Genomic DNA, 144,179 nt, shown 5'->3' on the forward strand with positions numbered 1-144,179 from the left:
AGATCGGCCGCCTCTCCCGCCCCGGTGAGCACCAGCCAACACTTGCCACGCGGAGATAAGTAAGACTCTGTCGAGTTGTTGACCACTATTAAGCATGTCGGGTCGGTCAGGTAGGAGCAACATTGCTGGGTCATTCCCTTCTGGGGTGAAATTCGCTTGTTGATAGCTGCTTAAAGTGAGATATTGAGGGAGCTCACATGAAGTGCGTCTTTCCTCCATGACAGCTAGGCCTCGCCCCCCGGAAGCTGCATTCTTAGTGAGAGGAGGGATAGTGTAGCTGCTGCTGATTTAATAGGGAAATCGATAGCTAGGCTAGTGTATTCAGTGTCCACTACAGTCCTGAAGGACTCATCTGATCTCTGCTGTAAGGACAGCACCCCAAAAAGCCCTTTTTAGGGCTAGAACATCAGTCTGCTTTTTTTTTTCCTGTGTAATCTAATTGCAGTTGCCTGCCTGCCTGCCAGCGTGTGTGTCAGGCTCACAGCGTATACTGTGCCCACTTGCGCAGTTCCACCACTCATATCTGGTGTCACAATAGCTTGCATTTAAAAAAAAAAAAAAAAACTTTTTTGACTGTAATATAATAGCAGTCAGTTTCCTTCACACGTGTGCGTTTCAGGGCCTGCCAGGGCACAGTGTCACACCAATGCAACTCATATCTGGTGTAACAGTAGTGTACATAAAAAAAAAAAACTAGAATTTTGACTGTGAAATGATAGCAGTCAGTTTCCTTCACACGTGTGCGTTTCAGGGCCTGCCAGGGCACAGTGTCACACCATTGCAACTCATATCTGGTGTAACAGTAGTGTACATTTAAAAAAAAAAATACAGGGGGCTTGTTGTCACCTTTCGGGGACCCTTGGTGTTGTACGTGGCTGGGTGGAGGAAGAGACCTTCAATGACATCAGTGAGGACAAGGAACGGGTCATGGCTAGCTTGGTATCCAACCTTGTGCAAATGGGGAGTTTGCGGTTGTGCAAATGGACTGTTTGCGGTTGTTTGCGGTGTGTTAAACGGGAAGTTTGGTCTGTCACTGTGAAGCGGGCATAACCCTTACACTACCTGATCGATACAACATCATACCTGATGTTTTAAAGCACGTTATTCCAAACAATTTAGGAATGTTAGGTGATTTATGCCCTTTATGGATTAAAACCAGACTACATCAACTATGTAATTTTCCATGGGAGTTTTGCCATGGATCCCCCTCCGGCATGCCACAGTCCAGGTGTTAGTCCCCTTGAAACAACTTTTCCATCACTATTGTGGCCAGAAAGTGTCCCTGTGGGTTTTAAAATTCGCCTGCCTATTGAAGTCTATGGCGGTTCGCCCGGTTCGCCCGTTCGCGAACATTTGCAGAAGTTCGCGTTCGCCATTCGCGAACGGAAAATTTTATGTTCGCGACATCTCTACTCTCCATATGATCTGTTGTAAGTAGAGGAGATTATTGCCTCCTTCTCTTGAATTTAAGAGTGGAGGGATTTTCCACTTAATCAATAGTTTGTTTTTATTAATAATCTTTATAAAATAATGTTGGTGGTTTTTTTTCCTTTTAATTGTCTTTGTTACCTTTTTAGTCCCTCTCATTTTGTTATACAATAGTAATGGAAGGTCAGTATTTGTAATTTGGGGATTTTGTGGAGGCTTGGCCTTGCTGTTTCACTGTTGACTTTCTGGACATGAGCCCAACATGCTTGGCTGACTGGCTGCTTGCTTAACACATTGCTCTGTTCATGATGTTGCTACTGGCTGACTTTTTTTCTTCTTTGGAGCTTCTGATTTTTGTGTAAATCACCTAACCTTTGCCTCAAGCTCCCTTCCTATACTGATGCCAGGAGCCGGGCCATAACATCACCCTAGCCCTTGCATCAATAGGGAGCTGTGAATCCAGTGATCCCAACAGAAAATCGCTGGGTACCATGGATCTGAATAAAAATGCGTGTGTGTGTGTGTCAGTGTATGATTGTAAGTAACTGTGGGTGTATAAATATGTTTGTGTGTTTGTGCATATGAATGTTTATGTGCATGTTTGTGTGTGGATTTGAGTATGTGTATATAAATGTGAGCATGTGTCTGTATGAATGTGTTGTGTGTATAATGCTTTACATTTCTTAGAGGCAACACACCAAAACATATCCCAGGAAAAATTTAGCAGAATTATTTTCTTGAACCAGTCTTAAATGCCAAAAAAACTATTATGCATAGAAACTAGCAAAAACTTGCACATTCACCCACTAATTAACTTTTGCATCTTATTGACAAAAATTCTCCTCCACTACAAGCTTATTAATTTGTAATATTTTTCGCTGGTTTTATTATATTTTATTTAACCACTATACAAAGTGACCTGACAACTTTCAGCACCTTGTCGAGTCTTTGTCAAGACATGACAAAGACCCCACTAGGGGTAGAAATGTGACCATCACTTTGTATGATGACTGAATAAAGTATCACAAATCATGTTTTGAGTGGAGGAGCATTTATTTTGAATACGAAAGAGATTGGTAGGGCCTTCTGTAACAACATCATACTTAATCTATATAATTTAAAACCTGGATTAGTTAATGGCTATTATAACCGCATGACTTAGATGTTGACATTCTTTTTGAAAAGCATATTACTCCTATGAAAATGAATCTCAAAAATGCCTCTCAAAGTTCTATATTACACTTATTCTAGTCGTATTGGACGCAGATTAATTTCACTGTTTCAGATCTTCAGATCTACCATTCAAGCTCTTTGGTCAAACTGAAGCTCATACATAGGTCTCAGTTTAATTTGTTTGGATCAGCATCAACAATTATCAAGCTGTTAGAAATAAACAAAACCTTTTTTGAATGATTTATCTGTAGAAGTCTCCATCAAAGGCTTTATGACTTTTTGTCGCTAAATCATTTGAAAGGTTGTTGTTGTTTTTTTTTAACGGATTGTGATCATTTCAGATGCTCATCCAAACAAATTACCTAACTACTCACTATTCAGTAGGTTAGCACCTTATTATAATGGTCATGAGAAACTAATGAGAATTATTGCAACAGCAACCTGTAAAACATGACTTGTATTGAGACAACCAAGTACACCCTGCCGACAGATATCTAAAGATAAACCTACCTTTGAAAATAGAATGCACTGTCTTGAAATTATGCAGAATTAAGAAGATTCATACTCCAAAAAATGTTTCCAGTGTTGGGAAACATATATTCTATCATAGCAGGAAATCTTACAAAAATAAATTAAGACTATCCTAGAGCTTACCTTTGGTCCATGAATAAATTCACCTTGAGCTTACCACCATTACCAGAACTCTTCTATAGTTTATGAAATTGTTTATTGACTAACATATATCACCTCTCTAACACAGGACCACAATTGTGCTTTTCCTATCTATCTCCCACTTAAACCCTCTATACCTTAACATATGTTAACACGGCTGTTTTAATTAATCCTGGTGGTTTTACTACAAATCTCTTATTTTTAAGGTTACCACTGCTTATGTTTCTTCTCTAAATGTTTTATTATCTGCCCAACTACTCAATCAAATATTGAGGAAAAATATGAAAGTAGCTGTTGAGAACGACCACATTACGAGTCATCTCAGCCCTACGAATGAGAACAATATTTCTCAATGGTGCATAGACAAACACTGAATATCAGTGTTAGCACAGCAAGTATGTTTTGTGTACACTTGATTATTTTGTGAATTAAATTCATTTTACTCCAAGCCTCCCCTACCCATGGTACTATAGTGGGACTTGTTCCACAATTTCTCTTCTATTACTGCTAAATTCAGGGTCAAAATATAAAAGCATTACTAGAATTAGCCTATCTGTTAGCTGCAGATTTAACTGAATTTGTCTAAATCTGAGCAAGTAAGCATCATTTGGGAAAGGAAAGTACTATTCCTGCACTGTTTTAAAGGTCTCGAGTGATGTATTTAGTTAATGTTCCATTCATTCACCTGCCTTTCTAGTGTTCACATTTCTCCTAATGAATTTATATCAGAGACCGCATTTCTGATCTCCAAAGTACTTCTTTCTGCTTCACAGAGCTGTTCAGACAAGGTTCATCCTGGAACATCTTTGACCTTTCAAGAGAACAGAGGAGCACACGAATGTTGAATTTTTTAAGCAAACATGGCACTAGTGAGTTCAATATTCAAACTGCAGCTATGTTGTTTTCTCCGAACAAAAAAATACATTACCTTGTGCAGTTTCAAGTCGACGGAATAAGTGGTACATTTAGCAAAGTCAAAAAGGTAGTAAATATGTAAAACTGGCACATTCGGTAATAGTACTTTATTCTGCACTACATTACAAATAGCCTGCAAATGTGCAAATCCTGCAGATAAGCATAACGTGCACTGATGTTCAAATATATGGATCATACACGCTATTAACTCTTATTGCCACAAAACAAATGAAGGTCATATCAATTATCTATGATTTATTCACTAAACAATGAGTCGTGGTAAGTTACTAGATTTACATTAACAGAGACAAGGTGGAAAGAAATGAGTTGAGGAATTTTACCAACTATTCAATTTTTCTCTACATTTTACCAGACAAAATTGTCGTCTTGTGACTTATTGCGTAGTGGATAAACCCTTTGCGTGCCAAAGGTAAAGTAAAAAAAAATTGCCAATGAGCAACCCGTTAAAGTAAATACAAGATTGTGCACTAGTCTATAGAAATGCTTTTCCAATATTGTTTTCATGTGCGATAAACACAATGCTTGCAATTAATATCTATTTTATTCCTTGATTTCTATTTTATTCCTTGATTGTTCTATGATCATTCAATGCCTTCCTTTGTTGAGTTTTACCTTTTAGCTAGGGAAACAATGATAAATGAAAGATTAAAATGTTCCTCTGGGTATCACTTGCACACTTAAGAAAACAGCACAGTGTGTGAAATTAATAATAATTATTCTTCCAGGCATGTGATGGATGACTTTAAACAATTTCTTTAAGGGCACCATTTGATCCCTGCTTTTCCTCGTTTAGTGGCAGATGGTTCGAGACCCATGGGCTCAGTGTGAAGTGACAGCCTGACCTCATCCTGCAGAGGCTTGTATGATGAGGAGTGGTCGTCAGACTTCCTGCAAAATATCAAGTGATGCCCTTAATGTGCCGTGTCAAGGGTATCAGTGGGGAAGCCAACTAACTGCAGTTTTATTACTGTCACTTCAGTAGCTCTGATGCTTGTGTTTTTACAGAGTTATGTCAGCAACTGTGAAGAAGCTCACATGGAGCCTAAATTCATAGTGCGGTGTGGCAGTATTGTTGTACAGACCCGTAAAAACAAATAAAAGATTATAAGAAAAGCCAGTTACTATAGTTAGTGATGCTGTAACAAATGAGACATTGATAAATTGTCTTCCATGAGATTTCCTGCTAGGCTATTATGGTTCTCCTAATGAGGTTGTCATGCATTCCTCTTTATGTAGCTATTAAAATCCTGTCTACATCTGCTGATGTTTTCCTGTACGTAGAATTCTTGGTTCTCTCTGTTGTGCAATCTGCCCCTTTTTTGATGAGTGCCACGTCTGACCTCGTCACGGACACAAATACTTTAACTTGTCTTCACATCAGGCAGTTCAAAGGCTTGTGCGACAAAAGTGCATGAAAATGAAATAGTATTTCTATTTGACTATTTCAAGCCCTTGCAGAACTAAGTGAGGAACAGATGGATGTTGATGGTTTGTCGTAATAGCAAATTATTGAACGCTGTGATTATCAGAATAATGGCTCCAGTGATAAGGTATTTTTAATTGCTCAGATGCATCAATTTTGTTTCTGAGCAAAATGATATATTTAGAAATGCACAGAAATTCTTATTTACACATGAACTAAGAGTGATAGACCATGCACAGATTATTTCTTCATTTGCAATGTGCTTCTATATCTGCAGGTTAGTCCTATATGTAAATACAAAATGCATACAATCAATCAAAATGTCTATAAGTGGAGGCCATTGCACATGAAAGCTTACATTATGAGGGAAATTAAGGTATATGAGACTGCTAAAGAAAAAGTTACCTGCGCTCTCTCCTAAATCCCTATGTATATTTAAACAAATGGAGGTCATTTAGTTACACCAGTGGCCATTGGAAAGAATGCCTGCCTGCCAACGTCAAGGCAGACCCCCCTTAGCGGGTCCTACACTGACCTTTCACCTTGCTTCCTTGAGACAGAGAGGGGTATTTTTTATATACACCCCTATATACTTATTAACCCTTAATAGGGAACACATGGGATGGATGGCAGCATTGTAACATAGCTGTGTGATACAAAAAGTGAATACAAATACAAAAAGATAAGTCCTGCGCTCACTCCCATCACTCATGGGCGGCAGCAACGACCACAGTACACATCAGCCCCAATACATACAGGGGGCTGATGTGCATGCATGCTCCAGGTGTGCCCCCAATTACAATTTGTTTTTACCTTCCACCTTATTGATTTCTTTATATGGACTTCTAAACTTATATTGAAAATGAGTGCACTTTAAATTTAGTGGTGTAAGTCTATATTCAGAGGTGGATACTAATAGTTAACAGTTATCTAGGAGATACATTTTAAGCCTGGAAAATGGGATACGCATATTATAACTACTATGTTTACTACTGCTCACTTGGTATGCAGCAAACAATGGCTTTATGAATAGTTGCTGTTCCCACAAAATTGTACAAAATTGTTGGATAATGGCTGCTCTGAGCCATTACTGTAGATTCTTTCAGTCTCGCACATAATTTAGTGTTCCTTTAACTTACTGTTTCTTTTTATCTTTGGATTCGGGTACATGTCATATCTGAAACTAAGCTAAATAAATATTAGTTACCCAGGACAAAAAAAGACCTGGGTGATATTATTAGGGAGATATCTTTAACACATGTTATTATTTTATAAAAGGAACACGCCAAACTGTAAATGACTTTTTTTTATTTTTTTGTTTACTGTTTAGCAGATCTATGCCAACAAAAGCATGTTTTTCATGCTCGCAATCATTGGGGGTATATCTTAAAAGAGTTTGCAAAACCTGCAGATCTTATGAACGACAGTCTTTGCAAGTTCTATATCTGAGGTCTGAGAGGAGGTATGTAAGGGAAGATAGGTGCACCTTCCACTTCCATTAGCTCCCCTGTTTGATTGTTTGACAGCCAGGGGATGTTTCATTATTTAATTATAAAAGTTGTGATTTCTCATAGAAATCACCACTTTTACGAAGTGCCTTTTAAATTGTACGGTTTATATAGTTTATGAATAGATTGGTCCTTTAAGCAATTGATGGTCTCTACCTACACACTACAACCAAATGCATTAATCATATTCTATTTATAAAAATGTAATGGTAGACAGGTATAAACATCATTATGTACCTATAAAGGTATCTCCCATGAAACCTCCCCTGCTGTTTGTTCAAGTAGTGAAATAATTTTGAGTAAACATATAAAGAGCAACTTTACTAAATTTTAGCGACATGGGTATAAAATCTGCATAACTAATTCAAATAAAACTCCTATTACAATTATTTTTATATTTACTTTTTTTTTTTTTTGTATTTCTTTATTTTTGAGTGCATTAGGAGACAATACAGCTCACTCTGCCACAATAGCATTCGCAAGCATCAACATAGGACATTGATATTACAATGGTGGCGTCTGAGCAATGCTCATTTTTATATATAAATGTAGAAACAGAACATTAGTTAACATCGGTTGCCTTTTACATTTAAAGTGACTGTCTTAATCTGCGCTAAATCAGTAGCTTGTTTGTAATTTCTTCATATTTGCTGTGTAAGAAGTAACAAGTGTGCCTGCAATGCCGCGACGGCAGTTACAGGCATTTGAAAATAAACATAGTTATACATGTGCATGGTATTCGTGAAACCTGGCACAATTTTTCAGTATTTATATTGCAAGCTGAATACAGGCTAGAAGGTTACATCTAACGTGCTAGGCCGTGTGAGGAGGCATTAAGCCTATGGTTAGTCCTATATACGTATGAGTAGACGTGCAAACACGTATGCGTGTACTCTGCTTAGGGGATCAGGTCGTTTAGTTGTACAGGATTAGCTGTGAAGTACTATATAACAGAAACGTAGTGTGTGTACGCTGTCTAGCTATGGTATTCAATACACTCGAGTGAGTGAACATCATTGTTCGGTTACAGCTATGTGAAACATTAGGTTAATCCCCTTAGGGGGGTCCCGGCTATCTAGGTGCAATTTCCCTCCGCCAGCACATGAACATTGTCGGCCTATGCCTTTCAACTAAATAAAGTCAGTAGCGTTTGCACTGGATGCTGACTCAGTTAAGGATAGTGCAGAATTCCCATTGTGAGTTTTCTCTACGCGTGCGAGTGCACTTGTGAAGCCCTAACTATATGCAAGTAGGGACCCTAGACATCTTGGGTAGCACATTAGAAGCAATATTGCGACACAAAAAACAAAAACAAAAAACAGGAAAAAACCATAAGTCATTCAGGAAAAGTTTGTCGCCACAAACTACCGGCGTACCGGAGTGGGGTGCGTGGCTGCTGCATTTGCCCTTTTTTTAATGCTGCAGATAAGGTCGCCTTGTGTGGAGGAGTGGGCGCTGTCGTCAGACAACTTGGCGGTGCATATAGGGTGTGGATGTGGGTGGTGTTGTTACTGAGCATCTGGTGCGTGTGTGAATGCAGGGGCGGTAAGGTGACAGTGGAGTGAGCGTAGTGTGTGTCAGTCCTGCAGTGTGTGTGTGTGTAAACGTTACTATGTCTGGTAATATATTCTGCCATGTGTCAGCTGACGTGTCTGTGGTGTATTCGCTTGTTAGGTAGGGTATCGTAGGGGGAAAGAACGGGGTTCAACCTTTGTAACAGTAGACTGAAGGCATCATATCCGTCAATAACAGGGATCATTAAAACCATGGATAGTGTCCCTCAGACATTAAACATACAGTCTCGGTCCTTGGGCCGTTTGTGTTGCCCTTCATGTGGTGACAGCTGCATAGGAGTCGGGTGTCCTTCCTTGGGGAATAAAAACGGTGGTTCTTGCCGGATCCCAGGTGTGAGTCGAGGGGGGGTATTGCGCTCTCCCTGTTGTGCCAGGGAGTCCAAGGACAGGCCCATCTCCCGCAGTAGCGTCGCAGAGCTCTGTAGGTCTTGGATGTAGTGGGTTTCGCTTCCGTGCTTGACCGCTAGCTTGTGGGATCGGTGCCAGCGGTATTGAATCCCCTGTTGTTGGAGTAGGGAGGTGAGCGGTCGGAGCAATCGCCTCCATGCTAGTGTGCCGCTCGATAAATCGTCGTAAAATGATATCGCCATATTTTCGAAGCGGAGGGGGGACTTGTCCCGCAGTGCTGTGAGGACCGCTGCTTTGTCCTTCCCGGATTGAAAGGTAAGTATTAAGTCCCTGGGGGATGAAGCTGGCCCTTTGTTGGATTTAGGGAGTCGGAAGAAATTGTCCAGTATGATGGCTTTCCCCTGCCTCTGTGGTAGCAGGGTCGCCAGCATGTGCCTCAAAAAGTGTGGCATTTCTTGCGTAGAGATGTCGTCGGAGACCCCTCTGAGTTTGAGGTTGTTTTGTCTCCGTGAGTCTTCCAGGGCCGCAAGGCGGCGTTCTTGTAACCGGGTCTGCTGTTGCAGGTCCTGTACGGTTAGGTGGAGTTCGGCAATTTGTTGGGTGGTGGTTTGGGAAGTCCCTTCCAGGGCCCCTATGCGGCCCGTCAGCCCCTGCAGGTCAGTGCGTACCGCTGTTATGTCTGCCAAGATGTTCCTTTGTAGGTCTGTAAGCAGTGCCTTGAAAACCTTTGTGGTCACAGGTGAGGAGTCAGACCCTGCTTTGGTGTGTTTCGGTGCTTGGGAGGGGGCCGGTGCAGGCATGGGCAGATAATCATCATCAGAGTCGTCAGACAGCCCATCCGAGAAGTTTGAGCAGCCACTGGAGAGCGCGGCCATTTTGGGCCCGCCGGCGCCATGTGCCTGCCTCCACATGTCCCCAATAGTAAGTCCGGGAGCGAGTTTATCAGTCGTTGGGCGCTTAGATTTGCGGCCCATGTTGTCCAGGCCGACCCGGAAAGCTCTTGCGGTCAGTTTTCGGAGGTAAGGGTGTCGGTTTTCAGGCGTTTTGGCTTCTGTGAGCACGGAGCTACAGGCTTATCTATATTTACTTTTTTAAAGGAACAAAATAGTCACCAGAACAACTACAGCTTATTGAATTTGTTCTGGTGAGTAGAATCATTACCTGCAGGCTCTTTGCTGTAAACACTGTCTGAGGTATGGTTGGGGGTGGAGGTAGGGTGAGGGGTTGGGTTAGGGGGAGTGGTAGGGGTAGGGTGAGGGGGTAGGGTGAGAGGGAGGGGTAGGGTTAGGAGGAGGGGTAGGGTTAGGGGTAGGGTTAGGGGGGAGGGTAAGGGGGAGGGGTAGGCTTAGGGGTAGGGTTATGAGGTAGTGTTAGGTTAGGGGTAGGAGTAGGGCTAGGGTTAGGGAGTAGGGTTAGGGGTAGGGTTATGGGGTAGGTTTATGGGGTAGGGTTAGGGGTACGATAAGGGTTAGGATAAGGGTTTACGGTTAGGGGTAGAGGTAGGGATAGAGGTAGGGGTGCCGAAGTCTAGAATTGCCGAACAGGGAATAAATCATCCAAATTCTCCACTAATACCAACTAGACATTTGTTAGGAAAACATGAGGTACAACCTTTAAGTACAACCATTTTAGAAACATAAAAAGAGAACATGCAGTCACACATTACCATCCCTCTTTTTCTTTATATAGAAGCTTTACACTTTACATTTTAGATATGCTTTGCCACACTGTCTGCTCTCTGCTCGGTTTTATTCTCTATGCACGCTAACTGCTTGGGGAGCTCCCTATATCTAATATTTCCTTTGTGTAGCTCTACTCCAGATGTCCTATCTGACGAGGTTCTGAGGTTTCAAGGACCTGCTTTTGGATATCAAATTAGATATTTACTGAGGTCATGCAGTGGGTGACAGATATCATAGCTAAAATAAAATTTACATGAAAAAGGCTGTAAAGTGCACAGAAATATTTTTTTGTGTAAATGAATATAGTGGAGGCAAAACATTAAAGTATAAAACAGGACAAATTTAACCAGAACTGATCAGACTTATAGCGCTATTGCCATTACAAGGATCATTAACCGTTTTGAAGAGATTACACATAAAGTATCAAGATGACATTTATGGAATGATTTCACATAGACAGGGCCGAATTAACATAGGGGCTGATGGAGCTGCAGCTCCAGGGCCAGGCCCATGGAATAGGCCCATTTAAAAAAAAAAAATGAAAAAAAAAAAAATTTTTTTTTTTTTTTTTACACAATACTCTTAGGTTTGCCACCTGACTGGTATTTTACAGGCACAGCTGGCATTTGAGGCTGCCTGGCCAGTGACAGTATTGCAGTTATACAGGCAATACAAATGCAGGTATTTTTCTCAGTATAAACGGAAATTACTCTGCAATACCAGCACCGGCCAGTAGGGGTCACTGTGTGTGGAGAGAGGCAGGGATAGGTTATAGGTTAAGTTACAGCATATCCCTCCCTGCCTTTCTCTACTACTCACTGATCCATGGGGGAGCAGCTCCACAGCACAGAGAGTCCAGACAGGAGCTCTACAGCTCGGGTAAGTGAGGGATGGGGGGAAAGGCAATAGGGAGACATGGGGACACTGAGACACTAGGGAACACATGGGGACACAGACACAAGGGGATACTGGGAGACACAGGGACACTGAGAGAAATGGGGACACTGAGAGAAATGGGGACACTGAGACACATGGGGACACTGAGAGACATAGGGACATTGGGAGACACGGAGACACTAGGGACACAGTGTCCACATGTCTCAGTGTCCCTAGTGTCTCAGTGTCCCCTAGTCTCCCAGTGTCTGTGCCCCTTATGTCTCCCAGTGTCCTTAGTGACTCAGTATCTCCATGTACCAGTGTCCCCAGTGTCTCAGTGCCCCATTTCTCCCAGTGTCCCCAAGTGTCTCAGTGTCCCTGGATCTCTCAGTGACATGGGGACACAGTGAGATATAGGGACACTGGGATTAATGGGAACACTGAGACACTGGGAGACAAGGGGACACTGGGAGCAATCCATCTATACAGCAGAATCAAACTGTAAGTAGTTTGTTGGTGATTTTACAGAATTTTCTCTTAGGTCACTCCTCATGTGATGTCACGCATAACTAAGTAATTATTAAAATGTATAAGGCTGTTTTTTTTTTCCAAGAAAGGTGGAAACCCTAACTACTCTTTACATACTCTTGCTTAAAGGAACACTACATGGTCAGGAACTGTCAGGATCGGGACAGGGATCCAACACGCAGAGTACAAACAGGTACAGGGTACGTATACCGGACCTTAGAATGGCCGGACTAACGTAAGTAGTAGTAAAGAATGGTCTAGAGACAAGCCGAGGTCGAGGGAACGAGAGAGCAGGTAAATGAGAGACAAGCCGAGTCAAAGGGTAATAGAGGTAAACGAGGTAGAACAGACAAGCCGGGTCAAAACCAAAGAAACTAACAGAATACAAGAGCACTGAGTGACTAGACAAGCTAGAACCACGACAGGGCAATGAACAAACGTAGAAAGCCCTCTTTTATACCCTGATTCTAAACAGGTAATCACGCCCCCGACGAATCCTCATTCGTGCTTGGGGCTTGATTGACAGATCGGGTTGGGTTGTCGTCATGACGTCGGCTACTGAACGCCGCGTCATAAAAGGAAGTGGATCCCTCGCGGCCGGCGTGTAAACGACCGAGGGAACCGCGAGGAACGAGTGATTCAACCCTATTGCGAGGAAGAACGTCCAAGTGTCTCACCTCCACAGAGGTAAAGACAGCAGGTACCCTGACAGTACCCCCCCCCCCCTCAGAAACGCCCACCGGGCGGAAGGAACCGGGACGAGATGGAAAACGGGAGTGAAAAGCCCTGCGGAGGCGAGGCGCATGCACATCCTCCTGTGGTATCCAAGACCTCTCCTCAGGACCATATCCCTTCCAATCAACCAAATATTGTAACCTCCCCCGGGAGATACGAGAATCGATGATGGAATTGATTTCATACTCCTCTTGTCCCTCAACCTGAACAGAGCGAGGAGAGGATGCAGTGGAGGAAAACTTGTTACATATTAGGGGTTTTAACAAGGAAACATGAAAGGAGTTACGAATGCGTAAGGCAGATGGAAGAGCCAGACGATACGCAACTGGGTTAATTCGAGTCAGGACCCTGTAAGGTCCAATGTAACGAGGAGCGAATTTCATAGAAGGAACCTTCAAGCGAATGTTTTTGGTACTCAACCATACCCTGTCCCCTGGAACAAAGACTGGAGCCGCCCTTCTATGTTTATCAGCGTGTTTCTTGAACAACATGGAATTATGTAGAAGAATTTGTCGAGTCTGATCCCACAACTTCCTCAGATTGGCAACATGAACATCAACCGACGGTACTCCTTGGGAAGGAGAAACCGAGGGAAGAATGGAGGGATGAAAGCCATAATTCATGAAAAAGGGGCTAGAACGAGTAGAATCACAAACGAGATTGTTGTGTGCGAACTCTGCCCAAGGAATCAGACCAACCCAATCGTCCTGGTGTTCGGAAACGAAACAACGCAAATATTGTTCGATCTTTTGATTAGTGCGTTCAGCAGCTCCGTTAGACTGGGGATGATAGGCAGAAGAGAAATTCAATTTGATACCCATTTGAGAGCAGAATGACTTCCAAAAACGGGAAACAAATTGGGAACCTCTATCAGAAACAATTTCAGAAGGTATCCCATGTAAACGAAATATCTCTTTAGCGAATATCTCAGCCAATTCAGGGGAAGATGGAAGTTTAGGTAAGGGCACGAAATGAGCCATCTTAGTAAACCTGTCAACCACCGTGAGAATCACAGTCTGTATTTTAGAAACAGGCAAATCAACAATGAAGTCCATAGCCAAACAGGTCCATGGTTTCTCAGGAATTTCTAAGGGATGCAAAAGCCCACATGGAAGCGTCTGAGGTCGTTTAGTCTTCATACAGACCTCACATGCTTCGACGAAATCCCTAATATCTTTACGTAAGGTGGGCCACCAGAAATCTTTGGCTATTAAGGAACATGTCTTACGAATGCCAGGATGCCCAGCCACCTTACTATTGTGAAAGCACTGTAGCAGTTCTAGTTGGAGTTCAGCAGGAACAAAATGCCGTGACTCAGGACTCTGTCTAGGAGCCAGATGTTGTAGCTTCATAATCTCGGCAAGCAACGGAGAATGAATCCTGAGGCTAGTGTTGGCGATAATATTGCACTTGGGAACTATAGAAGAGAAAACCGTCTCAGATATAGTGGAAGGTTCATGTTGGCGAGACAAAGCATAGGCCTTAGAGTTCTTAGAACCAGGTCTATAAGTGAGCACGTAATTGAAATGGGTGAGGAACAAGGACCAACGAGCTTGTCTGGCAGATAAGCGCTTGGCCTCCCCAATATAAGACAAGTTCTTGTGATCCGTCAGAATAGTAACAGGATGCAAGGTCCCCTCCAATAAATGTCTCCACTCCTTTAAGGCCATGATAACAGCTAGTAGTTCCCTGTCACCAATATCATATCTGCTTTCAGTCCCAGATAGTTTCTTGGAAAAAAAACACATGGATGTAATGGTTTATCCACGCCTAACCTTTGAGACAAGATGGCACCTATACCTGTCTCTGAGGCGTCTACCTCGAGTAGGAAAGGTAAAGTTGTATCGGGGTGAACTAAAATTGGTGCAGAAGCAAAAAGTTCCTTAAGTGTCTTGAAGGCAACGAGAGCTTCAGTAGACCAAGTCTTAGTGTCAGCCCCCTGTCTGGTCATATTGGTAATAGGAGCAATAATGGAAGAGTATCCTTTAATGAAGCGCCTATAATAATTGGAGAATCCAATAAACCTCTGAATGGCCTTGAGACCCCTAGGTAATGGCCAATCTAAAATAGACTGGAGTTTATCCGGATCCATTTTAAAGCCTTCCCCATAAATCACGTAACCAAGAAAGTTTATCTGAGATTGATCAAAACTACATTTCTCCAATTTGCAGTACAACCCATGTTGTAGGAGTTTGCGCAATACCCTTCTGACTTGTCTGTGGTGGGTCTCAATTTCTCTAGAGTGTATTAGTATATCATCTAAATATACAATAACGCAATCCTGTTGAAATTCCCTAAGAACTTCATTGATCAGATCCTGAAATACTGCCGGTGCATTACAGAGCCCAAAAGGCATTACCGTGTACTCATAGTGCCCATATCGAGTATTGAACGCTGTTTTCCACTCGTCTCCCTGCTGAATTCTCACCAAGTTATACGCCCCTCTGAGATCTAACTTGGTGAAAATCTTGGAACCCTTTAAACGATCAAAGAGCTCAGTAATCAAGGGAATTGGGTATGCATTTCTGATAGTTATTTTATTCAAACCTCGGTAATCAATGCAAGGCCTTAACGTGCCATCCTTTTTATTCACAAAAAAAAAACCGGACCCGGCAGGCGAGGATGATCTCCTAATGAATCCCTTGTCTAGATTCTCACGGATATACTCCTCTAAGACTAAGTTCTCCTTAGTGGATAAAGGATATACATTGCCCCTCGGAGGCATAGTACCAGGTAGGAGATTAATCTTGCAATCAAAGGACCTGTGTGGAGGTAAAGTATCAGCATTCTTCTTGTCAAAGACTGCCTTTAAATCTATGTATCGAGACGGTATTTGTAAGTCTGTAGACTGGGTGGAGTTAACCGGTGTATTACCTACGCAAAGTGGTGAGACTTTCTGTAAACACCTGTCCTGGCAACCCTGACCCCATGAAGTTATCTCCCCTAGCTCCCAATCAATAATAGGGTTGTGTTTCTTTAACCATGGATACCCCAGAACTATAGGAACAGAAGGGGAAGAGATAAGCATAAGGGATATATCCTCCTCGTGTAAGATACCAACAGTCAAAATAACAGGTATAGTCTCATGAGAAATCACAGGTTCAGATAATGGTCTACCATCTATGGCCTCAACGGCCAAGGGACTATCTCTTAGCTGAGATGGGATAGAGTGTTTAGAAACAAAAACTTGGTCGATAAAGCTCTCAGCAGCTCCAGAGTCTATCAATGCCATAGTCTTTATTACTCCCTTCTCCCATGCTAAAGAAACCGGTAGTAGAAGCCTGTGATCTTTATAATTGTGTATAGAGGACAAAATAGAAACACCCAAGGCCTGTCCTTGACAAGGCCTGTCCCTGACACAATCCTTCCTTTCTTCTGTACTGTCTCTCCTCTTCTGAGAGGCGAGTATTGCCTATTTGCATAGGTTCAGAAAAAACTGGGATAGTGGTTTGAGGACTTTGAAATAAAGGCGCTAGTTTAAAGGAAGGTCTACGAATATTATCACGAGTGTTCTGTCTCTCTCTTAAACGTTCGTCAATACGAGAAATAAAAGAAATTAAATCCTCCAAATTTTCAGGGAGCTCTCTAGTAGCCACCTCGTCTAAGATTACATCAGATAATCCGTTTACAAATACGTCTATATAGGCCTGTTCATTCCACTTAACTTCTGCCGCCAAAGACCTGAACTCTAGTGCATAATCCACAAGGGTTTGGTTATCTTGTCTAAGGCGCAATAGTAATCTAGCTGCATTGACCTTTCTACCTGGAGGGTCAAAAGTTCTTCTAAAAGCAGTGACAAAGGCATTATAATTATAGACTAACGGATTCTCATTCTCCCACAGAGGATTGGCCCATCTCAGAGCCTTATCAATGAGGAGTGTGATAATGAATCCAACCTTTGCCCTATCTGTAGGGTAAGAGCGAGGTTGTAATTCAAAATGAATACCAATTTGGTTTAAGAAACCACGGCACTTCTCCGGAGAACCACCATAACGTACAGGAGGTGTAATACGGGAAGAAGCACCTACAGTGGCTACTTCTAGACCTGAACTTACAGGAGAGATGGACGTAGCTCGCATCTCCTCTGGTGGATTACTAGATCGAGATAATAAAGCTTGCAGCGCTAGAGCCATCTGGTCCATTCTGTAATCCATGGCATCAAATCTAGAATCGGAAGGACCAACCTGAGTGTTTGTACCTGCAGGATCCATGGCCCTGTCGTAATGTCAGGATCGGGACAGGGATCCAACACGCAGAGTACAAACAGGTACAGGGTACGTATACCGGACCTTAGAATGGCCGGACTAACGTAAGTAGTAGTAAAGAATGGTCTAGAGACAAGCCGAGGTCGAGGGAACGAGAGAGCAGGTAAATGAGAGACAAGCCGAGTCAAAGGGTAATAGAGGTAAACGAGGTAGAACAGACAAGCCGGGTCAAAACCAAAGAAACTAACAGAATACAAGAGCACTGAGTGACTAGACAAGCTAGAACCACGACAGGGCAATGAACAAACGTAGAAAGCCCTCTTTTATACCCTGATTCTAAACAGGTAATCACGCCCCCGACGAATCCTCATTCGTGCTTGGGGCTTGATTGACAGATCGGGTTGGGTTGTCGTCATGACGTCGGCTACTGAACGCTGCGTCATAAAAGGAAGTGGATCCCTCGCGGCCGGCGTGTAAACGACCGAGGGAACCGCGAGGAACGAGTGATTCAACCCTTTTGCGAGGAAGAACGTCCAAGTGTCTCACCTCCACAGAGGTAGAGACAGCAGGTACCCTGACAGGAACACAATCATGTATTTCTGACCTTATTATGTTAAAACCACAATTTAGCCCCCCTGGCCCCCTATTGCCTCCCTAAATATAGTAAACTCTTACTTGTATTCAAGTATGCAGCTGCTGGCTCTGTCCCTGTCTGCCTCTGAACTGACTCTGTCTGCTGACACCATCAGAAGTGGTGGTCTGCGCAAATTACAATGCTTCCCCATAGGATTGGCTGAGACTGTCAACTAGGCAGATCAGGGGCAGAGCCAGCACAAGCCAAATATAGCCCTGGCTAATCAGCATCTCCTCATGAAGATAAACTGATTCAATGCATCTGTATGAGGAAAGTTCAGTGTCTGCCTGCAGAGGTTCGAGACACTGAATGGCAGTGCTGCACACTAGGCAGTACTGCCCCAGGAGGCACCTCTAGCAGCCATCTAAGGAGTGGCCATCAGAGTTATTTTCTCTGAAAAGCCTGGAGGGAATGATTCTACTTACCAGAACAAATACAATAAGCTGTAGTTGTTCTGGTGACTATAGTGTCCCTTTAAATTTGGAAGCTTAAGAGGGATGCATGAGAACAAAACCTGTGTGGACTGGCTGACAATAAAATAAGATAATGATGATTTAGATAATGCAGACTTTGGTCTCTCTAACACTGTGGCATGTCCCCTTTCTTCTACACTCACTACACCCACCTTTTCTCTGTCCCAGACTATATACCAGGAACTTCTGCCTGCTAGTAAGATGATAAGGAGACAAGTGGTCATGTGAGTGCTAGGGGACAGTCTTTAGAAAGGGTGGAGTAGGTGCATCATCAAGCTCAGGGGGCTGCCTGCATAGTATGCCCTTAGTTGGACAGCCTGCATGATTGGTAGGCAGCCTGACCTGCATTTATGCCAGGCTGGCCCTCCAATTCTTTGGACAAACATGCCCCCTTTTTGTGCACGTTTACCCCTTTTGGCAGGTCTGGTCACGTGATTTGCGCCAGTGGCACAGTCTTTTACCCTGCACATTGACTTCCTGCTTCACTGGACACTGCTGTTAGGGGATATGGATTTACTTGAAAGATGAAAGCATAAATTAGAGAGAGATTAGCATAGAGTATGTGTTTTCGTATAGCTACATCCTTTCAGTTTCCCTCCAACACCATCTCCATCAGATACATGATGCTTGGGAGGTATGACTGTTTTAGTGTTTTTGGTCGATAAGATTCTGTAAATAGGCCCATCATGAGGCCCATCATAATTGTCCGCACCAGGCCCACTGGGCTCTTAATCTGGCCCTGCACATAGATAGTAACTGACTCAAGAAGGAAAGGAGAGTAACAGGCCAGGGGAGGACAGGTACATAAGTGCATTCTAAGACCACCTTAAAAAAAGTTTCATTCTTAACCTAGCATACCATAAAATGAAATATATATATATGTATAACATGCAGACCATGGAAAGTGGTTGCCAACTCACATGGTATGCAGTTGAATGTTATGGCAAGTGCAATATTGCATACTTTATATAACCAGCAGAGGGTGTGGTCTCTAAGTTCAACAAAGCAGCTCTGAGTCAACAAGCCAATATCAAGCCACCAACACACGACACAATCTAGCTGGAGCATCTAAGGAGAAAAGGTGTTAAATAGTTTCGATCTTGTGTCATTTCAGTAAAACATGTGAGTGGATATAGGGGCAAATGACATGCCCGAATCTTCAGTGCCCAAATTATTGTAGCCAGCAGGAACATGTAAACATTAAAAGGAGCAGCATCATTAACCCCTTAAGGACACATGACATGTGTGACATGTCATGATTCCCTTTTATTCCCGAAGTTTGGTCCTTAAGGGGTTAATTATATCGAAACCACAAGGACTGCATGCAGAGCTAATAAATTAAATAAAATGGCAAATATGGACAATGCACAAATCGTAGGTATTGTGATACATGCTCTAGAGCAAGAGAAATGTTAAGAAATACTAAAGACTTTACTGCTAGCTTAATCCAGGGAGATTTACTCTTATACTCTATTGAACTACTGCAGTTCTAAAACATAATACTGGCACAAAGAAAGGGAATAATCTTCAAGCAGATTACAAAATTGTATAATGGAATGAACAGTGACATAAGTCCGGGACACAGTACTTACCAATGATGCATTGCTGCTGGAGTTGAGAGTATTATTATTAATATTATCTGTTGACTTATAATTCAGATCTAACATCTATGATGGGTTTTTTTGCAAATATTTTCACGAAAACCTTTTTTCAAAAATGGACCTTGGACAGAATTTTTGACAATTCTGATATTGAACAGATACCTGATTTTTTTTTTAACTTTATATTGCTTTTTATGTAGACTGTTTACATTTAAAATGTTAACATTTTTGGATCTCTGTACTTCTCTCTGAGTTTCTCTCTGTGCTTAAGTCAATAAAAGATACAAAAATGGTTTCTAACTTTATTACTCCTTTGATTCGCACTATTCATCACAATTCACTGTTTTTAAAAACTTCGCTTTATAAACGTTGTTAATCAAATATACATAATTACGTCATTTATTCATGATCTTCCCACTCATTTGTGGTGCTGAATTTGAGAGGGGAAAAGCAATCTACTGGCTGAAAGGTGAAAAGCAAAGATAACTCAAATATATACAAATTCTAAATGTGTATACTTTGTTTGACTCCCTTGTAGGCCATTACATTGTAAAACAAGTCTAGTAGGGTTCCTATGTGATTGAATAACTTTTCAGATTTTATGTCACGTTGAAATAAATGTCAAAGTCTCAAGAGGACATGTGTCATCAATGACTATTAGTAAGAAATATGTGGACAGACCCTTAAATACTGCTCCACAAGGGGCAAAGAAAGGCTCACATCAATCCTCTAATGAGGCAGATCAAGATCGTTGAATACATTTTGATACACAATGCACCAGTGTGTGTGTTTTTGTTTTAGAGATACAGTGGCCTCTTTCCTTTATTCTTTAGATAAATGCAGTACAATAGGCTTTCTCTGCATGAATCCTTTATAGCCTGGGTTTTGCTTAGCGGGTGTGTAACTGTTCAATCAAGCAGTGACACAGACAGAATCCTGCTCAGCTCAGTTCAAGGGCTTTCACTGACCAATCCAGCATACTGCCTTTCATGATGCATCCTTTCCACCCATGAAATGGCAAAGAATATAATCTAAGATTCAAATTCTGTTACAATGAAAAGAAAAACCACACAAAACCAAGTCTGGGTCATAGATCTCTAATGCAAAATAAAAAAATTAAAAATCTCTTATGTCTATGTTATAACATTTAGTGATACATGTAAATATTGACAGACAGACAGATTTTCCAGTAAAATATATGTAACTCATTTTTTTGTTACGTGTACAAATAAGTAAATGAATAAGTTTCCTAAATTCAATTGTTTTTATTGTTTTGCATCCGACCTTAAAGGGACACTATAGGCACTCACTCCACTTCATCTCGTTGAAGTGACCTGGGTGAAGTGTCCCAGTCCTCTTGACCCTGCAAGTGAAAACATTGTAGTTCCAGACAGTCTCTAGAGTTGCTTCCTGGCTTCTCACAAAATGTAATGCTGTGCAATGATATGGATGACCTCATACTTTGCATGAGGACATCCAGTTTCTTCAGGAACCCCATAAAAAACAAAAAAAAAACATTGATTTAATGCTTTCTTATGGGGAATCTCTAATACACGTGTGGCGCTTGCAACACATGCGCACTAGTTCCCTCTGTTGGCACGAGGAGAGTGAACATTGCTGAGGGACCTCTTTCCTGAAAATTAATGTAAGTGCTAAGAGTGTTTTTAACCCTTTCATGCCCACGGGGAGATGGGTGGACACCTAAAATAATAGGGACAGGGGCATACTATAATAGTGTATAATACAGTTTTGTATTTCTAAAGTTATAGTGTTCCTTTAAATATTTCAGCCGAAGTGAATTGAAAACCAAACTGCACAAGTGAAAAGTGTTGATTTAGAGGAATGTTCTATCTCACAGATAGTCACAGCTGGCCAGTTTAGTCTGGATTTTGCTCTTTTTTTTTATTTAATTTTTTTTAACATTTACATTAATTTAGTGTTTAGTGAAGCAGGTTGAAGTACAAGTCCTTTAGTTCAACGTGTAAACAATCTACACAAATATTTTAATAAGTATATTTTATGACAATGGACACGCAGAGTGATAAACAGGACATAGCAGATGTCTTTAAGGATGCTCAATCTTTCCTTGTACATCTAACGACTGGCAGATTGTGGGAAAGCCAATTAGTTGAATACCTTTGGCTTTGGTGAGCTTTTGGTGGGAAATTAAGGAATTTCCATAATGAGGAAACCTGGATGATCCATAAGGCCAATCAGGTGTCAGCCCCAGAGAGTTGCCTCAGGGTAAAAAGTCCCATTCAGCTCTGCTGTCTCTGATTAACCCCTTAAGGACCAAACTTCTGGAATAAAAGGGAATCATGACATGTCACACATGTCATGTTTCCTTAAGGGGTTAAAGGAGCTGAGAATTACCTGAGACTGTCTTTGTGTGTCACTCTCTACGGAGTTAACACACTACAGCAAACAGAATCAGTAGTGACTGTCAGCATCCTAGCTGTTACACGCAAGGGAAAAGTAGTGCCAAGGTAGATTGTGCAACTGCCCTCAGGGCCTTTCAAACTCTGAGGCCAGAGAGAGAGGCTTTGGCAGCCAGACGTGGAGAACGTGTGCTTTTATTTCAGTGTCGCAGCAAAGGCTGAGCTTGGCCGCTCTCAACAACAGCGAAAAAGGGTTACTTTAGCGTTAGCTAGGAACACTAATATAAATAACAAAGCTATGTGAAAGGTTCAATGTGCTTGCTTTGAGTCTATTTTTTAACTAGATTGCTAAGTTAGCGATTTTCTTAACAAATAATAAATGCTTGATAAAATCTTCAGGCTCTCAAGCCAGCCTTTCTATTTTCCTGTTAATGTAGTGACTCAACCACTGCAATCCTGTGGGAGGTGAGCAAGGCTTATGTGCCACCACAAAGCAATGCTTTTATTTGTTTTTTATTTTCTGGTTGTTGTTTTTTTTAGGTTTGGGTTGGTGAGAATGAATATGCCTCAGGCAGTATAATTACTGGGACCGTCCCTCCTCAAAAAATTTAGTATTTTTCTGTACATCATGCTATTTTACAGACATTCACTAATTATCGGTAAAAATATGTTGTAGGAAAATTCATGTATTTTGTACTCTAATAATATTGATGTTTTATATATTCATTTAGTCATACATCCTTTTATTCAAATTTACATTCCTTAATGATTTGTTAAAAACAGTAGGTTATATTTTCCAACATCAAACAAAAGCAAATTTGGTCACTTTAATAATATGACCCGGTTCTCTCAATTTGGCAGATAAAATTCCTCTGAGGTTCACTTTATTCATCATTACCTACGTTGATGTGAATGGGTCACTGCTTTTTTTCTCAATTCGATGCCTTTGCTGCAATGAGAATTGTTTGAGAATAGATCAGCTGAATTACAAATAGATTTTCAGTTGGTACCCAAGTGACAGCCAATTCCTACTACTACTACAAGACAATGAATGATGTCACTAAGGTAAAATTACTAATACATTTTTTTTACCTGACTAAGACCCATAAGACTGATGTCTGAACAGCTGTAACTGATAAGCTAACTGACTGTATGTTTCCCATGATGGTCAGGCAACTTAATCAGTGGCAGAACATCATGAGAATGAAAGTCCACAACATACTAGCTTGGAATCGGAGCTAGTATGAGAGATGCTCACTCTGTAACAAATGGGGCAAAACCATCCAACAGCATATGAGCCCATTTAGACTACAAAATCCAGATATTATTCATGCTATTTAACAATTGCGGGAGTTTTGCATACAGACTCTGGACAAGGCTGAATTAGTTCTGGATTTCATCCAGACTGATTGCTGCTGGACGTCTAACTTCCTGATTAGAACCCATCTAATCTGGGCCAAGATGTTAAACAATCCAAGCTAATTACCCTATTTACAGCACTGGCTGCCAGTTAAAAAGCCCTGCGGGAATATGTGGCCGCTGTCCAGCATCTACTAGACCTTTAAGCCACTACTCATGGGCAGCTGGTGGTGAGCTCTAATAATAACAATTTATTTTATATTTTATACCCATATCATATGGGTATAAAATAAATTGCCGGGCTAGCTTCACTTGCGTTACCCCTGAAGACGGCGTGCGGTCACGCCGAAACGCGCGTCGGGTCCTAGCCTTCACTTACTCACCTTTTGAGCACTCTGCACAAATGATTTTTCACTGATTGATACTCTGGTACGTTTCTATTTTAGATTGAGTCTAGATTAGAACACCCTCGAAGGTGTTTTATAGGAGTGCAGGGTTTAGCACAGAGAGTGACTGTTTGTTGGGAGTCTACATATGTGGGGAGAGGTTTAAACCATAGGTTAGGTTTTATACTATATACTATACCTATATACTTATTTTTCTACCTCTCTCCTTTACCTCCCCCTTTCATCTCTCTTACTGCTTCTATACCCTTAGCCTGAGCACTATTAGTATACCTACCTTCCTTCATTTTTTAAAGGAATTATGTAGTAGGCTATTATCTAGCCACTTTCTATTCTATGCTTGGTCTCTCTCCTTGGTTGACTCTATCTAGAATTCTCCATCATTATTGTGTTTTAATAGACTTCAATAAAGTTTTTCTTATTTTTCTTCCACACTTACTACTGGGATTGGACTGGGTGCCTTTCCGAATGGTTGTCCTCTAGTAAGACAACTATCGGATACATTCTCTTTATCTAGTTGGAATTAAACCAATTAAACCAAATCAAAACCTCATTCTTACTTAAGAGGAACCAAAAATACTTTGTTCATGAATAACATAAAAAGTGCAATACTTGCGGCAAAACTCAAACAGAAAACTGCCCAAAGCAGAATCACCTTCCTAAGAGCACAAGATGGTACAAAAATTGTAGACCCATGTATAGTTAATGAAGTTGCAAAATACTACTCGAGTTTGTCTAAATTAAAAGTTGATGTCACTGTGCAAGATATATCTTCAAACTCTGGACCAACTCTCTGGAGACTCTCATAAAGCAAACCTTACAAAATACTTAATACTAGAGGAAAAACACTAGAGGAAAATGGACACTATAATTACCAGAACAACTACAGCTTAATGTAGTGGTTCTGGTGTGTATAGTATGACTCTGTGGGCATTTTAATGTCAACATTGCCTTTTCAGAGAAAAAGCAGTGTTTACATTACTGTCTATTAACACCTCTAGGTGCAGTTACTCAGATGTCCACTAGAGGTGCTTCCTGGGTTAGTGCTGCACAATGTGCAGCACTGATGTTCAGCATCTCCACGCTCTGCATGGAGACACTAGACATTCCTCATAGAGATTAATTAATCCATTGCATCTCTCTGAGGAGATGTGATTGGCACATCGCAGCTTTTTGCCATGCATGCGCAATATCCTCTGAAATCGCCAATTTTGATGAGCTCAGCCAGAGTGGGGCAAAAAGTTCTTAACAGTGGCAGGGGGAAGGTTGGGGACCTAAAATCTATTTACAACACTGCAGTGTCAGGAATACATGCTTGCATTCCTGACACTATAATGTTTCTTTAATAGCCTTTCCCTACACAAGATCCTGGGGCCAGATGGCCTACCCAGCCTATATTATCACATCTTTTTACATGTTCTATTCCCACACCTGACAACTCTATTCCAATCTAGCTACGACTTTAATTCTTTCCCAACTGACAAATTTAGATCTCATATTGTAACACTCCCAAGCCCAGGAAGAAGCCATGTGCACCCTATTTCACTTCTCATTTTTAGACATCGAATAATGTTCCAAATATACTGTTAGGGTCAGATAATACCTGCAAACTTCTGAGTATAATCCAGTGCTTAAACACTCAACACCTAGATTATTGTTAGGATTAGATGCTGAAAAAGCATTTGATAGACTGAACTGGCCACATTTTAAATTTGCTTAAATGAAATTTGATTTTTCAAATAGGATAATCAAATATATTATGGCTTTAGACCAGGTTCCATCTGCAACGGTGTAAAATACAGGTTCATGCATAAGCATCATAGGACATGATGTAAAGCTGTATTTACCTGCTTCTGTCATTTTATTGTCCTCTGGTCCACGTGGGTCCTCCCTTTTCCTGTGTAAGGCGGCCCACACCAAGATAAATTAGTCTCCACAGCAGCATTGCTTAACTTGTACAGCATGATGAGGAGTTCCTTTGTATCAGAGCTATCTTCATGCAGCAACATTGTACTCAACCCGAACACAGAAATACAAGGGGACTCCTGTCCATACTCAAATTTATATTTGGATGAATTTACAGCTTAGGTAACTGAATTTGAACATGTTTTTTGTGCCTTTCCAAATTCGTTTGACAAGATTATTCAATAAAGTGTAAATTGTCAAAAATGTGACGTTTTTCAGCAAATTGTCAAGAATTGTCAAGTTTTTTAGCATGGTTAATGCGGACCAAAATAACTATGAATTCACTTTGCAATCAAGGCAATTCACACTTTAGGGGCTTTTTCAGTAAAATCTGTAATGTAGCAAACTAAAAACCAAATGGCAAAACGGAGTCTAGAATAGGCAAGCTGTTACTATAGCAGTGAACAATAGCCTTATTGAGAAGATAGGTGTCTAGGTTAAGCAAATCCTCCATTGCAGTGGGAACTAAATCCTTTTTAGGGATACCCAGCATGCAATTGAAAGACTTCAAAAACATCTGTCTCAAGAGGGTATGTTTCTAGCTAGCCTGGACGTGCACCTATTAAATAGTAATATTCCCATGTAATGTTACTTAGCGCTTGGGAGTATTTTCTGTAACAAAAATGACAAAGTTACAGTGAGCTTAATCTCTTCCTACAGGAATGAGTTGAATTCATATTGGCATATATTTATTTTTTTGATGGCAAACTATAAGTATATGCAAACTATGGGCACAGTGATTGTGAGTTCTTTGTGCCTTTAATTATGCTATGCAAATTTATGTCTTGTTTGGTGCTTAGAAATGGTCCTTTTAAAATCCAGACTAAATACACTGTCTATATTATTTCAGCAATATATTTTTATTCTGGTATGGAAGTATTTACTTATTAAATGTAATGATGGAAAATTCAAGCCTTAAAAACACTACAAATGACATTAGATCTATATACATTTTTTTTAATTTTTTTATTATTATTATTTTTTTTTTCAAATTTCAATTTCCTCATTTGGAAATCTGGTTGCAACCTTTATATTTCACAAAACAACAGCTAGAAGGAGTTTGTTGGTTTAGGGAAGTTATTATCCTAAAATCTCAATAAAATATTACAAGTCAGGTAATATTTGAGAGCTAGATGTTATGGCTCCAGCCTTAATGACCTCAGAATACATGTAAATGCTTCAAGAAATATGTTGTTTAAGAATGGATCCCCTGAAAAGCCACTAAAATGTGCTAATCTATGGGTTTTAATAGACCTATCCTGCTAAAGCTGAACAAGAAAGACAATCAAGACAAAGAAAGACAAAGTCAGGGCTACGTCTGATAAGAAATGTAATATGATTAAAAACATGTTGATATCTAACAGGATGCTAAAATATATATATTTTTAATGACAAAAATTATTAAAATTACTTAATTATGTAGGTCTAATAGCTGCTGTACATTAAATAAAATTATAATGTAAGAGCTTAGTAGATAAGCCCATAATGTAAGCATAAGGTACTACTATAAACAAACTCAAATTAAAACCTGACAGAGTTATTAATACCTAGGAGCTTGAATTCGAAAAATGTATTTTCATTAAATATGATTAACATTAGTAGCAACATTTTAAATGAAAGACTGTTTCAAATACTCCAATGCTGAAATATTGTCCACGGTATCCAGTAGATGCAAGTATATCCAGACACATTGAAAGGACACTCAAGGCATCAAAACAACTTATTTAATTGCAGTTGTTTTGGTGCAACGTCTTCCCTCAAGGGGTTAAACTGTTCTCAAAAGTTTTAACCCCAAAGCTGCCTCCAGGGGTTCTCGAATGGTTTAACTGTGATGGATAGAAATTAATGTGTGTAAAATGTCTATTTACTATGTGTACCTGTGCTCATTTATTACTCAAAATGGCTGCTTGAGCACCCCCCTCCCATCGTCTAAGACCCTTGTGTAGCAAGAAGGCATCTCCATCCGGAGCTACACACAAAGATAATGATGACATCACACCTTGGAGGAAGTACATCAAGATAAAACACTTAACACTTAACCAATTAAATGTTTACTTTTACTAATATCTAACCCTTAACCAATTGAAAAGTTTTGCTTTCTGTATTTGCACACGTTGCATTCTTTTGTCAGAAACTATATAGTATAGCTTTACTACATTTATTTGAAAAAAAACTAGATTAAAAACTCTTACATGATAAGTGCTCAAGCTGAATCTCGTAGTTGTCTCCACACAAATTTTAGATGTCCGTGTTGCACCTGATATTTTATTAATTATTAAACGTTTAAAAGCATGATAACAGGCCTCAAGTATGCGGTCAATACTTTTTGTGCATTTTAAAACTATTATAGCGGTGTATCTGATTACATGTACATGCATGCATACAACAAACAATGTCGGAAATAACAAAGTAGCAGCTCAGATGCAACATACAACAGCATGTTAATTCAATTACTGGACAAGTGGAAATACCAATGTCAAATCATGTTAAGGAAAATCATGCTTCAAATCCCTTTTGCCTTAAGTTTCTTGCTATAAAAAGACTTATCCTGGGACCCAGAAAAGCAATGGGGATTTTAATCATATACTTTTACAAATGGATTTACACTTTTAAGTGTATCTGCAAGGTTTGAATGAGGACTTCAATTATTCATTTTTTACATACTTAATTATTCATTTGTGTTTTGTTTGTTTTTTGCCCATCTAAGTTTCTATAAGTATGTATACAGTATGTGCCAATTATTTATATTATTATTCTCCATAAAAGATGAAGTTACGATATAAACATCTACCTTTAATTTAGCAATTCTGTTGTGTTTTTTTGCTTTGTTTGTTTTTTATATATCTAATGTTGGTTTTACATGTTAGAGATAGAAAATACACTATTTCGTCTTATTGCTGTCGTAATAGGCAATTTCACACTCCATAGTTCAATTCATACTTCATAACAACTCGGCCATGTTGCAGGAAGTATACCCACTAAACAGTCTTATTGCCATCTCAAGAGATTAATTTACCCAGCGATCCTTGGATTCCCATCTTTCAGGTTCTAACCCAGCTGTCCACGGAAAGGGCATTTCTGTACAGAAAGGGCTGTTTGCTCAGAACCTCTGTATTGTGCTGTCTTTGCGTTCATTAAATGGATTAGCGATTTGTGCACCATTGCAGCTACCACCTGCGCATAATTCTGTCATTGTTACATTTGCCCCGGGTGCGCATAATATGCATTTGAAGGTGTATTTTACTGATTTGGCATTATTGGATATTTTTTTATAGACATAACTAATTACGCAGAAACACAAATAATTATGTGTGCTTTTCTTAGTTTTAGACAACTATAAGATTTTAGAAATCTTAGTAATTCCTCTGCTTGATCTATTATCCCAACAGGCTAGCATTCCGCATATTTTGAAATGTCTAATCTATATTACATTATTGTTCTCTAATTTATGAGGTGGTGTGCCCGATATTAACATTCAGGTGGGAGGGCCGAATCTCCTCTACATGACCCTTACCGATTAGCAGCAGATAGGGGCTCTAATATTGATATCAAAGGGTAGAGGAATATCCTCCCCTTGTCCCCTACCTATTGGTGGTGGCTGGGTCGGACCAAATTACAATATTAATTTCTGTACAGGGCATTTCTGTACATTGAGAACATTGTAATAAAGTTTCAGTATTGCTTAATTTAGTTTATTTAGATACAGTATATTAGTCTAGATTTAACTATGAAATATTTTGAGTTTAGGAGTTTGATTGGGAGGTAATAATTCAGGTGTACCACATCAGCAAGGGCTAGTGCCTAAAGTCTTGCTATGATACAGATATAGTTAACTATTAGCCTAATTTATATTGTCTGTGTTGCTCATAAGTTAGTAAATTATGTTTGTCTGACAACTTTTAAAGGACAAGGTTGCATTGGATACACAATACTGTAATATAGTGTTCACAGTGTAATTGCTAGTAAATTGTACTGTGGCGAAACCAACCTCACCACCATGTTCTGGAGAAGCCTGGTTGCCCGCCTGCTGCCCCTGGACTATGGCCCATGTTAAAAACTTTGATTTTTCCCTGTAGAAAGGCTTGTTCGTGCCTTTCTGCCCGGGCATTCGGTAGATTGAATCTACGGAACAAACAGACGAATAACCGAACCACCGGGGTATGGAGTGTGCCAGTAATTTACCTCCCAGAAGCTGCGGTTAACCGCAGCTTAATTGACGAACGCTGTGTGGCCGTTGTTCGTATAGTCGAACACGTGGCAGCGGCCATTTTAAACTGCCAAACGGCCAGCGGTGTTCAGCTACAAATCTACGGAACTGAAAACGGACAGTTATATTCACGAACACCACTGAGCCGCTGACCTCCCTTCTCCTGCACTCATTCATACAAACACCGGTCCATTCGGTACTTTGATTGAGTGAACATTGCTACCCCAGATAGCTAAGCCATGGAGCCCATTCGTATACCAAAAAACTATGTGAAAGACCTTGGCTCCATGGCGATGGAAATGTATGTATATGATCTGAGCGCCATTCAGTAATAATGTGCGCTCAGATCTAAGCTATCGGGGGATATGTTGAATGTATATGTTTTATGCACTAGTTGCAACATTGTATAATTTTGTGTTTTTATTACCGTGTGTAATGGAGTTTTGCCTCTATCCTCTGAGATAATTGGATTGCTTCCCAATTATCTCCAGGATAGAGAGGAGGGATTGTTATGTACCTGTGGGAGGGCTTAACTGTGTGTGTCCGTGATTGGTCACCTTGCTATTGTGTCCCAGTCTTCCACCAGGTCCCCTAGGGGAGTTTCCACCTGGTGGAAGACCTGCATAAATACCGGGCAGGTAGCCCCATTAAACCAGATCTCTGCTTGACCCGCAACATGGAGCCTTGTCTCGTTCTTGGGGGGATTTATTGTATGCTGTTCCAGTTCGACAGCTAGGAGTGTAAACCTTTCGCATGTTTTTTCCTAGTCGACTGTTTGGAGCATTTGTATGTTTCCGGTTCGACTGTTTGGAATATTCATATGGTTTCCAGTTCGTGAGATTGGTGTCCTCAGTAGCAGCCTGTGTATCTGGAAGGGACTATCCTCTAAACGGCATTTAACCCCTTTTATGCCTGGGGGGGTTGTTACATGGACTATTTCTAAATATCTCCCCATTTATTAAAGTGTATTGTGTAAAGGTTTTTACATAATGTCCTATTGTTACAGCACTCTTGTGCAAAGCTTCACTTTTGCTTACAGTGCAATAGTTTATGTTATATTTGGTTTGTGATCCCAGGACATAGATGCTCTTTAATTACTTAGAATAAAAGCTATGTTTTAATTATTTTATTTTATGAACATAATGATTGCATGTGATATTGTCTTACTTCATTATTTTCTTTATTCACAACCACAGTCACTGCAATCACTGTAAAATAGTGTGTGGGGGGGGGGAGGGGGGAGGTTAGCGTTCCCCTGACATTTTATTATTACCCCTATAACAGAGAAAAAAAATTCTATATCTGAAGAATAAAATTGCACTGAATTAAATATTTTTCCGTGTATGCATATTAGGTAGGTTGAGGGTTAGGACTCTAGTGGCAGGAACAGTAGCACATTTGACACAATCTCAGATTCATTATTTCAGAAAATTGTTCTTCCGCGTCCTGGTTCACAGTACACACAGCTTGTTCTCTGTTCAGTTATATATGCACATATCATCTGTGAATACTCTAGGTCTTTCTCTTCTGCAGAAACCCGATTCATATTATCTCATAAAGTATCATGGCCCTCTTATATCATTAATCTCTTCAATAGCTTCACTGATAAAACTTCAGCATAAATTTATTACTGCAGAGTGCCTGGTCCAAAAATTCATTTATGTTACTACAGCACTAAACAATCCCCAGGCTTCAAGTCTATAGCAGAAAGAATATAAATTCATAAGCAAAGGCCTTCATATATTACCACCTTATTCATTTTTTTCAAGCAACCTGTGTAAATCCCTTTCAATGTTATCTGTGTTGAATGAGGGGGCATATATAAAGGCCTTTATTTATGAATTTATATGCTTCTGATCATAGACCTTTATCTGCAGTCCTTGGATGAATTGTTTACAGCGTTTGTACTGCCAATGGATTTTTGCTTCAAGAGCTGACGGATAATTAATTTTTTGTTGATTTTTTTTTCATGAGTAAAGCTATGGAGCTATGGATGAGATTAATTATATTGAATAATTAAACTGTGTATTACTTGAAATGAAAATAAAGATAATTTGTGTTGTGTACTTTAATATCTATCAATTTTATAATGAAGAGAATGTTGTAATATGTAGATGTGTGTGTGTGTGTGTGTGTGTGTGTGTATATATATATATATATGTGTGTGTGTGTGTGTGTGTATGTATCTGCGTACAAAGACATACAAACTGTATATATACAGTATCTCACAAATGTGATTACACCCCTCACATTTTTGTAAATATTTTATTATATCTTTTCATGTGACAACACTGAAGAAATGACACTCTGCTACAATGTAAAGTAGTAAGGGTACAGCCTGTATAACAGTGTAAATTTGCTGTCCCCTCAACTCAATACACAGCCATTAATGTCTAAACCATTGGCAACAAAAGTGAGTACACTCCTTAGTGGAAATGTCCGAATTGTGGTCTCCGGTGTGAATGGGGAGCAGGTGTGTTAAATTTGGTGTTATCGCTCTCACACTCTCTCATACTGGTCACTGGAAGTTCAGCATGGCACCTCGTGATAAAGTACTCTCTAAGGATCTGAAAAAAAAGAATTGTTGCTCTACATAAAGATGGCCTAGGCTATAATAAGATTGCCAAGACCCTGAAACTGAGCTGCCACACGGTGGGCAAGACCATACAGCGGTTTCACAGGACAGGTTCCACTCAGAACATGCCTCGCCATGGTCAACCAAAGAAGTTGAGTGTATGTGCTCAGCATCATATCCAGCGGTTGGCTTTGGGAAATAGACATATGAGTGCAGCCAGCATTGCTGCAGAGGTTGAAGGGCTGGGGGGGTCAGCCTGTCAGTGCTCAGACCATACGTCGCGCACTGCATCAAATTAATCTGCATGGCTGTCATCCTAGAAAGAAACCTCTTCTAAAGATGATGCACAAGAAAGCCCGCAAACAGTTTGCTGAAGACAAGCAGACTAAGGACATGGATTACTGGAACCATGTCCTGTGGTCCGATGAGACCAAGATAAACGTATTTGGTTCAGATGGTGTCAAGCGTGTAGGGCGGAAAACAGGTGAGGAGTATAAAGACAAGTGTGTCTTGCCTACAGTCAAGTATGGTGGTGGGAGTGTCATGGTCTGGGCCTGCATGAGTGCTGCTGGCACTGGGGGTTACAGTTCATTGAGGTAAGAATGCCAACATGTACTGTGACATACTGAAGCAGAGCATGATCCCCTCCCTTCGGAGACTGGGTTGCAGGGCAGTATTCCAACATCATAACGACCCCAAACACACCTCCAAAATGACCACTGCCTTGCAAAAGAAGCTGAAGGTAAAGGTGATGGACTGGTCAAGCATGTCTCCAGACCTAAACCCTATTGAGCATCTGTGGGGTATCCTCAAATGGAAGGTAGGGGAACGCAAGGTCTCTAACATCAACAAGCTCCATGATGTTGTCATGGAGGAGTGGAAGAGGACTCCAGTGGCAACCTGTAAAGCTCTGGTGAACTCCATGCCCATGATGATTAAGGCAGTGCTGGAAAATAATGGCCACACAAAATATTGACACTTTGGGCCCAATTTGGACATTTCCACTTAGGGATGTACTCACTTTTGTTACCAATGGTTTAGACATTAATGGCTGTGTGCTGAGTTATTTTGAGGGGACAGCAAATTTACACTGTTACAGTATACCGGCTGTACACTTACTAATTTACATTGTAGCAGAGTGTCATTTCTTCATTGTTGTCACATAAAAAGATATGATAAAATATTTACAAAAATGTGAGGGGTGTACTAATTTTTGTGGGATACTGTATATATACACATACATACATATGCACACACACACACACACACACACATATATACACAGTCACACATACATACACCGTATTTTGCCTTTGAGCACACAACGTTTTATATTATAAGAGCAGCACATTATGTTTGCATTTAAATACACAGAAAAAAAGTAATTTGTTCAAACTTCCACTCTTGGGTGGCAGCAATGTCTATAATACATGTGCAGTATTAAACATCTCTAAATAAATAAATAACAAAGGCACAATAAATAACAAAGGGTTAAATTGTTTTTTATTTAACACATTTTTATTTATTTAACGAAGGGTTAAATAAATAGCAAAGGGTTAAAGTACCACTGTACTGGCTAGCTCTCCTTCCGTATCAAGGCACACCTCTTAGGCGAGTCCTATGTTAACAATTCATCTAGCTGCTTTCAGTTCAAAGGCAAAATATTTAAAGAAACAGAAAGAGGTATTCTTATAAACCTCTACAAACTAATTGAAGGGACCCTCTTGGCACCATAACAACTTAATAATACAAGTTGTTATGGTGCCAGGATGTCCCTGGCAGTGGTTTACATTTAGGGCTTAAAACTTTCATAAATTGTTTATCTAAAAAGTCTCTTTACCAGAGACTTTTTCTCTGGCCATTTCAACATCCACTGTCTGAAAATCTTGAAAACTGAACCTTTTGACTGCTGGAGACAGGGGCGCCGCTGATTGGCTTAGAACAGTGAGTTGCTGCTCTAAGCCAGTCAGTAGCATTCATTCACAAATCAGCTTAAGAAATGTAGGTATGTTTCAAAATCCATTTTGTAAATGCGGTGCTAGTGAATGGCTTAGAGCATCACCTGACCACTCTAAGCCAATCTGCTGCATTCCTGCCCGCAGCAGTCCGAACCTTTTATTTGAAAGAGTTTTGCTCTGTTGGAGGGACAGTGTGAAATGGCACTGGCAAGGAGACTTTGAGGTTAAACTGTTCACCCCTTATGGTAAATCAAAGCATGGGAACTCCTGGCAAAGTGTGCAGATAATTGATCTGTATCCTATATTGCATTTTCCAAGATACGGCATGTTCTATAGTAAACGGACAGCAGGAATCATCTAAGGGTAATGTATAAGTGACGTTTTGGTTAAAGAAGGAAAGACTGTTTTTTTTTTTTAGAGCAATTGACACATTTTTAAGTTGTGCTTATGTACATTCAGAGGTAATGATGGATAAGAATGAATAGGAATAGGGGTTGGAAGTAAGCCACAGCATGTCATGGAAATTGGCCAAAGGGTACAATTATGGCTGCATCTGATGTTCACTCACTTTACTTAATTGTTTTAATGGTTTTACAATCTGCCAGACTTTTGTCTCCATCTTACAACTTCTAATGTTGATTGGCTAATAATGGGCAAAGGACAGCTTTTATTAGTTGAAGACTACTATGTAACATCCAATCAGATTCAGGATACTTGTAAGGCACTTAGTATTAATAAATTAAACATGGTGGCTTTATTCATCAACACAGCATGACACGTTAGCATTTTAAAAGGTTAGATGTATATAATGTAATAAAATTGTTTTTTATTCACTCACAGATCGTATTTCAAAGTTTTATATATTGCAGTTTATAAACAGAAAAAAAACATGCAATTGTCTTCCAACTAAAATATTCTCTGAAATTACATTGGACTATAATTGAGAAAACATAAGCATTCCATCAAAACAAAACATGTTTAATAAAGATAAGGCTCATTCACATAAATGATGCACTCTAATGCAGTAGCAGGAATAAAGAAATCCAAGATTAACGCCTAAATAACATGCACGAGATAGGTTCACATAGACTAATGATTACAAGCAAATTACCAGAAATTTACTAGTATAATAAGATTTGAGTAACTATAAGTGGTTGAATTTTTACATTTCTTACCTGGTTAAGACACTTCCACATAGCCACATTAGCCGCTCTGCCAACTCATTAACAGCACACATATCCCTGGCACAGGGGACACCCTCACACAGGGACACGAAAGAATAACGAAAAGGGAGATAAAGGGACCTAAGCAAGTAGACACACAATTAGAGACGACTAATGGAAGTAAATAGCTAGATAGGCAATACAACAGCCTTTGACAGACTAAACATGAAGCCAGAAGAAATACATGATAAGGAAGTTTAGGACACTCGAGATACCAACACACCAGACACTAGGAGAGAAAACAAGGGAGACCAAACCAGAAAACAGGAAACAATCCCCAGACAAGAAAAGAGACACGAGTACACCAAAACAAGCACAGCCCAAAAACCTCACTACTCCGTCAAGCATGTAAAGAACCGAGACACGGACGAACACCAGAGATCCCCACACAAACAACTGGTACTCTCCCTACACAACCCCTAGTAACCGAGACCACAGAGAAGCTATGCTTAAAACTCCTGGGAATGTGCAACCTTCTCCAATAACACGCTACTACAAAACATAATGACACAATAATGACATGTTCCTCTACCCGACCATTAACGTTGGATTACTATGTTTTATAAATGTTATGAATATTTTGTAACAACTGAAGACATACTTAAACATGCTTGTAAAATGTCCATGCACGCTTAATAAAAACCTTTGGAATGAAAAAATAAATAAATAAATATTAAACCTCCGTTAATCAATACATTGGGGGTAACTTTATATTAACATAAGAAAAAAATCCCACTAGTCTTAATTTAATTGTGTGGGGTTTATTTGTTAAACTCTAATCTGCAGTAAACTTAAATCTGAATTGAAATTTATAGTAAAATAGTCGATTGGAAAAAATATCTCCATCTCAGCTATCACATCTTGATTTTTTTAGCCTACATTTTCCCATTTGGTTTTCAATTTGCTACAGTTTGGGAGTTTAAAGGGATACTCTAAGCTCCATAACCACTACAGCCCACTTAAGAATTAAGAGGCATAGTAATGTGCATTAATACAAAAACTAGAGTGAATAAAAATTCCAATTATTTGACTCAAAGTGCAAGAATAGTGCTGTAATCAATCAGAAGTGCCTCAATTATGTGCAACAAATTAAACCATAGTTGGTCCACAAACTTAAAAAAATCGTAGGTACAAAGGGAACATGTCTCAAATATTCATATACAGTGCATAAATAGGGTGTGCAGAATAAAGAGCTTTGAATCATATTGTGCAAAAAGATAATAGTTCAAGTTACCAAGAATTCAATAAAAGTGCAAAACATGCCCCAAGGAAAAAATCATGGGTTAGATCACAAAGGTACCCCAAGATATTGAGCCATAGGCAGTGAATAAGCTATTCATGCATAAGATAAGATAAACCACCTGGTAGGGATTGTGGACAGAGGATAAAGTGAACAATAACAGATTTCAATCCATCAATAAAATATACAAATAAAATACAAATGTTACATAGTTACATAGTTACATAGCTGAAAAGAGACTTGCGTCCATCAAGTTCAGCCTTCCTCACATTTGTTTTTTGTTGTTGATCCAAAAGAAGGCAAAAAACCCAGTTTGAAGCACAATTTTGCAACAAGCTAGGAAAAAAATTCCTTCTTGACCCCAGAATGGCAGTCAGATTTATCCTTGGATCAAGCAGTGATTACCCTACATTGAAAGATTATATCCTTGAATATTTTGTTTTTGCAAGTATGCATCTAGTAGCTGTTTGAACATATGTATGGACTCTGATAAAACCACCTCTTCAGGCAGAGAATTCCACATCCTGATTGTTCTTACAGTAAAAAAACCTTTCCTTTGCCTTAGACGAAATCTTCTTTCTTCCAGTCTAAACGCGTGGCCTCGTGTCCTTTGTAAAGTCCGGTTTGTGAATAGATTTCCACACAATGGTTTGTATTGGCCCCGAATATATTTGTATAATGTTATCATATCCCCTCTCAGGCGACGTTTTTCTAAACTAAATAGGTTTAAATTTGTTAACCTTTCTTCATAGCTGATATGTTCCATTCCTTTTATTAATTTTGTAGCCCGCCTCTGCACTTTTTCTAGTGCCATAATATCCTTCTTTAGAACAGGTACCCAAAATTGCACAGCATATTCAAAATGTGGTCTTACCAGTGATTTATAAAGAGGCAAAATGATATTCTCGTCCCGAGAATGAATGCCCTTTTTCATGCATGACAATGCCTTACTGGCCTTGGCCACTGCTGATTGACATTGCACATTGTTGCATAGTTTGTTGTCTATAACAATTCCCAAGTCCTTTTCGTGTGTTGTTATCCCTAATTCGCTTCCATTTAGGGTATACCTTGCTTGTGTATTCTTTACACCGAAGTGCATAACTTTGCATTTTTCAACATTAAATTTCATCTGCCATTTGATTGCCCAGTCCCCATTCTATCTAAATCCCTATGCAGCAAAGTAATATCTTGCTCACATTGTATTATTTTACAAAGTTTTGTGTCATCTGCAAACACTGAAACATGACTTTCAATGCTGTCTTCAAGATCATTTATAAACATGTTAAATAGAAGGGGTCCCAGAACAGACCCCTGAGGGACACCACTTGCCACCTCTGTCCAGTTTCAAAATTTACCATTAATGACAACTCTTTGTACTCTGTTTTTAAGCCAATGTTCTACCCAAGAACAAGCATTTTCATCTAGACCGATTTCCTTGAGTTTGAACACTAATCTATTGTGTGGAACTGTATCAAATGCCTTGGCAAAATCCAAATAGATCACATCCACTGCAACACCCTGATCTATACTTCTACTTACTTCTTCGTAGAACGCAATCAAGTTAGTTTGACATGACCTGTGCTTCATAAAACCGTGCTGATTTTTGCTGATAACCATGTTCTTCTCAAGGAATTCTTGAATATTATCCCTTAATAACCTTTCAAATATTTTACCAGCCACAGAAGTTAAGCTCACAGGTCTATAATTTCCAGGCAAGAATTTTGAACCCTTTTTGAATATAGGAACCACATCTGCCTTCCTCCAATCCTCCGGAACACTACCTGAAAGAAAATTATCTTAAAAGATTAAAAACAGAGGTTCACTTATTTCTACACTTAGTTCCTTAAGTACACGTGGATGGATACCGTCAGGACCTGGAGCTTTGTTTATATAAACTTTCTTTAGTTGCTGCAGCACCTTGTCTTGAGTTAACCAATTACAATTATTCTGCAAGTTTTTAGTAGCAATCATTTGCACATCTATTGCCATGGGTTCTTCCTTAATATATACTGAGGAGAAATAGTTATTTAAAATTCCTGCCTTTTCCTGGTCTTCATTAACTAACACCACCGTTTCAGTTTTTAGTGTACCTACACTTTCATTTTTTTTTTTTAGAATTTATGTACTTAAAAAATGCTTTGGGGTTGGTTTTGCTTTCTTTAGCTATCATTTTTTAATTTTGAAGTTTAGCAAGTCTAATTGCCTTTTTGCACACATTATTTGCTTCCTTATATCTTTTATAAGATGCATCTGATTTGTCAGATTTAAATGCTTTAAATGCCCTTTTCTTATTTTTAATCTCTTGTTTTACTTCTCTACTAAGCCACATTGGTTTTAATTTGTTTCTTTTATATTTATTTCCCAATGGTACATACTGAGAAGTGTACCTTTCTAATATTTGTTGGAAGATGATCCATTTATCCTCAGTGTTCTTTTCACTAAAGAGTTTATGCCAGTCAATATATTGTAAAGCTTCCCTTAACGTATTGAAATCTGCCTTTTTAAAATTATATGTTTTAGTATACCCCATGTGCTTTTGTTTTTTTGAGTTTATTTCAAAGGACACTATATTGTGATCACTATTTCCAAAGTGCTCACCTACTTGAATGTTGGTGAAAAGATCAACGTTGTTTGTTAAAACCAGGTCCAGACAAGCGTCCATTCTAGTTGGTGCTTGTACAAGTTGTGACATGAAGGTGTCATTTAACAAGTTTAAAAACCTAATTCCCTTTGTTGAGCTACTAGTCCCTATGTCCCAATCTATGTCCGGGTAATTAAAATCTCCAATAATTAACGTGTTACCCAGATTTGCAGCTTTCTCAATTTGCTCAAACTGCTGTTCCTCGTCAATATTAACATTAGGTGGTTTATAACATATCCCAACCAAAAGTTGTTTTCCCTTATTTTCCCCCAAGCAGATATTTACCCATAAAGCTTCCACATTTTCCTCATCGCATTCCATTTGCTTAAGATTTGGCTTGAAATCATGGTTGACATACAAACATACCACACCACCCTTCTTGTTTTTCCTATCCTTCCTAAATAACATGTACCCATTTAAGTTAACTGCCCAGTCATGTGTCTCATCCCACCATGTTTCAGTTATGCCTATTATATCATATTGTTTAGTGTATACTAATGCCTCTAGTTCCCTCCCCCATTTTGTTATTTAGGCTCTTTGCTATAAAAAACCCAAAACCCTCCTTCCTGCACCAAGACTTAAGCCACGCATTGACCTCTCTAATCTCCCGCTGCCTTTCCACTGTAGCGCGTGGCACAGGTAATATCTCAGAGAATACCACCTTGGAGGTCCTTTTCTTAAGTTTGCTACCTAATTCCCTGAAATCATTCTTTAGGACCTTCCATCTTCCTCTTACTTTGTCATTGGTACCAACATGGACCATGACCGCTAGGTCATCCCCAGCCCCTCCCAATAACCCATCCACTCTGTCAGCAACATGCCGGACCCGAGCACCCGGGAAACAGCAAACTGTCCGGTTGAGCCGATCAGAGTGCAGATTGCCCTCTCTGCTCTCCTAATGATAGAGTCCCCTACCACCACAACCTGTCTTGCCTTCCTAACATTTTGATCCCCACCCGTACTAGAGGGGCTGTTAGCTCGGCTGTTAGAAGTAACAGCTTCCACTTATTAGAGCTGATGCTCCCAACATCTTCCCTCAAATGGGCAAATCTTCCCTCAAATTTCACCAAATCAGGACTAGCTAGCCCTTTCCTCTTCCCTCCCCCCCTTCTTCCTCGCCCCACTGTCACCCAGCTACATGCCTGTTCCCATCTGTCTTATCTCCTCCCTCTCCACTTCCTGTCCCCACTAAACTCTGCTCAGTGAACAGCAGACTCCTCTCAAGATTGTCAATCTCCCTCAAATTTGCGATTTGCTTCTCGAGATCTCCAATCTGAGCTTCCAGAGAAGCCACTCGCACACAACCGTCACAGAGGTATGGACCCTGGACGGGTACATCCAGGCATCCATACATGCAACAAGATGTGCATTGAGTTAAACCAGCAATCTTGCTAACACTCATTTCCCCAGGTATCGAATAATAAAACAATTACCTTATTAGCTTAAACCCCGAGTTAGTTTTAACTCCTGGTTTTCTAACTCTGACTTAATAGAGTCTACTTTCAAGTAATGTGAGCAAGCTCAGTGAGTTAGGGGTGTGCCTTTATGGGGATACAAATCCCACACAGGTGCAATTAATGAACACTCCCCCCAATCAATCAAGCAGCAGCACAAAAGAGAGGGAAACACCAGAACACAGCAAAACAAAATGTAATAAAACACATTTTTTTTTAAACTTTACCAACTGAACCAATTAAACACAAATAAAATACAAACCATTCTCCACAGTATACAAGCCACTCCAAGCAACTCCTGGTTTTCTAACTCCTACTTGAAAGAGTCTCCGTAATAGAGTCTGCTTTCAAGTAATGTTACTAATAAACAAAAAAGTCTAAATGTACAGTAATTCTTAAATACAGGAAGATAAGTATATATGCATTATAATACAATCATTATAGGAATGGTAAAAAGGAACACTTTTCATTAAGTCCTCTAGGGGACAAAGTGTCTAACTCAAGGATCCAAAATGTTTCCCGCTGTAATAACAATTTGGTCCTATCACCCCCTCTTACTGGTGTTGGGATATGATCAATCTCAACACATCTGTTGAGAGGTGCTGGTGATTTTCCAAAAAATGTCTGGCCACAGGTTTGTCTCTGTAGGCAATCCGTATACTTGACCTGATTCTTTCACAGAGTGCAGTTTCAGTTTTTCCAATATAATTAAAGGCCACAAGGTCAAGTCAACTTATAAACCACATACTCTGTTCTACAGTGTATCCTATGCTTTTTTTTTATAGGATTTTCCCGTATGGGGGTGACAAAAAGTATCGGATGGTATAATATGCCCACACGTCACACAACCCAAACAACGGACACAGCCCAAGTTCACCACATCCTGATTTACAGGCTTATAGCAGTCTTTTAAGTTTCTGTTACGTCTATAGCCGATCATGGGTTTCTGTTACACAATTCCAGGAAGAGTGGCATCCCTTTGCAAAATATTCCAGTTTTGAACAAATGAAGATTTAAAGGCTGTTCTGGCTGTATAGAATTTCATTGGAAAAAAACTGTTCTAGACGATACTTTATCCATTTTTCTAGTTTCTCGAACATCAGTATATTTCATCCTGGCCTCATCCAAGGTTCATGCGAGTGTGTGCTTTTTATACCCTCATGCAGTGCATCTGTCATACATTATTTGTAACTGTTCAGTCTGTTAAACTTCCACTGAATTATTTCTAAAAACTCTAAGGAACTGAGACAGGGGGAGGGAATCCTTGAGATGTTTAGGGTGAGTACTCTCATAATGGAGAATTGTGTTCCTATCCGTAGGTTTGGTGTATAACGTGTGCTTTAGTTTTCCTTCCTTTAATGACAACTCAACATCAAGAAATTGTATATTCTCAGGATCAATCTTTGATGTAACCTTAAGTGGTGTGGATAAGCCATTAATGTATTCCACAAATCTCTGGGCCTCGTCTTCTGTGTAATTCCAAAGGATTAAAACATTGTCAATAAAGCAATAGTACTTAATGATAGTACTTGCATAATGTATTACTCCTCAAAGGCATACATAAATGTATTTGCGTACATGGCGGCCATTGCTGCCCCTATCGAGGTAGCAGAGATCTGCAAATACCAATTACTCTGGAATCAAAAATAATTGCACTGTAGAGTCAGTAGTAGTAGTTCCAAGAAAATTAAACTGCTGGGCCCTCAATTGCCCCAATACCATCTTCGTGAGGAATAATGGTGTACAAACTATTTACATACATTGTAATTAATACACCATGGAACTCCCTTACCATCTTAAGGTCCCTAAAGAGTCTGCTCGTATCCTTGATACAGGTGGGGATTACCATCACCGAATCTTTCAAAAGATAATCCACGTACTTAGCAATTGGTTCAAGGATACAATCCACTACTGATCCCTCAGGTTCTTGTGAATTTTTGGAAGTGTGTAAATGATTGGAGTTCGGGGATTCGTCTTCTGTAGAAAAAGGAACAGGTTAAGGTCAATGTGGCCTGCTCTTAGGCCAAGTGTGAGGATGTCCTCAATTTTTGTGCAATTTTCAGAGTGGGATCTTGTTCCAAAGCTTGGTATGATCTTGAAGCTGTCTAAGGATCTTGTGGGCATTAGCTGTATTATTCAAGATCACTATCCCACTGCCTTTATCCGCAGAGGGGCAGAGCAAGGTGCCGTAGCGTGGTGTGCTGCTTCCTCGTGGAACGCAGGTGAGGGAGTGATCGAGGGAGCAGAGGAAACAATCCGACTTACCTAGTGTACCACTTGGGGTGCTGCAAAACGGAGATGATGCAGGGGGATGTAGACAGCCTTTCTCACGCCAGATAAAGTACAGCCAGCCAAATAATACAAGGGAGTGAACCTTTGTGAACACATCCAAAGTGAATGTAGAACAATGCCAACAGGAGAAAAACAGCACACCTTCATCTACCAATTTTCTGTCTTTTTTTTTCTATGCTTATTCTGTAGAGGCTGGTAAAAAGCAATGAGTCTCCTGGCAATTAGTGAACCCCTTAGAAGATGGGAAATAGAGATATGATAGAGAGCTGTATATAAGGGGCAATATAAGATTTAAAGACTATCTAAACCCAGTTAATCCAAGTGAATCTCTGCCTATGGTGTGGAACAGATTACTAAAAAGGTCTGCAGTGAGCCATGTGGAGTTGCCCAGAGGCTCTTGTCACTTATAGTGCCTTCTCTCTTATTTATTGTCTGTATCTTTCTCTTTGCTTATATAAAACTTTTCACCTATCCCATAGTTACTTAGTACGACAGAATAGGAAGGAAAGGAAGGAAAAACATTAGTAATTGATAGGAGAGAAAGGTGAAGGTGGGAGTGAAGGTGTGGAGTAGTCGGGGAGCAAAAAACGCAGGGAAAGGGCACTATACTAAAAGCAAAGATAGCACTAGCCTAAAAGAGCAAATAACTTTCAGAAGAAAGAGCTAAACTAAAATATAAAAACAAATTAAAACACAAATGGCTACAAAAAAGACACAAAATGGCAAGCACCTAAAAAAAGAGAAAAGGCCTGAAAATTAAACAGAAAAACGCCTTTCCTTCTTTTCACCAAACCTATCAAGTAATAATACAAACTTGGAGGAATCTCTTCTCTCTAATATTCCATTAGAGGAAGGCATAAATAAAGGACAAGCGGAAGAATCTCAAGAATCAAAAGAAGGAAGAAATGAATATGACAACTTACTCAGACACTTAGACACATAATTTATCAATCTGAGAGAAGAAATCCAAGCTAACACTCTATACATAAAGAAAGAACTGTCGATTCTTAACCAACGTTTCCTAGGCATAGAAGAAAAACTAAATGGATTGGAACAAATGAAAAAGTCCACAAAGAAGAAAATTTGATGCTGGAAAAAAAGATGGCTGTCATATATTCATGGATGAATCACGTTTTTCACTGTACAAGGCAGATGGCAGACTGTATGGCGTCGTGGGGGTGAGCGGTTTGCTGATGTCAACATTGTGGATCGACTGGCCCATGGTGGCAGTGGGGTTATGGTATGGGCAGGCGTATGTTATGGACAATGAACAGGTGCAGAGTAATGGACCAACATTCCACAGGCCACAATCAACAAACTGATCAACTCTATGCAAAGGAGATGTGTTACACTGCGTGAGGCAAATTGTGGTCACACCAGATACTGACTGGTTTTCGGACCCCCACCAGTCCTCCCAATACAGTAAAACTGCACATTTTAAAGTGGCATTTTATTGTGACCAGCTTAAGGCACACCTGTGCAATAGTCATGCTGTCTAATCAGCATCTTGATATGCCACACCTGGAGGTGGATGCATTATCTCGGCAAAGGAGAAGTGCTCCCTAACACAGGTTTGGACAGATTTATGAAATAGGCCTTTTGTATAAATAGGAAAAGTCTTAGATCTTTGAGTCTAGCTCATGAATAATGGGGGCAAAATCAAAAGTGTTGCGTTTATAATTTTGTTCAGTGTATTTATATTAGGATATGCTGTAATATTGCAGAGATCATTAAATATTTGCCTTACTGGTACATCTGCCTTTCATTTGATTTACCATTTATGTACTGCATTCATTACAGTTTGTTGCTCGATTGACATTCGTGAAAGGGGCCAAATTAATAATTTTCTGAAGATGTTTTTTTATGTTCAGTTTGGTCATCATTAATGCATTCATTTCATAAAATTCGGATTGCTACTAAATTGTAAAGATCGTTGGCAAAAAAAATTAAATTAAAAAGTGTCTTTACAAAATTAGTATCTTTTAAAAAAAAAAAAAAAAAAGGTTTAATGGTTTTTCAATCAATGTTCTGCTTTTTTTTACCCACTTTATTAAACAAAATAGTCTGTAGGTTTTAGGGATTTTGCACTAAATGTTCGAGATGATGTGCATGCACCTCTCCATTAAGTGTTCCTTCAGAGCGGTGGTTGCAGGTTATTTATTATAACAGCAATTTACATTCATGGGCAAATTAGAATTCAGTACATCCTGTGATCCATGTGTACGATTATGCTTCAGTACATATTTATGAAGCTTGATTCTCTAAGCAACTATGTTTGTTCAAATTGCATTCCATTTACATGCTGTATTGCTTCTCTCCTGCTTGTTTTAGGGGAAAATTTACTTACAGTACTTGTTAAAAACTTAAAAGCTAAAAATTAATGTATTCTCTAACTATCCATGGTAACATAATATCTTGATAAATCCTCCCTCCCAGCAGATGGAGGAGAAAAAAACATGTTCAATCTCTTATTTCTCACTCCCTGTATTATCCCCCTGTGGAGGAATATTTCATTTAGTCCCCTTTGGTTGGAATACACATATTATTTTATTTATGCCCCATGCAGTAGTACATGATACATTGCGTACTGCAATGGCACTGTCTCCATTATTTTTTAAGAGAAACTCCCTGGACACTGGTAAAAGCTTGATTAAAATGTTCTATGTAACACATTTTGTTTTACAAATCATTATAAATAAAAAAAAAGTTGATTAAATATTGTTATGGATAGGGTTAATATTTAGGCTTGAGGATATGGATTATATTTATTTCCATTAGGATAATAATTTAGGGTTCCGTATTTAAGGCTAGAAAATTGAAATTGGGTTTTTTACGTTTAGCATTCTTAACTCCCTTTGAAAGTAATAGTTAGCTTAGACATGGTATGGCCCTATGGTTTGACTAAATCCCCATACGTGTTTGCTTAACATTGTTTTTTTTTGGTTCTGCACTCTTCCCTTACTATAAAATAGTACCGAATTAGCTCATCTCATCAGTTAATTATTTGCCGAAGATGATGAGCAAACATTTAGATAGTAAACGGACTCTCAATAATGTCTGTATTAGTTTGCCTTTGTCACAATGAAAAGAGTATTTACTAAAAATGTCCTTAGTAATTTGACGACTCAAATCTCAATGTATCTTTCCTGGTAAAATATTTTATAAATAAATAAACGTGTAAGAAATTCACTAAATTGGTGGAATCTCTCTATCTAACACACTACTATAAAGCTGCTGTACTTTTTCAATTGTTAACGTCACATGTCTCTTCCTGGAAAGCAAAATGTACATAATGTCATGGTACACCCAGAGGCAAGTTTATCCAAAAATATTTTATAATTTGAAAACAATATCCAAAAATATGAAGATGTTGAATATTTCTAAATCAATGAGAAACATACTAACTTCATTTAACTGGCAGCTAAAATAGCAATAGTTAGAGGGATACTAAAACCATTTTTTTTAGAGTGGGGATTTTTCTGGTGTAAAAGGTTTGGATTCCAGGTTGCGTACCTGAAATCCAGCGCTGGGTGAAGCTCCCGGCGTTACTCTGCCTCTCCCGTTCTGACATCACTTGAGCTGTGCACAGTGCAACAACAGAAGCCTGTTGCTCCAGGGTGGGCTGCAATAAGAACACTGCCCATTTGCAGTTCCTTTTATGTTAATCAGGTGTGTTGCATGATTTCTAGTCCCAAGTAGCCCACGTTATTCCTACAAACTTGTTACAGTACTTTTTGGGGGTGACGTGGATCAATTAAATAACACTTAACAATTCAAATAGTGTTTTTGTCCAAATACTCTTGCTCAGTGATGATTTCAATTGTGGTTTTCAGATTTGTGTTTTTTCTTTGTATTTATGACCTTTAGTATTGGTCTTGGCTTGTTTAATTGACTCTGAGTATCTCTATTACACTGACTTTGGCTTGTTTTCGAATTTCTCTTCATCTCCGTAAAGCTGTCCTTTGCTTTTTTCCTTGACTATATTCTTGTGTTAGCATGGCCACTCTAAGGACCGGTAATATCTACACTATATCCTCTGATTTTTTTACCTGCATGGTGGAGTATTGTAATCCTGACACCCTGTCACCCAGTGTCCTTATCATTGCATGTGGTGTTGGGCAGGTCCATACAGATCACTTTAAATGCTCACTCACAGTTCTAGACTATGTGGAGCATTAATGGTGAACTGCAACCACCAGAGATACAGATCACAAGCTCCATTCACAAGACTACAAGAGAGCAGCCTCATTGCCCCACAACCATAATCATAGACCCCACTGGGTGAACAAGGAGTGGCCCATGATCACAGCCCCCAGTGGTCCAACAGCAAATCTAGATTATAGTGTCCAAAATTGAAGGGAGGGGGTTGGGGGGACACAAAATAAATTAAACACATTTTTATATTTTATTTTTATTTGGACATAGCCTCCCTGCACACTGCTGCCACACACAACAAAACACAAACATCACACTTAGCCCCCAATATACATCACACACAGCCACCTCCCATGGACAAGCACACACAGCTTTCCACATTCTTAACATACAGCAACCCCTACACATCACGCAGTCATACATGATCAAAACACACATCACACACTGCCATTAGACACAGCTACATTACTCACAGTCACTCCACAACATTCACAACAAACAAACACTGAGTACCTTCCCCCCCAAATACAAAGATACACTACACACACACACACACACACAAGACACGCATTGTCACCCCACACACATGCAACCTCTCCCACACACATGCAAAAAACTTAGCACATTTAAGTAGCCTGCTCCATTCCTCCTAGCCCCAGCCATCCCCTCCCTTGCCACTCCCAGCTGTAAATTCCTTTTAAGTAACTGTGTTTTTTCTCTCTTCCTTAGCCTCAAATCACCATCCATCCCTCCATCAAGGCCTTTTCATTTTACTCGGCTCTACACACCCACCCTCCCGCCCTCCCGCACACCACGGTTTCTTCTAACTAGATAGCATGCTCTTCCAGCTGTTTGGAACCACAGCCAATCACCTCCGCATTCCCTTTGCATGCTATCAGCTGCTGCAGTTATACTATTAACTCTCTCTTCTATTAAATCCCCCTGCTATCTCTTGTCTCATCTCCCCAGTTTAACCTTTAGATTGTAAGCTCATTGGCAGGGCCCTCTACCTGTTGTATCGGTCTGTTCTTATTGTGATGTCTTTCCCAATTGTACAGCGCTGCGGAATATGTTGGCACTTTATAAATGCCAGTAATAAATAAATAAATAAATAAATAAGTAAGTAAGTATATTTGATAACTAGAAATGGTGTTTGTGATTGAGTAATCAATAAATATCCAGCTTATAAGGATTTTTCTTGGGGTGAACACCCTGATGATATGTGTTGTGCAAGGAAGCAGGCGTTTTATTGACCACTGAGGCCCAGAAAAACAATAGAACAAGATGTGAAATAAAATATATAATTATATAATTATAAATATTTAATTCCTTTTATACCTATGCTACCTTTACCCTCTTATCCCATCATGAATACTTTAACTCTAAAAATGTGTATTGTCCTCTTAAACATCTATGCAGAATTTAAAGAAATATTGATGATAGAACAGAACAGTGTCCAATATCAGTCAATAGTATACTACGCATTTTGTAACAGAATATATGTTTTGCTTATCACGCTCCCTGAAGACACAAAATGAAAGTGGATTACAGGTGACACATTTATTAGTTGACTTAGATGAATGTGACCAGTTCTAAGTTTTTTTGTGAGGGATGCTAACATGTATAACTCAGTTTGTCAATAATGCTATCATATTTACTCTGTGTAAAGATATTAACTTTATTGACTGTTTGAATTAGATAAACGTGCAGTTTTAAACAACAATCAAGTCTTTTCTTTAGCCCGAAAGCTAACAGATTTGTTCAATATGCTTAACCACTATTGAGGAATTATCACCAGCATTTGTTTAGAATAATTTTTCGACCTTATGTAGACTCAAATAAAATTTAAATTGAAGGTACTTTACCATATATCAATATATTTATGCCATTTTTTTTTTTAAATAATGTTCCTCTGGTGGCAAGGTCTGCAATTCATATTGACCTTTTTTAGTCTACATCTGCAATAAATGGACAATCTAAGCACCATAGTGATATAGTTCCTTGTAGACATTATGGTGCTATATGTCATGGCATTGTTTCACATTTATTTTTTCATGGCATTGTTTCACATTTATTTTGTTGTAACTATAAATACACTTTTAATTCTCCCGCCCCCTCCCCCCCAGGACATATTATACAATTGATACATTCTGCTCATTTTCACAGTGAAGGGCTTAAAACACAAAATAGATCTAATAACCATAATAAATAATCAAATGTGAACAATAAGAACATAAGTCCATCAGCTGATCATCTGCAATAAGAAAAGCCTGATTTTAAAACTATCAAGCGCCAATACTGCTGTAAGAAAGTCAGTGCTCCATCAGCTGATCATCTGCAATAAGCAAAGGTAGCCTTCTGGAAGACCACACTAAGACTCTATTCTGCACAGCATCATTTATATTTAACTTAACCACCCTGTACATTTAGTTTATTTTATATATCCTGTGTGCATTGTATATTTTCTTGCCTGTATATCTTGTCTGTTATGCTTAAGTGTAGTTTTGCTAGCCCTGTATGTAATTGTTTTATTCACCTATATGCATTCCTCTATTTCCCCTCTAATTTTTGACTGACCTCTGACCCCTCCCTTCTTTTATTGATATGCTTGTTTTTATTTGAATAACCATCCCTTCATCTCTGTGCCTAGATACATATCCCCCTCCCTCAGCGTTATTTCAAGCCTATCTGACCCTCACATATCTTTATTCAACAGCCTGATTTCAAAACTATCAAGCCCCAATACTATTGTAAGAAAGTCTCAATGTGCAACTGACTTTCTCCACCATAAATTTATGCTGCGCTCATACAGCTTGGCTCTTTCCTGTGCAAAAATAAGTTACTTCAATACCCTCATAATCACACTCTCCTGCGAACCCAAACGACTATTTCACACATTTAACTCTCTTCTTTGACCTATTGTTCCTCCACCACCTACTAACTTGACCGCTTCAGACTGTATGTAACTCACTTCACTGACAAGATCTCTACAATCAGGCAAGAGATTGCTCATATTTCTTCTTCCCTTTACAATACTTCCCCTAACCTCACTCCCTCTGCTGCTCTATGTTCATTCACACCCGCTACAGCCCAAGAGGTTCCTGCTCTGCTATAGTCCTCCCGCCCCACCATCTGCTCCCTAGATCCAATTCCCTCGCATCTCATCCGTACTTTGTCTTCTTCTCTTTCTCTACCTCTCACTAAAATTCTCAATCTCTCTCTCTCCTCTGGGATATTTCCATCGCCCTTCAAACATGCAACTATAACCCCAATTCTAAAGAAGCCCAACCTTGACCCTAACTCCCCATCCAACTACCATCTTATCTCGCTACTGCCTTTTGCATCCAAGATCCTTGAAAGAGTTGTGTATGCCAGATTGACAGACTTCCTCAAGTACAACTCTCTGCTAGACCCGCTTCGGTCTGGTTTCCACGCTAAGCACTTTGCGTAAAAGGCACTGACCAAAGTATCAAATGATCTACTCGCTGCAAAATCTTGTGGTCACTATTCTATCCTAATTCTCCTTGACCTTTCTGCGGCTTTTGACACTGTTGATCATTAACAGCTTCTTATCATCCTCCGCAATATCGGTCTACAATATATTGCTCTCTCCTGGTGCTCCTCCTACCTCTCCCAGCTCTTTTTCAGTTTTTCTTTCTCTGGTTCTGTTTCTTTTCCCCAACTCCTCTCTGTTGGTGTCCCCCAAGGTTCAGTCCTTGGTCCCCTACTGTTCACCATCTATACTGCCTCCCTTGGTAAACTTATTAAATTCTTTGGCTTCCAATATCATTTCTATGCAAATGACACGCACATCTATCTGTCCTCTGCTGATCTCTCCCCGTCCCTCTTGCCTAGTGTCTCTGACTGCCTCTCTGCTATTTATAACAGGATGGCTGCCCACTTCCTTAAACTTAACTTGACCAAAACTGAAATTCTGGCCTTTCCTTTCTCAAATGTTGCTATTCCTGTGTCTCCCTCCCTCCAAGTCAACGGTGCTACCATCAGCTCCACCACGCAGGCTCACTGCCTAGGTGTTCTCTTTGACCCCGAACTCTCCTTCATGCCTCATGTTCAGTCTATCACCAAATCCTGCCGCTTCCATCTTAAAAACATTGCACCCTACTTAATGCCAGCTGCGACTAAGGTGCTGGTCTATTCCACTGTCCTTTCTCGCCTTGACTACAGTCCATAATAAATGTGGTGGCGAAGGCTTATCTTCCTGTCCGCCAGCACCTCCCATGCCTCATCCTTCTGTCAGTTCCTACATTGGCTTCCTGTAAGGTATAGGGCTCAATTTAAAATTCTGGTTCTTGCTTTCAAATCTCTACATAATGCTGCTCCCACCTATCTATCCTCCCTAATATAGAAGTATGTCTCGTCTAGGCCCTTACTCTCTGCTGAAGACTTAAGTCTATCTTCTGTTCTGGAAGACCACACTAAGACTCTATTCTGCACAGCATCATTTATATTTAACTTAACCACCCTGTACATTTAGTTTATTTTATATATCCTGTGTGCATTGTATATTTTCTTGCCTGTATATCTTGTCTGTTATGCTTAAGTGTAGTTTTGCTAGCCCTGTATGTAATTGTTTTATTCACCTATATGCATTCCTCTATTTCCCCTCTAATTTTTGACTGACCTCTGACCCCTCCCTTCTTTTATTGATATGCTTGTTTTTATTTGAATAACCATCCCTTCATCTCTGTGCCTAGATACATATCCCCCTCCCTCAGCGTTATTTCAAGCCTATCTGACCCTCACATATCTTTATTCAACAGCCTGATTTCAAAACTATCAAGCCCCAATACTATTGTAAGAAAGTCTCAATGTGCAACTGACTTTCTCCACCATAAATTTATGCTGCGCTCATACAGCTTGGCTCTTTCCTGTGCAAAAATAAGTTACTTCAATACCCTCATAATCACACTCTCCTGCGAACCCAAACGACTATTTCACACATTTAACTCTCTTCTTTGACCTATTGTTCCTCCACCACCTACTAACTTGACCGCTTCAGACTGTATGTAACTCACTTCACTGACAAGATCTCTACAATCAGGCAAGAGATTGCTCATATTTCTTCTTCCCTTTACAATACTTCCCCTAACCTCACTCCCTCTGCTGCTCTATGTTCATTCACACCCGCTACAGCCCAAGAGGTTCCTGCTCTGCTATAGTCCTCCCGCCCCACCATCTGCTCCCTAGATCCAATTCCCTCGCATCTCATCCGTACTTTGTCTTCTTCTCTTTCTCTACCTCTCACTAAAATTCTCAATCTCTCTCTCTCCTCTGGGATATTTCCATCGCCCTTCAAACATGCAACTATAACCCCAATTCTAAAGAAGCCCAACCTTGACCCTAACTCCCCATCCAACTACCATCTTATCTCGCTACTGCCTTTTGCATCCAAGATCCTTGAAAGAGTTGTGTATGCCAGATTGACAGACTTCCTCAAGTACAACTCTCTGCTAGACCCGCTTCGGTCTGGTTTCCACGCTAAGCACTTTGCGTAAAAGGCACTGACCAAAGTATCAAATGATCTACTCGCTGCAAAATCTTGTGGTCACTATTCTATCCTAATTCTCCTTGACCTTTCTGCGGCTTTTGACACTGTTGATCATTAACAGCTTCTTATCATCCTCCGCAATATCGGTCTACAATATATTGCTCTCTCCTGGTGCTCCTCCTACCTCTCCCAGCTCTTTTTCAGTTTTTCTTTCTCTGGTTCTGTTTCTTTTCCCCAACTCCTCTCTGTTGGTGTCCCCCAAGGTTCAGTCCTTGGTCCCCTACTGTTCACCATCTATACTGCCTCCCTTGGTAAACTTATTAAATTCTTTGGCTTCCAATATCATTTCTATGCAAATGACACGCACATCTATCTGTCCTCTGCTGATCTCTCCCCGTCCCTCTTGCCTAGTGTCTCTGACTGCCTCTCTGCTATTTATAACAGGATGGCTGCCCACTTCCTTAAACTTAACTTGACCAAAACTGAAATTCTGGCCTTTCCTTTCTCAAATGTTGCTATTCCTGTGTCTCCCTCCCTCCAAGTCAACGGTGCTACCATCAGCTCCACCACGCAGGCTCACTGCCTAGGTGTTCTCTTTGACCCCGAACTCTCCTTCATGCCTCATGTTCAGTCTATCACCAAATCCTGCCGCTTCCATCTTAAAAACATTGCACCCTACTTAATGCCAGCTGCGACTAAGGTGCTGGTCTATTCCACTGTCCTTTCTCGCCTTGACTACAGTCCATAATAAATGTGGTGGCGAAGGCTTATCTTCCTGTCCGCCAGCACCTCCCATGCCTCATCCTTCTGTCAGTTCCTACATTGGCTTCCTGTAAGGTATAGGGCTCAATTTAAAATTCTGGTTCTTGCTTTCAAATCTCTACATAATGCTGCTCCCACCTATCTATCCTCCCTAATATAGAAGTATGTCTCGTCTAGGCCCTTACTCTCTGCTGAAGACTTAAGTCTATCTTCTGTCCTTACTCCCACCTCTGATGCTCGCCTTCAAGACTTCTCAAGGGCTGCACCATTCCTGTGGAACTCACTTCCTTCCTCCGTTAGATGCTCACCCAGTCTCTACTCCTTCAAAAAATCATTAAAAACCCACTTCTTAATAAAAGCGTATCAATTCAACTGTTAATAGCTCCCAACTGATTCATCTCTTGCAACTGTCATTAGTCTAATACTATCCTTACCTTTTGTATTACTATACCCCACTCCCTCTAGCAGGTATGCTCGTTGAGCACGGCCCTCAACCCCTCAGTTCCTGTGTGTCCAACTTGTCTGCTTACAACTACATGTTTGTTCGTCCACCCACTGTAAAGCGCTGCGGAATTTGTTGGCGCTATATAATAATAATAATAACAGAATAATATACATGTCTGCATACCATAGCATAATAAATAATATTTTTTTTTAAAATATATAATTTTATTTGTTTCAATAAAAAAATTTTTAAAATAATAAATAATACATTTTAAAATTACCAGGTCCAGATATATATTTAATCCTCCATTATATAATGTTCACAATTTGAAAATCCATCCAATGTAAATATCCACTTAGATTCCCATTGTCTGGGAATCCTGAATTTATCACCCCAATGTTTAAAACTATGAGGGTGCGCATTTGCAAAATTCTGGAAGGGCTTTCCCTTTTGAATGGAGCCCATTTGTGAAATTAGTCCCTTACTCTTCAAGATTAGATCCAAAATTAGGTACATCTTTGAAAGGGAACACACGACAGCTACATTTCATTACTGCACTGTAAGCTGTACAAATATCTGGGATCCAAGACTAGTCAAGTTGTAAGGTGACTTAGTCTACAGATTTTTACATATTCTTTAATCCCTTCAACATTATCTGTTTTACCCTACAGACCTTTACATACTTTAATCCTTTAAGCAATATCTGGCTTCAATGCAAGTTAATTGGCCTGTAAGTGAACAGTTACTTTTACTTTCTTTATATTAGCTTATTTTACCTCCACCCCATTCACCTCAATCATTATAAAGCCATAATCTTCTCAACTCTTCTGTCAGTCCATGTTTTTTTCCATTTGTTTCTCACCCCCATATTACTTCTCCATTTTATATTTGATATATACAAAAATGATTACAGTTTTACCAACTCACAATTCTTACTCCACTCAGTATACTATAACACATTCTGGAGTTGACAAAGACTTGTTATCAACTCTGGAGAAATGATTCTGGGGCATTTCTATTATATATATATATATATATATATATATAAGTCAAAAAAAAACACACACACACACACATATATATATATATACATGTGTGTGTGTGTGTGTGTGTGTTTTTGACTTGTTACTATTCCATTCTTTCTACAACTTATTCAGCTATTCTTTAATGTAAATTACTATATGTTCTGATTATTTTGTTTAGGTCTTATGAATTGCACTTGACAATATGTGACCAAATAAATAATGTTCCAGTGCTACCTAACATAAAAGATGTGTTTATAGTTTTTAGTTATACATCAATAATGAAATAACATCATTTCACTGAAACTGTTTAATATCTCCAAATCAGCAATTGTTTGAACTTTTTTTTTTAACTAAATTTGTAATTCCTCTAGCAATGTTCCACAATCCCAAGTTTCTACTATTATTATGCATTGTGCATTGTGATAAATACAGCCTCGCTCCATAGACATATTTAACTATAGACAGCTCAAGACACTAACAATGCTTAGTTTTGCAAGTCTGCCTATTTTCACTCAAGTTACCTTATTTAGTATCCATGTGACATGAATAAACATCAGCGTTATGAAGTGTAAATGGGCTTTCATAAAAAGAACAAAATCTAGAAAAATACCATTCCCTTGTCAGTAGAACTAAAATAATCTAGGTACTATATAAATTATCCCATTACCTATCTGCCATATTGTCTAAGCTTCTACCACTTTCCCGTCTTCAGATATTCTGCCTCTGGTTTGCTCATGGGAACTGCCTGCTCAAATATTGTTATTATACTTTAGATTGTCTCCTTGTATCTGGTCTCTAGGCCAGTCATGGGTTTCTGCCTCCTATTTATATCAATCCATCATGCTTACCACTGTTTATCCTGTCCTCAATTTTCTCATCCTTGGACAGCCTGCTTCTGAATTTAACCTAATGTGCTGCATTACCCAAGAAATGTAATGGATGATTAGGACATCTAACAGCTGAATTAACCCAAGGGCTCAACCTGGTGGTGACATATTTAAGAGTGAGGAAAATAACTTGGGTTTCAACGGTAACAAAACATTTTAAAGATTTATACATCCATGGATCCTAATCATGTATAGCATCCTGATATTAATTCTCCAACATTTTCACTGTATTTTCTTTCCTGGTTCCTAATTTATTCTGTTTCTTAAATGCCATATAAATATGATTACTTTTAATGCTATGTGCAATAAAAGATCTCTGGACAAAAGGGTTCTAAGATAATGATATTCTATTAGTTGTTTTTTTCTTACAATTATTGTTCTCCTTTCTAGCTCATGTACCTTATCTGGGTCATTCTAAAATGACTATAGTACAGTACTTAGTAATTCTTATTATGCCTTTTCAACATCAAAAGCTTCTTTCATTTGCAAAGAAACAGCCCTAAAAATCACTGCTTTCCTCAATAATTGTGTATGTAAAGAAGAAAGACAATGAACTAATAAAATGCTCAGATCATACAATGAGTAGCACTGTACTTATTCTCAAATGAGAACTTGTGGCTGGAGTAGAGGACACTGTTTATTACGGAAGGTGAATGACATTTGGAAGGACTGACTCTCATTTGTACATGAATATCGTATATATGTACTATTTTATTTAATGGATTTATAAAGTAGAGCAATGCAAAAAAATGTAATCTTTGAAACTTAAAATATATCAAAGAAATATGTGCTTTAAAAGTCTATTTTCATACAGTTATCATCTAGATTCTAGATTCAGCTATTTTATTGCAGCATAGCTATATGTCTGTCTCCATAAATATGGCATGGAATCTATTTTAGTTAAAAAAAAAAAAACTTTGAACCAAAATTGTCTCAAATTCTGAAAAAATAAAAAATACACATATTAACAATAATACTTGAATAATGTTCTAAACATATACCCTGGGCACATGAGTAATGTGACATATGTAAACATCATCTAGATAACTAACCCACAGTGCTCTAGGTACCTGACGCTGCCTTCAATTTCTAAATGGTTTTCTAAGTATCTTAAGGTAAGACTTGACAAACTCCAAAAACAGATCATGCTCTGTTGTGCAAGAGTGATACACAGAGAGAATGGAAGGATGTATGGACAGAATGGGTGGATAGACAGACAGATATATCTCTCTAGGGAGGCATATATCAGTCTGCAGTACTTATGAGGCAATCCCTTCAGATGTACTGAACTATAGGTTCAAAAAGTTCTTCTGATATGAACATCATGTATAATTACTATTTTATGGTGTCTCCCTCAGTCCTCCTGTATTATCTGACAGACTGTCAAACAAGGTCAGCATCAGAGGGTGGTGAAGGGTGGAAATAGACACAGGGGGAAGGGTGACAAAGAGACAGAGGGGTAAGAGAAATACACAGAGGGAGGGGGAAGAAAGAGACAGAAGGGAAAGAGAGAGACACAGGGGGGAGAGAGAGACACAAGGGGGAGAAAGAGACAGAGGGTGGAGAGAGTGACACAAGGAAAGGAGGGAAAAAGAGACAGAGGGGTAAGAGAGAGAGAGAAAGAGACACAGTGGAGTAGTGAGGGGAAGAAAGAGACACACAAGGTTTGTGGAGGGCAAAGCTGGGTTGGGGGAAAAGAGACACATAGGGGCTGGGAGAAGATAAAGAGGCACACAGTAGGTCTGGAGATAGAAAGAGACACACAGAGGGGATTTGGAAGGAAAGAAAGAGACGAAGGGTCTGGACATACACAAAAGAGGCTGGGGGAAAGAGACATACAGAGGGCTGGAGAATGGTAAAAAAGAGACACACGGGCTGAGATGAAGTAAAAGACACACAAGGGGAGCTAAAAGAGAATTACAAGGGTGGCTGTAAGAGACACAAAGGAGAAAATTGGAGAAAAGGTACACTTAACGATGTTAAAAAAAAAAATCAAAGGAGGGAATAAGAAACACAAAAAAAAAGGCAAGAAATTCAGAAGGGAGTTAAGAGAAACACAAGAGAAGATGCATTTTTGGTGTGTGTTTGGGGGGTGCATTTTTGCCTGTGTCTCCTGCTCTAACTGTAACCCAGTTCTTCAGCACAGGAGTTTATGCTGAAGAGCTAATTGACAGGTGAGAGAAAGATATCTTATTAAATAGATTTTCCTTTCAATATATGCATTTTGCTAGCAAACTTGCTAACACAATGTACAGATAGACATAATTCATGGGATTCTGACCTTAATATATATATATATATATATATATATATATATATATATAATGTGTGTGCATGTATATTAATGTGTGTATTAGTAATATATATATAATTATGCCTATAATATTTACACATATATTAATGTACATTTATATATGCATAATACACATAGAAATGCATTAATATATACATATATGTAATGAGCACGTATTGGTCCAGTCTTGTTGCTAGTTGCATACTTCAGCACAATAACATATTCAAAGTGAAGAGCACACCCATAGGACTTCAAAATAAACAGATAACTTCATTTTTTCACAGCTGTGCAACCGCATACATTCACCATTTCAGTCCCATTAACAAACTTTCCTTAATATGTCGAGGCATATGGATTGAAACATTGATTATATGCGAATGTACATCTGCTTTAAATAAAGCCGCTCTTTTGTTTATTTTGAAGCCCTATGTGCTTTCTTTCATTGGAGTAATAGTCTTCAATTTTAAGTTATGTTTTCCACCTCTATATCAGCACACTATGCTGGCTCGATGCATTTTTTCCATGGCTGCTTTTAGTTCCCAGTCGAGACCTTGTAGGAGATACTTGTTTTATTGTTGTAGGTCATAAACTACTTTTAGGATGTCACAAACTCAGATAAATTAAGATGCAATTTTAGTTACACTAAGTTATATCTATTCTATAGGTTAACCAGAACCGTATCTAGTGATTGTCAATTAATAATGCAACAATGGGTTCATAAAGCAGAGATGACCTTTATGGCTGGAAGCCTCCCAATCTACTCAAGTGCTAGACTGTCTTTCTTGGGTGTTAGAGCCAGACAACAAGATGTAGTAAAGCCCCCAAAACCGTTATGCCTTAGCCTGAACATCTCCATAACTTGGATCCCATTGTCAGGTTGTCTTAGATGACCTTGTACATTGTCAATTACACATCGAGCTACGAAATGCAGCAAACAAGCACAGACCTCAATGAGGGTCTCCAACATAATATAGAACTGGCACTAACGGGCAGAACTAAGATAAATGAGGAGAAAACACTGATAGGGGACAATAAGCAAATAAAGCAGCTGCAGGGATGTTGAAATAATAAGCTGTTCAAACAGATCCTGAGATTGCTACACAAGTAAAAATAGAATTGCTCACCTAAACAAGAAACCCAGCTGATGCAAGAACAATATTTTGAGATTCTCAATTGCTTGCATTAAGTAGTTTTCTCGTATACAGTGAGTGGTGTAATGGAGCGGATCTTGACACTTGAGTGATGAGCATCATAAAAATAGTCTAAATTCAAAGGTACATTACCATACCAATGGCTCAAAGCAATGGTTCTTACATATAAATATGCATTTAATATGACTTTAATTTACTGCACAGGGCAGCAGCATGTGTTTGTCATTAGGGGCAGGAGGAAGTGCATCTATCCTCTACCGTCTCATATTATATATAAAGGGATCTGTTTTAAATGAGAAGGAGAGATTGCCCTCAAGAGTCATAGAAGACTGGCGATATATATGTCAGTGAATGCATGGAATGGGTTTGAATAGTGTATAATGATGACATACTTACTAATATGTTCTAGTTAATAATATGCATTATAAAGATAAGGAGCATATCACAGTTCACTTTGTATTCAAGATATATAAGTACGGTACATTGCTAATGTAATATCCTTGCTGAAATTAGATCTTTTTATTACAAGGGTAATGTAATAAACTCATGACAATATGTACTTAATTAGAAATAATAACACCCAAATTTACAGTTATGATACAGTTAAATATATTATCATGTCATTTTTACTTTATTACATTTTTTTTTTAAACTGAAGATCATTAAACATAAATGAAAGTTGCAAATAGGAATATCTGATAAGTTAAAGGAACACTATAGGGTCAGGAACACAAACATGTAGTTCTGACCCTTTAGTGTTAATAACACCATTTAGCCCCTGACATCATCAGAAGTGAAAAAAACTGTGTTTACTGCAAAAAGCTTGACGGAAATGATTCTACTCACCTGAACAAATACAATAACTTGTAGTTGTTCTGGTGACTATAGTGTCCCTTTAACTCCCTTTTCACCTTGCTTGAATGTAAATATCAGGAATTCAGTGTCAGTACAAAATACACTAATTTAGGTACGGTCACAAAAGCTTTATAATATGACAAGAAGACTTTAGGTGTTTTTTTTTTTTTTTAAAGGGGAGGGTGAAAGTTGTCAATTTTCATTTCATTCCTCATGTCAGCATTACAAATTTAAAGTATATCTGATCTCATCAATATCATCCTGCACTATCATTAATTGAAGCAGCAGTGCTGTTTGCTCTGACTAGTCATACCACATAAATACAAATTGTCCATCACGTTACATGGCAAAGATCCTGTTAAAAGTCCTGATTTAAACAATGCTAAAAATTAGAAAGCGATAAGGAAAAAAAGTCAAAAGTAAAATGTAATAAACTAAATCATATTGCTTATGTGCCCTATTTCTTTGAGTAGCTGTAGGTATAGTTTTATTGCAAATACAAAAAAACACTATGGCTTAATAACCGCCTCTACAAATTCATGTTAAGCCAATCGAATATCAGAGCACAAACTTTTTGTAGGTGACTAATAAATCACTCTTTCAAGTTGCGTTCTACCTTGTCTCAGAAGAACCAATCAGCATGGTCAGTAATGTCTAACATTCAAGCTATGCCTATTAAAATGAACAAATCATATTGGAGAAATGACAGTCAAATCTATTAATTGTTCGATAACTATTTCCTTTAAAGAGTAGACATATTTAATCTCTGCCCAGTTACTCTTCTGCTTAACTCTGCATAAATGCCTTCCTTATAAACTCTTTTCTGAAATTTAAAAACAGGAGTCAGAGCCCAGGAGTCATCTTCCGGCTCCCAGCCTCACTCTGCGGCGCGCAAGGGAGCTGAGCAGACAGCTCAGAGGAAGTGCTCCCTCGCCAGCCGCCCGCCATTGCCGCCCGACCGCCCAGCAGCCCGCCGGCAGCCCAGCATGTCTGTTAGCCGCAAGGCTAACAAGGCATTTGCCCTGGGCATTTGGGGGCGGCTTTTTTTGCCGCCCCCTAGAAAATGCCGCCCAAGGCAAATGCCTTGTTTGCCTCACGGCTAATACGCCCCTGCGTGTAGGAACGCCTGAAATGGCCACACACCTTCCTGGCCTGTAAGCCTGGGTACTTAAGCACAAAGCGTTGTACGATCAGATTACACACATGTGCCATGCACTGCACATGTGTCAACTTGCCCAAATTCAATGCCGCCAACTAATTTCTTCCGTTGTCACAAACCACTTTGCCAATCTCCAGTTGCTGCGGAGTCAGCCACTGATCCACCTGTGCGTTCAGGGCGGACAGGAGTGCTGGTCCGGTGTGACTCTCTGCTTTCAGGCAAGTCAACCCCAAGATGGCGTGACACTGCCGTATCCAGGATGTGGAATAGTACCTGGGGAGCTGGGGGGGGTGCCGTTGATGTGGAGCAAGACGCAGCAGCAAAAGAGGACTCAGCCGAGGAGGTTATGAAAGAGTATGGAGTAGGAGGAGTAGAGGAGGTGGCAGCAGGCCTGCCTGCAAGTCGTGGCGGTGTCACCAACTCCTCTGCAGAGTCACGCATTCCATGCTTGGCAGCCGTCAGCAGGTTTACCCAATGCACAGTGTAGGTAATATATACCTGCCCTGACCATGCTTTGCAGACCAGGTATCAGTGGTCAGATGGACCCTTGCCCCAACACTGTGTGCCAGACATGCCATGACTTCCTTTTGCACAATCGAGTACAGGTTGGGGATTGCCTTTTGTGCAAAGAAATTTCGGCTGGGTACCTTCCACTGCGGTGTCCCAATAGCTACAAATTTTTGGAATGCCTCAGACTCCACCAGCTTGTATAGTAAAAGCTGGCGGGCTAAGAGTTCAGACAAGCCAGCTGTCAGACGCTGGGCAACGGGGTGACTTCGTATCATTGGCTTCTTACGCTCAAACATGTCCTTGACAGACACCTGACTGTGGGCAGATGAGCAGGAACTGCTCAAGGCGAGAGATGGAGTGGCAGATGGTTGAGAGGGGGCAAGGAGGACAGCAGTGGTTGACATGGCTGAAGATGCTGGACCAGGAGGAGGATGGCGGCTTTGAGTTTGTGTGCTGCTTGTACTCATGTGTTAATCCCATAGGCGTTTGTGATGTGCGATCATGTGCCTTCGCAAAGCAGTTGTACCTAGGTGGGTGTTGGACTTCTCACGACTCCGTTTCTTTTGGCACAGGTTGCAAATGGCATCGCTGTTGTCAGAGGCAGACACACAAAAAAAATGCCACACTGCTGAGCTCTGCAATGACGGCACTCTGGTGGTGGCAACAGCATGCGTTGATTGGCGTGCTGTCTGGCTGACCCCGGGTGCCGATGCATGCTGTCTGACTGTGCCACCAGCTCCTTGCGACGACCTGCCCCTGCTTCCAACTCGTCTCCTCCTCTTGCTCTTTGTCTCCCCATCTGAACTTTCCCCCTGTTCTTCTTCTCTTCTAGCGGGCACCCACGTGACATCCACGGACGCATCATCATCATCAACCTCTTCACTTGTATCTAACAACTCAGCAAAGGAAGCAGCAGCGGGTACAACATAATCATCATCATCACACCGTACGTCCATGTGTGTAATGCTGCCTGACTGAGACATTTCCCTGTTATCTACATCCTCTGGCAATAATGCTTGCGCATCACTCATTTCTACCAACTGATGTGTTAATAACTCCTCTGACATATCAAGTGAAGCGGCTGTTGTGCTAGTGTTGGTGGTGGCGGCAGGCAGGTGAGTGGTAACTTGAGAGGTGCCCGAAGTTAAGCTGGAGGAGGATGGTGCGTCAAGGTTCCGAGCAGAAGCTGTAGAAGATTGGATGTCCTGTGTTAGCCAGTCAACTATGTCCTCAGAACTTTTCGAGTTCAGGGTACGTGACCTCTGAAAACTGGGCATTATTCTAGGACCAAAGGGAATCACAGCACCACGACGGCCCCTGAGGGGTGGCATGCCTCTGCCTGTCATTTTTTTTTCGATTAGTGGTACTATGCATGCAAGCTACTGTGACAACAGATATGAGTGGCACTGTGCACTGGCAGAAGTTGGCAGAGTAGACGCTGTAGGCCTGACACACACACTTGCAGACAACTAACTGCTATTCAATCTATTACAGTCAAAATTGTATTTTGTTTTTTAAATGTACATTACTGTTACACCAGATATGAGTTGCACTGGTGTGACACTGTGCTCTGGCAGGCCCTGAAACGCACAGGAGTGAAGGAAACTGACTGCTATTACATTACAGTCAAAAAAGTTTTTTTTTTTGTTAAATTCAAGCTATTGTGACACCAGATATGAGTGGTGGCACTGGGTAAGTGGGCACAGTATACGCTGTGAGCCTGAAACACACCCTGGAAGACAACTAACTGCTATTCAATCTATTACAGTCAAAATTGTATTTTTCTTTTTAAATGTACACTACTGTTACACCAGATATGAGTTGCACTGGTGTGACACTGTGCCCTGGCAGGCCTTGAAGCGCACACGTGTGAAGGAAACTGACTGCTATTATATTACAGTCCAAAAAGTTTTTTTTTGTTAAATGCAAGCTATTGTGACACCAGATATGAGTGGTGGCACTGGGCAAGTGGGCACAGTATACGCTGTGAGCCTGACACACACGCTGGCAGACAACTAACTGCTATTCAATCTATTATAGTCAAAATTTTATTTTTATTTTTTTAAATGTACACTACTGTTACACCAGATATGAGTTGCACTGGTGTGACACTGTGCCCTGGCAGGACCTGAAATGCACACGTGTGAAGGAAACTGACTGCTATTATATTACAGTCAAAAAAGTTGTTTTTTTGTTAAATGCAAGCTACTGTGACAACAGATATGAGTGGCACTGTGCACTGGCAGAAGTTGTCAGAGTAGACGCTGTAGGCCTGACACACACGCTTGCAGACAATTAACTGCTATTCAATCTATTACAGTCAAAAAAATTTTTTTTAAATGTACACTACTGTTACACCTGATATGAGTTGCACTGGTGTGACACTGTGCCCTGGCAGGCCCTGAAATGCACACGTGTGAAGGAAACTGACTGCTATTATATTACAGTCAAAAAAGTTTCTTTTTTGTTAAATGCAAGCTATTGTGACACCAGATATGAGTGGTGGCACTGGGCAAGTGGGCACAGTATACGCTTTGAGCCTGACACACACGCTGGCAGACAACTAACTGCTATTCAATCTATTACAGTCAAAATTGTATTTTTTTTGTAAATGTACACTACTGTTACACCAGATATGAGTTGCACTGGTGTGACACTGTGCCCTGGCAGGAACTGAAACGCACACGTGTGAAGGAAACTGACTGCTATTATATTACAGTCAAAAAAGTTTTTTTTTGTTAAATGCAAGCTACTGTGACAACAGATATGAGTGGCACTGTGCACTGGCAGAAGTTGTCAGAGTAGACGCTGTAGGCCTGACACACACGCTTGCAGACAATTAACTGCTATTCAATCTATTACAGTCAAAATTGTATTTTATTTTTTCAAATGTACACTACTGTTACACCAGATATGAGTTGCACTGGTGTGACACTGTGCCCTGGCAGGCCCTGAATCGCACACGTGTGAAGGAAACTGACTGCTATTATATTACAGTCAAAAAAGTTTTTTTTTGTTAAATGCAAGCTATTGTGACACCAGATATGAGTGGTGGCACTGGGCAAGTGGGCACAGTATATTCTGTGAGCCTGACACACACGCTGGCAGGCAGGCAACTGCAATTAGATTACACAGGAAAAAAAAGAAAAAAAAAAGCAGACTGATGTTCTAGCCCTAAAAAGGGCTTTTTGGGGTGCTGTCCTTACAGCAGAGATCAGATGAGTCCTTCAGGACTGTAGTGGACACTGAATACACTAGCCTGGCTATCAATTTCCCTATTAAATCAGCAGCAGCACACTGTCCCTCCTCTCACTAAGAATGCAGCTTCAGAATGAATCTAAAATGGATGCTGTCCAGGAGGTGGGAGGGTCTGGGAGGGAGGGTCTGCTGCTGATTGGCTGAAATGTGTCTGCTGACTGTGAGGTACAGGGTCAAAGTTTCCTCAATGATGACGAATAGGGGGTGGACCGAACATCGCATATGTTCGCCAGGAACTATTCGCCAGCGAACCGTTCGGGAAATCACTAGTCAGGATTATAGAAATAAGGATATACAATTAAACAAGCCAGGTCAGGAGTGTAGAATTACACAAATATTGAAAACAAGCCAAGGTAAATGCCAAAAATATAAGAGATACAGAACACACTATATGGGTACCACCTAAACAAGCCATATGTAGGTTTACTTAACTTCTGATTGGTCCATATCGCCACTGGAACTGCAAAAAGTAAAAGAACAGGGTTGCCTAGGTGACATGGACACATTGGAATCGGATGTGACTTTTGCAAATTAATTATATATAAGGATGCGCCAATTGAGAGGACAGTTTCTGAATTTCTATGGGAAGGCAGTCCGGGTGGCCAAATTGTGCATCTGGCTCACGATGCCTGTGAAGAGGAGTTATTCGACAGCACAGAACGGGTAAGTCTATTTGCAGTATCTTCCGAACATTTAGGAGAGAGCACCGAGCAGTGTTTTGCGGCCCTCGTCAAAAACAGGTAAGCATCATGACAACTCTTTATTGGTCACTGCTTATAAAATATTACAGTTTCTAACTCACAGGCACATCCAGTGTCGCACACAAACCAAGTCACACCATACACAACAAGTGTGCAGTTTTATATATACATACCCAATCACAAACACATGTGAAGTTGCATGCACTCTTTTTTGAGGAAGACAGATATGTAAACCCAATCAGACATACTAGATACACAGTTGCACACACATTAACAAGGACTATACGGGAAGGAGGATTACGATGGATGTGTGGGTGAGGTTCAACAGGGAAGAATAGGAGAAGAATGGCTTAATGAAAATTGAATGATGGAAAGGCTAAATATATCACTGGGAGAACCGTACATTTTCCTAGAAGGGGCATGCAATTCTCATTATGAACTTTAGTGAAAACCAATGATTCTTTCTTAACATCCTATAAATCTATGCATGAACACACCACCAACAACCTAGGGGTTGCAATGATGGGAAGAGAAAACATTTTATTAGATTGGAAACATGTGATATGCATTCTGTGGTAAACAAGACTATAATGTAACAACAAAAAACTGTGAATCTAATCACATTCCATTGTGCCCAGTAATGTCTTCTGACAAGAATCTTTCCTGCCTATTATTAAAATTCGACATAGAGCTTTCTGCCACATCTCTCTCTGGCAGACCATGCCGTAACGTAATTAGTTTCTGTGGATGTTCTATATTTGTATAGAACATTCCAAATAATGCATTCCATTTTTATCTGAGAAAAACTACATATTTATACTTTCAAATTATTGGTTCTATATCTTATTATAGTGTTAGTGGAATCTGCAGAACATGATTACAGAATAACAGAGTTACAAACTTCAAAGATCCAGCAGGTATAAGTTTAGAGCTTTTATGGCTATATTTATTTTTAATTTCCCTCGTGCAAACAAAATGTCTTACATTATAATATAAATAGCTTCCATTACTATTTAGCAACACAATAGCAGTGCTGAGGTCAATATTATGTACAAAGCTAGAACAACAGAAATAGATAAAGATCACGAATCAATCAATAGTTACATTACCAACACCACAGATAAGTCATCAAACTAGTGAATACAGTTATATAATTGGACAAGCCTTACTGTATGTCACCTGACATACAAGCTCCTAAATTGCCTTATAGTGGCAGGTGTTTTCATAGAAACACCATTTTACAGTAATTGTACTTATGCCCCTTCGTTGCCATTCTAATGCTTTCAGTAATAAGGGCTATTTACAAAGTGTTAAAGAAACAAACTATGAAAAAAAAAGTTTTCCTGGCTAATCATGGCAGCATATACATCATGGGTTAGCTCCGCCCCTTACAGCCGATAGGACAGGAAAAACACCAAAGGCTTTAAAAGGAGGCTCCATTCCTAAGGTCCTTGGTCATTTTCCTGTCCTACAGCCCTTAGGATGTGAGCATTTTGCTCCCTTTACTTACGGACATGTATGTTTTGCCTCTTCATTACTTTATTTGTTTTTGCTATTTTAGGGTGCCTTTATTCTGTGGTGCCTTTTATATAAGGGTGCCCTTATACTGTTGTGTTTTTATACTGTGGTACTTTTACACTGTGATTCCTTTAAACTGTGATGTCTTTAAACTGTGGTGCATTGTGCAGCTGTGCCTTATGCTGTAATATATTTAAACAGTGGTGCATTATGCAGTTGTGTCTTATGCTGTAATGCTTTTATACTGTGATGCATTTAAGCTGTGATGCATTTTAGCCGTGATGTCTTTAAACTGTGGGGCCTTATGCAGCTGTTCCTTATGCTGTAATGCCTTTATACTATGATGCCTTTAAACTGTGATGTCTTTAAACTGTGGTACATTATGCAGCTGTACCGTAGGCTGTGATTCCTTTTATACTATGATGCCTTTATGCAGTGGTGCCTTTAAACCTTGACTTCTGCACCTTGTATTTTAATCACCTTGCAGGCACTTTTACTTTATCTCTTATGCTTCCCCTCTGTCCCGGAGATTTATTCCCGGTTCCCTGGGTGTTCAGGGGCCATGTATGCTGCAGACCTAGCTCTCTCCCTGGTCTCTAAATGGCAAATGCACTCGGAAGAGGCCCGCGGATGTGCAGTTTGTGCCTTAAAGAGCCCAACAGCGATTACTTGCATTATGGAAATACAAGTTGCGGCAGCCATCTTGGATAAGGGCAATTGCCAGAAAGTACCTAAAATGGAGGGAAAATTACAGTAAACATCCCAAACTTATTTGGAAAGTATTTGCAGGTTATCCAGACATGGGTATGTGCTCTTTTCAGCCAGTTTTAAATGTGTTTGACTGGTTTCTTGGTAAAAGATTTTGACAGTGCCCTTTTTTTTATATATTTATTGTTTATTTGATATCTGAATCTACACCATGTTCTGATTGTGATGGGAATGCAGTGGAAGGAAAACCGTTATGCATTGACTGTCTTCAGAAGGTAATATCTTCAGCATCACTTATACCTGCTCAGCCACAGGACATGTTGGCATAGCTTACAAAGGAAGTTGCAAGGTATTGTCTGAATCTACACCATGTTCTGGTTGTGATTGGAAAGCAGTGCAAGAAAAACCATTATGCACTGACTGTCTCTAGAAGGTAACCGCTTCAACATCATTTATACCTGCGCAGCCACATGACATGCGGGCATGGCTTACAAAGTAAGTTCCAAGGTATTTCAAGGCCTTAGGGGTAAGAAAAAGAGGCCAAACTTCACCCTGTGGAGGAAGGAACGTCTACCCCCTGGATTACACCACCTAAGGAGGATGCACTGATTTTCAGGGCAGCCTGTGGGACGATGCTACTCTGCTTTTTTTACGCAAGCCTATGGATCAAAAGTGGACGCAGACCTGTTCAAATTTATATGCCTGCCGATGCAGGATGTCATCCAGCTGTGTAGCTTGCACTGTTGTTTCTATAACCATGAAAAGTGTGATTAAAGATCTAAAGGCTATTATGGAGAGAGATATTAAGAGCCAAGATTGAAGATGCATTCTGAAGTCTTCAGGTTAGAACTGAATTTTTCACAGAAGCTTCCCTAGATGTAACTAGGGTATTCTCTCAAACAAATGGCTTTATCTATAGCAGTGGTATCCATAGTCCAGATGGATAAAGACTGGAGTTTTTTTCTTCAGACACAGGAGTCTTTATACCAACAAGACAATTCAGACAGATGAATCAAAAGGAAGAAACCTTCTGGACGAAGAAGTGATTTCTTAGGTCCCATAACAAGAGCGGTTCCAGGGACAATATTCACATCTCTTCTGGTGCTAAAAGAAAAGTGACATGGAAGCCTATACTGGACCTAAGAAGGGCCAAAAAAGGCTGAATGTCAGTCTTCGGGATGGAGTCAATCAGATCCATATCTCAAGCAATTTAAAAGGATAATTTCCTTATATCTATGTATCACTTTTAAAATAGCCCTAGATCTTCAGCATTATATCAGAAGAGAACTACCATTTGGAATCACTACAGCCCCAAGAACCTTATATGTGCTTATATTGAGAGTGCAGAACACCACCCATAATCTGGATGATATAAGAGAGGGACATTATACATGGTAGCATATCTGTCATGGGTTAGCTCTGCCCCTTACAGCCGATAGGACAGGAAAAACACCAAAGGCTTTAAAAGGAGGCTCCATTCCTAAGGTCCTAAGTCAGTAACAAACTCTACAGTAGATAAATAGAGACATTGATAGGTAAGTAGTATATGCTGCCATGAATAATAGTCAGGAAAAGAAAATTACGGTAAGTATGAATACATTTTTCACTTTCCTAGCTAATCATGGCAGCATATACATCATGAGAATACCCAAGCTTCAGAGGGAGGGACAGAAACGTAAATAACTGCCAATCAAATAATCATAACAATTCAACATAGATTAGAAGATTGAACTGGGTTAAGGACTTGACGTCCAAACTGTGCCTCATTGACTGCTTTAACGTCCAGTATGTAATGTCGGAGAAAGGTTTTCAAAGAGGTCCAAATGCCAGATTTACAAAAAGTGTCAGCAGAAACCATTGCCAAGGAAGCCCATGACGCTGCAACAGCATGAGTGAAGAGTGTCCTGATACCCTTCGGTACATGTAGAGAATGGCATTGATTAGCTTTCCCCTTAGGCAGGATCTCTGGTGCTAAATACAAGACAACCATATCCTGTTGAAAATTCGTGAATGGGGTTTCACAGGACCAAGCCTGGAGTTCACACATTATCCTTGCTGAGGTACTAGCCACCAGCAACAGCACTTTCTGTGCCAACATCATGGAAGCTCCTGCTAGAGGTTCGAATGATGGTTTAGTCAGAGCCTGTAAGACCAGTGGTATGTCACGTATTGGCTTCAACACCCTCAGTGGAGGCTTGAGTTTAATTGCTTCTTACATGAAGCAAAGCACCAGACACTCCAATGCTCAATGGGTACCCTTCAGTACAGGTAGAGAATGGCATTGATAAGCTTTCACATTAGGCAGAATCGCCGGTGCTAAATACAAGACAACCATATCCTGTTGAAAATTAGTGAATGGGGAATTCACAAGACCAAGGTTACTGCTGTACCTAGCTGGCTATTGATAGTTTCATTTACACAACTATGAGTGGGAGATAAATATACAAAGTGTTCTGTGTTATAAGGCGCTTAAAATAGTGAAATTTAAAGTGCTCTCAGTTATAGCAGCTTTCACACAAAAATAGGAACTCTCTATTCCTATTACATTGAATACAAAAAAAACCACTATTTAACAGATAAGTGCCAAATTAGTGAAGGTGCGTAGCGCTGAAAAGTGGATTACTTACTCCCAGCTTATTGGGGATATAGTAGTTGTGAATGGCTGTATAAGAACAAAAGGGAAAAGTATATAGTGCAACACTGTTAAATTAAAAAATGGAAATATATATTCCAAATTGGAAGCACTCACGTGGTTTAGAGCCTATTATGGATTGGTTCTAATCACTTGCGCCGTTGTGCACTTAAGGTGGCACACACCTTCTAGGTCCACGTGTAAGATGTTCCTCAGAAGCATGTAAAACAAAGGGGTAGGGGGGAGACAGGGAGAATTGCCCTGGTGCAGAAATCCTTAATCAGGTAGGGTATAGTATAAACACATACAGATGGCTTCTCACCTTAAAGAGAGCCTATCACTTGGCTCTGAGTGTATAAGCAGATGAGTCCAGTTCTAGGGTGACTCTACCCTTCTTTAAGCAGGATAAAATGGTCCACCAAAGTGCAGATTCAATAAAATTTATATTTATTCCATTAGTATAAAACTTTAAAAAATAAATTGCAATACATACACAGTGGTGTTAAGTCCAAAGTCCAAAACGCGTTTCGCCGATTCTGTTCGGCTTTCACCAATTGAAAAAGCCGAACAGAATCGGCGAAACGCGTTTTGGACTTTGGACTTAACACCACTGTGTATGTATTGCAATTTATTTTTTAAAGTTTTATACTAATGGAATAAATATAAATTTTATTGAATCTGCACTTTGGTGGACCATTTTATCCTGCTTAAAGAAGGGTAGAGTCACCCTAGAACTGGACTCATCTGCTTATACACTCAGAGCCAAGTGATAGGCTCTCTTTAAGGTGAGAAGCCATCTGTATGTGTTTATACTATACCCTACCTGATTAAGGATTTCTGCACCAGGGCAATTCTCCCTGTCTCCCCCCTACCCCTTTGTTTTACATGCTTCTGAGGAACATCTTACACGTGGACCTAGAAGGTGTGTGCCACCTTAAGTGCACAACGGCGCAAGTGATTAGAGCCAATCCATAATAGGCTCTAAACCACGTGAGTGCTTCCAATTTGGAATATATATTTCCATTTTTTAATTTAACAGTGTTGCACTATATACTTTTCCCTTTTGTTCTTATACAGCCATTCACAACTACTATATCCCCAATAAGCTGGGAGTAAGTAATCCACTTTTCAGCGCTACGCACCTTCACTAATTTGGCACTTATCTGTTAAATAGTGGTTTTTTTTATGAGTGGGAGATAGCCTGTGCCATTGAACCTAATGTGAGACTATTTTGGTTCAGGTTACTGTTGTACCTACCTTAGCTACTGCCAGTTTCACTTACAACAACTTTGACTTGGAACTAGATAGCCTAGGTCATTGATCTTAGTGTGAGAGTGGTTAGGTCATTGCTGTACCTAGTTCCTACAAGAGGCACATTGTCACCAACACAATCTTTGATTTGAAGACAGACATACCTGGTTTAATAATACTTTAATTTGAGCGTGAGACTGGTGTTTAGGTTACTGCTGTTCCTAGCTACTGTCAGTGCCATTTATATCAATTTTGAGTGGGAGATAGCTAGCCTGGACCACTCATCCTAGCGAGGCATGTTACTGCTTGGTTACCGCTGTGCTTAGTCCCTGTCTAACCTCTGCTTGTGACACAGTGCTTCTTACACAAACTTTGATTTGGAGATAATATATATATATATATATATATATATATATATATATATATATATATATATAGCAATATATATCAAACTTGGTATAAGTGGCACTGGCAGTGACTAGCTATAGGATGAATTAAACTATTATTTTATATATATATATATATATATATATATATATATATATATATATATATATCTATATATATAGTTTAATTCATCCTATAGCTAGTCACTGCCAGTGCCACTTATATCAAGTTGTATTCACTGATTTATACTTTGACAAGACTATTTCTGTTAACTGTTCATAGAAAGGAAATCCTTTTTTGGAGGGTGGAGTGTGTTCAGTCCAGTGTGTATGGGTACAAGTGTGTGAGCACTGTACTAGCAAATCCACCAAGAAGCAAATCATTTTTCAACACAATCAACTATTTGGACTTAATAAAGCTGTGTTTCTTTACACAATACACTTTCGGATATTATATTTAATTTATTTGAATAATAGCAACAAATTCAGTAACATCAGTAATACATTCTAACCACAAGAAGAAATTGAAGAAGGGTAGTGGTTGTGTTCCTCAATCCGCCTCTGACTGGTTTAACCCCTCTGCCTGCACCACCAACACCAGACGAACCACCACTATTAGTAGTATTTGGCCTCAGGATTGTGGGAATAGCATGTGTGCTACATCCAGTTCACCATTCAGGACTTTTTTTCTTGGCTTGTTTATGCATCTGCTACTGCTTCCACTGGCACTGCAGCTCCTAATGATCAGTAATCAGTGAGACTAATGAGCTTATTGTCATACCCAGATTCCCTCCCCCACCCACCAAGAAGCAACTAAGGGAGAACTCAGCAGAGTCTAGTTCCTCGTTGCCATCAGAGACAAGCTCTGATGAACAAGTAGAGGAGACTACAGAAGAAATGAACACACTGCCTGGTCTTGGTATTGGTAGTGGTTGTGGTAGTGATGAATCTGGTGATGATATTGCTTATTCTTCCTCCACTGCAGACATTAATTTAAATCTGTCCAAGAAGGAGCTTGACAAGGCAAGAATAAGGAGAGGGTAGATGGCAGATCACTACTTTGTGCAGATAGTCTGCACTCTTTTACTGCATCTTCTTTACCTTGACTAAGTCCGTTTTGATCTGCTTTTGAAATGCCTCGTCTAAAGGAGTCTGTTTTCATGTGCTACCACCTCCATGAGTAGCTTGCCTACTTTCATTGTTGTTACCATCAACCCCACCACCACTATCACCACCGCTCCCAACACCCTTTCCATTAGCATTAGTCAACCAAATGCTAGTGTAAAGGCTAGTTTTGCTACAGCTTCCCTTTCCACTGATGCAAATCCAACCACATCCTCAGTGTACCTTCAATGTACCTTTCCTGTGTGGTAGAATTGAAGGAGCAGCTGGCAAAGACTGTAGGTGAGTGTGCAAACTTAACCACAGATTTTTAGACTGTGTCTAGTGAACAGTACACCTTCCTCATTATTGACAGAACACTGCTGGCAGACCATGCCTAAGTATGGTGGTGGTGGTGGTAGTAGACAAGGATCAACCCTAGCAGCATGGAAGGTTGGGAGTAGGCCTATACGGAAGCAAGGCTACAGATCTATCATGCTACATGCTAAATTGACAGTGGAATATCACACCTTATTTTGCAGGCAAACAGAGTATTAATAGAAAATTGGTTGTGATAGCAGGCAGAAAATGTTGCATGTTGGGTTTATGGTCAACAGAAGCGCTAACATTTTCAAAGCTCTGCAAAAGGGTTCCTTTGTAAGTGTGTTATTCTGCACACATCCTACATTTTGTAGTAAAGGCTTGAAATCCAGGAGGTAACACAAAGGCTGGGCATTTCCACCATATTATGAAGGCTAGCCAGCTCTTGAGGAAGGCACAAGAGAAAACAGGGTTTCCCTTACATCAGCTATGACAGCATGTCAGCATGTAGTGGAACTTCACTTTAGACATACTGGAAATAATTTTGCAACAGCAGAGTCTATAGTCAATCCATAGTCTATTATCTGACCATTTCATTGATTAAGCAACCACTGGGCCTGGTGAATGGACAATAATTGAGCAGCTAGTGAAAGTCCTTACACCATTTAAGGGTTTGACAGAAACATTGAGCCACAGTAATGTCAATTTGGGCCAGACCATCACCCGCCTCATAAGATAGATGCCTTCCTGAAAAACAGGTAAGTTGTTCTTGCAGCACACTACAAACCAATGTAGCTAGATTGATGTAGCAGCAATGGTTCAGATGATGAAGGATGTATTCAAAGTTTGTGTTTACAAACTAGTTGCTAATTGCCTTGAACTAATGCTACCATCCATATGTAATGATAGGATTAAGGGGAAACTGACATTAACCCTATCGAGCAGTCTGAAATACTGAAGGGACAGACTTATTGACAGAATCCATGATTTTCTCCTGGAAAGAGAAGCAGAGTGTGCGACCTGCTCTCTGTCTGTACAGCAGCTATTGTCTTGTCCACTGACCACTGTCAAATGTAAATTACTGTGTTCTGCTACAGAGAACCCTCTGAGTCCACAACATTCACAAATTTCCCCACAAGTGATGGAGCAACATTCCTCAAATTGAATCTCCTCACATTGGGTTACCCGGCTCTTTACTTTGATACTTGAGGGGTCTTCATCTGCTAGCTGAGATCTAATTGATCACTCACTTCTCCCTTCAAAGGACACTGTTTTTTTCTGTTTTTGTTTTTTTGTTAACAGTAAAATGGCTGCTGAAGCAACAGACTGGATGTGTGGGAAAGCTTTGTTCTCTTCAGGGTGGAATAGGCCAGGTCAACTGACTTTTCCATCCATTTATTGAAAAGTTAAATTTTATCAACTGAAAAGTACATTTTTTAGATATAATTAATACAACTATGACCAGCTGGCAACATAGAATTAGCAGAACAAAAATGGCTGATACTTTGGTAGTTTGGTAGTTTTCTGCCTTTTTTGCAATATTTCCCTGAATTTTTTCCCCTTGAATAACATATGGAAGTAGTCATTTTTGTATTGCAGCACACTAATAGGCACTTTTTTTTCATGCTGGTTTGGCTTGCCAGAATGTTTTTCCAAATATTTTTTCATGGGTGATTTTCAGCCATCATGTAGAAATAGAAAATGTTGTTAATTGAAGCTATGAAGGCTCCACTAAAAGCAAATGCCAACCACAACATGTTTATTAAAGTTGTATGTATATCACATAGTACATACATAAAGGGGCACTCCAAGCACCATAACCACCTCTGCGCACTGTAGAGGTTATGGTGTCAGGACTGTTTTGGCACCCCTAATTGTAAGGAGACTAATAATTTTAGAATGGTTTGACTTCTTAGCCAGTGTCTACTGGTTACCGCTCCCACCCTCGACTACTTTCCTCAATGGCATTTTCTGCAACAAGACTAGTGCAATGGAAAGGCATGCAACCAAAAATCTGTTGCAAAACAAAAACTAACCAAAATACTCTTGATATAAAAGAGACATACCCTGATATACCAAGGCACATAACATCAATGCCTTTGACCAAATGTTCTGAAAAGCAAATTCTAATGACTACAGAATAACTATACTAGTTTAAATATATAAAATCTGCCACAAGTCTGAAAACATCTGCTTCATTCTATCTTTAACCAAAAGCAACTGCACTCATTGCTAAATGTCTAATGTTATTGTACATGTTTGAACATTTATGTATTATTATTTAAGTATATGCTCACAAAGATATACTTAAAAAACAGAACTCTCAAATCATCCTTCCAGGCAAATATTTAATAAATAAATAAAACCTGAAATAAGCAAACAAATTTAGAATATGTGTTTAATGTTCTTTAAGAACACATGTAGTATGGGCCAGAGCATCCACTGGAAATAATGAATGAAATCAAATGATGTCCAGTGCACCGTGCCTGACAAATCTATAGGGAAAGGGCAATGTATGGTGAACTGCATAGTGTATCAAACTATCTGTCAAGGGAAACATGAAATTCATATATTCCTAGCTAAATCCTAGTGAAACAGCCTATAGTGCATGGAAAAGTTGCATACAAGTGGTGGCTAAAATGATGATATATATCAATGAATAATAATTACTAATTATGACATAAAAATTGGAGGAGAGAAACTACTGGATTAAATACCACTTTATAAAAAAATGTATTGTGTGTATATCTTTGCAAACAAAATTTGCAGTCCGATAAGGAAGGGGCCTACTATCAGAAAACTACAAAAGTACTGCCTCAGTTAGCATTTATGTATTCATCCAAACGATGCTGCCTTTATTTCCCTCTCCCTGACCAGGGTCTAAACAATAAATATAGACCTGGAAATGCCTACTAACCCCACCATCTGCTCAATTTGTGAGTCAGCACCCAAGACTCTCTTTGTAGAGGGACCCACCAATACATTTTCACATGCACTGGAGGGCACTGGAAGCAGGTGTAGCAAGTGTGTGTTTTTGTTAACCTAGTCTGTGTTACATCATAGAATGGCAGCAGGGGCGGACTGAGAGCCTTTGGGGCCCCCGGGCAAAATTAGATCCCAGGCCCTTTGAATGCCAAATATATGTGCATTAAATAAATGTTAAATATAACTCATAATACGGCATTCCTTTGGATGTGTATGTTGTGAAGACCTGTGTATTAATGCATGTTTGTATTTGAGTCTGTGTGAATGCACTTGTGCATGTCTGGATGACTACATGTGCTTTTTTTATATATAGTGTCAGTATGAATGCATATGTGACAGGTGGCAGAGTGTGTGAGGGAGAAGGTGACAGGTGGAAGAGTGTGGGAGGTTGTGACAGGTGGCAGATTAAGGGGGTACCTGGTGGCAGAGTGAGGGAGGGAGGGGTTGAGTGGTGGCAGAGTGAGTGGGAGAGACAGTGAGGGGGGTGACTGGTGACAGAGTGAGGGAGTGGGTGACTAGTGACAGAGGGAGGGAGAGGGGGTGACTAGTGACAGAGGGAGAGAATGGGTGACTAGTGGCAAAGTGAGGGAGGGAAGGGATGACTGGTGACAGAGTGAGGTAGTGACTAGTGACAGAGTGAGGGAGGTGGTAACTGTCACTAGTCACCCCATCCCTCTCTCTGTCACTAGTCACTCCCTCCCTAACTCTGTCACTGTGTCACCCGCTCTGTCACTAGTAACCCCCTCCCTCACTCTCACTAGTCACCCCCTCCCTCCCTCTGTCACTAGTCACTCCCTCCCTAACTCTTTTACTGTGAGGGAAGGGATGACTGGTGACAGAGTGAGGGAAGGAAGGGATGACTGGTGACAGAGTGAGGGAAGGAAGGGATGACTAGTGACAGAGTGAGGAAGGGGGTGACTAGTGACAGTGAGGAAAGGGGTGACTAGTGACAGAGTGCTGCAGTGGGTGACTAGTGACAGAGGGAGGGGTGACACAGTGACAGAGTGAGGGAGATGGTGACTAGTGACAGAGTGAGGAAGGTGGTGACTCCATCTGTCACTAGTCACTCCCTCCCTAACTCTGTCACTAGTCACCCCCTCACTCTGTCACTAGTCACCCACTTCTGCACTCTGTCACTGTGTCACCCCCTCCCTCTGTCACTGTGTCACCCCTTCCCTCCCTCACTCTGGTCACCCCTTCCCTCCCTTACTCTGTCACTAGTCACCCCCTCCCTCACTCTGTCACTAGAGTGAGTGGGTGACTAGTGACAGGTGGAAGAGTGTTTGAGGTTGTGACAGGTGGCAGATTGAGGGGGTACCTGGTGGCAGAGTGAGGAAGGGAGGGGTTGAGTGGTGGCAGAGTGAGTGGGAGACACAGTGAGAGGGGGGGTGACTGGTGACAGAGTGAGGGAGTGGGTGACTAGTGACAGAGGGAGGGAGAGGGGGTGACTAGTGACAGAGTGAGAGAATGGGTGACTAGTGGCAGAGTGCCACTAGTCATCTCTTCCCTCCCTCACTCTGCCACTAGTCACGCACTGTGTCACTAGTCACCTCCTCTCCCTCCCTCTGTCACTAGTCACCCACTCCCTCACTCTGTCACCAGTCATCCCCTCACTCTGTCACCAGTCATCCCCTCACTCTGTCACCAGTCATCCCCTCACTCTGTCACCAGTCATCCCCTCACTCCGTCACCAGTCATCCCTTCCCTCCCTCACTTTGCCACTAGTCATCTCTTCCCTCCCTCAAAGTGAGGGAGGGAAGGGATGACTGGTGACAGAGTGAGGTAGTGACTAGTGACAGAGTGAGGGGGGGATGACTGTCACTAGTCACCCCATCCCTCTCTCTGTCACTAGTCACTCCCTCCCTAACTCTGTCACTAGTCACCCCCTCACTCTGTCACTGTGTCACCACCTCACTCTGTCACTGTGTCACCCCCTCCCTCCCTCTGTCACTAGTCTCTCCCTCCCTAACTGTCATTGTGAGGGAAGGAAGGGGTGACTGGTGACAGAGTGAGGGAAGGGATGACTGGTGACAGAGTGAGGGAAGGGATGACTGGTGACAGAGTGAGGGAAGGAAGGGATGACTGGTGACAGAGTGAGAAAGGAGGGGACTAGTAACAGAGTGAGGAAAGGGGTGACTAGTGACAGAGTGAGGGGGTGATTAGTGACAGTGAGGGAGGGAATGGGTGACAGTGACAGAGGGAGGGGGTGACTAGTGACAGAGTGCGGCAGTGGGTGACTAGTGACAGAGTGAGGGAAATGGTGACTGTCACTAGTCACCCCATCCCTCCCTCCCTAACTGTCACTAGTCACCCACTCCTGCACTTTGTCACTAGTCACCCCCTCCCTCTGTCAGTGTCACCCATTCCCTCCCTCACTCTGTGTCCCTCACGCTAGTCACCCCTTCCCTCCCTTACTCTTTCACTAGTCACCCCATCCCTCCCTCTGTCACTAGTCACTCCCTCCTTAACTCTGTCACTAGTCATCCCCTCCCTCACTCTGTCACTAGAGTGAGTGGGTGATTAGTGACAGAGGGAGGACGTGACTAGTGACAGAGGGAGGGAGGGGTGACTAGTGACAGAGGGTGGGGGTGACACAGTGACAGAGGGAGGGAGTGACTAGTGACAGAGTTAGGGAGGCGTGACTCATGACAGAGTGAGGGAGGGGGTGACTAGTGACACAGTGGGGGTGACTAGTGACACAGTGGGGGGGTGACTATGAAGAAGTAAGTAGAAATATAGATCAGGGTGTTGCAGTGGATGTGATCTACTTGGATTTTGCCAAGGCATTTGATACGGTTCCTCACAATAGGTTAGTTTTCAAACTAGAAGACATTGGTCTAGATGAATATTCTTGTTCTTGGGTAGAACATTGGCTTAAGGATAGAGTACAGCGAGTTGTCATAAATGGTAAATTTTGAAGCTGGACAAAAGTGGTAAGTGGTGTCCCTCAGGGTTCTGTTTTGGGACCGCTTCCAATTAACATATTTATAAATTATCTTGAAATGGGCATTGAAAGCCATGTATCAGTGTTTGCAGATGACACAAAACTTTGTAAAGTAATAAAATGTGAGCAGGATTTCCTTGCTGCAGAGGGATTTGGATAGATTGGGGGACTGGGCACTAAAATGGCAGATGAAATTTAACATAGAGAAATGCAAAGTTATGCATTTCGGGGTTAAGAATGCACAAGCAATTTACACCCTAAATGGTAGTGAACTAGGGATAACCACACATGAGAAGGATTTGGGAATTGTTATAGACAACAAATTAGGTAGCAATATGCAATGTCAATCTGCCGTTGCTAAGGCCAGTAAGGTTTTGTCATGTATAAATAGGGGAATAAATTCTCGAGATGAAAATATAATTTTACCTCTTTATAAATCGCTGGTAAGACCACACCTTGAATATGCTGTGCAATTTTGGGCACCTGTTCTAAAGAAAGATATCATGGCACTAGAAAAAGTGCAGAGACGAGCTACAAAATTGATAAAAGGAATGGAGCATTTTAGTTACGAAGAAAGGTTAAAAAATTTAAATCTCTTCAGTTTGGAAAAACGGCGCCTGAGAGGGGATATGATAACATTATACAAATATATTCAGGGCCAGTACAAACCATTATCTGTAAATCTATTCATAAACAGGGCCATACATAGGACACGAGGTCACACATTTAGGCTTGAAGAAAGGAGATTTCATCTAAGGCAAAGAAAAGTTTTTTTACAGTAAAAGCAATAAGGATATGGAATTCATTGCCTGAAGAGGTGGTTTTGTCAGTCTATACAGATGTTTAAACTGCAATTGGATAAATACTTGCACAAACATAACATACAGGGATATGATTTCTAATTAGTGGGGTAATAGCTGCTTGATCAAAGGAGACATCTGACTGCTATTTTGGGGTCAAGAAGGATTTTTTCCTAGTTTGTTGCAAAATTGGAAGCGCTTCAGACTGGGTTTTTTGCCTTCTTTTGGATCAACAGCAAAAGCATATGTGAGGAAGGCTGAACTTGATGGACGTAAGTCTCTTTTCAGCTATGTAACTATGTAACTATGTAACTATGTAACTAGTGACACAGTGAAGGGGGGTGACTAGTGACACAGTGAAGGGGGGTGACTAGTGACACGGGGGTGACTAGTGACACGGGGGGTTGAGTAGTGACACGGGGGGTTGAGTAGTGACACGGGGGTTGAGTAGTGACACGGGGGTTGAGTAGTGACACGGGGGGGTGAGTAGTGACACGGGGGGGTGACTAGTGACACGGGGGGGTGACTAGTGACACGGGGGGGTGACTAGTGACACGGGGGGGTGACTAGTGACACAGGGGGGTTGACTAGTGATGGGGGTGACTAGTGACACAGTGGGGGGTTACTAGTGACAGGGAGGGGTGACTAGTGACACAGGGGGGGTGACTAGTGACAGGGGGGGTTATTAGGGATGGGGTGAGTAGTGACGGGGGGGGTGATTAGTGACACAGTGGGAGGGGGAGGGGGGAGTAGTTCCTACCTGTCTCTCTGCTTCCTCTGGTCTCCCAGGCTGCTGCTCCTTCCCCTGGTGGCTGTGATCGGGCTCTGTGTGAGAGGAGTAAACAGGAAGTGATGTCACTTCCTGTACCGCCTCTCCCATCACACAGAGTCGCGAGGGACAGGAGAAGGAGACCTGGCAGAGAGAGAGGAGTTGAAGCTGCCAGGTCTCCTTTGAGGATGTGGGGGTGTGACATGCAGAGCTGTAGGTTGTGGGGCCCTGCACTTCATCAGGGGCCCCACAACCTATCAATGAATTTTTTTTATTTTTTGCCGTTCCAGTTGGAGAGATCTCTGATCTCTCCAGCTGGAGCATGGCTGTGCGGCCGGGCCCCTGACTGTCTCGGGCCCTCGGTCTATGACCGATGTGCCCGAGTGGTCAGTCCGCCCCTGAATGGCAGACAGTATGGAAAAGGTCAGGGTCCCAACAACATAATCAGCCTACCAGCCAAACTGAATTGTCTGGAAGACACCGCCCACACCTCCAGGCCTACCAGCCTTCACATGTACATTTATGTATATATTTATGGATATATAACACTACTTCTTTCTATATATATTTATGTGTATATATATAACTTTATTTATTTTGATATATACTTATATATTTATGTACATATAAGTCTACTCATATTTATAAACATTTATGTTTATGTGTGTGTGTATATATATATATATATATATATATATAAAACTCCATATGCACATATAGCCACCATTCCCAATATCTAAATACTACATTACATACATAGCCACCTTTCCTAATATCTAAATACTAAATTACATACATAGCCACCTTTCCTAATATCTAAATACTAAATTACATACATAACCACCTTTCCTAATATCTAAATACTAAATTACATACATAGCCACCATTCCCAATATCTAAATGCTAAATTACATACATAGCCACCTTTCCTAATATCTAAATACTAAATTACATACATAGCCACCATTCCCAATATCTAAATGCTAAATTACATATAAAGCCACCTTTTCTAATATCTAAATACTAAATTACATATAAAGCCACCATTCCCAATATCTAAATACTAAATTACATACATAGCCACCTTTCCTAATATCTAAATACTAAATTACATACATAGCCACCATTCCCAATATCTAAATGCTAAATTACATATAAAGCCACCTTTTCTAATATCTAAATACTAAATTACATATAAAGCCACCATTCCCAATATCTAAATACTAAATTACATATAAAGCCACCATTCCCAATTTCTAAATACTAAATGACATATAAAGCCACCTTATCTAATATCTAAATACTAAATTGGATATATAGACACCTTTTCTAATATCTAAATGCTAAATTGCATATATAGCCACCTTTTCTAATATCTACATTGCATATATAGCCACCTTTCCTAATATCTAAATACTAAATAACATATATAGCCACCTTTCACAATTTTATTTATTTATAAAAAAAATTTACCAGGAAGGATACATTGAGATTTTTCTTGTTTTCAAGTATGTCCTGGGTCTAGAAAACATTGCATTGATACAATAGGGTACAATAAAATACAAAGATAACATATTAATACACAATATATACAAAATGTAACATGGAACAGGTAGGAAATATATAATCAACTATGACTTGTGCATTCTGTTTTGAGGTATGTAGAGAGGGATCTCTTAAAGGACTTAAGGCTTGGGGAAGATTTGAAAGTGTGCGGGAGGTCGTTCCATAATTGCAGTGCTCTGTAGGAAAAGGAGGATTGGGTTGCTTTCTTTTTGTATTGAGGTAAACTAAATAAAGTGCTTGCATTGGATCGCAGGTTATAGGAGGTGGGAACAGCCAGGAAGATCATTCTGCTCAGGTAGGGTGGGAGCTTCCCAGAAAAGCTCTTAAACACAAGGCTGGAAAGATGAAGGGTGTGTCTGGATTCCATCGACAACCAGTTTAGTTATTTTAGCATATCACAATGGTGGGTCCTGTAATTACATTGTAGCACAAATCGGCAGAATGAGTTATACAATGTATTGAGCTTATTAAGGGGGGTTTGCGGTACAGATGCACATACTACATCCCCATAATCAATGATTGGCATCAGCATTTGCTGTACAATATTTTCCTTTACTGTAGGGCGTAGGCAGGATTTGTTTCTGTACAGGGCACCTAGTTTTGGATAAAGTTTAGATGCAAGTTTTTCTATGTGGAGGCCTGAAGATAGATTGTGGTCTAACAACATACCCAAGTATTTGAAAGAGTGGACTGCAGTCAGTGTGCTATTCAAATTAGTTTTGATGGATAGGGCGGAATTGTGTAATTTAGGTACTGTTCCAAAGATCATTGTGACAGTTTTGCCAGTGTTTAGGAAGACTTTGTTTTTTGCGATCCACTTTTCTACCTCTGTAAACTGGTCTTGGAGCACAGCCTCAAGCTGCGGTAGATCGGATTTGCTCAGCTAGATTACTGTGTTGTCTGCGTACATGTGTACATTTGAGGATTTGCAGATATTAGGCAGATCATGTATAAAGAATGTGAATAGTAGGAGGCCGAGAATGGAACCTTGGGGAACACCACACGTGACTGGGAGAGGGAGGGAGTCGCTGTCAGAAATGGACACATATTGCGAGCGATCCGATCCATATGATCGAAACCAGGTTAGCAGACAATCACCAATGCCTGAGTTTTTGAGTTTGTGCAGTAGAATGTCGTGGTCTACTGTGTCAAAGGCCTTTGCAAAATCAAGGAAAATAGCTCCAGTTAGGTCTCCTAGTTAGAAATCAAAGTAGTGTAACCACTATATAGCCACCTTTCCTAATATCTAAATAACATTATAACCACCTTTCCTAATATCTAAATACTAAATTGCATATATAGCCACATTTTCTACTATCTGAATGCTAAATTACATATATTGCCACCTTCCCTAATATCCAAATACTAAACTGGATATATAGCCATGTTTCCTAATATCTAAATAATAAGTTACATATATAGCCACCTTTTCTAATATCTATATAATAAATTACATATATAGCCACCTTTTCTAATATCTAAATAATAAATTACATATATAGCCACCTTTTCTACTATCTAAATGCTAAATGACATATATTGCCACCTTCCCTAATATACAAATACTAAACTGGATATATAGCCATGTTTCCTAATATCTAAATAATAAGTTACATATATAGCCACCTTTTCTAATATCTATATAATAAATTACATATATAGCCACCTTTTCTAATATCTAAATAATAAATTACATATATAGCCACCTTTTCTAATATCTAAATAATAAATTGCATATGTAGCCACCTTTTCTAATATCTAAATGCTATATTAAGTAATTAAATGGTACCCTAGCATTAAAAAAAAAAAAAAAACTAACACAAATGTTCCACAAAATTTGACCTTGAAGTTATGACTGCAGCTCAGTGGTAAACAACCGAGAAAGATATGAGAGAGATGATTAATTTGAATAGAGTCTGTTGCTGTATATTAAACAATTAAAATGACAGTTTAGGGACCAAACTGAAAACATCAATTATATTTTTTACCAAAATTTAATGAGTATGTTTGCGTAAAACATTAATTATACATTTTAGATGCTTTTATAAATTAATAATTGCTTGAAAAAAAATCTTCCATGAATTGATTTTTCAAATTCTATTTAAATATGTCACTTGTACTCATCTGATTTATTTTTAAAAATTCTTTAATTTAAAGGTCATTTATGTTTGAAAGAATGCATGTTTTCCATCAAGTATTGAAGGAAGGCTAAGATTGTTTACAGTTGAAAATAAATGTGTCAAAATTACATTCATCTAAGCAATTGTTTTGCGGCTTTTTACCTTTTTTTAATTTACAATTCACAGTGTTTACTAACAGATGGAAATAAAAAATATTTAATAGCTCAAAGATTAAAGGGAAACTGTCAGTCACCCCATATGTGCTCTTAGCGCTCGTCTTTTCACTTGGTGACAGGCATCATAGAGAGAGCATAGAGAGAGAATGAAAAACAGAAACATTATTTCTGTTTCTCCTTCAATGTAATCTGTGCCCTAGCTGTGCCAGGACTGGACTGAATTGTGTTGTCAAATGCTAAATCCTTAATATACACTTGAAAGAAAATGGAACTTCACTTGAGAAAAGGTTAACAATAGTTAGTTGATTTTGACTGTTTTATGCCAATTGTTTCCTAAATGAATCAATCTATTATAAAACTTACCGTAACTGTTATATATTTTTTTTTTTTTTAATTCTTTATTTATGTTGTGACACACAGGAAAAGAACAGTCATACAATGTTGTGGCTTGCGCATACGCCAATAGAGTCAATATGCTCAAGCACACTTTGTGTGCATGACAAGTATGTCAATCAGTCACAATTTTAAATTTTTATATAAAGAAAATAAAACTTCATAAAAACTTTGTAAGAAACTGTAGAGAACATAGGTACTATTAAGGGAAGCATTGGTAATCTTGTCCCCTGACAGCCATATGGGCCATTGTGTGTTGTGTATTTTGCAATCTTTAGACAACCTTCTATGCATAATTATACAATTCCTTTACATTCAACATATGGACAGCTTAAACATCTCTACTTTTCTTTTTCCTGCAAGTGATCCTCCTGATGTTGGCGTCTTAGTATAGGGAGAAGAAGATAACTACATTTAGGTTTATTGTTCTTGCTATTGCCTTATATTCCCTTACGTGTGTTTTTACCTTGTACTTAATATTGTCTGTTATCTTTTATGTATACTTTAAGAATCGCTATTTTAATTTTGTTTAGAGGAAGGATATTTGTTCTCATTGTGTGTGCTTAGAGATTTACCCATTGAATGATATATTTTCTTACAGGCTATTACCCTCTGCTGTCAGGGTATTTCCAGGATCCAATGATTCTTTTTATTGTTTTTGTTTGTTTATTTATCTATTTTTTGCCCTATGCTCTGTATTTGTAATCTTTCAATATTTGGTATAGCGAGCAATATTAATTACAGAATGAAAAAGAAGGGGGGGTCACGCATCAGGGAGCTTAGAATCTCAGTTCTGATATAGATGCACCGCAGGTCTCCCATACCCGTGTTGGCAGACCAACAATCGGCTCCCAGTGGCCACCCAGGCCATTGTTCCTTTCTCTGTTACTTCGGATAGGGCTGTTTTTGTCATTATCAACTGCAGCCAACTGCGCACTGAGGAATATTGCGCGCTCTGACCGTCCCAAGGGGATGATCGCTAGTAGATTTCTACTCCACTTCATTATATAATTATACGTGTACCATGATAGATTGGTGTTCCATTAAGACGTAGGTGCCTGTGTGTAATTGATACGTGTGATACTAGACTACATGCATTGACAGGATCTTACAAGGTACGAGGTACCCCCACTGTTTAGTATTCTGCCCATCTGTGAGTCCGAGATATACCTGCTGGGAGGTGTTCCAGCCATAAGGGGGTCGTGATTGGGGGAGGAAAAGGGGGTGAGGGGAGAACAGGTGTTCAGGTGTTCCCTCTTTAAGTACGGTTGTGTATTGAGGGGGTTTCTCCTATTTGGGGGTTACACGTTGGCTCCAGGTCGCGCGTTTCTGCATGGTTGTGTTAAGGCGGCGTGCCGTGTGTGTGGAGACTAGGTGGTCTCGAGAGTACATCTCTCCCATTGTGTTATGGCTGTATCACTGTATCTATTGTCTTCTGGACATGCCCACCCAGTATCTCCTGTAGCGCCAGGTTAGCCACCCATCTCCCCTGCAGTGATTCGTCTCCCCATTCTATTGGCCCATAAGCTTGTGGTGTACTGCATGTGTTCACCTTGTGCGGGGGTCCAGGTATTCTCGGAGTGTTTCTATGAGACTGAGACGGTCTCCCCGAGAAGAATGTGTGGGCAGTGGGTCTGTGCTCTGCTGTGAGTTGTAAACCCAACATCTGTAAGAGGAAAGGAGGTACAGAAAGGATCGGCAAGTCGGGAAGTGGAAGGGAGAAAGGGCAGAGGTGGCAGAGAAGCAGCAGGGTGGGGGGAGGGGAGGAGGGCGCTGGGTCCCATGTCTCGGACCCTCCGTCCCAGCTCGGACTAAATAGTTAAGCTTCAAAGGGAGAAAAAAAGGGGGGTGTCCCTTTTTTAAATGTTATATTTTCTATTTACTGTGTTTTGTTATAAAATAAAGGTTCATCATCTGCATGGAAGTCTGGAAGTATTGTTATAAATAATAAATAATAATTGAAGGGGCTGCATGACCTAGAATTAGGAACAAGACACTATTGGCTGAAAGGATTAATCATCACAACTAATACTGATGTTTAGAAGTGAAATTTAACACAGTGATACCTATAGGCTTTAAACATTATTGAGACTACTTTTAAATAAAATAAAGTCACTATAGGTTCCCCTTTTCCAATCTCTTTATTGAACCAGCTCCTACTCCATATTAAAAATCCTGCTAAGCATAGTTCAAGGCATGTATGACAATGTCCCATTAATGAGTAAAAGTGATCTGAAGTCAATGGGTGTCTGATATCTTGCTTGGTCCTCAAATTATTTCTGTGTGCTTCATTACACCACTCACGGTTCCAGCTAGTTTGAATTAATTTTACAATATATAACAAACTATTTACAACAAATTTCCTGTTCTAGAAGACACAATCTAGCTCAGGGGCAGGCAACCGTTTAGTGCCAAAAGAATATCTTGATTTGAGATGTGTATGTTGAGTATTCTGCTTGTGTTGAATATGGGTGTTGCAGTTGCTTTGTAGCATTCTATTTGTACATATGTGGGCTGTTATAAAGTATGTGTTCATGAATAGTTTTTGGTATTGTGTATAATACCTATGAATGTGTGCTGTGTATAGGGGCTGCTTCTGGAATTGTTTTGTGGATGATATGTCAGTGTTTTTCGTTATGTGTATGGGTGGGGCTATTTGTGGTATTGAATGTGAGGCTGCTTTGGGGGTTTTGTGCATGAATGTGAATTGTCAGTGTTGCTCTGTTTGTGGGGACTGTGTGTGTATGTTTGTTTGTGGGCTGTTCGTATTATTTGCATGACAAGGAGGCTACTTCTGCAACTCTGTGTATATTTAGCAGTGTTGGTGGCTTCCCTGTGGTCTAGTGGGGACCAGGCTGGCCAGTTAAAAGTCAAGGGCAGCTCTTCTCCAGTGCCGATTCTCATTCACAAGTGCTACGATCACTTCCTATAAATGCTGCAATGAGTTAATTAAGGATTGTCCATCATCACCTGCTCTCTGAAGGCCCACTAGGACTCCTGATAGTCCAAAGTATGTTTCGCTCTGGCAGCCCTGAGTGCCATGCATGGCACATGTGCCATAGGTTGCTGTCCCCTAATCTAGCTCTTTGGTAGAAACCTAAAATATTTAAATCAGCCAACCGTTTTACAGTTGCTGCTAATAGCAAGGATTTCAATAATGCTGGGCATGGTTTTAACATTCATTCCTATCTGGTGTTTTACAGGGTTTAATTTAGTCACAATAATAATGATATTTTAAGCAAAAACATCTCAGCATTTTTAATCAGAAAAGGTGGTAACCCTTTCAAGAAGAGAGTATGTGACATTTCCACATTAGCCATCAACGAAAATCTCTTTTTTTCTACTTTGAGTATCTAGCACACTGTTAATGAGCTTACAAACCTGCTATTAGCATCATAAGTGTCCCTTTGTGACAGACTATTGTACTGTAGTGACTTGATTCATAAACGTTATTCTAGTATGACAGAATCCTGATTACATATTTTCTTTAATTAAGGAACTTGCTGAATAAAACACAAGAAGAACAATGTTTCTTGAATCTATTGCTGGCTTCTATGATGTGTGAAATTATCATATAGTCATAACTAACCTTACGAAATGGGATTATGTATTGTATTGAATGCTTGGATAGCAATTTTCATATAACAATTACTAAAAACATGTCTCAAATATTAAACCATATTGCACCCTAAAATAATGTCCCAAACACAAACTTTATTAGGGGGATGTATCTAACTGCCCTGAACTGAAAAGTGGAGTATAGATGTAAGTGGAGTAATCACCAATGGAAGCCAAAAATATCTGAAGTATGTGTGGCTTTTGCAAGCAGACCTTTTGTGACTATCCAATCACAGACTTCTCAATGAGCTGCAATACAAGTAGTCTTTGCAAGGCAGGTGCTCTAGGCAATTGACGCCTCTTGGGTTTAGCTCAACTGTACTAACCAAACAAAAGAATCTTGAAAAATTAAATACAGAGGTTCACTTATTTGCCCACTTAGCTCCTTAAGTACTCGTGGGTGAATACCGTCAGTCCCCGGAGCTTTATTTACATTAATTTTCTTTAACTGCTGTAACACCTAGTCTCGAGTCATCCAATCACAAGTTATCTGCAAGGTTTTTGCAGCAATCATTTGCATATCTCTTGCCATAGGATCCTTCCTCATTACTATATACACAAGAAAAATAGTTATTTAAAATGTCTGCCTTTTCCTGGTCTTTATTAGCTAACAGACCCATCTCTGTTTCCAGTGTAGCTACACTTTAACTTTTTTTTTTTTTAGGATTGATGTACTTGAAAAAAATTTGGGGCTTGATTCGCATTCTTTGGCTATCAATTTCTCATTTTCTAGTTTAGCCACTTTAATTGCCTTTTGCAATCATTATTGGCTTCTTTATATCTTACATAGGATGCCTCTGATTTGTCCGATTTAAATGCTTTAAATGCCCTTTTCTTATTTTCATTTTCTTGTTTTACTTATCTACTAAGCCACATTGGTTTCAATGTGTTTCTTTTTTATTTATTACCCAATGGTACATACTGAGAAATGTACCTTTCTAATATTTGTTTGAATAGTTTCCATTTATCCTCCGTGTTTTTTTCACTAAGGAGTTTATGTGAGTCGATATGTTGTAGAGCTGCCCTAATCTTATTGAAATTGGCTTTTTTTAAATTATATGTTTTAGCACACCCCACCCCACGTGCTTTTGCTTTTTTGAGTTTATTTCAAGAATTACCATATTGTGATCACTATTTCCCAAATGCTCCCCTACTTGAATGTTGTTCAAAAGATCAACATTGTTTGTTATAACGAGATCTAGACAAGCATCCTTTCTAGTTGGTGCTTGTACCAGTTGTGACATAAAGGTGTCATTTAACACATTCAAAAACCTGATTCCCCTTGCTGAAGTACTAGTCCCTCTATCCCAATCTATGTCCAGGTAATTAAAATCTCTAATAATTAACGTGTTACCCCAAATTGCAGCTTTCACAATTTGCTCAGCTATTCTTCCTCATTAATATTTATATTAGGTGGTTTATAACATATCCCAACCAATAATTGATTTCCCTTTGTTTGCCCCAAGCAGATATCTACCCATATAGCTTCCTCGTCACACTCCACATGCCTAAAATTTGACTTTGACTCATAGTTGACATACAAACATACCCCACCACCCTTCTTGTTTTTCCTATCCCTCCTAAATAACATGTACCCATTTAAGTTAACTGCCCAGTCATGTGTCTCGTCCCACCATGTTTCTGTTATGCCTATTATATCATATTGTTTAGTGTATGCTATTGCCTCTAGTTCCCCCATTTTGTTATATAGGCTCCTTGCATTAGTAAGCATACATTTAATATCATCATGAGTCATTTGTACTTTTTGTGAATTTTCATCAATATTACATAACTCCTCTGTTCTGAGCTTTCCCCTCCCCCCATTTCCACCCCCCCTTATACTGAGCTAAAGCCCATCTCCTTTCTATCCTATCTCCATTTTCTAGATTGCTTTGAGCCTCCCCCTTACAACTAGTTTAAAATCTCCTCCATCCTTCTAGCCATCCTATCCCCCAGCACAGCAGACCCTCTTGCGTTTGGGTGCAATCCATCACGACTATACAGGTTGTACCCAAGTACGAAATCGGCCCAGTTCTCTAAAAAACCCAAACCCTCTTTCCTGCACCCTCTTTCAGCCACACATTGACCTCTCTAATCTCCCGCTGCCTTTATGCTGTAGCGCGCGGCACAGGTAATATTTCTGAAAATATTACCTTGGAGGTCCTTTTCTTCCCTGAACTCATTCTTCAGGACCTTCCATTTTCCTCTGACTTTGTCATTGGTACCAATATGGACCATGTCAACTGGGTCATCCCCAGCCCCTCCCAATAATCCCTCCACTCTATCGGCAACATGCCGGACCCGAGCACCTGGGAGACTGCAAACTGTCCGGTTGAGACAATCAGAGTGGCAGATTACCCTATCTACTCTCTTAATAATAGAGCCCCCTACCACCACCACCTGTCTAGGTCATGTATAATGTTAATGTTATTAACAACTTTGCTCTTAGCTCACATTCCAACAGGTACAGATGTAGGTGATGTAATGTATATCTGTAGTGCAGACAAGTACAATTTTTTCAGCAAAAGAATAGTATGTGTTATATAGTCTGATTGTACGCAGTGTGTATGGGGTATCTGACTGTAATGGGATTTTTCTGTTTGTGATTGGTTCTGTCTAAAAAAAAAAAAAATTAAACATTTAGAACTCAGGAACCTGACCAGTTATTCAATCTAACATTTATAAAGTTTATATCTCAGTCCCCAAGTACAGGAAAATGTCTAAAGCTGTTTTCAGTGGGGTAAAAATACAAATATTTTTTAAAAATAAAAATACAGTATACTTTTTAAATTTCTTCATATTTTGTCAGAACAAAAGTCAGTCTCAAACCGTATAAATCTGGAATATATCCGCAGCCATTATAAAAACAACCCACTAACAGCCCATTAAAAAAAAAAAAAAAAAACTCTCCAGCTTAGTAATTTTCCCAGCTTGTCTATTTTAGCAAAACATTTGCAGTTCTTTGTCAACACACTGCAACTCACTAACTTCAGACGAATTATAGTGGAATTGTTATTTCACATAGTGTGTGTTGAGTCTGTAACATAAATAGAAAATCATCACGTATCCCCCAAAACTACCTAATAAATAGAAACCAAAAAAAAATTAATTTTGTCAGGAATCAAACTCTCAATCCAACATGACATTGTATTGAAATGGATTATCAACAGAACTTATGTTAACTACATGTCAAAGATAATTACCATAATGTTTTTTAAGCACTCTAGAAAATACTGTACACAATAATATTTGAACACAGTATGGATGTGGTATGCACAGATGATTAAGACATAATAACATACACTTATTGCCTGCATAACTGTATTGTATGGATTCTCCTACCGTAGGTATGACTACACCTTTAAAGATGAAATATCAGTTTTCTGGTACCTACACCATACAATAAAACACTTAAAATCACCTATACCTTGATTTAAAAAATTCTCATGAAATGCTTGATTTTCATCCAAATTAATATTAAAGATTTAGCAAATTATATCTTAACCAAGCTCAGATAAGGGAATATTGCAAACGAGGAGGAGAAATAGTAATAGTGTTTCATTTATTTTCTATCCTGTGTGCTCTTTCTATGCTGACTGACAGGTGCTAAAGACAAAGTTTGTGCCAGTGATTGACAGATGGAGGTACACAGTTACAGAATAAAGAATTTCTACATTTAATTTAGTTTTTCACACTTCTCATATACTTACTTGTTAAATATAGAGATAAGTAAGCAAAATATTAAACTTCAAGTGACAGTTTCCCTTTAAATTAGGGTTGTCTGTGCATCGTCTCCATATTAATTGACATAATTTTTATATATTACTTTTGTATATAAAAATCACATACTATAGAAATGCAATAAATAATATTCAAAGTGAATTTCAAATTTAAGTTCAAAATAGCGGAACTTGAAAAAGCCCCTATGTCAGCTATGTTTCATAGCAACACTCTAGTGTCAGGAATACAAACATGTATTACTGGCAAAATAGTGCTAAAGTGGCTGTTTAGGTGATCGGCCCCCTCTGTGCAATAAAAGGTTATTTTAGTCCCCTATTCTCCCACACTATACCAGTCTTGTGATCTCCATGGCTGAAATCATCAATTTTGATGTCAGCCAATGCAATGCTTTTCCACAGGAAAGCATTGGGAGACTATTGTGCACCAATCAGCATCTCCTCATTCATTGAATCAATGCATTTTTTTCTGAACTTTCAGCATCTCTATGCAGCGTGTGGAGAAGCTGAACGCCAGTGATGCACACCATGTAGCACTGGACTACGAAGCACTTCTAATGGCCAACTGAGTAACTGCCACAGATGTGTTACTAGCCAGCAATATAAACGCTGCCTCTTCCCTGAAACGCATTGTTTACAGGGCTAACACTACAGGGACAGGCTATAAAAACCAAAACCTCTACATTAAGTTCTAGTGATTCTGGTGACAATAGTGACCCTTTAATTTTGTCTATGCTGGCCTTAAATTTGAATTTCACTTTGAATAACCCTGTTGGCCTGTCTAAAAAAGTAACATGGTATCAGTACTCTTGGTAGGGGTCCAAAAGAACGGCAAAATGTCCAAATCTCCATTGAAATATTTTGATTCATATTTTTAAACAAAATGAAGTGTGGTGCACTATTTTGTGCTGCCAGGACCACAAAATATCTCACTTATTTATAGTATAGAAATGTAGATTACATGTATCAATTTCAAAAATTCAAATGGCCTGACCATACCGGCCATCCACCCCCACTCTACCCATATCTATCTATCGATATCTACCTATATATATCTATATCTATGTCTGTCTCTGTCCAACCGTCTGTCTGTCTGTCTCTGTCCAACCGTCTGTCTGTCTGTCTCTGTCCAACCGTCTGTCTGTCTGTCTCTGCCCAACCGTCTGTCTGTCTGTCTGTCTCTGCCCAACCGTCTGTCTGTCTGTCTGTCTCTGCCCAACCGTCTGTCTGTCTCTCTGTCCAACCGTCTGTCTGTCTGTCTGTCTGTCTCTGTCCAACCGTCCATCCATCTGTCTGTCTGTCTGCCGTCTACCTATTTATTCTGACATGTTTGTAACATAATAATGCTTAACGCCTACTGGAAACTTAAAAAAAAAGGTTTGAAACTGACAGAAACTACTAGAATCGTAAAATAAACTCAACTTACTTAAAACACTCATTCACAATGTTCCCTAAAATTGTATTTTTGTGAAATAGTTTAACACAAATGCCAATACAAAAATTGAAAATATACATTTTAGTTATCTTGACAAAATCCTATTGGAAAGCATTTATGCCAAATGATATGCTGTGCGCACTGAATATACAGAGATAAAACATCAGTACTAATGAGCAAGTAATTATCACTGTACTCACTTAGCGAAAGCATTCCCAGTTGGCATTTTATAGGCAGTAATTGCCCACATGCACGTAAAGCCCAAGGTGGCATATGTATTTCCAAATCCATGTTATGGATTTTATAGCAAGAATGGAAATTAAATGTTGAATGCATATTTTCAGATGATACTCATGATGATGCAACAACTGCATTAACAGAAGCCAACACCTGTACAGTGTGTACGTAATAATTATACTAGAATTTGTGAATCCTTATTGAAAGAATAATATTTTTAAATGATTGAAATGTTTAAATGCTAATTACATTTTTACCTATAACCTATTTTAATGGTGGGTTATTATGGCATGCATGAATATTTTTACAAATTACTGAAGCATAAGTGCCAATGTTTAATTTCAGTCTCATATACCGGTATCTGAATTTGAAGATTCTTCGGCCTCTTTACAGTCTAAAATTACCTGGCTATCATAGGGTGTAATCACAATTTGGGATTTTTGATAGTCCTGTGAATGTAGGTACATTTGAAATCCTGACCTCTTTTTGTATTGAAACTTTGTCCCTAAACTCTTGCATCCTATATTACATTAGTTGGGATGTTTCCATTTAATACTAACTACACTAACTGCAGAATCCATGTGGACACCAATTTTAATTAGTGAATGTGTGTACTTCAGTCACAGTCATTGTATAAAATCAAGCAAATGGCCATGAACTACCTCCTTACACAGTTACTAAAATAAAGTCTAAACATTTTAATCTCCTTATTGCACCTGTTTAATTTAATTGTTGCTAGTTCTTGCTTTGTTAATAGCCTGTTAGAGCCTGCACTAGCTTCCTGTGGGATAAATTCAATTAACAGAGCAGGAGATTATAATCGTACTGTGTGTTGGGTGTGCTTAGTGTACGTGAACATGTGTGTAGACATCTGTATGCATATATGAATGTGTGTATATGAGTTTGTGTGTGTGTGTGTGTATAAGTCTGTGTTTACCTCTGTGTGTTTATTTGGATGTGTGTGTGTTTATATGTGTCCATGTATACAAATTGGTATTGGAAATAGGCACTTGCTATAGTTGGAGGGGTCTATGTATGTGGGCTGCAGTACACATTGCAAGGTTTTCCAACCTCGTAAATAAACAAGCAAACAGAAAAAAAGGCATATACCGTGCGGCGTATAAAGGCGTTTGGGTGCGGTATATGTGTCCATGTGTTTGTGTATAAGTCTGTATGTATGAGAAAAAGAAACAAACTAGTAGAGCCGCATTAGATACACACAAAAGTGGGGGGTAACCCCAAAGTAGAAAATAGGAAAAACAAGAAATGATGTATCTAATGTATAATGCATAGTGTATGCATAAATGGGATATCAAGATAGTCAGTGGACTTATTATAGGCCAGGTAGACCAATTCTGTTGATTTGTCAGACTATTGTCCATTCTGAACAAACTATCCAGTATCTATCACTTACAGCGACGTGTTCTCTGTCTGTAACTGCTAACTTAGCCAGGGCCGGACTGGCCCACCGGGATACCGGGAAATTTCCCGGTGGGCCGCGGCTCCTGGGGGCTGCTCTGGCAATATGTGCCACCGGGTGGCCGGTCCGGTGGCACACACTTTGAGGGGGCCGGCCGGCAGGCGGCCGCATTGCACGCTGCAGCCTCACCGGTCCGGCGGCACACCTAATGCTGAAGGCTGAGGGAGGAGCATGTCTCTCTACCATGCTCCCTCGCCGGACCATGCTCCCTCGTCTTTCTACCATGCTCCTCCCTCAGCCCTCAGCATTAGGTGTGCCGCCGGACCGGTGAGGCTGCAGCGTGCAATGCGGCCGCCTGCCGGCCGGCCCCCTGACTCCTCTCAGGTGGGTGGGGGGATGGAAGTGGGGGGTGGGGGGATGGAAGTGGGGGGGGTGGAAGGGGGGGGGTGAAGAGAGAGATACAGAGGTGAGGGGGATGAAGAGAGAGACAGAGGTGGGGGGGGATGAAGAGAGAGACAGAGGTGGGGGGGGATGAAGAGAGAGACAGAGGTGGGGGGGGATGAAGAGAGAGACAGAGGTGGGGGGATGAAGAGAGAGACAGGTGGGGGGATGAAGAGAGAGACAGAGGGGGGATGAAGAGAGAGACAGAGGAGGGGGATGAAGAGAGAGACAGAGGGGGGGTGAAGAGAGAGACAGAGGAGGGGGATGAAGAGAGAGACAGAGGGGGGATGAAGAGAGAGACAGAGGGGGGGTGAAGAGAGAGACAGAGGAGGGGGATGAAGAGAGAGACAGAGGGGGGATGAAGAGAGAGACAGAGGTGGGGGGGATGAAGAGAGAGACAGAGGTGGGGGGGATGAAGAGAGAGACAGAGGTGGGGGGATGAAGAGAGAGACAGAGGGGGGGTGAAGAGAGAGACAGAGGAGGGGGATGAAGAGAGAGACAGAGGTGGGGGGGATGAAGAGAGAGACAGAGGTGGGGGGGATGAAGAGAGAGACAGAGGTGGGGGGGGATGAAGAGAGAGACAGAGGTGGGGGGATGAAGAGAGAGACAGAGGTGGGGGGGATGAAGAGAGAGACAGAGGTGGGGGGGATGAAGAGAGAGACAGAGGGGGTGGATGAAGAGAGAGACAGAGGGGGGGATGAAGAGAGAGACAGAGGGGGGGATGAAGAGAGAGACAGAGGGGGGGTGAAGAGAGAGACAGAGGAGGGGGATGAAGAGAGAGACAGAGGGGGGATGAAGAGAGAGACAGAGGGGGGATGAAGAGAGAGACAGAGGGGGGGTGAAGAGAGAGACAGAGGGGGGGTGAAGAGAGAGACAGAGGGGGGTGAAGAGAGAGACAGGGTGGGGTGAAGAGAGAGACGGGGGTGAAGAGAGAGACGGGGGTGAAGAGAGAGACGGGGGTGAAGAGAGAGACGGGGGTGAAGAGAGAGACAGGGGGGTGAAGAGAGAGACAGGGGGGTGAAGAGAGAGAGGGGGGGTGGAGAGAGAGACACAGAGGGGGGTGAAGAGAGAGAGAGAGACACAGAGGGGGGTGAAGAGAGAGAGACACAGAGGGGGGTGAAGAGAGAGAGACACAGAGGGGGGTGAAGAGAGAGAGACAGAGGGGGGTGAAGAGAGAGAGAGAGAGAGGGGGTGAAGAGAGAGAGAGACAGAGGGGGTGAAGAGAGAGAGACAGAGGGGGATGAAGAGAGAGACAGAGGGGGATGAAGAGAGAGACAGAGGGGGATGAAGAGAGAGACAGAGGGGGATGAAGAGAGAGACAGAGGGGGATGAAGAGAGAGACAGAGGGGGATGAAGAGAGAGACAGAGGGGGATGAAGAGAGAGACAGAGGGGGATGAAGAGAGAGACAGAGGTGGGGGTGAAGAGAGAGACAGAGGGGGGGTGAATAGAGAGAGAGACAGAGGGGGGTGAATAGAGAGAGAGACAGAGGGGGGGAGAGTGCCACAGGGAGAGGGGGGAGAGTGAGACACAAGGGGGAGAGAGGGGCGAATAGAGAGAGACAGAGGGGGAGGGAGAGTGCCACAGGGAAAGGAGGGAGAAAGAGACAGAGGGGGGAGAGTGAGACACAAGGGGAGAAAGAGGGGCGAATAGAGAGAGAGACAGAGGGGGAGGGAGAGTGCCACAGGGAAAGGAGGGAGAAAGAGACAGAGGGGGGAGAGTGAGACACAAGGGGAGAAAGAGGCGTAAGTAAAGAGAGACAGAGGGGGAGGGAGAGTGCCACAGGGAAAGGAGGGAGAAAGAGACAGAGGGGGGAGAGTGAGACACACGGGGAGAAAGAGGGGTGAATAGAGAGAGACAGTGCCACAGGGAAAGGGGGAGAGTGAGACACAAGGGGAGAAAGAGGGATGAATAGAGAGAGACAGAGGGGGAGGGAGAGTGCCACAGGGAAACTCTAGCCCTGGAGCTACGGGCTAGAGTTCACTCTCACCACTGCGACCACCAGGGATTCCTGGTGGTCCAAGTGGTGAGAGTGAACTCTAGCCCCATACAAACACTGCCCACACACACCATACACATTCACACACTGCCCCCCATACACACACACACCCCCATACACACATTCCCCTACACACACAGCCACCCATACACACATTGCCCCACGCACCCTACACACTGAACCTTTCACACACATTGCACCCCTCACACATTTCACCACTGCTCCTATACCCTACTACAGCCCCATATCCCAGCAGACCCCAGGTAAGTTGTCAAACTGTACTTAAACGGTTTGACTACTTACTCTGGGAGCGGGTCCCGGCACTCCTGGCACCATACCCACTACACAGAGCAGTAGTGGTTATTGTGCATGGATTATTTCTTTAAATAATCTATAGGTGCCCCTCCTGAGATCAGGCTCTGGATCCGCCACTGATTTATATTATATATATATATATATATATATATATATATATATATATATATATATAAATTATGCCTATTATATTTACACATATATTAATGTACATTTATATATGCATAATACACTAAGAAATGTCATTGATATGTACAATATGTAATAAGCAGATATTGGCCCAGTCTTGTTGCTAGGTGCATAATCCAGCACAATAACATTTAAAGTGAAGAGTGCACCCCCAGGAACTCAAAATAAACAAGATAACGTAATTTTTTTACAGTTGTGCCCTACATACATTCACCATTTCAGTCCCATTACCAATTATTAAGTTCCTTAATATGTCATGGTAGTTGGACTGAAACATTGGTTATATGCAAAGGCACGTCTGCTTAAAATAAATCTGCACTCTTTTTTTTTAAGCCTATATGTGCTTTTTTTCACGTTGGAGTAATAATTTTAAGTTATCTTTTCTAACTCTGTATCTGCACACTATGCTGGCGCGACGCATTATGGGGCTGGTAAATAATATTTTTCCAGGGCTGCTTTTAATTCCCAGTCCGGCCCTGAACTTAGCTAAGTGCAGACAGAGGCTGGTCATATTAAATCAGCGATCTTTTAGTCTTTCGTTATGTCAACCTAGCGATCAGACTATTCCTCTTCCATTCTCTGTTGTCATATCACCCACTAAGTAACTAGTGTTGCAGATTTCCTAATTTTTTGGTGTTGCAGACTTTTTTTGATTAACTTTGCAACCCATTAGCCTACTATTGTTACCTGACGAGACAGACAGTGAAATCAACTGTCTAGCTCGCAGATCGGTGCTCCGCTCTCCAGTCTGCAATATTACTGACAGTTACCTGCTTTTGATAATGGTGGGCTAGACATCCTGTATCTGTATCACAGATTCGTCTAGTATTTATTTTTAACTCACATTTTTGGGGTGCTTATTTCACAACATACGTATATTTTGTTTAATAAAACTTTATTATTTTTTGTGCTTATCAGAATAAGAATTGGTCTACCTGGCCTATAATACGTCCACTGACTATCTTGATATCCCATTTATGCATACACTCTGCATTATGCATTAGATACATCATTTCTTGTTTTTCCTAAGTCTGTATGTGTATATATATATATATATATATATCAATGTGTGGGTCTGTGTATATTTATTGTAAATCTATATGAATGTATGTGTGTGTATATGAATGTAAATATGAATGTGTATATGTAAATGAGTGTGTGTAAAGTTGCTCCAGTGCCTAGAGCAGGGAGATGTAGTCAACAATATCTGAAGTGCCAAAAGTTTCCTACCCCTCCCTAAAGAGTCTATTATTTCAGCTTTGTGGCAACAATTTTGATACAAATATCACATAAATGTTGGCAGTAGATGGGCCTTTCCCTTTAAGTATTTAAAGTTTCATTTATTCTGGAATATCTTACATATTTGAACCGAATATGGACAGTTTTTTATTAGGATAAAATGAAACGGAACAAGTAGACCCTGGTGTTCTCACCTGCAATGCCATAAGTTTTTAAACAAAAAAACACACCCAAAAATGTGGATGCAAAAACAACGTTTCATTATGATATTTATAGTGCAGTTAGTATTACTGGCAGGAATGCAATATTCAATGCCTTTATTGTTTATGTTATTCACACATACATAAAGCTGGAATTGTTAGAAATTCGTAATTAATTCAAAGTGAATTCCAATTTAAGGATTAACCCCTTAAGGACTGGACTTTTTTTGCGATGTTGTACATTTGCGACCAGGCATCTTTTTGACACTTTTATGGTGTTTGTGTTTAGCTGTAATTTTCCGCTCTCTCATTTACTGTTCCCATACAAATTATATATTGTTTTTTTCAGGACAAAAGGGGCTTTCTTTACATACCATTATTTATATAATCTCATCTAATTTAATTTAAAAAAAATGAAAAAATATGATGAAAAATTGAAAAAAATACACGTTTTTTGAATTTTATGTGAAAAATCTTTTACTCATCTACAAAAGCGAATGAAAAAAACTGCTAAATAGATTCAAAATGTTGTCCTGAGTTCAAAAATACCCAGTGTTTACATGCTTTTTGCTTTTTTTTTGCATGTTATAGGGCTATAAGTACAAGTAGGATATTGTGGTTTCAAAACATACATTTTTAAAATGTATCAATAGTGACATTGTAACACTGTTATCTGTCATAAATTGCTAAATAACACCCCACATGTACATGTTTTTTTAAAAGTAGACAACCCAGGGTATTCAATATGGGGTATGTCCAGACTTTTTTAGTAGCCACTTAGTCGCAAACACTGGCCAAAGTTAGCGTTCATATTTGTTTGTGTGTGAAAAAAGTAAAAAACTAAATTGAACGCTAATTTTGGCCAGTGTTTGTGACTAAGTGGTTACTAAAAACGACTGGACTTACCCCATTTGCAATACCTTGGGTTGTCTTCTTTTGCAAATGGTATGCCATCATGGGGGTAATTCTCATTCCTGGGCTACCATATGCTCTCAAAGGCAACGTAACCAACCTGGCCATTTTCAATGTAAAAATATTTGACCTATATATTTGACCCTGTAACTTTCAAAAACGCTATAAAACCTGTACATGGGGGTCCTGTTCTACTCAGGAGACTTTGCTGAACACAAATATTAGTGTTTCAAAACTGGAAAATGTATCACAACAATTATATCATCAGTAAAAGTGCTGTTTGTGTGTGAAAAATGCAAAAAAAAGTCACTTTCACTGACAATATCATCGCTGTGATATGTTTTACTGTTTTGAATCACTAATATTTGTGTTCAGCGAAGTCTCCCGAGTAAAACAGTACCCCCCATGTACATGTTTTAGGGTGTCGTAGAACGTTACAGGGTAAAATACAGTGATAGCAAATTAAATTCTCTGGTCTTTCGGCCTGGGTTGGCAGGCAGGTCCCTTAAATTGCAATCAATAAAATAACTTAATTATGTAAAAATATTACCTAAATACGCACGTAGAATTTAAATATATATGCATATTTATATATTTGAAGTCTACGTGTATATTTATATAATTATTTATGTAATTTTGTATATCGACATATGAATAGTTTGCATTCTTTTTATTTATTTAAATATACATAGATATATATACAATTTCATTCTAAGTGTATTTTGATATAAATATATATATATTAATATCAAAATACAGTTAGAATAAAATTTCGTATAGATATATAATTTTTTTTCAATTTTTTATTATTATTTTTAATTTTTTTAATTTAATTTAAATTATTTATTATTCGTATTTTATAATAATATATATATACAATATATATAGTTATTATATATATTATATATATACGTGTGCAAATTAATTATAAGTGTATTTTTATATTAATATATGTACATATTAATATAAAAATACACTTAGCATGACATTATATATATGATATATAGACATATATTATATAGGTATAATATATGTCTATATATCATATATATACACATATATAATAATTTTTTTTTTTTATTAACTATAACTTTAAATTTTTTTTTGATTTTACACTGGCAGGGAGACTGCCTGTCAGCACAGACAGTCCCCCTGCAGGCAGAGTCTAGGACACCTATTGTGACCATGTGGTCGCCCTGTTGGGCGATCACATGGCCCCAGGGGTCCTAATCCGCCATGGGGAGACTGTCTGGGCTGCAGGCAGTCTCCCCACAACGGGAGCACCGCCGATCGCCGCCGGGGGAACGACGGCGATCGGGTAAGTACATTTTAAATTTAGGACGGTTCAGGACCGTCGTCGGTCGGCAACGCAAAAATGCCGATGACGGTCCTGAACCGTCCTGCGTCCTCAAGGGGTTAAATAGCCAAACTGAAAACATAGCTGACGTTTTTTTTTTTTTTTTAATTTTGCTAATTTATTCTAAAATGTTAGATCCATGTATAGTTCACTGTGAACTCCTGAAAACACTATTTCCTGACACTAATTTACACTTTTATGAATAACCCTGAGAGAGTCTCAGGATTAAATCAAACTGAACCTGAGAATCATTACAGTAACCAGGTAGGATGTGAACTTACTGTACAGCTATGCTTGTTTTTTTTTTTTTGTTTGTTTTTTTAATGCCTAATTTCATTAGACTTCCAATAACCTTATAGAAGTGATTCATCCATTCCCATTTTTTTGGTTAATTTGGTAAAACTAAAGAGCACATTCCCAGGACCCTTGTGGCAGCAGTGCCATCTGTCAAGTTGGCAACAGCCTCCTGTTATATTTAAAACATACATTTACACCTCTTTTGCCCTTGAGATTATATACAATTGCACCAGATGTCTAACAGTTCCCTGTATGAAACATTCCTATTTAGCATACCTGTTTTGCTAAATTCCAAGTACCTAATTAGTGTACTTTACTGCACTATGACTTCTTTATCTTTAACCCCTTAAGGACCAAACTTCTGGAATAAAAGGGAATCATGGTATGTCACGCATGTCATGTGTCCTTAAGGGGTTAAGCGAGTGGATCCTCGTTAAGAACAAGGACTCAAAACTGAAAACCTTCCAAACTATAACATATATTACTTTTATTTTTTTACTGGATAGAACATTGCATAACACTTACTAAGGCCAATGTATAGCAATATTTATCTTGAACAGTAAGGCAAGTTCTTTTTACTAATCTTTTAAGTCTTGCTCAACTGTTATTAAGAGGTAGGACATTAATTGATTAGCCAAGATAGCTTTATGTTATATTTGGTATTCTGCAGAAGAGAAGGCCAAGGTAGTTTATCATATAGACCAGGGTTTCCCAAAGTGTGGGTCGCAGGGTTATTCACAGTTGGTTGTGCTGACCCACGCCTCCGCCGGTGGACCTAAGAGACCATCAGGCAGACCGATTAGTCCATGACTGCTGTCCCAACACCAGGAGGGGGCCCGGTAACTTGCCCTGTAAGCGGCCATGCTCCCTCCAATCAGTCTACCCAGCACCTCCGGTCTGCAGCTCTGCTGGGTGCAGAGCTACAGACCATGTGATAGAAGTCTCGTGAGCATCCAGAGTGTTACCACCAATATAATAAAGGTAGGACACAGCCCCCACACTCTGCCCCTCACAATGTAACCCCTCCTCTCTCTGCACCCCACACTGTAACCCATTCTCTCCCTCCCCCCACACTTTAACCCCTTCTCTCCCTGAACCCACACACTGTAACCCCTTCTCTCCCTGCCCCTCTCCACACACTAAAATCCCTTCTCTCCCTGTCCCTCACGCACTGTAACCCCTTCTCTCCCTGTCCCTCACGCACTGTAACTCCTTCTCTCCCTGCCCCTCACACTTCAACCGCTTCCCTCCCTGCTCCCTCCCCACACAGTAACCCATTCTCTCCCTAAAACTGCCATGATATACCAGAATTATGCCTCTAAAACTGCCATGATATGCCAATTGTATGCATCTAACCCCCATTCTCTTCCTGCCCAACCACACACTGTAACCCCTTCTCTACCTGCTCCCTCCCCACACAGTAACCCATTCTCTCCCTAAAACTGCCATGATATACCAAAATAATTGCTCTAAAACTGCCATGATTTCCCAGAATTATGCCTCTAAAACTGCCATGATATGCCAATTGTATGCATCTAACCCCCATTCTCTTCCTGCCCAACCACACACTGTAACCCCTTCTCTACCTGCTCCCTCCCCACACAGTAACCCATTCTCTCCCTAAAACTGCCATGATATACCAAAATAATTGCTCTAAAACTGCCATGATTTCCCAGAATTATGCCTCTAAAACTGCCATGATATGCCATTGTATGCATCTAACCCCCATTCTCTTCCTGCCCAACCACACACTATAACCCCTTCTCTCCTTGCCCCCTCCCCACACTGTAACCCCTTCTCTTCCTTCCCCCAACACACTGTAACCCCTTCTCTCCCTGCCCCCTCCCCACACTGTAACCCCTTCTCTCCCTGTCACCCTCCCCACACTGTAACCCCTTCTCTCCCTGCCCCCTGGCTGTACCCCCTTCTCACCCTGCCATCTCCCCACGCTGTAATCCATTCTCTCCCTGCCCTTCCCCCACACTGTAACCCCTTCCACCCTGTCCGCCACACTGTAACCCCTTTTCTCCCTGCCCCCCACACTGTAACCCATTCTCACTCTCCCCCCGCCCCCAATGTAACCTGTGTGTGGGAAACTAGGTGTGTGTATCGGTGTGTCAGTTTGCGTATTTGTGTGTCTGTGTATTTGCATGTGTGTCAGTGTGTGTCTCTGTATGTGTGTGGAAGTGTATACACTTCATGTAAATGCACACCTGCATTCAAACACCAACATTAACACACATACTCCATACAAAAACATGCTTACATTCAAACACACATACATAAGTTGTATGGCTCTAAAACAGATTATTATGATGTGCCAAGTTTCTGCCTCTAAAACTGCCATGATATATCAAAATTATTGCTCTAAAACTGCCGTGATTTCCCAGAATTATGCCTCTAAAATTGCCAATTGTATGCATCTAAAGCTGATTGGCATTGTGTGCCAATTGTATGCCTCTAAAGATGCTATGTGCCAACTTTATGCATCTAGGACTGTTTGTCATGGTGTGCCAGTTGTATGCTTTTAAAACAGATTGCCATGGTGTGCCAATTGTATGCATCTAAGACTGTTTGCCATGATATGCCAAGTATATGCATCTAAAGCTGATTGCCATAGTGTGCCAATCTTATGCTTCTAAAACTGATTGCCACAGTGTTCCAATTTTATTCACCTAAAGTTGCCATGACGTGCCAATTTTATGCCTCTGAAACTGATTGCCATGGTCTGCCAATTGTATGTTTTTAAAGATGATTGCCATGGTGTGCCAATTATATATCTCTAAAGATGATTTCCATGGTGTGCCAATTGTATGCTTCTAAAAACGGATTGCTATGGTGTTCATTTTTAAAATATGCTTTAAAGGCAAGTGGGTCTCGGAAAAATTAAAGTTTTCAAAAGTGGGTCCCCAGTTTGGAAAGCCCTGATATAGACTATTTAAATGAATTCATCATGCTTAACAAGAACATGACATAATAGTAAAGTGTGTCATGACCATCCACTCCCAAATGAACTCTTAGTATGCACCTGTATAATTTGAGGGAATGAGAACTTGTCACCCTCACAATTTGTGGAGAACAGGTTCACTTTAACATTACAATCAGTGAAATCACCCAGCTGGTTAATGCACAAAATATATCACCTCTTCAAACTTCACTGTTACAGTTTATCTTGGAGAAGGGAAGCGGCACCCAGCAAACAACAGGTACATTTTCAAACTGTTCTAAAACAATTTGACTACTTACAATAAGACTGGATGCCAAGACACTCTTGGCACCATAACCACTACAGTGAGATAAAGTGACTATGGAGCTTGGAGTATATTTTACAAATTTTTCCTAAGCCAGTCTGAAGTCAGTTTCCTAGAGCTGCCACAATAGTGAATGCTAACCCAAAAGGTCGAGAAAAAAAAAAAGTTTAAGGCTGTTCACCTAAATAGTTACCATGTTGAAGGGCCAACGATGCAAACATCTCTGGGACTCAATGATCCTTAAATTGGATCTTCATCATAGGAATATTATCAACGCAACATTTTAATTCTCAGAAACATTTCCAAATATACACTAATATAACATTATTCTTCTAAAGTGCTTGTTAAATTCATGTACAGTTATGCAAAGTACCTTTGGCAATTGACTTTTATCTCACAAGCTCATAGTCTCAGCTGTTTTTCAATCATCCCCAACGTTCTATTCATTGCTCTCTAGCCAGTATGAAGAATATAATCGTTAGTGCCTTGTTTATATGCTATAGAAGTCTACATTGCTTGGCAGATTAAATTAGATTTGATAGTAAGGTAGATGGAATCATTTCTCCTTCACTGCTTCTGACATTTGTAGATCTATACATAACCTTTTGGAAGTTTCATACCCTCATTATTGAAGAGAGTCTCACTAGCTGGACCTAGGCTTTAGTTTTCTAAAGAAAAAAATAAGTTTGCCCCGCAATGCTTGAACATCGAAGCTGACCAAGTGGTATATTTCACGTTATATGAGAACATAACCTTTACTTTTATAATTTACATCTACAAACTTCTGGTTTCACTTTAATTGCATGCCTCATGCTTTAATTTGAAAGGAATGTTTTTATATCACTTTGCATATCCTCTAGAGTGAAGTGGTAAAAGGTTTTACATATATTATTTATAGATTACGGTTCCTAATGAGGTAGGAAAAGCAAAGTTTATTCAACAGTGGCAATGGGATTTAGGTATGCATAAAGACAAACACATTGGCTGTATGCTGTTTAGATGGTTTCTTTAAAGGACCACAATATAAACCACAGGATAAAATAAAATAAAACACCTATAACATACCTTAAAATTAATTTTTTTTTATGGTACTTTTGCTTGTGCTCATCAATATGTGAGACGTGATGTGTAATATTGCTGTTTGACCTTAGGAGAGAATATCTAAAAGCAATGAACAAAAATTCTAGAATACTGAACTGATTCTCCTAAAGAAGCCCAGCTAAGACCATTAGAAGTTTTACGTTTATCTGTCATAAAATGAAAACGAAAGTCATAGCAACTTTATGCGTCTGCCGAGTGAACTTTATCCTTATTCCCTTTGGTGCAGTTATGTCATTCTGAGTCCTTGAAAGATGTAATCTTGCTCTCGTTCTAGGATTTCTCTAACTAAAATGTATTGAATTAACACTATATATCACCGAGCATTAAGATAAATATTATCCCGAATCCATGGCACAAAATATCTTCAAAATTCAATCACCAATATCTTTTTCTTATCTTGGTATGATATTCCCGGCGTAGTAGTCTGTAGCCCTCCTTGATAATATATACAGGGTAATTTAAACCCCATATATAATAATATGAGCAGTAGGTATCTGAATGGGAATCAACAAGACCACAAAATGGATCTGTTGATATTCTGGATAATAAATTAATGAAAGAAAGTCTTTGTGCAGAATGTTGGTGTCCGTAACGTACTTATGGTTCAGGGCACCTTTGCTAGAGCTAATGTTTTTGCTGCTTGAAACACTTCTACTGCCAGCAAAATGATCTCTGAAATATTTAAACTTTTTCTTATGAGATACATTTTGATCAATCCTATTTTTTTTTTGTAGTTCTATTACAAAGAAATAGGTTAATGTCTATACCCCTGACTACGTCTTCCTTTACAAATCCATGAATTGTAGTGTAAAAAGTAAGACAAAATATGAGTTAGGAAAATTGTTCTATTCAAAAAGAAACTGAAATAGCCCTTAGTCCTGAGGATTTCTGACAGAGGGTAACCCTTAAAAAGTTAAAGAACAAACACCAGTGTGATGCAGGGACAAAAAATCCCAGGGACATACAAAGGAGTCCTCAGAGTATTGCTAGTAAATTTATAAAGTAGATTAAAAACACAGTTTATTGTAGACCATAAGATACAAAAGTAAAAATAAACAAAATAACTAATCACTCTACATCTAAGTCACTGAGGAGAGCTAATAGGCTCAGCAGACCTAGTGGGGATATGGGATTGGCGGGTTATCAGGGGTTGTGAAATGGTAGGCATCAGTAGATGGGCAGCTTTAATGGAAATACTTGATAAGTGGATATATGATATCTGTTGATAGTATACAATTATAGGTTCAAACAGTACTTAAACAAGTCAAACCTAAGTGTACTTGAAAGTTTCTAATAGAGGCATAACAGATGATGTTGTGCAATTATTCCTAGAGTATAGACACTTAGATTCCTTGAACAAACATATTCTTTCATAAACCTGCTAGTAGTTACAGGTTATCTTTAACCTCAAAATAAGAGAAAAACTGTGAATATTCCCTTTATGACCTTTTCACTTATCCAAACCACTCTTTGTTTTTTTCCTAATATATCTTTCTGGAGCTCTGATGTATAACTATTTCATCTCATTGAATTGGCTATAGTGCCTGGAGTACCCTCACACTGTCCCTCCATGCAATGTTAAACCATTTTAAGCTGTTTAACACTAAATGAGGGTTTCTGCTTCCCCATAGCCAGCCCCTACTTGCGGTATGGCTAAGGCAGAGATTACACACTTCTTTCTAGCCATACCACTTCATACCTGCAATGGGCATAGTGATAGGCTGTAAGGAATCAGCTGATACTCTCAGCCAATCACAGTCACCAACCGCTGCTCAGTATAATTTTTTTTTTTATTAGCCCAAGCAACACATAAAGGATGGACTGCCGGGGAGCATTAAAACATTAAAATCAGTTTAACACTGAATGGTAGGACAGCTGCAGTAGACTGCAGGCATCATAATTACTTGAGATGAAGCAGTTACAGCGACGACATTATCCCATTAACATGTGTTTTTCTTTTAATATTCTCTGCAGCGTCCTCTACCCACACCGTTGCCAAACTGCAGTGACAGACACTTACTTTTCCTTGTTTACATGCCCACCCATTATAGACTTTATTTGCAGATAAGATACAATTTCCTGTCTTCGCTCTGTATGATTTTCCTTTTTGTCAAAAAGAACATGATTTTAATGTTTTTCAAGATAACATAGCATCACTTTCATAAAATCCAATCTTCACTTCACTACAACTGCCTACCTCTTGCCCTGCTTTGTTTAAATATTTTACATTGTATACAATCTCCTTACAAACCCCTGCGTTTCTTAAATATTCCATACCTTCCTATAATTTTGGCATTTAATTCCCCACTTTATTCAAATATAACTTAAGTCTTCATTCTCTCTGCCACTAAATTTGTACCCTCCATGTACCATGTATCTTGTATTTTAACCCCAAGTTAAATAGAACCATAAAAGATTATGAGCTAATTTTCCTTAATTGAGTAAATATAAGTTCCACGTTTTAACTAGAATTTACTAATTTGTTGTGCATTCAAGAATATGCTAATAAAAACAGTCCTTCAACAAAGTAGAGAACCTAATGTCCAAACCTTCATCCAGTTATGTAGAAATGCACTCTAATAAACCACATTGATAAATATTTAGATAGGTTTAAATGTATTCCTTATTTTCTCAATAGCCTTTGTTAACATGTTAATCAATACCATTTTATAAAGCATTCATTCTTATTAGCATGTATCTCTTTGGAATAATGAAAGTTGTGTCATAATTAGTCTTACGAATTGTTCTCATGTGAAGAACCCAGTGTGTACATTTAAAGTAATAAAATGTTCAGCGCTCATTAACACATTATTGCAAGCTCCCACACAATTTCAGCTTTAAGTAGTCCTTGTTGCATTGATATTTATTAAAATTAATGAGAGGGATAGTGCTATGTCAGGTTGCTGTGGTCTTCGGACACTGTAATAGGATCCCAGCCTGATATTTACAGTCTAGGTAATGTTTCTTTACAAGGAAAAGCATCATTTCTGTTGATTAGCTACATAAGCACAACCATGACTACAAAGTGATCATTGTATTCTAGGTCGACACATGAGGCAAGGTAAGGGTACACTTTTGGACTATATGTTCAAACAGCGATCTGTGCAAAGTGTGAATAATTAAATAATCATCATGGAAACCAATGGAATCCTGCTGCAGATAACTTCACATATTGTACCAAAATTATTCTTGCATAATTAGATTTGGATAAATATCATATCTTCAGATGCACCTTTAAATCTGTTGGCTTTCCATAGTACGTTATATACAGCAACCATTCATAATGTTGTCTAAATCATCAATTTAATGTTTAGAGGTCTATTCACCAAATCATCTTTTCTGAAAATTGGATAAGTGAATTGCAAATGTAAGTTCAAATTAACTGTAAAGAAAACACATTTTCTAGTTGAACTACGGTATTTTGCAACTTGGCTAATTTGAGCTAAAATCTGCATTGTTTCCATGTTTCTACTTGGTTCTAAGTTAAGTTGCCAAACTCATAAGCTGTCAACCTGAGTTGTATTCAACAGCAACATTCAGTTTGGCTTACCAAATGATCCCAGTGGATCTTGGCAGGAGGGACTACAATCTCGCAGCTACATCCAATTATGTGCGTAAACCAGCAGTCGAAATTAAGTATCATGTCTAACAATCCAGTTAGCCATTTAAGTTAACCCTCCTTAATATCAAAAGCTGAAATTGTTTTAAATGATCAAATTGAACTTTATTGAATGGGATTTTGACTTGAATTTTCCAGCCAATAAAGCTGTGATTTAGAAAAAAGTAAAAGTAGCAGCATGTTTTTTTATGTAAATAACCAATTTTTTCTGAAAATGGATAAAATCTCATAGCCAAGAATTCAACCTGTAGTATATCTACCTACTGAATTTACGGTATGGGTGTCAATATGTTGTTTATACTTACAGCATACGTTTTTGAAAGTGTGCCTTTTTTTTATCATGTTGCTGTTTGATACATAAATACACTTAATGAAATGCTGGACAAATTAAAACTGGTGAATATAAGTCATCTAGTTCAGTTATGTGTTTCTTTCCCTAGTTAGGAGAATTTGGATCATAAAGTGAAACAGATGGACATTCCAAGTAAGCCGAGAGGAGAAGTGGTGAGCAGAAACACTAACAAAAACACTAACAAATGCGTTTTATGCAAAGCAAACAAAACACTTCGAAAATGGCAAAGGATTAAATTAGCCTCACAACAACATGAAAGGACATTAAAAGAAAATGAATGATGGGACGGTTAAATATAATAAAGTAACTAAAATGATGAGGACAATTTTTCATAATCACATTCTTATTTTGCTGCCAGAAACATGCACATCTACAACCCGTTCCTTGAACTCAAAATTAATACAAGAAACCTGGAAAATTTGCCAGCGAGCACTGCAGCATAGCTTAATCATTACAGATGCCAGCTTCTTTAAACTCGTTAGTGTTGATGGCATTTCCCTTTGCTCTGTTTGTTATGTAGGCACACCTGTTTAGACAGCAGTCAGCGTATTGTTTTTTTACTATTCTTCACCCTTCAGAAAATAAATATTTTGCTTCACTCAGAGCCTGTTCCACACTTCATTTATATCCTAGAATACAGAGAAAGCCTGACACTATTGCATTTAATTATTTAGAAAATGTTTACCAGGAGCAAAGCATTGAATTTTCTCTCATTTTCCAATATGTTCTGATACACTTGCAAAATGCAATCCTTTTAGCAAGGTTACATATTTAACATGCACAGAATATAGATAACCATTTTTAATTGTTTTGGTTTTGGTTTGACTGACAAAAGAGAGCTTTTCAGAGGTGGCTGGCTCATGGAAGTTTTAATGCTTACATTCCACAGTTACCTTGCTAAATTTGAGAAGATTGCATGACCCCATTGGATAAAAAAAGAGATGAAAGTGGACCTTTTTTATTGTATGCAGAGAGTGGGACTGAGCATGTTGCAAGAAATTTACTAAAACGAATACATCTTCCCGTAGTCATTGACAGGCATATGTTATACCATCCATTTACTTACCACAGAATGTGTGCATAAAGGACATTTTATCAATAAGATGTCCAAATGAGAGGTCAGGGTCTAACCACAGATATTTATAGGAATAAACTGGAGTTAAAGTACAATGTCGGTAGAAGAATAACTATGTGTCCTGGTCCAATATCAGCAATGTATGTAAAGTCTTGGCTGACTGAGGGTTCTAGAGATGAGAGGTACATACTATGAATTAAATGATGGCAGGTCTTATTTCTGGAAGGGGAAAAACAAAAAGGTCCTGATTGATGGAAGGCCTTGGAAGCATACAAGACACGTACTAAGCATAACATGATTGCATGGTCCTGGGTGACCAATCACTTTGGGTGTATGAAAGGCACATATCTGAGAATAGTATAATAACTATATATTTGTTAAAACTACCATCTGTATTAAGACAGCTGGATTTTCAAATTGAGAAAAGTAGGAGTAGACAATATATGTAGAAATGTATCCGTTCACAGGTCTTTTTAACCCCTTAAGGACACATGGCATGTAAATATTATGTATATTATATTTTCATTTTCTGACTTTTATACTTCAGATTAATATTTCATACATCCTCCTAACATACACAATATTCATATTCTGTCATATTTATTTTAAATATATTCTTTACTACCTTTAATCAGGCATGTTCTCCAATATGCTATTAACTTATTTATCAGTATCTACACAGTTCATTTGGAATTTAAATCAATATAAAATACTTTGTTGAGGCAGGGGTACTTGGGAATGTTTTTTGGACCCACAAGGGTACTTCTTCATAAAAGGTTGAAAACACTTGTTTAAATTATCAACCTTATTAATGTAGGTATTAAACGTGTAATAGAAGATATATCTATTAGAGTTGAGCGAACCCGAACTGAAAAGTTCGGGTTCGTACCGAACATTAAGCTTTTTGGACCCCGGACCCGAACACGGTCATATCACTGTATGTTCGGGTTGGAGTTCGGTGTTCGGCGATTTTATGACGTGTTTTGAAAGCCTGCAGGGCAGCCAATCAACAAGCGTTTGACTTGTGTGCCCTTAGAAGCCATCACAGCCATGCCTACTAATGGCATGGCTGTGATTGGCCAGTGCAGCATGTGACCCAGCTAGTAGGGGCATGTCTATTAACCCCTTAAGGACCAAACTTCTGGAATAAAAGGGAATCATGAAATGTCACACATGTCATGTGTCTTTAAGGGGTTAAACAGTGAGCAGCCTGTGTTCTTAGCCTAATTGCAGGGTGGGGCAAGGCTTTATAAGCCTTCCCCCACCCTGCAGAGCTCAGTCTGTGCGGAGCCCTCCATGGGTGAAAAATTATTATTTTTTTATTTTTTTTATTTTTTTTAAAGTGTGTTGGTTATTCTGGATTTTTATTTGCCCTTTTTTGGTGCTGAAAAAAGATTTTAGTAGGTCCCTCCCTTATTGTTATTTAGGGCCCCCACCCGCCGTGCAGGGGTGGGGGCCGGGGGGAGGACATTAGGCCCCCCCTTATTGTTATTTAGGGCCCCCACCCGCCGCGCAGGGGTGTTGGCCGGGGGGAGGACATTAGGTTCCCCCCCCAAATTTTTATTTATGGCCCCCACCCACCGCTCAGGGGTGGGGGCCAGGGGGAGGACATTAGGTCGCCCCACACCCCTCCAATTTTTATTTATGGTCCCCCCCCCCCTTATTGTTATTTAGGGACCCCACCCGCCGCGCAGGGGTGGGGGCTAGGGAGGAGGACATTAGGTCCCCCCCCTTATTGTTATTTAGGGCCCCCACCTGCCGCTCAGGGGTGGGGGCCAGGGGGGAGGACAGTAGGTCCCCCTCCACATTCTTATTTAGGCGACGGGTGGGGGCAATAGGTTTTTTTTCTTTTTTTTTTTTTTTTTACAGTGGCTGCTCACTGTTTACTAGACACGCCCCACTCGCGGTATAGCAAGTAGGGGCTGAATTTACTAATACTAAGTAATCTTTACTTAGTTTTAGTAAATGTGGCTGAAAGACCAATTTAGGTGAGCAATTTAAGTCTTTCAGCCTTTTGGTAGATAGCTCACTAATACTGTGGGAATTAGGGAGTTATCTACTAAGCAGCTGCTTATTTATGTTATTTTAAGTGATTTCCCTATCCACATTTGTTTGCAGGGCACTTGTCCTACTCTTACCCCTATTTTACTTCCTTTTGCAGCCCTCTATCCCTTTCCAGGAGTTTTTTTTAGAGCCATTTTTGTGCCCAAAAGTTCGGGTTCCCATTGACTTCAATGGGGTTCGGGTTTGGGGTCAAGTTCGGAGTCAAATTCGAGCTCGAACCCGGACTTTTTTTCAAAAATTGGCCGAACCCGCTGGACCCAAACATCCAGGTGTCCGCTAATATCTATTTATCAGTGTTCCAATGTATTAGATATATTTGCACAGCTAGCCAGGGGTCAAGTCCTGGGGAATAAAGTGTGGGAACTCACTCGAGTTCCACCCTCACCCCACCACCAGAAAAAAAAAAAACTTGCATGCATATATAAACACGTACACACACTCACAGACACACACACAGACTCACAGACACACACGTACACACACACAAACATACATACACTCAGACACACACACTCACAGACACACACTCCCAGACACATACACTCACAGACACACACACACACACTCCCAGACACATACACTCACAGACACACACACACACACACAGGGCGTTAATATTCTTTGCACAATGCACATTGCACACTGGGCACTGAATGGCACTTTAATATTATGATTTTCACTTGATTTATTTATTCCTTCTTAATATTATTATCATTTTTTACTTCTATGCCTGTCTAGTCAGTTTAACAGGGAGAGAGGCATTGTAATGTTTTACAGTCAGCCTATTTTAGACTGACTTTTCGATATTGATACTTTCTTTCCTCTCTACCCCTGTAGCTCCATGTCTATAGGAGCAGTATCCTGTCTGCTATTATTATTATTCTTTCTTATTGAGGTGTACTGCTGTGGAAGATATTGACCATGCACTGCTATAATACATTAGGTTGGGTGCATGTATTAATTTACAACAGACACTCCTATTAATATTATTATTTTTTCCTGTGGCTACAGGATTCTCTAAGTGACACCACCTTTGAGAAGGTTATATTTGGAGTATAGTATATTGGATCCGGTCCTATTTAGTATATATATTTTTTCGAATAAAGCTGTTATATAGGATGGGGGATCAGACTATATAATGCCACATACTGGCGTCCAATTTTTTCCTTTACCTACAGGTGGCATCAGGCATATTAGTCTCGAGTATGTATATTAAACTTTAAGTTACGCTTTTGATTTAGATACCCATACAAGATAACCAGTTTATTTCTGACGCTCTGGTACTATATATTATTTCCAGGTTATACAGACAGTCTGGGTTTTTCTTCTAAGACTGTCTGTAGCTTCTCTTTTGTTTTTTAACATACACACACACTCCCAGACACATACACACACACACACACACACACACTCCCAGACACACACACATACACACACATACACTCACAGACACATACACACACTCCCAGACACATATACACTCACACACACATCCACTCACAGACACACACACAGACACACACACATACACACATACACTCACAGATACACACACACACACACTCACAGACACACACACACTCACAGACACACACACACTCACAGACACACTCCCAGACACAAACACACATACACTCACAGACACATACACACACACACACTCAGACACATACACAGACACTCACAGACACATACACGCACTCACAGACACACACACACTCCCAGACACATACACACACACACTCCCAGACACATACACACACACACACTCCCACACACACACACATACACACATACACTCACAGACACACACACACTCACATACACAAAAATTATTTGCATATATTTTTTTAATTTAAAAATGTCCACCTAGCCTCCCTACCTGGAGAGCTGGCGTGGACCTGTCCCTGGGGTCCAGTGGGGCTTCAGTGCGGTCGGCTCTTGTCTCGCTGTCAGCCGCAGCGAGGGAGCTGTGTCCTCTCTGCTCCCTCTCGCCGCGCGGGCTGTCTGCTGATGCCGGGAGCCGGAAATGACGTCATATTCCGGCTCCCAGCATCAGCAAACGGCGCGGCGAGAGGGAGCAGAGAGGACACAGCTCCCTCGCCGAGGCTGACAGCGAGACAAGAGCCGGCCGGGGGGATCCTTCAGGTGGCCATTAGGCCACCTCTTGGGCCCCCCATGACAGGGGGGACATTTGAGGGCGGCATTTTTTGCCGCCCCCCGAGTGCCTGCAGGACCATAAACGGGAACGGCGTTCCTGCACTAAAAAAAGTGCAGGAACGCCGTTCCCACGCGTTCCTGCAGGACTCGAGCCCTGCAGCTAGCCAACTATAGTATGCAGCCTATATTTCTGTCTGTTACAAAAGCAGATATTTCATTTGGGATTCTTTCTTCATAGTAGTCTTCTAGAGAGATAAAGAGAGACCTAATGTACATAGAAAGATGTGGGTAAAGACACTAGAAATTAAATAATTGGATCTTCTCAATTGAGTTTCTCTTCCAGTACATAAAACCCTCATTCGTCAATGTATTTACTGGGTTTGGTGGTTCACATAGGCATCAGTGGTTTCATAATCAATCAATTCAATTTGCACTTTGACATCCAAATATCTTCCCAAAGTGGTGTGGAATGGTGTGTAGCTCTACTAGCACTCCACCAAAATAGAATCCTAACTTGTATATCTGTGACAATCGTTCTCTTGTTAGGTATTTATTTTTTAGTTCATTATATTAAACCTTGAGGAACAAAGGCATTTTGCTCAGGACTTTTCAATTCCTTTATCCATATACAGCAATCTCCAGAGAAGGAAAACAGAAACATCTTCAAAAGGTGAATGGAATGTCCAGAATAAGGACTATTGCAAAATATATATGAAAGGTTGCACTGGCATGCATAATGAAATACAGCTACTGGCAATGATGCAGAACCCATGTAATGCTAAAAGAGGTGTAAATAGTCTGTGATATGTACAGTTCTTAATACATCCCATATTAGGAAAAAAGCAAATTAAAGGACCACTATAGGCACCCAGACTACTTCAGCTCAATGAAGTTGTCTGGGTGCCAGGTCTTCCTAATTTTAACCCTGCAGCTGAAAACATAGCCGTTTCAGAGAAACTGCTATCTTTACACTGCAGTGTTAATCCAGCCTCTAGTGGCTGTCTTCCTCACAGCCACTAGAGGTGCTTTCACGATTTACACTGAGTTAATCGCACATATTTGACGCTGGACATCCTCACGGACCTCCAGCATCCAAAAAGATCCCTATAGGAAAGTATGCACATTCGGCTCCACTCTGGAGCTGAAGTCGATGAAGGAGGAGAGGCCGAGGGAGCCCGGCGCTGGATTAAGGTAAGCAAACAAATGGTTAAGCAACCATTTGTTCACCGTGGAACGGGGCTCTAGTCACCATTTAGGTGACTAGGGCTCTATAGCGTTAGAAATACATATTTGTATTCCTAACGCTATAGTGTTCCTTTAAGCTTTTCATTTGGTAGTTCGATGTGCTGTCTACGGAGGCTTTGTGGTATTTTTTATTAACAGTGTGCTTTCAACCAAAAATTATTTAAAATCTGCATCAATTTACAGATATTTATAGACAATTTTTTCATTGTTTTTAATTTAGCATAGTGAGTAAAATGTCAACATATTTGACTTACTATGTCAATAAATGTAGCAATTTGATTATTATATTTTTAATTAAGCAACGTCCCCTGTATCAGTCAACAAACATAAATTGATAAGATTTTTAGGGGAGTTCTGTTTTGGTATTCCTTGTGGTAATTATTTTGAGCTTGTACTCTCATCATCAAGAAACTACCATTTCCAATCTCTTGGTTAAGTTAAAATACGCAGCAGCTAGGGTACTACATGTGAATATATTGTCCTAACAGTGGAATGTGAGCTAGTACAGTTGCGTGGTTTTAGTGGTACATTGAAAGGGAGGTCAGATCACTGAAGAGGGCTAAATGCAGGTAATTGTAGTTTCTCACTGACAACGAGAAAGCTGCTATCACTCAAATGATTTGTTCAAGTGGATGGCAAATTTAATAAGATACTACTGATTCCACTGCTGTAAAATTCTGAATAGAAATGACATTTAAGTACAGATAAATGGGCGAAGAGTGATGTATTTTTACCAAAATTTACAAGATCAAATGAAAATCAACAGTAAGTGTTATATAATTATATATATATATATATATTTTTTTTTTATGTACCGTATTTATTTTTTTTCACAAGGACTGATATAGTGTATCATTTCAATGGCAACATCAGCTATCCACCACTTTTTATTCACACAGTTGAAGAATGTTTAAATAAAATGACAATACAATGTCAGTTGAAACTACCTATATGTACAGGAGTTCACATATAATGAATTACTGTACTCACTAATGGTACTTTTAAGTTAGATAGTGTAGATCAACTGGATTGTTGTTAGCACCACTCACAATTTTTTTTTTGACCATCTTTATTTTTATTTTATTTAAAATATATTAGGAAGAGAATCAGAAACAGCTACAATTAAACAATTGTCACAGCAGATGCACAACAGCATTGCCAGTACAGCCAGTCAAAATCAAAAGCATGACAGGCATTTTTACAATAGTGATAATATACTGGTACTGCAAGCCTAGAGCAAGAAATAATCAGAAACCTCTGGTGAGTATAGGATAAACGTATGGTCTGTTCAGTATGGGTATACAAAAGAGGTGGTGAACCAAAGGCTCTGGTAACTAGTAGAGAACTTCAAGGCTATGCTAGATTGCAATCAATCCTGGATAAACTAGTAGTGAGGTAAACCAAGATGCAGAAAGAAAGGGGAAAATATCTTAATGAAACCTCCTTAAAGGTCTGAGCTTGGAAGAACATAGCTCAGCTTGAAGTCTGGCTAGCTTCAGTCAAAGCTGTACAAAAAGATCAGGTAGGTGGTATTTGAGACTACAATGTCTTCCTGGTCATTTCCTTAGTGGACAATTAACCCCTGGCTGCACGTCCAGTGGTGAGGAAATGGGTACAGGAGGTGGAAAAGGTAACTAGGAATTGCTGGATGAAGGTATAATAGTATAAACAGAAACATAAGAGAAAGGGAAAGAGAGAGAAGATGAAAAAGAACCGGGGGCAGGAGCGGGAAGTAACACACATAAGAGAAGAGGTCATCCAATGTCCCAGAGCTGACAGCCCGGTCGCGATGGCGTGCCAGTACCCCCAAATAGGATAGTCAGCCATCTACTATTACAGGACACACGCAGACCGATATGATAATGCCACCTGTCCATCCGCACTCAAATAAGCCATCCAAGATGTCCTCATGTTTCCCTATTCTTCCCCTAAATGCAGCTATCCTGTCCTCCACCTGGCGAATCTGTTCAATCCTTCTGAGCCAATCCTGAAACATTGACAGATCTCACTGCAACCAGAGAGCTAAGTTTAAGGAGCACGCAGCCATCAACCTGACCCCTATCCCGCACCTCTGGGAAGAATTTGTGGATTTTCAGCAGTGTATCATACCAATGTGTGAGGATCTTAATTAATTTCCTGGTATTTCGCACACATGGAACTCAGATGGATGAACATTGCCATTTTAGTTCATTCCTGGGTTGTGAATGACATATGAAGTGTATCTTCGGATAAGGAATTGGAATTTAAATGCAGTAGGCCTGTCCACCGATAAGAGTAGCTGGTATAACATGGAGATACCACGGTGTAGTGTTTTGGCCTGAGGTGAAATATATTTCAGGGGTAGCAAAGGTAAGTGCTATGTAAGTGCTATGTTAGTGCAGCTGGTGGGCTATGAAAGCAAAAGGTGGAAGCTGGTGATATTTAAACAAATCCAAAGTAGAGGGGGTCCTGTCTGGGACCAGTTCCTGAAGAGACAGGAACTTTCTGTCCTGACATAACGCAGAATGGCGTATGTCTGTACCCTTCCCCAGGAAGTCTAGGGTGATTACATAATTTTTAGGGTGCCTAGGAGCTGCATTTTTAAACCTAAAATGAATGGTTTTGTGACTTCCTAGGTTCACTGGTGTTTGTATATTTGGACCAGGGGTTCCTATAGCTGCCTGAATTACTGTAATTACCAAGCTTGATTTTAGACAAGACACTATGATGACTGTTTCAGTTATGTACAATTATAAATATTAGGTGGGTTTTTTTCCATGCATCTACGCTTATTTTTTACCAATGTTGTAGATGTAATGTGCATATGTAAAAGGAACCAATCAGAAAAATTATAAAATTGTAATAAAGTTCATGGTAAATGTATGTGCAACCTGTATCCCAATCCACTCACATGCTACAGAGCTATGACTTGCTCTCAGTACATTTGTCCAGTGACTTTAGGGCAGTCATGCACCAGAATAAGTTGATTTAGATGTATATGTATATATATATATTTATATATATATATATTTATTTATATATATATATATATATATATATATATTTGGCAGACATCACCTTTACTTGCATATTGATATATCTATTACATCAATGGGGGGTGACGGAAGATGTATAGATGTTCAGTGACCCCTTACTATGATATCATTAGCCATGATCTCCTCCTCAATGTGGAAAACTTTTCACTCCCTGGTTAACCAGGCCTTTGGGGTCATGTATTCATTTTTTTATTTTTTATTTTTAGAGGAACATTGTATTCTTACCTAACTGGTTACTGTTAAAACCAGTAGTTTTGGGGAAAGGTGTCTAACTACAGCCTCTATCTGATTACATTACACAACATATTATTTTCTAAACCTAATCATATGAACTGGAAAATCTTGATCACAATGGTCTGATGGGCTAAAAATAAATGTACATGACAGAACAAAGTACAAGTGAGAAGGTAAAAGTGATATATCAAGTAAATCTAGAGAAAGTGTTCTACACAAATAAAATCTGGAGAAAGTATGATAAAAAGTAACACTGAGTATTTAAAAAAGAAAAAAAAATCAAAGTAGACATCATTTGTTATTGTGGTAAGGGTTGATGGTTTGAATGCCAAATGTTACCCAAGTTATTTCAAATAATTGTTTCAGTCGTAATGACTAAAGCAATGGAAATTTAATTTCAAAATTTGATATGCGGAGTGTCGGCTTTTTTATACCCTTCACACAGGGGAAGGAAGTATACAAAGGAGCCTGGCCCCATTTTCTATGCATAGCACATTCTACTGGGAGTATCAACAAAGTGTTATATTCAGCCCCAGACTAGTTCAACAACAATTCCTATTATTTTTTCTATTAAAGTAAACAATGAGTTTAATTAATTTTCCTCATTGATTCTCCATATCAATCCTTATGAGGGCTGAGGGAAAAACAAATGTGCTATATAACTTTTTCTCCATCTTTAAATGCCAAGCACTGGTGTGTTCTGTATCGCTGAACTGATTAAATCTCAAATGCACATTATTATAGATCTGAACTTCATTATTGGCTAGACAGATTGTATACGCTATTTAATTTGTTCTTTACTCTCTGATAATTAGAAATGAATTGCAATCTGTATATTGGACAAAAGCAGTGTAACCACTTCTAATTTGAAAAGCATGTACTATGTGATCAATAAAGGGAGTAGGCCTCATCTGACTCAGAGCATACATTTTGGAATTCATGTGACATCTGGTCTTAATCCCACACTAGACCCTTGGTTCTTTTCAAACAATAAGAAATGTCACATTTCCAAGACTTCTAATGCCATGCTCCACAACTGAAACAGCTATCCCCTGAGGAGGACCCTGATTTACATTTTTAGGTTCTCATGGAGAGAGACAAGGAGATTAAGGCAGTGAAAGTATATATGCTTGAGAAGTGGCAAGCTTCAACATGCAGTGACAAACTGTCAGAATTGTTCAGTAAATGACACTTCATAACCCACTCGAAATAAGTAATTATAGCAATAGGTAAAAATAAAGTAGCTCCAATGGGAAAACGGACAGATCGTTGGGTAAAAACAGATTATTTTAAAGCAATAAAAATAAAGAATAGATTTTACTTAAAAAAATAAATAAAAAAAACAGCATCTCATCTTAACACAAGCAGTATTATAATTGCACACCCAGCCTACTTTATGTGTTTGTTAATTAGGGAGATTGAAAAAAAAAAAAAATGCATATGTCTCCCTTTTAGATTCAAAAGCCGAATTTCTATTTTTGTTTCTCAAGCTGGGTATTAATGATAAGGAATTATGACAGATTGTTATTAAACATAAATTGCTGCAGGAATCCAGATAAAAGAATGTGTAACCTTTTACCCATAAAGCAAATCAAACATTTTTATTCTTAGATGAAAACTCATATAACAAATAATTAGAATTTTATAAAATTGCTCGGCTTTTAAACACACAAACCTGACATACTTTTGTATCGAGGCAAATACAATTACGCATTGTGACCACAGTCTGTGCTTGAATTCATTACTGCACATTACCAGTGTTATCGCTCCTGTCATTTGAAAGTCTTGGAATAAAAGCAACACACACATAAGCAAGTGTGTGCCAAGCAGCAATAGATTGTAAAACTCCAGACCAATTAAATCTCTGTGGCAACAAAATTATCAGGACAACTACACAGAGGCATGCTGGTCTTAGTCTATTTGGAGGCCAATTAATATTAAAGTAAATGTAAAGTGATATTTGATGTCTGTTTTATTATTCTTTGGGGAACAGGTACAAAATGGAACCCGTCTGATTTAAATGCAAGTCTGCAGTTAATATATTAAAGTTCAAGAGACATACAGGGTTATTCACTAAAGTGAGAATTGTGGGGAATTCAAAGTGAATTTAAAAATGTAGGCCAAAGTAGCTGATTTAGAAAAATACTTCAAGTCAAATCTGTGTTTAAATCGACACTGTAGTCCCCAGACTAATGTAGCTATTATGGTATGTATAGTATGTCCCTGCAAGCTCTTTAACCCCTTAAGGACCAAACTTCTGGAATAAAAGGGAATCCTGACATGTCACATATGTCATGTGTCCTTAAGGGGTTAATGTAAACACTTCCTTTACAGAGAAAAGACACTGTTTACTTTGCTGACTAGGAACACATCTAGTGGCAGTCATTCAGAGGGCCACTAGAGGTGCTTCCTGGATCAGTGCTGCACAGTGTGCACCACTGATGTTCAGCATATCAAGGCTCTGCGTGGAGATGCTAAACGCTCCCTTTAGAGATGCACTGATACTATGAGGAGGTGCTGAATGGCGCAGCATTGGATTGGCTGAAATCAACAATTCGTGAAATCAACAGATCTCATCCAAGGGGTAAAGTGTGAGCAGTGCCAGCCACATGGAGATCCGTGCGGCACTGGAAAAAAGCAGGCTCTAGTGTTGGGTTTCTCTCTCCTGCTTTTGCACAATGATGCCTTATTTGTGTCATTAGTGGACTGGTATGAAACTTTAATTGGTCTCTTAGAAGAAGGGGTGAAATCATGAATAAACTCCCCTAGCTGACAGGTGTGCCTACAAATGCAATCTGACTAAGTTTATAAACATGTATTACATACTTTCAGAGTTTGTTATGCTTTATTTTGGTTTGTATATTTGTTTAGTATTTGCTTGCTGTAAATAATTGTCAAGTGATGCATGTCCCTTTAAGGAGTGCTAGTGGAGATAAATAACGAACGTAATCCTTAATGCAATTGCTACCATAATACATCATTAAAAGCACACTGCTATTTATAATTCTATAGATTTGCACACATTTCATTATAGGCTCGTAGTTGGTGCTTAGTTGACATTTCCCTACTTACAGGCACCAAAAAATAAAAATTGTAAGATAATCTGCAATAAATATATTCTTATACATGCTCTGCTGGAAGTATGGCTGTATATGTATAGATCAAATAACGTTCTATTTTAAGGACTCCATGTTCATGGTCAGCGCACTTTAACTGGAGGATGTGCTCTGTTCTTTATAATCCCAATTAGAAATCATTATAATGCATGCAATGTTATTACGGCATTGAGTTCATCGGAATTTGACTTTTATCATTTCTTGTTGTAAACTGAATCCAATGTTACTAGCTTGTGACATCTGCTAGCCATTATTAACTGAAATAAAATCGTTTGAGCCTGAGGAAAACATGCCAAGCTCAAGTTATTCCTTAAATATTTTCCTTTACTTTTCTATTTCATTTATTTAGGTATACTTAATATATGCAAATTGACCACATCTAAATTCCTATTGGCCATTGTATTGTAACCTGCGATCATATCGGCAGTGCATGTAAAACCATATAATAACATACGTACGGTAGTACTGAGTGCAAATTACAAAGTAACCTTGTATACTTCACTGCAGCAGACGTAGTGGAATAGATTGAATTACAGTACGTCTATGAATCTGAAGAGCACCTGCAGGATTAATGATGGAAACACAAAGACTATTCGGAAAGAAAGTACTCAGATGAATAGAGGCTTGTAGAAAAAGGTTGACATCAATAGCATAGAAAATGAACATTTTTTTTGTTTGGTTGTTTTTTTTCTTCATTAAATAGAATTCACATATATTGCTCTTGATTTTGGATATGTCCTGACAAGTTTCTATAATACAGCAATACAGTTACACATAGATATAATTGTATAACATAAGCATACACACGAGAATAAAGTGTAAATTAAACATTACCAGACAGCCACAATGTCTGTATTTTGATTTACGGTGAAGGCTGCAGATTATTTCATCTGTTGTGAACTAGTTGACAATTTTAAATATTACAGAAGGTTCATTTACAGTTGTGGGACTTTATAAAGCGCTATAGGAGGGGCTAACTCAACTTGCTTCCTTTGTGGAAAGTGATAGTGAGTTAAGGGCTGCAAGTAGACTGGGGGTTATTGTTTGTATGCATGCTGGAGTGAGCATTCTTTTCAGATGGTGTGAGAGCTTGCTATGTTTATTAGATGAGAAAAACAACTGAATCAAGCCTGTTTAGTTTGTTTAAATCAGAATGTCATAATTATAGATAGTTTAATTACGTTGGAGAACAAAAAGGCATACTAATTATACTGAGGTCAAATTTAACAAGGTAGATTTATTATGCAGATGCATACATTACACCAACATAGTCAATAACAAACAGTAACATGTGTTGCATAATTTGTTTTCTTACCAGGGAATTTAAGCAGCATTTGTTTCTAAACATTGTGTTTCAGTTAAACATCGGATGCCAGGTTACAAATGGGAAGACTAAATTAGAGTGTGGGGTTTAACCACATCAAAGTTAAAGAAACACTACAGTGTCACTAAAGTGCTGGTGTGGCTCACCTTTTCTCCCACAATGCGCCAACCTTGCCGTGGCTGGTCCCGCCTACATGGCTGAGATCTCAGCCAATCCAAATACTTTCCCATAGAAAAGCATTGGGAGGCAACTGTGCATGCACAGCAACATTCCGCACTGCTCTAATCAACCTCTCGTAGAGATGCATTAAAACAATGCATTTTTATGGGGAGCATTTAGCATCTCCATGCAGAGCATCATAATCATTTCTGTGGGCAGCAATATGGGTAATCACTTACTGTGACAATCATGAAAGAAGTTGTATCATGCCATGAGATATATCCAGCAGTTATTACTAGTAAGATGTGTTGTCTGTCTGCGTCATCACTTTTCAAGTGTATGTGAATGCTTGTATCTCTGTCCTCACCCACAAATTTACCCCATTTTTACTGTCATTGGCTACTATCATTTTTAAAGGAATTAAAGAACAATACCTCCTCCAAATGAAGTAAAGAAAGAAATCCACAACCTTATTCATCTAGATGGCCTCAATAAGATTTTAAGGTTATTCGGCAAGATCGATACCTACCTATACAATTTTTATATTTTTTTTTTATAAAACACTTATGTTTATAACATCACAAATAAAAGTGTTTGTCTCTCTTGTCTCAAAACTATAATTTACAGTGTTTCAGGTTTATAAATATATAAGAAGATTGCAACAATGTCCATCAAGGAGACTAATAACCGTAAAAACTTTGGAAAATGAACTTGGCCACTAATAGACTTAGCATATATTAATTCCTTAAGACAAAAGAGCATACTTCGTTAATATGCAGATGCTGTATAAATCTTGCCCTATTCTGGGGGGGTGCATGAGAGCAGTAGGTTCTTCATGCTAGAACCACCTGGAATTAAAATGGAAGCTCCATCTGCTGCAACAAAATCCCTATTAATAACTTTCATTATGGAAAAACACTATAGCAGAACATGTGGTCTCAATGGACAGCTATTGTGTTCCATATTTCCAACATGACATTTTACCCTACCAGTTCTTTAAACTCTGCCATGTAAAATAGGACAAAGTCCTTTTCACCCATACATTGTGGTGGCCAAACAGCTAGCAAACAAATATATATGTATATTCACAAACTCTTTCAGTTTTCAGCAAAGACAAGATACCAAACCTTTTCTCGGCTGTGCTAGTCCCAATATAATGGTGATTTATAATATAGTACTAATTAGGAATAAGAATCAGCCATAACCATAACTTTCCTTTCATTGCACAATCTTGTCAGTACTTAGAGATTTTTTATTTATTATTATTATTTTTTTTTTATTTTTTTTTGTGTGTGTGTATTAGCTTTTATTAAGAGAAAGGAGCCATTAGGAGAATGCACAACACCAGAACTTATACTGAAACATATAAACAAATATTTGTGCAGAAACACAGTCCATTGCATAGAATTTCCAATGTAAGCACTGCTTAAACATTCATGACGACTCTGTAATATTTTATTTCATAGTACTTAGAGATTGTGCAGGCACAGATTAAATTTGTATACCTTCCCGAATCGTCAACATGGCATAAATAGATATAAATGTCCTTTTACATTAGCTGACAAGACGCAGAATGTTTAATTCCCTATTGGCAGTGGGGGATCATTGTTTGTTTTGTTTTTGTTTTTTAAATTAGGTTATACTAATCACAGTTAAAAAAGTTAAGTTCTGCAGCTTTATTTTACTCAGAAGGGGATAATGTATTTGAAAGCAAGATATGTAGCATGTCGAAACACAGTTATTAATTAAAGATTTATAGGCCCATTAATCTCAATTTAATAACTATGTCTACACATTACAGAGAGCTAGGGTTATTAATATAATATAGAGCTAGTAAAAGTGGCTATTTTCAATTCACAAGTGCAGTTAGTAAGTGAACATTTAATTTAAATGTATAGCCAAGACTGTTGCCAACTCACAGCCTGTGCGCATATTGCATTGGGTAATTCAGCTGTACATTATAAATGCACTATAAGTTGTCCTGAGTTGTCTTTGATAAAGTACATCTAGCTGATTTTTAGGTTTGATTCTTCAAGTCATCCTATAAAATTGGAATATTTGCTAGTAACAGTCAATATGTGAAAAACAGTATTTCAGATTTAATTAAAAAAAAGTGTGTGTGTGTGTGTGTGCGTGCGTGCGTGCGTGCGCGCACACACACGAAAGATGTATGCCAAATCAGCAGAATATGACATTTTGGGGCAATTGTCACAACTATATATTTTTTTGTATTAATTTTGGCTTGTTTAATGAATAAACTCATTATATGGATATACAAAGTATAAGGATACACAATAATGAACAGGTCACAATAATAATGACTGGTAGTTGGTAGACCTGGAATGTTAGAACCTAGTGAGTACCAAATCTTATGAATTTAGGTCAATGCAATATTTTGAATAAGTATTCATGCATGCGTCACAGATAAACATACTTTTATATCACACATTTTGGCCAATTGTGTTTTTATATATAAACTAAATCGTTTGTATGTAATGGAAATAGAAATGGCTATAATGAATAAAAAAAATAAAAAAAATAGCACTCAGCCATCAGCGTCTTGTATTGCCAATGACTTTCTGCATATAAAAATATGCAGATTGGTAAATAATGAGACATAATGAGAGCACAGGAATTAAATAAATAATTTACTAATATGAAGATTTGCTTTCTATATTTAAAAATCGTACACACCTTATTTTTTTTTCTCTCATTTCTTCTTTTTACTTCCACCTCTATAATGAGTTCAACTCATATTTTACTGCTTCTTGCTTACTGCTCCCAATCTCTATTCAATTCTTTATCCACAGCTTTTGTTGGGTCCGCTGTCCGAACAGGGCACTGGTACCTTTATTTAAACTCGTCACTTCCTTATGCTGTATCTCGTATTGAGCACACGTTGCATACCATTATTACATTTTCGTTATTTGTTACTTGTTTTTGGCAATCGATGAAATACAAAATAAAAAAATAGCCACAGACGATTGTCTAGCTTCTGTTAATGAACAAAATGACAACATGAGCCCAGTTAGGGTGTAAATTGGTACTGAGTCTTTTAATACATATTTGCTGTAGACATTCATTGAGACAAAACGCAACTTTACATAGAAACTCGATAGAAGAGATTCAGCAGAGAAGAACAAATGAGACTGCACCTGACAGAAACAGCCAGCATCTGTTAAATTTCCTGTGTTTATGCGTTCAATAAATCCAATTTGTTATCCAGGACATCCTGGTGCCCAGCACTTTATTTCAGCACAGCATTGGCACAGTGTATAAATCTAATCCCAGCTCCCATGTAACTAGGACAGAGAAGCAGCTGGTTGAAGAAGTTAACCTGCCCAATCAGAACTTAACACCTACTGTACTTTAAACTGCAATAACAAAATGTGCTACACCGTGGCATACTGTGAGCAATAGTTATTTGGGGAAGAGAGCGCAGGTGTTCGTGTCCTGTGTATATGAGTGTGAATGCTTACTGCTGTGACCAACCGGTGTGAGCTAATGTGGGGGCAGTCAAATGTATTTCACAAGCTTGAAAAGGTTTGCTATATACCTGTCAAACTGTGCAGTTATCTCTATGATCTAGCCAATATCTGGAATGTTAAGGGACACTCTAAGCACCATAACCATTTTGTTCCCCTGGTGCAATCCTACTCTTCAATGTTAAACCATTTTCAGTCACTAAGTAAGGACCCCTGGCTGCCTCAGCCAGACCACCAATGGGTGGCAGTGACAGACTGGCAGCAACAGCTCTGTGCTCTAAGGCTATCACTGCCACTGATCACTTGTATGAGATGTGACAGCGAATTAAAATGTAACCTCTACCCTCCAGCTTGGGGGGTGGAACCACAGGGGATTGATGACCCCAAAAAAATCTAACCAAAAACGTTTAACACTAAGTAGTGAGACTGCACCAGCGTGTCAAAAAAAAAAAACAATCAGAAAAAATTCACAAGTGAACTATACTTTTATTTAAGCTATGTTGTCCAAAAATTAAAATTCCCTTTTCATTTTTGTTCTACAGTAGCAAACAACAAGGGTAATAAATACCATTGTGCATGTGAAAAATGTGGAAACAAAAATATATAACTCGTATTTTGAAAGAAATAGTTGGAAATTTGCCCCAATAATGTTAATGTAATTTTCACAGTGTGAAGATGCCAGCATCCATAGGAAAGCATTGAGAATGCTTTCCTATGGACTGACTGAATGCGCGCTCGGGTCTTGCCGCACTTGCGAATTCAGCCGATGACGTCCAAAGGAGGAGGAGAGTCCCCAGCTCTGAGGGAGCCTGGCGCTGGAGAAAGGTAAGATTTTAACCCCTTCCTCCCCCTAGAGCCAGGCGGGAGGGGGGCCATGAGGGTGGGGGGGACCTATTAACACTATAGTGCCAGGAAAACGAGTTTGTTTTCCTGGCACTATAGAGGTCCTTTAAATCAATAGATAAAAATTAGCTCAGCTCGGTACTGTTACGGCTATTACTTAGAACTCCAGTCAGTGTCTGACAAAGAATTACAGGAAATGTAACAAACATTTTACTAAATATTGAACTTGATTGTGTCCTATTTCAACAGGTGTGTTAACCTGGTATGAATAGCAGCCCACCCTTACCTAAAAGACTGAACAACAAAATTAAACAGCAACATCTGGAGACTTTGCAAACATGATATAATATCCAGAACCGTGTAACAAACACCACTATAAAAAAAAAAAACACACACACAAATAAAAGCCAAATTAGAAAAGCAAAATAAATAATACTCTGCTTAATTAAATATTTATTTTCCGAAATGGCAATATAGCCCAAATTTTGGAATTCAGTTCTCAAACCAGCGTAACTGACTGTCCGATGGAAGATTTTCGGAATAACCTGTAGACTAAACAAAACATTTTAATGCAAATCTATTAATAGCTATATTTATCAGCACCTAAAATACATTCTTTGCATTTGTTTCACAGATGTATAGCACGTTTTCCCTGCCAGTTGCATTTATTCAACAAATTCATATTAAAATTTAAAGTGGCATAAAAGGGAAAACAAATGTTAAAACCAAAGTATACAGTTGGGTTCTGTGAAGTAGAAATTTCTAATGTATCTAATAGTCCTTTTCTCTGCAGGAAATGCTACACAGCAGCAGCAGTAAAGTGGTTTTATATGGCTAAAGGCAGGACTGAAATCAGTGAAAATTGCTCCTCTGTTTTCCTGTTATGCATCAGTGAACTGAATGCAGGCCCGAGAGGTATAAAAAATTATTGGGTGAACTGTGTGCATATCATCAATTTTTAATTTACAACAATTAACCAATTCTTTGAGCAACACATACTGCAATGTCACTATCCATCACCCATGTTGCCTTTAATCCTCAACTCATATTTAACTTTCATCCCCTTATCCTTCATCCTACTTACAGTACCCAAAGCAAAACCCTTTGCTGATCTATTGGGCATATCTTGACACAAGGCACCAGGGCCAAGGGAGGAGTTCCTTCCTAATCTGTGGCATCCTCTGAATGTTCTTTTGAATTTTCCTCCCCTTACCCCCCACCCCCATTTGAACTAAGCATTTTTCATTTGTTTACTGAAAATATGGGACCTCAAGGTGGAGGTCTCCTTTTCATGGTCCAGAATAGGTAAGTGCTACTTATATGTCAGTAATGTTTGTCATGCGTTCCTTAAATATGGCAGCCATTGGGATACTGCTATATGTTGTTCTTCCTTAAAAGAACACCTCCATCCACATAGCAACTTATTTTGTTTTAAGTTGTTATGGGGACAGGGGTGTGAGAGCACTCTCAGCTCATCACTGATCAACCATTGGCAGAAAGGGTACATACATCCAGTGGTGTGTTGCAGTTGAGCCTCAACTTCAAGGGTCAATCATTGATGAACTGTTTAACCTCTTAAGGTAAAAAGGTACTTGGAAAATCCTGCCCTCATAAAAACATAAATTATAACTCTCCAAGTTATTGTACATGGCCATGCCAGAGAAGAAGGTTGTTCTTCAGCTAATAAATATCTATTTACTCAATTGTTCAGTTCTCTCATTTAGGAATATCTGACACAATAGGAATGTCCTCATGGGTATAGTTTGGATTATAATGTATACTGGTATCTCCTTCTGTTTCAGAATAAAGGAAAAACAGATACAATTAAATTGATGATGGACCAGAAGTTGGCTTCACCCTTTCAGTCTGGAATAAAGTAATGTAGATCTGTCCAGCGATTAAACCCTGATGAAGTAGATTTGAGTACCTACCTCATGACCCATCAGTAGTCCATACAATGCATCCATTGACTTTTCTCTCCCATTCAGTTTGATTTCCCTCCTCTGGGCAAAGCAACTATTTTGAGGGGAAAGTAAAACAGAATAGATTTGCACTACTAATTGATGAACTTCCACTGGCGCTTGGAGATGCCAGTAAGCTATAAGTATATTTTATGTTTTTATTCTTCACATACCAGACTTCTAAAAATTATTATTATAAGTGAATTTGCCTATTTTCCCAAAACTGTGTTTGAAGAGAGAAAATCACTATTCCCTTAAATGAACTAGCCTTCCATTTGCAAAAATCATCTTCTAACAGTCCAATTTCGACATGCTTCCATAATCGCATATAATGAGCAAAGTATGTAATAAAATTGTCTGCATCTAACGCCAAGAAAAGAAATAACAATGCAGTGACTGGAATAATTTGTGAAAGATGAGAAAATATTATAAATATCTGCTTCAGCACCGCAGCAATCGCTGCATACACATACGTGAATAGAGTTTCAAGCTGCAAATCCTGCTTTATAAGTAAACTAACACTGCTTTCTTACATGTCTAGGTAGTTCATTGCTGAAGGTATCAGAAACTATTTTTTTTTTCTTCCAATTGTCCCCTCCAGCAATCGAACGGTTAATTATACCACTGGAATAGCTTGTAACATGAAAACCCCTTCCGCTATGTAAGTGGTTTTAAGTTGGTTTTAAAGCAAACATTCAAAGTTGGGAAACACAACTTGGAGATTGGCTGAAACAAAAAAAAAAGAATGATTTATTAAATAATTAAGTAATAGCTTCCAGCCATATCTCCCATTAAAATCTAAAGGCCATTGTATTCTATATTTCTTTGGTCCTTTTTCCTTTTAGTAATGCTTCACCAGCTTTAATAAATAAGTAATATCGAGAATAAAAAAAACATTTATTTCCCAGTGCTTTGCTACAGCCCTGTAGGGCTCTTTCCTTCTCTTCTGGCTCAAAATAGATTGAGTCAGGAGCAATCACATTGTGTGCAGTCAAATCACTTTGCTATTTAAAAAGGACCCTTAGAAATTCAAGGTGATCAAAGATTTTAAACTCTGAAATGCCCTATGATCCTAAATTATTGTGGCAATCACGGTAAATAATACATTAATGAATATTCGCAGTAAAATTTGCATGTTGCAATGGAAAAAATAATTAGTCATTATGATAAATGATCCTTTTTAGAACACAATAAGGAGAAAGAACATATTCTACCTTGCTAGAAGTTTTCAGTAAGCAGCTTGTGCAGTGCCGCCCCTTGTTCTGATTATGTTCTTAATTAATTAATTTATTCATAGTTCACCAAAACGTTCAGATTCTTTGCAAAAGAGAAATTAACAGTTCTTAGAGGCTAAATCTCTAAACAGCTATTTGTGGTGAGTTGACAACTGCCTAGACAATTTTAGTTTAAGATTCCTGTATTGTCATTAAATGCTCCATGCAAAATTGTGACCAACATAAGTGACCAAAAAACATTGAATTTGGTTGATGTATCTCTAAGGTCCATAGATCCAATAAGGTTCTGTAGTCCTATAGACAAGGGATGCAGACATTGTACTTGTTACGATTATAATTTATAGAAATTCACAAAATTATACCATACCCACCCCAAAAAAGGTGGATAATCACTTTGCTTACTAATGCAGGAATTGTTTTTTTCCATTCTTTCTTTCTGGATTTCTACATAACATGGAAGGTCATGGATAATAAATATTTTAGCTCACGTCAACAAATTTATTTCATCTTTCTAAAATTACTATTTTACGACTATCTTTCATAAAAATACATTTTAGAAATGCAAACAATGCAAAAAAAAAATTATTTTCTGAAGAAACTGCAGAAAAAAAAGAACCATCATTTATTTTTAGGCTAAAACATAAACTGAACCCAGACTATTATTATTGATATTAGCTTTTAAAAACACCAACACATGGTACAGCATTAGAATGACCTTCTCAAAATTAGCTTATACTCTAGAAGTAGAGTATACTAGAATTTGAAAAAGTGATGAAATAAAATAAGTTCAAGAGTTAATCCAAACACCATGGTCACATCATGATTTGAAGTTGGCATGGTGCCTAGAGTCTGTATGTGCTGCTTTTTGCTATGAAACACTGCATATATGAAGTTGAACCGTCTGCAGCCAGAGGTGTAACTCCACTTCCAGCAGTGTCATTGGGGTGTCATCAGCCAGCCAAGAGCTAGAGTTACGGACTTGGCTAATGTCAATTCTGTGCAAAGTTAATTACATAGAATGTCAGTCATTGGCTGAGGGCGGTCAGCTGATGCTCTCCGCTAATGAATGGAGATGACTATGGCTTCTAGCTTCTGCAGAGTTGCATCAGCAGATCATCACAGCGCCTAGAAGCCTGGCAGTGACCCAGGTAAGGGGACAAGCTGTTTACCCCATTATCGGAGAACTAGATCATCATAACCACTACAGGGAACTGTAACCGAGTTTTTATAAAATGTTATAATATGCTCCCTGAGTCCACTATGCTTCTCTGTGACAAGTATTTGACTGGACATTTGCCAGCACTAACAACACAGTTTGTGTTTCTGCATAAATGGGTGGGTCTGCTCACCTACGGTAGCAAATTGGGATGAAATTTAGGCAATTAGGAAGGGAATTTTCAAAAACTAATACATGCATACAATTTTAAAATGCATTTTATTAGTGCATTAAGAATATATGAATCTTGTCACCTAGACTTTCCTTTTAAGTGTGTATATTCTAATGAATTAATTTTAAGGTAATGGTTTAGTCATTACACTTCTTCATGTATAACAGACATACAGGTGGGTCTTTCGCATATAGGTCAATCAATGGCAAACTGTTTTATCTGTAGAACAGAAACCAGTTCTCAACATTTTCTCCAGGGATGAAGAGGTCATCCATGCAACAAATCCGCATAAACGCATGTAGCAGTTGTACAGGAATTGTTGAACATAATCAGCTAACCATTCCTCTTTTTAAGTGTGAAAACGTTTAGGTGGAGATATGTAAATATTTGTAAGCAAAATTTTATTTTATCTAAGAAGTAATCTCAGTAGGAATAGGAGCACAATATCATTGTGTTGTTCCACTGGTATTAATGTAATTATCTCCTTGTCGCCCCCCTCCACCACTCCATTCTGCAAGAATTTGTAAATCATTACCTGCTTTATACTTCGACTGACTGCGTATAATAGGAAGTGTAGTAAACAATGCTTTAGTACAAGAGGTTGCTCTGAGAACTAGCAAAAGCCAAGAGAAACCTCAATAACTTGCCCTTCAGTTATTCCCCACTCAGGTATAAAAAATGTATTGCTCACCTATACTATTTACATATCAGATTGATTCCACCCATAAGGGCAGTCCACACGCAAGATACTGGCAAGTTCCCTCTGCACGAGAGATACAGCCCCTGGACGATTGTTTTGGCCTTCTTTAGGCCTCGTCAGCGAGATGTAGCAGATGCCCCTTTAATCATAGTGAGCATGGGATTCCCATCTGGATTGCCCTACTTACTGAATATGAAATTATCTACAGTAATCACTGAATGCAATAAAGCAGGCTAACAGTTTCAGAACATAGGATGACAGAGGTCGTTAAATAAAGGTGGACAGTATATTGTCATTGAATAGAGGAGAAGCAATAATAAAGACAGTGTAGGGTGGAAGTGACCTAGAATTCAAATTTAAGTGGGCTCCTGAAAATCCTTGGGTCTCCCCAAGTCTGCTGAAAATCAACAATTTGAGGTGTTTCTCAATTCTACCCCTAAATAACCCCTCTACGTGCAGATTTTCCAATAACCCCTTCATTAGATCCTCTCAAATATGTAATTACAGAGCAAGTTGTTAAATGTTTGACTAGTTAGTGTGGAACTGCACCAGGGCACACCTGGAACCATAACCACTACATCAGGTTGGACTGTTCTATTAAGACAACCTGGATTATTCTGTTTCCTCCTTGCAGAGTGCCTCTATGGGATAAACCAGACTCCCTCTTATAATTGTGGCTGTAGTTTGTAGGATACAGGAAAGATAATATTTAGCATTGATGTTTCAAAATTAGCACATATCTGCTGATTTGCAGATTTTTTTTTTTTTTACTTCAAGTCTCACATTTTTGCCTAAATTTATGTCAGTTCTCTATAACTCAAAGTTCAGTGAATAGACCCCATAGTTGTCCAGTTTTCTTTGCTAGGTTAGACCTTTGACTTGAATAATGCATTTTTAACATGTCACAGCCCATATAAAGGATTGTGACTGAATCATGGAGACATTTGAAGCCAATAATGAATGATTAGAAAAGTATAGCGATCACAGAATATAGGAGCATTAGCCAGCAGTCATTGACATATGGTGTGATGAGCCATGCACAGGCCCTAATTAGTCACTCCAGTCTGAAATGTTCCCATCACCTTATTAACTATATAATTCAATGATAACAATGATTAACCAACTGCATATCCATATGCCTTTCATTTACTGTTGTGCTAAACCCTGGGACTTACTGAATCGTTGATCCCCCAGGAAGGAAAGTGTAAGTCAGCACATCATATTGGACATTAATGCTGAAATCATGTCTTTAGGCATTCGGTGAAGGCACCTTCCTTTAAATCACCTTGCGTTTATCCATTGGAAAATATAGAAAAATGTTGCAGTGCTAGCAATACATTTCCAGATGACGGCATTATGGCATTTTTACATTGAATTTAACCGTGGGCCATAATAAAAAAAACAAATGATTTTTCTACTCGTATGTGTCTTCCGTCCTTGATATAAATAATACACATATCACAAAAATCTTAAGTGTGCATTGTTAGAATGACTAAAAAATGTTTACATCCCAACTTGAGTGACACCAGTCTCTTAGATCATCACATGAGCATACTATTACCGTCTATTTTTTTATTTATTTTTCCTTTGATGTGTAACTTCACTTTTCAGGGTTACGAAGGGTGAAGAGCGCTCACATCTGGTTCAGAAAGTCTTGATTAAATCTCAGACACAAATAGCTTACATGGGGAAACTGAATCTCTACCAGGGGAATTTAGCACAGAAGGAGGATGCAGATGATCTTATTAATTCAGGCCTGCATTCCAAAGTCGAGATTGTACAATATAAAAGGATTTTATCAAATCTATGCATTTGCTTTAAGGTTAATACTTTTCTGCAATCACTGCCCTGATAAAGTTGATGAGTTTTGCCCATGTGACAGACTATGTTGCCTCGATTCTTTTTGCAAATGGATTTAATCCTTATCCTTTAAGATTGAAAGGGTTCTTTCTATTTTTTTTCTTTTATTTTTTCTCTCCTTCTTCTTTTTTTTTTTTTTTCTTGTAAGAGAAGACCAGCGAATTAGGATGGGTAAAGTTGACCTTGCGGAAGGAGGGAACCAAAAGAACAGGTTTAACGAAGCGAAAACGGGACAAAAGTCATCATCTCCTCAAAAGGCGAAAGAGAGTCTGCAAGAAGGAGTGGAAGAAAGAATGGAAGGCACAAAGCCTTGTACATTATCATTGAAAAGTCATTAGAAATCTGCTAGGCACATCGGCACAGATTGCTGACACTAACATTACAACAGTACAAAACCACATGTTTCTCTCCATAATGCTGGAAATGAACTGGAAAAAAAGTGGGCTGGGTTGATTGCTGACACAAATCAAAACAGAACGACAATAAAACATGAAGCCAGTTCCCTGGCACGATTGTTCAAGCTCTTGAAGTGGATTTCATTTTCTTTCTTTCTTTTTTTAGGCATAACAAATTGTATTCATGAGTTGTTAACTATTTTGTTCAGCAAATGAGTTTATCCAAATGACCTATTCCTGTTTCATTTCTGATTGCCAGATGGCACCAAAAAGCCAGTTAAATCCAAACCCTACTGAGCATATTTTCTTGCAGTGTAGAGGCATCAGCTTGCTTAGCATCGTCACAGAAAAGATATTTGTTGCAAGAAACGAGACACGCACAGAATTGAGCTTCTTAACAATTAGCAACTTTCCTCTGCTATTTGCAAACATGCGCGCAGTCTTGGCACACTCACTGATGCCACTTCATAGCGCATAGCCTGTGATTCACACTTCAGTATCCCCAGTTGCAACGCTTAATTGAAACATGGCATAACTCGATCTGCATGCACAATATTCCTCACCAAAATAGTCATCACGATCAGATCTGTAATTAACCAGTAGAGTGCCGAAGAGATGAACAACGCTTTACTAAGGGTTATAAACTCTGCAATAACCTCTGCAATAAGGGTGGACAGTGAGAAAGTTAAATCTAAAATGAAGGGTAGATAAAAAAATGACTATTTATTATGGTCATGGCAACATCTACAACACCATCTGCTCTGTCTAGCTAAAGAAAGTAGATTTCCTACTATCCAACCGTTCAGAGATTTCAGTCGTGATATAGCAGTACAAACACATATTGCCAGAGATTATTTATCTCCTGTGCTACAACTGATAAGTATCTTGTCCAAACTAGTACTGGATATTTTATCTACAAGAGATTAATGCAATCTATCTTCACCGCTGTTGTCTTTTTGTTGTTGTTTTTGTCTTGTTTTGGTTTTTTTATCTCTGTCTCTCTCTATCCATTTTTGCAATATATTTACAATGAAAGTCATTAAGTATTTAGTTTATGTCATGAATCATGCAAAAAAAAAAATTATATGAATGTCACTCTTAAACCAGAGATAACATGCAATACAATAATAAGCATTTTTGTAGTTATCTATGCAAGAAGATATATTGTATAACTGCTGAGAGCCAGTAAAAATAAGATGATCTAGCTAACAGTTTCCTCTCAAACCTAAAATTTTTATTTTTGATTTGTCCCCTCCATTTTCAAGGAAACTCTCTTCCATAAAAACAACTTAAAGGGACACTCCACTATATAAAAAAAATGTTTAAATCCCTTTTTAGTAGAGAGGCCCTCAATGAAAACATGCAAGCGTTTAATTATACATTTTAATTGAGAGTGTATCTAAAACAGCTTACAAAAGCTGTAGATCTCTTGTCTGAACTCTCTGCAGGCCCTCCTCTTCTACCCCCGCCCAGGCTTTCTGTGGTTGTCCAATCACAGATTCAATTAGAAGTCTTTGCAAGGCTATTACTCTGGGCAACTGCTGCGTTTTGAGATTAGCTCTACTGAGCTAACCAAAGCAAAAAGCCATAGAATCGGTCTGACAGTTGGGAAGGTGTAAAAAGGTTAATTTATAAAAGTGCTAACTTTATTGAAATCTGTAGTTTTTGTAAAATGAAAAAAGATAATATACACCTCACACATAAAGCATTTCAGCAACTGTTTTCGGTTCGCGAACGGCGGACGTGAACTTCCGCAAACGTTCGCGAATCGGCGAATCGGGCGGACCGCCATAGACGTCAATGGGCAGGTGAATTTTAAAACCCACAGGGACTCTTTCTGGCCACAATAGTGATGGAAAAGTTGTTTCAAGGGGACTAACACCTGGACTGTGGCATGCCGGAGGGGGATCCATAGCAAAACTCCCATGGAAAATTACAAAGTTGATGCAGAGTCTGGTTTTAATCCATAAAGGGCATAAATCACATAACATTCCTAAATCACAATGGATATGGATTGACACCTGACATATGACATATTGACCCTACATAGGGTCACTTGGCAGATATGGATTGACACCTATCCTAAGTATCCCTGATACATACTGACATAGATTTAGAATGGGTTAGTCGGTAGAGCAAAATTAATGCGGCAACATCCTATACGTATGAGAAGAGTGTTCAAGTGGTATTAAAAAATAAAAAATATAACAAACATGAAACGCGTGGTAGTAATAGTTGCAGCCTCATCGTGTTAGTAAGTAAGCGTTACCCCATACTACCTAGTACTAGAAGGGTAGGCTCAAATTGGTCGCTTAATGCGATGTGCGTCTTAGGTAGTGATGTCCCGAACGGTTCGCTGGTGAATAGTTCCTGGCGAACATAGCATGTTCGCGTTTGCCACCGCGGGCAAACACATGCGATGTTCGGTCCGCCCCCTATTCTTTATCATTGAGTAAACTTTTACACTGTACCTCACAGTCAGCAGACACATTCCAGCCAAACAGCAGCACACCCTCCCTAGCAGACCCTCCCACCTACTGGACAGCATACATTTTAGATTCATTCGGAAGCTGCAACCATTTTATTTTATTTTTTACATTTATTATTATTATTTTTTTAATGCATATAAATGTTACAAGCAGATACTCCCCCCAGACACTGTGTATTACTGCAGATACTCCCTCCAGACACTCTGTGTTACTGCAGATACTCCCTCCAGACACTCTGTATTACTGCAGATACTCCCTCCAGACACTGTATTACTGCAGATACTCTCTCCAGACACTCTGTACTACTGCAGATACTCCCTCCAGACACTATGTGTTACTGCAGATACTCCCTCCAGACACCCTGTGTTACTGCAGATACTCCCCCCAGACACCCTGTGTTACTGCAGATACTCCCTCCAGACACTCTGTGTTACTGCAGATACTCCCTCCAGACACTGACACAGAGCAGAATAGGGACTGTTCCCCCTACATAGGGTCACTTGGCAGATATGGATTTACACCTATCCTAAGGATCCCTGATACACACTTACACAGAGCAGAATAGGGACTGTTCCCCCTACATAGGGTCACTTGGCAGATATGGATTGACACCTATCCTAAGGATCCCTGATACACACTGACACAGCAGAATAGGGACTGTTCCCCCTACATAGGGTCACTTGGCAGATATGGATTGACACCTATCCTAAGGATCCCTGATACACACTGACACAGAGCAGAATAGGGACTGTTCCCCCTACATAGGGTCACTTGGCAGATATGGATTGACACCTATCCTAAGGATCCCTGATACACGCTGACACAGAGCAGAATAGGGACTGTTCCCTCTACTGTCAGGGTACCTGAAGTCTCTACCTCTGAGAGAGGTAGAGACTTAGAAGTTTATCCGTCCAGAAGGGCTGTTTCCTCCATCCCTCGCGGTCCTTCCGGTCATTTACACGCCGGCCGCGAGGGATCCACTTCCTTTTGTAACACGACGCCCAGCAGTCGACGTCATGACGCCAACCCGGACCGACCTGTCACTCAATTGTCTGGAAACTAATCAGGACTCGTCGGAGGCGTGTCTACTCCCCTGAGCCAGGGTATTTAACAGTGCTTCTTCCATTTGCTCATTGCCCTGTCGTGGTTCTAGCCTGTCTAGTCACTCAGCGCTCTTGTATTCCAGTTATCCTTTTGGTTCCGACCCGGCTTGTTTGTATTTCTCTGCTTATCTCTGTTACCCTTTGACTCGGCTTGTTCCTCGCTTACCTGTCTTCTCGTTCCCTCGACCTCTGCTTGCCTTTGACCATTCTCTCTATCTCCGTACGTTAGTCCGGCCATTCTAAGGTCCGGTATACGTACCTTTCTACTGTCTGTACTCTGCGTGTTGGATCCCTGTCCCGATCCTGACATTACGACAGGGCCAATGGATCCTGCAAGTACAAACAGTCAGCTTGGTCCTTCCGATCCTAGGTTTGAAGCCATGGAACACAGAATGGATCAGATGGCCCTAGCACTACAGGCGTTATTATCTCGTGCTAATAACCCACCAGAGGAGACGCGTACTACTTCTATTTCCCCTGTGAGTTCAGGCCTAGAGGTAGCCACTGTAGGTGCCTCTTCCCGTATTACCCCACCAGTACGTTATGGTGGTTCACCTGAGAAGTGTCGTGGTTTTTTAAACCAGATCAGTATTCACTTTGAATTACAACCTCGCTCCTATCCTACAGATAGGGCGAAGGTTGGATTTATTATCACCTTACTCATTGAGAGAGCTCTGAGATGGGCCAACCCATTATGGGAGAATGATAACCCGTTAGTATATAATTATAATGCCTTTGTAGCTGCCTTTAGAAGAACTTTTGACCCTCCTGGTAGAAAGGTCAATGCAGCTAGATTACTTTTGCGCCTGAGACAAGAGAACCAAACACTTGTGGATTATGCACTAGAGTTCAGGTCTTTGGCGGCAGAAGTTAAGTGGAATGAGCAGGCTTATATAGATGTATTTTTGAACGGGCTATCAGATGTAATCCTTGACGAGGTTGCTACTAGAGAGCTTCCTGAAAATTTGGAGGATTTAATTTCATTCATTTCTCATATTGATGAGCGTTTAAGAGAGAGACAGAACACTCGAGAGAGGAATCTTAGACCTTCCTTTAAATTAGCTCCTGCATTTCAAAGTCCTGATTCCACTACCTCACTGTTTCCTGAACCTATGAAGATAGGCAATACTCGCCTCTCAGAAGAGGAGAGACAGTACAGGAGAAGGGAGGGATTGTGTATGTATTGTGGAGTCAGAGGTCACTTACGCCTGAATTGTCCTAATCGCTCGGGAAACGCCCGCACCTAAGTTTCTCTAGAGGACAGGCCTTGGGTGTTTCTATTTTGTCCTCTACTCATAATTATAAAGATCACAGGCTTCTGCTACCAGTTTCTTTAACTTGGGAGAAGGGAGTACTAAAGACCATGGCTTTGATAGATTCCGGAGCTGCTGAGAATTTTATCGACCAGGCCTTTGCTACTAAACATACTATCCCATCCCAGTTAAGGGATACACCCTTGGCCATTGAGGCCATAGAGGGTAGACCTTTACTTGAGCCTGTTATCTTTCGTGAAACCATACCCGTTAACTTAACTGTTGGTATCTTACACGAGGAAAACTTATCGCTTATGCTTATTTCGTCCCCTTCTGTTCCCATAGTCCTGGGCTACCCATGGTTAAAGAGACATAACCCTATTATTGATTGGGAGTTAGGGGAGATACTCTCATGGGGCCAGGGTTGCCAGGAGAGGTGTTTACGGAGGGTTTCTCCATTGGGTGTAATTAACACACCAGGTAGTTCTACCCAGTCTACAGATATACAGATACCGCCTCTGTACCTGGATTTAAAAGCAGTATTCGACAAAAGGAATGCTGATACTCTACCTCCACACAGGACTTTTGATTGTAAAATTAATCTACTACCTGGTACCATGCCTCCGAGGGGCAATGTATATCCTCTATCCACCAAAGAGAATTCAGTTCTAGAGGAATATATTTGGGAGAATCTAGACAAAGGATTCATTAGGAGATCTTCTTCTCCTGCCGGGGCTGTTTTTTTTTTTGTTAAAAAGAAGGATGGTTCCCTAAGACCTTGCATTGATTACCGAGGTTTGAATAAAATAACCATCAGAAATGCCTATCCGATCCCCTTGATTGCCGAGCTGTTTGATCGCCTAAAGGGCTCTAAAATTTTCACCAAGTTGGATCTCAGAGGGGCATATAACTTGGTGAGAATCCAGCAAGGACACGAGTGGATGACAGCGTTCAATACCCGTTATGGGCATTATGAATACACGGTCATGCCTTTTGGTCTTTGTAACGCACCGGCAGTATTTCAGGATTTGATTAATGAAGTTCTTAGGGAATTTCAACATGATTGTGTTATTGTGTACCTGGACGACATACTTATACACTCTAGAGAGATTGAGACCCACCACAGACAAGTCAGAAAGGTATTACACAAACTTCTTCAACATGGGTTATACTGCAAATTGGAGAAATGTAGTTTCGACCAGTCTCAGATAGACTTTCTTGGTTACGTGATTTCTGGGGAAGGCTTTAAGATGGATCCCGACAAACTCCAGTCTATTTTAGATTGGCCATTGCCTAAGGGACTCAAGGCTATTCAGAGGTTTATTGGTTTCTCCAATTATTATAGGCGCTTCATTAAGGGATACTCTTCTATTAATGCGCCTATTACCAATATGACCAGACAGGGGGCTGACACTAAGACTTGGTCTACTGAAGCTCTCGTTGCTTTCAAGACTCTCAAGGAACTT

The sequence above is a fragment of the Pelobates fuscus genome, chromosome 1 (genome assembly GCF_036172605.1).
Source record: "Pelobates fuscus isolate aPelFus1 chromosome 1, aPelFus1.pri, whole genome shotgun sequence".
Classification (NCBI taxonomy): Eukaryota; Metazoa; Chordata; class Amphibia; order Anura; family Pelobatidae; genus Pelobates; species Pelobates fuscus.